Below are 137,207 nucleotides of genomic sequence, written 5' to 3'. Positions count from 1 at the left end.
CCAAGACCGACCTCATGGCCTTCAGCCCCAGCCTTCCTCCGTGTCTGAGTTCTACGGAGGGAACGGGTGAAAGAGAACCAGACTTAGCACATTTGCAAGAGGTGAGTTCGTATTAAAAACTGCCTTACTCTTTTAGCCTAACTCTCAGTTTTATCGTCTAAGGTTCGTCATTCTCAGTTGTAACATTATTCTTTAATTTTGCTCGTCTTTATGGTATTTAATGAGTGTTATTGACATCATGGATTGAATTATTGTTCAGATTGGGGCGCCTGGGTGGCTCAGTCGGTTAAGCTTCGGACTATATTTCGGCTCAGGTCCTGATCTCAAGGTTCAGGAGATTGAGCCTCAGGTGGGGCTAGCTCAGAGTTCTGTGCCTGCTTAAAGATTCTCTCTCTTCACCTCTCCCCCCACCCCACGCGCCTGTTCTGTCTCTCCAAACAAATAATTGTTCAGATTGAAATCGTAAATAAAAAGCCATAACAAATTGCCCATAATGCTAATCATTTGTGCGGGTTTTTTAAAGTATTACTAACAGTTTGTAAGTATTTATTTCCTATGTGCACATTTGCAAGAAACCACACATTATAAATACTTAAGCGTTCAGAAAGGTTTGTTTTAATGAGGCTAATGAGAATTTTAAAACAAATGTCTTTATTTAAAAAATTTATACATATGCCCGTATATGTGTTTTATTTTAAAGAGCACATAACCTTTTACAAAAATGCCTTTTAAAAGTTCATTTTTTTGTTTTTAAAAAATATTTTATTTATTTACTTGAGAGAGGAGAAAGAGAGCACAGAGGGAGACAGAGAAGCAATGCCTCCCCTCTCCCCGGTGAGCAGGGAGCCCGATGGAGGGCTTGATCCCAGGGCCCTGGGATCATGACCTGAGCCAAAGGCAGACACCCAGCCGACTGAGCCACCCAGGTGCCCCAGTTCTTTTTTGTTTCTTAAAAAAAAAAAAAAAAAAAAAAAAAAAAACTTTTTTGGTTTGGTCCCTCCTCATTTTCTTCTGGGCACATCACCATTCCTGTCAGGTATCCAATACAAAGGAGGCTTGTGATTTTCTTTTCACATATTTATTTGCAGTCACTTAATTGCTCCACATGTGCATGCATCTGGTGGATTTTTTTGTTATTGTTTATTTTAGAAAGTTTATTAGGATAGGTAATGCATTTTACACTTCTCAATCACCAATGTCTTTGGAAATCCCCACAAATCTGATACTTTTAATAGCTGTCTAGTACCTCATAATGCAGGATGAATCACTGATATATTCAGTTATTCACTTGTTGAGCACTTTGTTTCAAGTGTTCTTTTGCCCTCATAAACCATGCTGAACTATCATTTACATATTTCTAAAATATTGGTGCTTTTATTCCTGTGAAATTCACTTTCAGACATGGAACAGACACATCAAAGGGTATTAATAATTTTAATTTTAAAATGTGTTCCTAGAGGGGCACCTTGGTAGCTCAGTCGTTAGGCATCTGCCTTCAGCTTGGGTCATGATCCCAGGATCCTGGGATTGAGCCCCCGGAGCCCGGCATTGGACTCCCTGCTTGGTTGGGAACCCTACTTCTCCCTCTCCCACTCCCCCTGCTTGTGTTCCCTCTCTCACTGTGTCTCTCTCTGTCAAATAAATAAATAAAATCTTTTTTAAAAATGTGTTGCTAGGGGCCCCTGGGTGGCTCAGTCGTTAAGCGTCTGCCTTCCGCTCAGGTTGTGATCCTAGGGTCCTGGGGTCGAGCCCCAAGTCGGACTCCCTGCTCTGCGGGAAGACTGCTTCTCCCTCTCCTGCTCCCCCTGCTTGTGTTCCCTCTCTCGCTGTGTCTCTCTCTGTCAAATAAATAAATAAAATCTTTAAAAAAAAGTGTTGCTAGAGTACATTCCAAGAATTTTGTCGTACTTTTAATTTCCACCAAGTAATGAGCACTCTTTCTTATCTCTAAAATCAATAGTGGTTTTATATATCATTGTAACTTTAATTTTAATTCCACATACCACCAGTGAATTTGAGCATATTGTCATTTGTATTTAGTTTTCTTTGATTTGTCAGTTAAATTCCTTGCCCACTTTTATTTGAAAAGTTTTTTTTTTCAGTTTAGGAAAGTCCTTTGTAAAGTATAGATATTAACTTTTATCTTTTAACTACTTCACAAATTTTTTTCCTCCTATACAATTTATGTTGATTTGTTTATAGTATATTTTGCCATGTAAAAGTGTTTTTTATATTTCTATATTAAAATATGTCTATTTTTCTTTTATGGATTTTATAGTCTCCATGTTTAGTTAGGAAGATCTTAATTTTTGTATGGAACATCCATTAATTAATATAATAAACATTTATTTCTAATTTTAAGTTTATTTGAAAAATTGAAATATAATTGACCCATAACATTGTATTCATTTTGGATATACAATGTAATTATTTGATATTTGTATATATTGGGAAATGATCACCACAGTAAGTCTAGTTAATACCCATCACCATATATTGTTACAAAATTTTTTTCTTGTAATGAGAACTCTTCAGATCTACTCTTTTAGCAACCTTCAAATATGCAATTCAGTATTATTAACTATAGTAACTATTCTGTATATTACTTATTTATTTTATAACCAGAAGTTTGTAACTTTTGCTCACCTTCACCCATTTTGCCCACTCTCATCCACTGCAAATGGCAAGCACCAATCTGTTCTCTGTGTCTTTTAATTTTTTTTAGGTTCCACATAAGTGAGATCATTTTTCTTTTTCTTCTTTTTCAAAAAAACATTTTATTTATGTATTTGAGAGAATAAGAGAGGGAGCATGCACAGGCAGGGGAGGAGGGGCAAAGGGAGAGGGAGAAGAAGACTCCCCACCCCACTGGGCAGGTTGCGGGGGGGGGGGGGGGGGGGGCTAGATTCCAGAACCCTGGGGTCATGACCTGAGCCAAAGGCAAACGCTTAACCGACTGAGCCACCCAGGCGCCCCCTTTTCTTTTTCTTTTTTAAGATGTATTTATTTTATTTTTTTCCATTAAATTTTTTATTGTTATGTTAATCACCATACATTACATCATTAGTTTTTGATGTAGTGTTCCATGATTCATTGTTTGTACATAACACCCAGTGCTCCATGCAGAACGTGCCCTCTTTAATACCCATCACCAGGCTAACCCATCCTCCCACCTCCCCTCCCCTCTAGAACCCTTGGTTTGTTTTTAAGAGTCCATCTCTCATGGTTCGTCTCCCCCTCCGATTCCCCCCCCTTCATTCTTCCCCTCCTGCTATCTTCTTCTTTTTTTTTTTTTAACATATAATGTATTATTTGTTTCGGAGGTACAGATCTGTGATTCAACAGTCTTGCACAATTCACAGCGCTCACCATAGCACATACCCTCCCCAATGTCTATCACCCAGCCACCCCATCCCTCCCACCCCCCACCACTCCAGCAACCCTCAGTTTGTTTCCTGAGATTAAGAATTCCTCATATCAGTGAGGTCCTATGATACATGTCTTTCTCTGATTGACTTATTTCACTCAGCATAACACCCTCCAGTTCCATCCACGTCGTTGCAAATGGCAAGATTTCATTCCTTTTGATGGCTGCATAATTTTCCATTGTATATATATACCACATCTTCTTTATCCATTCTTCTGTCGATGGACATCTTGGCTCTTTCCACAGGTTTGGCTATTGTGGACATTGTGGCTATAAACATCGGGGTGCACGTAGTCTTAAGCAGACTCCGCTTTGAGCATGGAGCCCTATGCAGGCTCCATCTCACGACCCTGAAATCACCACCCTGAGATCACGACCTGAGTGGACACCAAGAGTTCGACACTTAACTTACTGCGCCACCCAGGTTCCCCAAAATCATTTTTCTTAAGGTAGTTATTTATTGCTATAAACTTCCCTCTTAGCCCTGCTTTTGCTGCATCCCATAAGTTTTGGTACGTTGTGTTTCCATTTTCATTTGTTTCAAAATATTATTTCCTTTTGATTTCATCTTTGACCCACTGTTTTTCAGGAGTGTGTTATTTAATTTCCACATATTTCTGAATTTTCTAGTTTTCCTCCAGTTATCGACTTCTAGTTTCATATGATTGTGGTCAGAAAAGCTACTCTGTATGATTTCAGTCTTACTTTGTGACCTAACATATGCTCTATCCTGGACGATGTTCCATGTGCACTTGAGAAGAATGTATATTCTACTGAAGTTGGTGGATATGTTCTGTACATGTCTGTTGGATCCATTTGGTCTAAAGTAGAGTTAAAATTCAGTGTTTTCTTATTTGTTATCTGTCTGGATGTTCTATCCATTGATGAAAGTGGGCTATTGAAGTCTTAAAGTGGTTATCACACCACCATATTACAATATTGGGTATTGTTAATCCAACGCTATACTTACTTTTACCAGCATATGTTATGTTTCCATATGTTTTCTTTCTTTTTTTTTTTTTTTGAAGATTTTATTTGGTCACCTGGGTGGCTCGGTCGTTGAGCGTCTGCCTTCAGCTCAGGTCATAGTCCTAGGGTCCTGGGATCGAGTGACACATTCGGCTCCCTGCTCAGCGGGAAGCCTGCTTCTCCCTCTCCCACTCCCCCTGCTTGTGTTCCCTCTCTCGCTGTGTCTCTCTCTGTCAAATAAATAAAATCTTTATTTTTTTTAAGATTTTATTTATTTATTTGACAGAACGGGAAAGCAGGAGAGCACAAGCAGTGGGAGTGGCAGAGGGAGAGGGAGAAGCAGCCCCCCTGCTGAGCAGGGAGCCCGATGTGGGGCTCTATCCCAGGAACCCAGGATCACGACCAGAGCCAAAGGCAGATGCCCAACCAACTGAGCCAACCAGGAGCCCCTTCATATGTTTTCATGTTACTAGTTACCATCCTTTCATTTCAGCTTGAAGAACTCCTTTCAGCATTTCTTGTAAGGCAGGTCTAATGGCAATGAACTCCCCAAGCTTTTGTTTATTTGGGAAAATCTTTATCTCGCCTTCATTTCTGAAGGGTAACTTTGCTGCATAGAGTATTCTTTGTTGGTGGTTTATTTTTATTTCAGCACTTTGAATTATATCACCCCATTCTCTCCTGGCCCGCAGTGTTTCTGGTGATAGCCTAATGGGGGTTCGCTTATAAGAGAGAAGTTTTTCTCTCTTGTTGCTCTTAAAATTCTCTCTTTGCCTTTGATTTTATACAGTTTTATTATAATTAGTCTTAGAGAAGATTATTTTGGATTGACATTTTGGGGTGACCTATTAGCTTCATGAACTTGGATGTCCAAATCTTTCCCTGTGTCTGAGAAGTTCTCTCTCATTATTTCTTTAAATAAGCTTCCTACCCCTTTCTCTCTTCTGAGATTCCAGTGATAGTTTCTTTTAAAGGTGTCCTTGGGGCGCCTGGGTGGCTCAGTCAGTTAAACATCTGTCTTAGGTTCAGGTCATGATCCCAGGGTCCTGGGATGGAGCCCTGCATGAGGCTCCCTGCTCAGTGAGGACCCTGCTTCTCCCTCTCCCATTCCCCCTGCTTGTGCTCTCTTTCTCTCTGTCAAATAAATAAATAAAATCTTAAAAAAATAAAAAAAAGGTGTCCCATAAGTCCTGTACGTCCCATAGGTTTTCTCCATTCCTTTTTACTATTTTTTTCTTTTTGTTCCTTTAAAAAAATTTTTTATTTAAATTCAATTTAGTTAACATATATAGTGCATTATTAGTTACAGGAGTAGAATTTAGTGATTCATCAGTTGCATATAACACCCAGTGCTCATTACATCACATGTCTTCCTTAATGCCCATCATTCAGTTACCCCCATCCTCCCACCCCTCTCCCCTCCAGCAGCCCCCCAGTTTGTTACCTATAGCGCTCATTTTGACTGGATAATTTAAAATGATCTTTGTTGCTCCCTCTAGTGTCTATCTGTAGCATTTCAGTTTTCTGGTCCTATAGCAATAAGTTGTTCTCCCTTGTTCTCAGTGGTCACTAGGCATTCAAAGTGTGCTAGTTTCCTGTCAGCACCCTAAGTCAGGTAAAACAGATACCAGTTTCTTAGGCAGCTTTCCAAAAACCCAAAAGTCTGGACAGACCCTCACTTTTCTCCCTCCTTCCCGAAGGAGCAAGCTGACCCCTTGGTATTTTTTGTTGTTGCTGTTCTCCATAGCCTTCAGGCATTCAAATGATGCCAGTTCGATCAGTTCTCTGATTGAAGCAATATAGAAACTAGTCCTTTAGGCAGCCTTCTGAGAAGCTGATACATTGGACACATGCTATGCTCTCCTCTTTCCTCTTGAAGGTGAAATAGCAAGCCAGGGTGTTCTTTCTTGGTGCTGAGTTGTGCCAGTGTGGGTGAGGGGCTGATGTGAGCAAAGTAAAATTATTCTTTGTACTTGTTTCAGCACAGCTATTTCAGCCTTGTGTTCACCTGGGGGTACTCCAGCTTCATAACTGGATTCTGGAATCCTCATAAAGGAATTTTGGTCCATATATTGTTGTTCATGGTATTTTTTGTGGGGAAATAAGGGCTGGGAATTCCTATTCTGTTTTGGCAACAACCTGAGCAAACTAATGTATAAGATATATTACATTTATTGATTTTCAGATATTAAACCAACTTTGCATTTCTGGGATAACTCTTACTTGGTGATGGTATATAATTTCTTTTATATATTGCTGAATTTGGTTTTCTGGTATTCCATTGAGTATTTTTGTGTTTATATTCATAAAAGATAGTGGTCTGCAGTTTTCTTTTCTGGTGATGTCTTTCATTTTGGTATCAGGGTAATATAACCCTCAGAATGAGCCAGGAAGTATTTGCTCCTCTTCTTTTTTGAAAAATATTTTATTTGTTTATTTATGAGAAAGCAGGGGAGAGGAGAAGGAGAGGGAGAGGGACAAGCAGATTTCACACTGGGCACTGAGCCCTATGTGGAACTTGATCTCAGGACCCTGGGATCGAGTCAGATGCTTAAACAACTGAGCCATTCCATTGTCCCTTACTCCTCTTCTATTCTTTGAAAGAGTTTGTAAAGAACTGCTATTAGTATTTATTAAAATGTTTGATAAAATTCATCCATGATGCCTTTTGGTTCTTTTTTTTTCTGTGTAGTTCTAATGTTACTAATTCAATCTTTTTACGTTTCATATGTCCATTCAGATTTTCTACTTTTTTTTTTTACCCAATTTTTGTATTTGTGTATTCTAAGAGTTTGTTTCATCTAAACTACTCATTAAGGGGTGCCTCGGTGGCTCAGTCGTTAAGCGTCTGCCTTCGGCTCAGGTCATGATCCCAGGGTCCTGGGATCGAGCCCTGCATCAGGCTCGCTGCTCCGCGGGAAGCCTGCTTCTCCCTCTCCCGCTCCCCCTGCTTGTGTTTTCTCTCTCGCTGTCTCTCTGTCAAATAAATAAAAAAATCTTAAAAAAAATAAACTACTCATTTATTGGCATACAATTGTTCATAGTATTCTCTTATCTTTTTTATTCCTTTAATGTTTGTAGTACTGTCTCCTTTCATGTCTGGTTTTAGTAATTTTCATTTTCTTGCTTTTTCTCTTGGTCAGTCTAGGTAAAGGTTTGTCAGTTATGTTGATCTTTTCAAAGAACCAACTTGTGGCTTTGTCATCTTTCTCTACAGTTTTTCCTTTCTTTATTTCATTTATTTTTGCTTTAATCCTAATTATTTCTCTTCTTCTGTTTGCTTTAGATTTGGTTTGCTTTTATTTTTCTGGCATCTTAAAGTAAGGGGTTAGGTTATTGATTTAAGATATTTCTTCCTTTTCAGTGTCAACATTACAGCATTTTCCTCTGAGCACTTCTTTTAGTTGCATTCCATAAGTTTTCATATATTGTGTCTTCATTTTCATTTATCTCAGAGTGTTTCCTAATTTTCCTTGTTCTTCTTTGACCCGTTGTTATTTTAGCATATGTGATTTAATTTCCACATATTTGTGAATTCCGCACATTTCATTTTGTTATGATTTTTTTAAAGATTTTACTTATTTATTTGACAGAGAGAGACACAGTGAGAGAGGGAACACAAGCAGGGGGAGGGGGAGAGGGAGAAGCAGGCTTCCCGCGAAGCAGGGAGCCCGATGTGGGGCCTGATCCCAGGACCCTGGGATCATGACCTGAGCCAAAGGCAGACGCTTAACGACTGAGCCACCAGGCACCCCTTGTTATGATTTCTAATTTCCTTCTGTTATGTTCAGAGAACGCATTTTGTATGGTATCAGTCCTTTTAAACTTTTTGAAGCTTATTTTATGGCATGGTGTTGGGAAGAGCGCTCTCATGTTCAGTCTTTCAACTTTCACTCAGTCACATAAGAATGGGTCTTGGGCTTGGTACACTTCTTTACCAAGAAATGGAGTCTGCACAGCCGGTGCTAGGCTTATCGTCTTGTGTGGGAATATCTTTCCCTGTTTCAGGCTCACTGAAGCTCTTTTGTCTCTGCTGGAACATGTGAATCATGTAGCACCTGGCCAACCCCACTGTTGAATCTATCCTCTGTGAATAGGGGAAAAGATCTTTCTGCTATGTTACAAGAGGGGTGCACATAGGCATATTGCCCTGCAACATCCTCTAGGGGAAACCCACTGGCCATGGGGTACTGATGCCCAATACTGAAGCTGATCTTGCTCTGTCTTTTCTTTACCTACGTACAATGCTGTTGCATCCTGTTGGACTGTATTGTGTTCTTCTTGGCAACTCTGATACCAAGATGCAATGGGCAGAAAGTAATTAGAGTCCTCCCTTGGTGTTGATACCTGGTGCACAGTAATCTGCTTGACACTTAGCATGTGGTCTGTTATGGAGAATGTTCTGTGTGCAGTTGAGAAGAATGTATATTGTGCTGTCAAGCAGGTGAATATTCTGTAGATGTCTTTTAGGTCTAGTTGGTTTACAGTGTTTTTAAAGCCTTCCATTTCCTTACTGACCATCTGCCTAGTTGTTATCCACTGGGGGAAGCAAGGTATTACAATCTCCAGTTTTTAGTATTGAATTGTCTATTTCTTCTTTCATTTCTGTTAGCTTTTGCTTTATGTATTTAGGGGCTCTGTTGTTAACTGTCTATATGCTTATAATTGTTATACTTTCCTAACAAACTCTTGTCATTATGAAATGTCCCTCTTTATTTCTAGTAATATTTTTGTCTGATGTTAGTGTAGCTACTGTAGCTCTCTTGTGGTTGCTGTTTTCATACTATATGTTTTTCCATCCTTTACTCTCAACTTACTTGTGTCTTTGAGTCTAAAGGTGCCTTCTGTAGATGGCATATGGTTGGACCTTGTAATTTTAATATCTAGTCTGATAATTCTGCCCAAGAGTGAATCTAGGGATGTAGTAAGGAATCCCACCAAGTTCTCCGAGTGAACATCCAAGAAAGATCCCTTTGTGAATCTGGCAGTGAGACAGATATACATGTTTATTTTCTAATCTTTCTTTTAGTGTTTATGGAGATCCCATTTTGGCCTGCTTTTGATTACTACTCATTTTCGAAAGGAGTTCCTTCAAGACTAGCTATCTGCAGGTGAAGAATGTAAATGGATGGGCCAGCAGTGCTCTGGACTAACATGAACGTATCCGTATTACTGTTTGGTAAAGTGGTTTGTGTGACCTTAGCTTTTACATATCTCCAACTGCTGAGAATTGGCAGCTGCAGAGCAATTTGTTATCCAGAATTTTCTCTTCACCTTACTACATACAACCTTAGGTTCTCTCTTGAAATAATAGTGCTTCTTCTCTCTGTCACATTTAGTCCTGCTTTCTCTTATATTTTGTGCTGACAAATAGGATTATAGGAGAATCCTGCCAGATTCAGCCTCTGTACCTAGATCTTTTTGTTTCAGTCTTGGGAGGATAAAGTTTTCTCTACCTTCAAGGTTCTTTTGGCTGGTCTAAGAATTAATTTAACTTGAGACAGATTAACAGGAGAAAATAAAATTTAATTACATACATGCAGGGAATCCACATAAACATTAGAGATTCCAAAGACAGACAAAATAAAGTGCCTATATGACTTTCTGAACTAAACAGAAAGGGGTGGGTAGGGTCTAAGGCTTCAAAGGGGAAGAAGGAACTTCATAGGAAGAATGGAAAGAGTAAATGCTTGGTAAACAAATGTGTGCTGGGCTATCCAAAAAAAAATATGACGTTGGGAGGACTTTGATCAAACAGGCCTTGCTAGCTTTTTCCCTGTCTACCATTCTAGTTCATATTATGCTGCAGTTATCTATGGTGATAGCTGCCTTTCTGGAACAGGTCCTGTAAATTCTTTTACGCAGTTAAAAGGGAAACCAAAAAAAAAAAAAAAAAAAAAAAAAACTTCTTGAGTCTTCTGTTTCTTAAAATAACTAGCCTATGATGAGCATGGGTTGTTGTATATAACTTTGAAGCATTGAATTCTATACCTGAAACTAATATTGCACTGTATGTTAACTAACTGGAATTTAAATGAAAACTTGGGAAAAAGTAACCAACCTAAAATAATACACCAGCCAAATAGACACATTTTGGGGTGGCAAATTTTTCATTTCTATAGTTCCAAACAAGGAATCATTTGTTTTGCATTTCAGTGTGAACCACTACTCTGGGAAACCCCAGTCTACCAGCTCTTCCCAAGTCTCCAGTGGCAGGAATTCACTCTTAGCATTTTCTCACATCATGGTCCAATTTTCGTGGCACTTGGTAACTTCTTTTCATATATATTATGATTGAAGTTCAAGTGCTTTATAGAGTTTCATCAAAGATGAAAACTAATCATGTCACTGAACTCTTTTTAGTTCTAATTATTTTTTCTTTAATTTTCTGGGATTTTATGAGTAGAAAATTATATTACCTATAGATTTATGATCTAACAATATATGTTATCTTTCTTTCTAACACACACACACACGCGCGTGCTTTTTTATCTTGTGTTGACCAGAATATCCAAGGTGGTATTGAATAATGACTATGACCTGAAGTGTCTTGTTATGCTCATGATTTTTTGTGGAAATAATTCTGGTGTTTTACTGTTTAAAATGAAGATTTGGGATGCCTGGGTGGCTCAGCCAGTTAAGCGTCTGCCTTTGGCTCAGGTCATGATCCCAGGGTCCTGGGATGGAGCCCTGCATTGGGCTCCTTGCTCAGCAGGGAACCCGCTTCTCCCTCTGCCTGCCGCTCCCCCTGCTTGTGCTCTGTCTCTTCCTCTGACAAGTAAAGAAATAAAATCTTTAAATAATAAATAAAATGAAGATGGTCATTGTTTTGTGACAGCTGTCAAATTTTTATCAAATTCCTTTTAAGCATCTATCATAATGATGATCTAGTAATATTTTGTTTAGCAGTTTTGAAACTATAATGTGAGATTTACATAGAGTCTTTTCTGGAGAATGTTGATAGGGTGTCTTTGTCAGATTTTTATTTCAGGTTAAACACTATCTAATAAACTGATGTCAGGTTGGTTGGTAATGGTTGCAGGCCTTCCTTTTCAGCCACACGTGATGAAAATTTTCATCTGCAACTTAGAGGAGGATGTAGTATGACTGCTTACCAAATATGTAGCAATACAAAATTTGAATGCAGATAAAATATATTATGTGATTGAACTAGATAGGTTAACTTTTAACCCAATGATATTCAGCAAATTGAAGTAAAAAGAAAAAGTACACAAGTCTAGGACTTTTTGATCTGTGGCTTAAGAGCATCTAGAAGAAATAGGTGTGAATTTTAGTTTTCAATCCATCATGAAAAAAGTATGTGATGAGCTAGATGCAATTTTAGACTCTATTCCTTGATTTGTAATACTTAAAATGAAAGTGATGTAGGCTGGCTGGGTCCAAGGATATAGAGGGGGTCCCACAGGACCAGCCAAGAGGGTCCTTGGCTTCACATAGGATGGAGATCAAACATGAGCCCAGAGGAAGTGAGAGCAGAGTTTATTGAAGATTCATGGAGAGAGCAGATACAGACAGTCTGGGAGACTCAGAAAGGAAAGGAGAGAGAATCTCATCTTTGCTTGCCATTTGGGGTTTGGATTGAAGACAGTGGTCTGTCCCCTCAGACATTCAGGAATTGGTCAAAACAAGGATGAGTTCTTAGACATCCTCCATAAGTCACGGAAGCTCTGGAGTCAGTGGTCTTGGAAAACAGTCATGACAACCTCTCTTGGTCACTCCTTAGATGTTATCTGTTGTGCTGGAAGACTCTGAAGAAATCATTAACTCCTTGACTGTTACAAGGAGGACATACATTAAGGCATGTGTAAGAATACATCGAGACAGGGAAACTGAAGGGACCACGTGAAAAAACTGTTTTGCTCCTTTTCCTTCTTCTATTCTTGCTAGGACCTATACCCCCACATTACCACATGCCTTAATATATGTTCTTCTTAAAAAGGAGAAAAGATCTCTTATAAAGGAGAAAAAGATCTCCTCTTTTTATGTCAGATGTGGCCAACCTGGAGTATGACTTTAAGTTCTGAGGGCTACACTTTGAAGATGAAATGAGAAAAAGATTTTTTTTTAATTTTTAATGTTTTTTTAAAGATTTTATTTATTTTTTTGACAGAGACACAGCGAGAGAGGGAACACAAGCAGGGAAAGTGGGGAGAGAGAAAAGCAGGCTTCCCACTGAGCAGGGAGCCCGATGCAGGGCTCCATCCCAGGACCCTGGGATCATGACCTGAGCTGAAGGCAGACACTTAACGACTGAGCCACGCAGGTGCCCCTAGAAAAAGATTTTTAGGAAAAGGTAATTTTTGGAAAATTGATACATAATTGTAAAAAGTAGTGAGCAAACACAACAGAGTCAGAGTGAAGATTCTCGAAGAAAGTTTCAAGATACTTTATATTGTATTATGTCATGGAGAAAAACTAGCTCCTTGGGATTAGAAATTTGAGAAAGAAATTCTGTAGTAATGTGTTACTGGTAAAGGATGCAAGTAAAAAAAAAAAAGTGACATAGGATGTTGTATATTGAGAGTGCTTTAGCCACTTAATTTGTGTGCCCAGAGCCTAGCTAGATACTTAAGAAACAAAATTTGAGTGATATAGATCTCTACCCCCAAAGAACTACTCCTCTATTAGACTTGATTTGGCCGGGGGGTGGGGTGGGGGAAGACTTGCTTTAGACACTTCCTCAGCCATTATAGGATGAAAATGTTCTTAATGTTATGCTGATACCATGTCTTTAAATTTAGTTTAAGTAGATAATATATTCCCAAGGAATAATTTTAAGCACTAAGAAAATCTGGTTTAGAGACACCTGGGTGGCTCAGTCGGTTAAGTATCTGCCGACAGCTCACGTCATGATCCCGGGGTCCTGGGATCGAGTCCCGCATCGGTCTCCTTGCTCAGCAAGGAGCCTGCTTCTCCCTCTGCCTGCCGCTCCCCCTGCTTGTGCGGGATCTCTCTGACAAATCAATCAATCAATCAATCAAATCTTAATTTTAAGTGTAATATCATTTTGTTGTGGGTCGTCAAGTACAGGGGCAAGAAATTCCTGAGATACACTATGGTGCAACTTAGTAATTTATTTAAGTAGTGCGGGGACAGGACCCCTGGGCAGAAGCAGCTGCACTATGGCTGTATGAAGCTGGTGGATACATGCTTAGTGCTCAAGCGGGAGGGGACGTGCAGGGAGTATTAGATCATAAATATTTCTTTGAATTTCTATTCATAAAACTACTTTTGCAAGATTTCTCTGGTACTTTTCAGTTCAGTACTAACTATCAATGAGATATACAGGCAGTCATGAGACCCTTTAAAGATGTATTTGAGCCTTATTAAAACTATGCAGGCCTTCTGGGCTAAATGTGAACATTTTTCTGCTTTCATCCCTCGTCGCTTTTGTGGTATGTATCAGATTTACTATTTTCTCATTTGGCTGCAAGATTTCTAGTAGGAGCTTACGCATTATTGCTAGAAATCTTCTGAATTTATAACTTAAGGCCAAGTTTGGTTGGGAGAGCTTTATATTAATAAGTCTTGGCAAGCAGAAATTAAGACTGTTTCTCTGTTGAGTCCACTTAAAGTTGTACTTGTGCCTAATTAAAGCTTGAAAATGCCTGAAATAGGGGAAACTATGGAAAATGGCATAAAATGGCAAAATGAAATATTAGGTTCTGCCAAAGAGAAGTTTTATTGATTTATGGTTTAATGTTCACCTAGTTATCTTAAACAAAAGGAAAAACTCTTGAGACTTCATCTTTGGGATATCTAAATATCCCAAATATCTCCTAAATATTGCTTTCCCACAAACTCCAGGTATGCCTACAAATAGGGAGGCAGATGGCGGGACAAATCCCACTTAGGTGAGCGCTATTCACTTATTCTTGACAGAAATTAAATCCTTTGAAAATAATCATCAGTGGCAGTTTAGACAGAGAAATGGGAAAGGGAAGGAAGCCAGAAGTCTGAGACGTGTGTGAAGGGGGAAGAGTTTTTGTCAAGATTTTCCATGTTGATTCTCAGTATGAGTTTTTCCTTTTCCCCACTTACTAATCCACCACACATCCTGTCCTCCTAGACAGAGTTTAGAAATCCTAAACCCAGTATAACTGGAAACTTGATTGCAGGTCTTAAAATCAGGGGCCTTCCAAAAGTTGAGTTAGTCTCTCCAGATGTATTTCATCTGCTGCTAATGGAAAAGGGAAAAGTATAACCTTACACCCCAAAGCTATTAGCTTAGCTGGCAGCATTAAATGAAAATGAGGAAATGCAAATCCTAATCTCTGGCACTGAAGTAGATAATTAGTTTTGGTTCTGAAATTTGGTGAATACATTTAATTTTTATAGGTTATCTCACATCCTAATGAGCATTCCCCGTGATAGCTATACTTATGACCCTACCTAACACTTCACAGGGCTGACATGTTTTCTGCTTTGGTTTTATCCAACACTTGGTGTCAGTGATTTTCTTGGTTCCTTAACTCAGAAAGACAAATTAGTCGAGAGCACTTACTACTTAAATTGCCTTGTGTTGCTGCTTGCCATGCTTCCCTGGAAGAGATAAGGGTTTGGGTTTGTATTGTTCCCAAGGAGGTGATTGGTTCTTAGTGGCATAATGAATTTACCAATCCCACTTTCAGTTTTAAAACCAGAATGCTGGAACAGCCTGCCACCCCACCCCTCATTTTAATCAGCAATTTAAGATAGTATTCTAAAGTACTCAAACATACAGTAAAGTTAAGAGAATTGTATAATTAGCTCCCTTGTATCCAGCGTTCAGCTTCAATAATTATCAACACTTCTTAGGCCGTTTTCTGACCAGAAAATACATTGCCCTGGGACGGCTGGGTGGCTCAGTCAGTTAAGCGTCTGCCTTCTGCTCAGGTCATGATCCCAGGGTCCTGGGATTGAGTTCCCACATCGGGCTCCTTGCTCAGCGGGGAGCCTGCTTCTCCCTCTGCCTGCCGCACCTGCTGCTTGTGTCCTCTCTCACTCTGACAAATAAAGGGGTAAAATCTTAAAAGAAAGAAAGAATGAACATTGCCCTGAAAGCTTCAATTCTTGATCAGTATTCAGCTTTTGTCTTTCAAATTTTGGTTCCTGGGGCTTTGGACCCTGCAATTGTATTAAAAGAAGTTTAAGAAATTTAGTGTTTAATAGTCATTTGAAGGCACTCTTTTTTCAGCTCGCCTCCCCTCAGGGAAATCCCCTGGTTGTAGGGTGCAAGACGAAATCTGGAGATATTTTTTGTAGCTCGGAGATGTTTTTCATAGAACTGATCAATATCCCTATTTCCCTTCAGGGGACCCGCCTAAAAACGAAATTGGAGAACGTATGGGCGGCTAGTCAGTTCCTACCCTGCCTCAATGCTATTTTCTAAATATTTACAGAGAGTAAATTTACAGAATAGTTTCCTGGTCACACTCTGGAGAGTATCTCAATTACTTTCTTCCCACTCCACTTCGCACGTCCTGTTGGGGATGAGTGTCAGTCTTTCTGAGTTTCAGGTGCTTGTACGGACTGGTTTCTAACCTCTCATCCAGAGCGTCAAGGGTCGCTTGTGAGGCACTCTGTAGTAGGGCCTCCTGGGTAGAGAGAAAATGCTGACCCACAAAAAGCCAAACGAACTGTAAGCCTTGCGCTCACCCACACCCAGGTGCCTCGAAAAGCCAGAGTCCCGGGGAAGCTTGAGGAGGACCCTATTCCCCAATTTGCCCCTCGCTGGTCGCCTCTATTGAATTCTTGGCTCCTGGTATAAAAGAAGGTGCAGGAGAGACTTTAACCCGCAGCAGAGAGGCTGGGAATCCAGATGCACCTCAGCCCTTAGTTTGGGGGCTTCTGTTTTCTTAAGCTTCGAAGGCGTGGTCATTCAGGGTCCCGATACCGCCTCTAGCCGCCACCGCCTGGCGGTTTTTCTGGGAGTTCCGCTCTCCTCGCGGGCACTGTAGGGGTTCTGGAGGTCCGAGCGCCCGGCACTAGACGTTCCGCGGTCAAACAGTGGCGAGAGAAGCCCAGCCGAGCTCAGCCCTAGCTACGAGCAGTCTTTAGGCGGCCGCTGTGGAGGTTAAGACGGGGCGGGTCTTAGGGCGTTGTCCTTAGAAACGCCGTTCGAGGGAAAATGTGTTAGTTTCCCGAGCATCTTCCTTGCCCCGCCCGGCCGCCGGGACTTCGGAGAGATCCCACCTAGCGGAGAGTGGAGACGGCGCCTCCCTAGCCCGAGCCGTTTACCTCGTCTCTGCACCCCTAGGCGGCGCTGCGCTCCTCCGCACCGGCAGCTCCGCTTCCCCAGACGGCTGCCAAAGCTCCAGTCCGGCGAGCAGTGCTTCCAGCCCGCCAGCCCCCGGCAATTCCAGTATATTCAGGAGGCCGAACGTCGGCGATCTGTGTCCCTCTAGCCCGCTGTGGCGGGCGGCCGGCCCTTGCTCTTTCCTAGGGTTCGTGCTCTCCGGGAGTCCGGAGCATGGTCCTGGGTCACTGCTGGTGGAGCGAGGACGCCGAGAGGGAGGATGGTGGGCTGGAGGGTGGCGGTTTTATGTCTGTGGGTCTCCTGCGGCTCTGCCGCCGGACAGCTGGAATACTCAGTATTGGAGGAGACCGAGCGGGGCGTAGCCGTAGGCAGTGTTTCCGCTGACTTGGGGCTGTCAGCGGCCGCTCTGTCCTTGAGGAACTTTCGCTTCCTTTCCAGCCACCGCGAGCCCTACTTCGGGGTGGATCTGGCCAGCGGTGCCTTGGTGGTCCTAGAGCCGGCAGACCGCGAACGGCTGTGCGAGACCAAAGTTGTCTGCGTCTTGACCTATGAGCTGGTGCTCGAGGACCCGCTGGAGCTACACACGATGCGAGTTCACGTCGTGGACACCAACGACAACTCGCCTTTCTTCCCTGCCGGCGACGTGCAGCTGCACGTCCCCGAGTTCCTGATGCCTGGAGCCCGCTTTACTCTCCCTAACGCCCAAGATGCTGACGAGGGAAGCAACGGGGTCCTAAGCTACAGTCTGAGCCCCAGCCAGCACTTTCGCCTGATCATGGGATCGCGGGTGGACGGCAGTGAATACCCGGAGTTGGTATTAGAGAAAGCGTTGGATCGGGAGCAGCGCGCCACCCACCAGCTGGTGCTCAGCGCTAGGGACGGCGGGCAGCCCGCGCGCTCTGGAGACGCACGAGTTACCATCATAGTGGTGGACACAAACAACAATGCGCCTGTGTTTGAGCGCACGGTGTACCGCGCCAAGGTAGCAGAGACTGCACCGAACGGGACTGTGTTACTACGAGTTCAGGCCTCGGACCCGGATGAAGGCTCCAATGGGGAAATCCGGTACTCCTTAAGCAATAGCACGCGAGCCGCGCTGCGACACCACTTTCACGTGCACCCTAGAACTGGAGAGGTGCGGGTAGCTGCTTCACTGGGTCCACCTGAAACGTTGTTGGAGGCGTACATTGAAGCGAGGGATGAGGGCACCTTCGGTTTAGCTAGTACTGTCAAACTGCTGGTGGAAGTGACGGATGTGAATGATCATGCCCCCGAGGTGAATCTCCTGACTCTGTCCAGTTCAGTTTCTGAGGACGCTGCCCCTGGCACAGTGATTGCTCTCCTCAGTCTCAGGGATGAGGATCTCGGTCCCAACGGTAAGGTCGTTTGTAGCATGTCCAGTGGAGGCCCTTTTAAGCTGAAGGCTTTCTTTGACAACTACTACAGCTTGCTGACTGATGGGCTGCTGGACCGGGAGCAGGTCAGCGAATACCAGGTCCTGATCACTGCCTCAGATGGTGGCTCAACCCCCTTGAGCACCCGCAGGACACTGACTGTGTCTGTTGCTGATGTGAATGACAATTCACCAAGCTTTGCTCAACCGCAGCAGGAACTTTTTGTGGCTGAAAACAATGGTCCTGGGGCCTCTCTAGGCCGTGTGTTTGCCCAGGATCCCGACCTGGGGAAGAATGGCCTTGTCTTCTATGAGCTGTTGGATATTATCTCTGAAAGGCAGACCGCCTCTAGCTTGGTGGCAGTAGAATCAACCAGCGGGGCTATCACTGCCAAAACGTCCTTTGACTTTGAGCAGCTCAGGGGGTTTCACTTCCAAGTGGAAGCCCGGGATGGTGGCATTCCTCCCAGGAGTGCAACAGTGACTGTGAGCTTGTTTGTGGTAGATAGGAATGACAATGCTCCAGTCATCTTGTTTCCCGTGCCCAGAAATGGCTCTGTTCCAGTGGAAATTGTGCCCCGCTCTGCCAGAAGTGGTCACTTGGTCACAAAAGTGGTAGCAGAGGATGCAGACAGTGGCTCTAATGCTTGGCTTTCCTACCATATTTCTCAGGCTTCTGACTCCAGCCTTTTCAGAATTTCAGCCAATATGGGAGAGCTCCGAACTTCCCGAGTAATTCTTCCCAGTGATGCGGTTAAACAGAGGGTGGTGGTCATGGTTCGGGACCAGGGAGAACCAACACTTTCCTCTTCTGTCACATTGGGTGTACTGTTGAGCAACTCTGCCCCTCAGGTCCTTCCAGACTTTGAAGATACCTGGGAAACAGGAGGCCACCTTTCTACCCAGAACCTGTACTTAGTAATTGCTCTGGCCTGTATTTCCTTTTTATATCTGGGGTGTTTACTTTTCTTTTTGTGCATCAAGGTGAACCAGAGCCCAGTTTGTTGTTCTCAAAGGCGCTGTCGCTCCCCAGAGGAACTGAGGTATGGGAGGAAGATGGCTTCGAGTCCCTGTATGGCATCAGCCACAGTAGATGTCACTACAGTTGAGAGACTTTCTCAGACCTATCTCTGTCAAGCCTCTCTAGGACTTGGTTCCGATAATAACAGTTTGCTGTTGCGTGGGGAATACAGTGCTGCTGACCCGAGAAATCTGGCTACGGGGGTAGGATTGAATTTGCCAATATCCTGCATTCATATTCGGAATAGGAAAGGGGATCACATAAATGTCAATGCCACGGTAAGCAAAGTTTTGGAGATTTAATTCCCTTGGCCAGGAGATGACTGCTAGCTGTGTTCTGAAATGCTTCTTAGGTGAGTCTTTGGCAACATTTAATCCACTGAATTGAACACTCCTGCTTAGCACCCACTGTGCTAAGAATTTTGGGCATACATAAGTATTAAAAGACTGTCCAAGGAGTTTATAGTTTGAGAAACAAGGGTAAGAAATTCAAACCCATCAAAGAACAATAAAAGTAATATAGCATAAAGGCCTAAAATTAAGAAATAAGGCACCAGTTTCTGGTACAGGTAATAAATGACCTGGGAAGTTTTTAATTCCCTTTGGGAATTTGTTTAAGGAATTATTTAAAGCATAAATCCCTTCATTCAAAAAACTATTTTGTGCAACAGATATGTGTAAGACATTCTGACACCAAAAGTGGGAATGAAAAATATACACTACTCTTTGCATAAAATAAGCATGATATCATGGAAGATGAGACATTTGCTCAAACCATTACAATACATGATTTAATGATGATAACCTAAAAAATGTAAAAATAAATTGCAATCGATGTTCAAAGAAGGGAGAGAGAGACTGTGAGAGAACATCTAGGAAAGGAGGAAGGAATCAGAGAAGGCATGATGGTAGAGATGGCATTTGAATTAAATCTTGAATGATACACCAATTAATAAAATGCAACATATTTTCTAGGTCATACCTTAAATAAATGCCATTTTTGACGGAGTAATCTTTTTCGAGAATGACACTAAAACATAGCTACTAGCTCGATACAGTGTCTCTAAGTATATGGAAATTATAAGCATGTCTCAGAACACCTATTTGTATTGATAGAAAGAAGATCAAACCATTGGGTATAGGACTTGACAACCTTTAATTTTGTGTTTTTATTGATATATTTCACAAATAATAGATGAGTGGTTGTTTTTTAATTTTAATTCCAGTGTAGTTAATATACAGTGTTATATTCAATTCAGGTGTACAATATAATGATTCAACAATTCCGTATATTACTCAGTGCTTGAAAGGGAATTGTTACATCAGAAACATTAGTGTGTTCAAGGTGCATTTGCCATTCAAAGTCCATTCAACTTGGATTTAATTTTCTTATTATTTTAGAGGGCAGTATACTTTAAAATAAGTAAATACCATATTTGAGAGTAGTGCATCTAGTGAAAGTTAAATCATTCAAATACTTAAATGTATCCCATAGTGGCCCTTTGCACTTCAGAAACTTTTTGAATAGAGTGAGGACAATCTTTAGCAATTTTACAATATGACTTTCTGACTTCTCATAGAGATCATGGAAACAAGGGAAGGAGGTATGCAGAAATTAGGGAAGGGAATGGAAGTTTCCTTGTTTTACTATTCCAGGTAATAGGGGAAAAGTGAGTTATAAGTTATTCTTCTTCAAATAATGATGTTAACTGCAAATAAAATAGATTTACATGCATTATAGTTTTGCATATTTAATATTCTCACATGACATAATAGAATGTAATATATGAGAGTAAATGCTTGCTGAATGAAATAATAAATACATTTGCTAATGTACGAATTGGGTGGTAACATAGAGGGAAGAGTTCAACATCAAGGGCAAAGATTTAACTCACTTTTCCACTTTACAGGTATATATATTTAACAGTTTAAAGATCACTTTCAAATATATTATTTCAGTGGTTATTTTCTTCCTCATGTATAATAGTTAAACAACAAAATAGTGGGGTTTTCTGGTCCTAGAGCTAGCTTGAAAAACCTCAATCCTGTGTTCTGTTGCTAAATATGATTGCAGTTCCTCTTGATAACAAAATGATTAGTAGGGATGCACGTTTTTGTACTGTGAAAGTCACAGTGGATGCAAATTAAAATGCAGTTAATTTTAAGGGAGAAAATTGGTGCATTATAATGTTAATATTTCAGGTATCAAAACAATTAATGTATAAACTCTCTTCCTGTCAAGAAAATTCATAATTTATTTATTTCATTGTTTTCTATAACAAAGAGAGACGAGAGTACCAGTAATGTCTGAAGTCTGGGAGTCGGGTATTGTTTGAAAAACACATTTTAAGCAGACTTGAAAGGAAATGGATCTGGAAGCTGGAAACTTATTTAAAAGGAAAAATGTAGGGGCGCCTGGGTGGCTCAGATGTTTAAGCGCCCAACTCTTGATCTCAGCTCAGGTCTTGATCTCAGGGTTGTGAGTTCAAGTACTACCTTGGGCTCCATGTTGGGCATGGAGCCTACTTAAAAAAATAAATAAAAGGATAAATATAACTAATAACAGAGAAAAATATCCCTTGTCACCAAATTTTTAAACTTAAATGAGTGACAGTAACAAAGATAAACGGTTCATACATTTAGGAATACTGTGGCATCCCATTCATCCACTTGAGCAATCTTTTTCCATCAATGTTGAAATTTCATTTTTTAGGTAGTCCATTGTCTGATAATAATTTTGTGGACTGGATATTTCCTTACATATAAAGAAAGTATGATGTATAAGAGCATGGATAAAATAACTTCTAGATCTCTGGAGTATTTGTAATTCACCCAAGCATTTTATTACTTTCTTCTTCCTATCCAATTGCATATTGATCCAGTCATGATTCTTTTTTTTTTAAAGATTTTATTTATTTATTTACTTGAGAGAGAGGGAGAGAAAGCACGAGTGAGGGAGGGGCAGAGGGAGAAGCAGGCTCCCCGATGAGCCTGATGTGGGGCTCGATCCCAGGGCCCTGGGATCATGACCTGAGCCAAAGGCAGACACTTAACCAGCTGAGCCTCCCAGGCACCCCGTCCATCATATATGTTATGTAAAAATAAAAAAGCAAAGGTTCATGATACTGTATAGAGTATGGTTACATTTTGACATTTATACATTTATATATGTATAAGTAAAAGTCTTCAGGGACATAACAATTGTCTATTAAAGGTGTAGTCTATAGGAGAATGGGATTTGAAAGATTTTCACTTTTTTTTGTTTTTTTTTTAACAAAAAAAATTGGGTGAATTGAATTTTGTACAAGGACACATATTATTGAACCTAAATTGAATAAATAGAAGACCAATAAAAAATAAAAATAAATCAATAGGAAGTATAACCAAAATCTTTGTCTTTTAAAAACCTAAAATATATGGATATGTTGTATTCACTTATTCATAGCAAGAGAGGGAACACAAGCAGGGGGAGTGGGAGAGGGAGAAGCAGGCTTCCCGCTGAGCAGGGAGCCTGATGTGGGGCTCAATCCCAGGACCCTGGGACCATGACCTGAGCTGAAGGCAGACGCTTAACGACTGAGCCCCTCAGGTGCCCCCCAGTCATGATCCTTTAGAAAAGAATGCTTGGCATAGTGTTCACTGAATGCCTTAATAACAAGAAGGAAAAAGCAATGCCTGGGAAATGTATGAATGGGAAAATTTTAACAACGTGACATGAAAATCTGTTGGTGTTTGTTGCCTTCAACATTTATAGTTAGAGGAGAACAATAATATTCCAGAGACTAAATACATTTTGCTGGGTTGGGGTGAAGATGGATTAAGTTGCAAAGAGGCTTTTACATTGGATATAATATGAGTATCAGAAATAATTAACATTTGGAAGAATGTCAAGTGAATGTGGATTATAGGCCAGGGTTCTGACTGAAGTATTATGGGAAGTAAGGAGTTTGTGGGTAAAGATTATTCTTAAAAACAAAAACTAAATCATAAAAGTGGTTACTCACTTTGTTCCCAATTTTAATTGACAAGATGAGAATGGTTCAGGATATAAATAAATTGCATGTCTCTTTTATACTGCATTTATGAAAAAGAAAAGAATTGGGATAACAATTTCCTCCTCAAGCTAAAAACACAGAAGGTCATTATATATTCATCTGGAACTTGTCTTTGAATCTAGGAATGAATATGCAATCACATCTTCTCTCTCCTGTGCTGCAGAGAAAAAGAAAACTTTTCTGTCTCATCCTAAATTCTTGGCTGTTCTAGAACCATCTGGTTGCCATCTACATATATACTGTTTTCTTAGAAGAACTGTAATGACATACCCTCAAAAATGTTCTCTGAATTCCTGCACATTGTGCTTATTCTTTAGAATCTTTAAGCAACGATTACAGCTGTTTTGTTTAGTCTAAAAATGAGGTTCATGCAAAATAAAAACAACTAGTTAAGACATCTTCATAGGGGGTTTTTGCCTTTGTACTTAACACTCAAGATGGGCTTGTCATTTTCCCTTCTTATAAGGGTTTGGTGTCAAGGTTATTAAACAAATTCAAAGGTTTTTTCCCCCTCTCTTTTCTATTTTCTGAACATGTTTATTTAGATTGGTGATATTTCTTTCTTAAATATTTAGTGGAATTCACTAGTGATGTTCTCTGTGCCTTAGTTTTCTTTGTGGGGAAGTTTTAAGTCGTGAAATTATATTTCTTTATCAGTAATAGAATTATTTATATTTTAATTTTTCTTGTCTTGTAAATTGTCTTTCCCAAAAATATATTAATTTCATCTAAGCTTTTTTGGGTATGAGGATGTTAATAATGTCCTCTTGTGATCTTTTTAACATCTGTAGGATCTGTAGTGATATTCCCCTTTTCAAGCCTGATGCTAGTTATCGTCAGTCACCGCATTTTTCCTGCCTAGGCTGGGAAGTAGTTTATGAATTATATTAGCCTTTCCAAAAACTAACTTTTGACTTTTGGGATTCTATTTCTTGTATGTTTGCTTTCTATTTTATTAATTTCTGCTCTTAACTTTATCTCCTTCCTCATATTTTCTTTGTATTCAATTTTCTATTTGTTTTCTTTTCTTTTTTTTTTTTAAGATTTTGTTTATTTATTTGACAGAGAGAGAGAGAGAGCTCAAGTAGGCAGAGTGGCAGGCAGAGGGAGAGGGAGAAGCAGGCTCTCCGCGGAGCAGGGAGCCCAATGTGGGGCTCCATCCCAGGACCCTGAGATCATGACCTGAGCTGAAGGCAGACACTTACCAACTGAGCCACCCAGGTGCCCCTCTCTTTGTTTTCTACCTGCTTATTTAGCTTGCTGACTTTCAGGTTTTGTTTCTAATATATGGATTCAAGATTTTTTTTATTTATTTGACAGAGCACAAGCAGGAGGAGGGGCAGAGGGAGAGGGAAAAAAAGGCTCCCCGCTGAGCAGGGAGCCCGCCTTGGGGCTCGAGTCCAGGACCCCGGGATCATGACCTGAGCCAGAGGCAGACACTTAACCGACTGAGCCGCCCAGGTGCCCCTAATATATGGATTTAAAGCTATAAATTTCTTCTGGGGCGCTTGGGTGGTTCAGTCGGTTGAGCGACTGACTCTTGGTTTCAGCTCAGGTCATGATCTCCGGCTCCTGATCTCAGGGTCATGAGATGGAGATTGGTATTGGGCCCGAACTCAGCTCACAGAACCTGCTAGAGATTCTCTCTCTCTCTCTCCTTCTCTCTCCCCCTCTGCTCCTCTCCTCACTCTCTCCCGCTCTCTCTCTCAAAATAAATAAATAAATAAAATCTTTTTTAAAAAAGCTATAAATTTCGGCGCCTGGGTGGCTTAGTCGTTAAGCATCTGCTTTTGACTGGGGTCGTGATCCCAGAGTCCTGGGATTGAGCTTCACATCAGTCTCCCTGCTCAGCGGAGAGCCTGCTTCTCCCTCTCTCTCTCCCTCTTGCTCTCCCCCTGCTTGTGCTTTCTCACTTTCTCTATCAAATAAATAAAATCTTTTAAAAAATAAAAAGCTATATATTTCCACTAAGCATAGTTTTAGCTGCTTCACACAAATCTCACTTTAAAAATTTTTAATTGAGGGGCGCCTGAGTGGCTCATTCGCTAAGCGTCTGCCTTCGGCTCAGGTCATGATCCCAGGGTCCTGGGATCGAGTCCCACATCGGGCTCCCTGCTCAGCAGGAAGCCTGCTTCTCCCTCCCCCACTCCCCCTGCTTGTGTTTCCTCTCTCACTGTGTTTCTCTCTGTCAAACAAATAAATAAAAAATCTAAAAAAAAATTTTTAATTGAAGTGTAACATACATAAAAGTTCATATATCATAAGTGTACAGCTTCATGAATAATCCAAAGCCAACCCCATCATGTAACCACCACAGAGGGAAGGACTGAGAATTACTAGCAACCCACCCCTACCCCACCCATCTATCGTTACTCTCTTCTGAAACATAACCATTATCATGAGTTCCAACACTATAAAAAGAGAATCATATAGTATGATTATGTTTTTGTGTCTGGCTAATTTCACTCAGTATTGTATATGTCTCCTTTCTCCCACAACAAAAATCCCAGTTTTCATTTATACCAACTTAATTACTCATATTAACCCACACTGCTCAAACAACAGACTTAGAAAACAATACCAGCGCTATACCAACAATATGATTATAGTATCGGTTTAATATTTTTGTCATTATTTTCATGTGTACTAGGCATGTACAAATCATCATGTTTTAAAGTATCTTGGAAGAGTTCATCTCTTTGTAGTTAGGCTGCCAAGTACATAGAGTTAGGTTCATTTATTTTAAGTTGCTTTCAAATTTAGGCCTGAAACTAATATTACACTGTATTTTAACTTACTGGAATTTAAATAAAAACTTTAAAAAATAGGTCTTGCTTTTTAAAATTTAATTTTCTTTTATAGTTATGTAAAATATTACAATGGTCCCAAAGTAAATTTATAAGAAAGTGTATTTAGAAAAGTCTAGTATTTACTATGTCTGTTCCTCTACTTTAGTCCTTATTTCCTCTTATAAGTAATCAAATTTTATGGTTTATCCTTTTACTATTTCTTTTTACGTATACATATATATATAAGCAAATATGTGTGTCTATCCTCTGCTTTTTAGGATAAATTATAACATACAAAACATATTCTTCTCCACTTTGGTTTTTTTACTTAAAAATATAAATTTATGGGGCGCCTGGGTGGCTCAGTCATTAAGCGTCTGCCTTTGGCTCAGGTCATGATCCCAGGGTCCTGGGATCGAGTCCCACATTGGGCTCCCTGCTCAGCGGGGAGCCTGCTTCTCCCTCTCCCATTCCCCTTGCTTGTGTTCCCTCTCTCGCTGTGTCTCTGTCAAATAAATAAAATCTTAAAAAATATACATATAAATTTATGATCACTCCATAGTAGTATATAGAGATATTCTGTGTCTCCTAATGATATCTTTGGATTAACAGGAATTCCTAATTTTAATGAAATCCAATTTTCAATATTTTCTTTTTACTTAGTACCCTTTCTATCCCTTTTTGAAATGTAGCCTACTTCAAGGTCATGAAGATATGCTTCTATATTATCTGCTAGAACATTGCTGTCCAATGAAACTTCTGTATTTTGGAAATTTTCTATATCTGCATATATAGGACATATGGCTACTGAGCACTTGAAATGTGGCTAGTGAAACTGCAGGACTGAATTTTTAATGTTACTAAAGTTAATTCAAGCTTATGTTTAAATAGCCATATCTGATTAGTGGTTGCCATAGTTCCAGCAGCTTTCTTGTTTTAACTTGCACATTAAGAATCTTAATCTATCTGAAATTGTATTTTTGAGTATTGTGTAATGTCAGAGCTGATATTAATTGTCTCCATATGTAAATCCAGTTAGATTTTCTACATATACAGCACCATTTAATAAAAAGACCACCCTTTTCTTACTACTCTGCAGTACTACCTTTGTCGTAAACCAAGTGACTGTATATTTGTGCCTATCTCTAGACTCTCATTCTGTTTCATTGGTCTAGTTCTCTATTCCTGTGCCAATACCATTCTGTATTGATACGTATTGTTATACAGTTGTGTAAGTTCTCCCCCTTTGTTCTTCTGCCTCTAGATTAATTTAGCTCTTTTTGGCCCTTGGCATTTCTATAGAAATTACAGAATCAGCTTGTCGATTTCTACCAAAAAAAACTCTGCTCTTATTTTAATTGGTATTACATTGAATCTGCAGAAAACATGAGGCATATTGACATTTTGACAAAATTTTACTTGGATTTTTATTTACTGTATAAACAATATGGGATTTATTAACATAATGACAATATATCCGTAAACAGCTGGTCTACTAACATGATATATCCTTCTATTTATTTTTTCTCTCTCAGTGTTTATATGTGTTTAATGTGTGTGGGGGATATTTTGTGCAAGTTCATTAGATATTTGGTATTTTGATGCTAATATAAATAGCATTTAAAAATTTCATTTTATAATCATTTTTGTTGCAGGTATATAGATATAAAGCTAATTTTTGTATTAAGTTTGTATCTTTGCTAAATTTTGTTTTGAAATCTCACATTTTTATATTATTTTATATTTTCTACATACACTGTTATGCCATTTCCAATACTCTTCATTTTATTCATTTATTTTTTTAAATTTCTAATCATACAGTTTCTGTTTTATGGCTTTGTGGCATTGCTGAATTGAAGTGATGATAGTCTTGTTTTATTTCTGATTTCAGAGAGAAAGTTTTTTATATTTAATATGAGATACATTTTTTTTCCCCAGAGGTCCTCTGTCAGGTTAAGGAAGCTTCCTTCCTTTTCTGATTACTAAGAGAGCTTTAAAAAATTATGAATGGGTATTAAATTTATTACATATTTCTCTGCTTATTGAAATGATCATATGACTTGATCCTTTTATTTTATTCAAATCTTGAATCACATTGGTTGATTTATTAATAATAAACCAATATTGTATTCTTGGAATAAACCTTGGTTGGTTGTAATGTATTATCCTTTATATGACTGGATTTATTTTCCCAACAGTTTGCTTAGAATTTTAAAAATCTGTCTTTATGATAGAAATTAACTGGTAATTTTCCATTCTTGTAAGGTTTCTGTAAGGGTTTGATATCAAGGCTATCCTGGCCTCATATAGTAAGTTAAGAAGTTTTACTTCTTTTTCAATTCTTTGGAAAGTTTGTGTAAATCAGTGTTTTCTTCTCCCAAAAATACATGGAGAATTCAGAATGAAGCCTTATTGGATTAGAGTTCTTTTCATGAAAATGTTTTTACTTATAAATTCAATATCTGCAATAGGTATAGAGCTATATAAATTTTATGTTTCTAGTTGTGTCACTTTGGCAAATTGTTTTTTTCAACAAATTTGTGCATTTAATCTAAAGTTTATAATGTAATATATAGGCTTAAAGTTATTCATTGATTTCTCATTATTTTAATGTAGTAAGAAACCATAATGGTATTTCTTTCTTTTTTTTTTTCAAGATTTTATTTGTCAGAGAGAGAGAGAGAGCACAAGCAGGGGAAGCAACAAGCAGAGGGAGAAGCAGGCTCCCCGCTGAGCAAGGAGCCCCATTTGGGACTCGATCCCAGGACCCTGGTATCATGACCTAGCCCAAGGCAGACACTTAACCGAAGTGTCCCAATGGTGTTTCTTTTTACAGCCTTCATGTTGTGTTTTTGCTTTCTCTTTTTTAGAATAAGTTATGCCATAGATTTATTGACTTTAATAGTCTTTTTAATGATCCTCTTTTGATAGCCAGAAAAGAAAAGACCTATTACCTTTATTTATGTATTTAGAGAGGGAGAGAGAGAGTGTGTGTGAGTAAGCAGGGGCAGAGAGAGTGGGAGAATCTTTTCTTTTTTTAAAGATTCATTTATTTATTTTTTAGAATGAGAGAGAGTGAGAGCATGCATGGGCACATACGCTCAAGTTGAGGGAGGGGCAGAGGGAGAGAAAATCCCAGGTAGACTCCCCGCTGAGGCAGGGCTCAATTTCACCACCCTGAGATCATGAACCTGAGATGAAATCAAGAGTTGGCTGTCTAATCGACTGCACCACCCAGGTGCCCCAGACCTATTACCTTTAAATGAACAATAGCAAGACTGACAACTGAGCTCTCAAGAAAAAAAAAAAGGAAGTCAGAAAACAATGAAATGACATCTTTAAAGAGCTTAAAGAAGACAACTGCAAACCTAGAATTTTATGCCCAGCAAAAATATCCTTCAAAAAGGAAAGTAAATACAATTATTTTCAAATGAACCAAAACTGAGGAAATATATCCTAAGCAGATCTTCACTGAGGTAAACAGTGATTTCTTTAGGTATATGGAAAATATTTCCAGATAGAAGCATAAGAAGTATAGGAAGTCAGGAAGGAAGGGAAGAAGGAGAATAGGAGGGAGGGGGGAGGAGGAAAAGTAAGAAGGAAGGGGAGAAAGAATGAAGCAGTGGAGGTAAATATTCACTGAATAAAACAACAATAATGCATAGTAGGATTTAAAATATAAAAAGAACTGAAATATATGAGAATAATAACGTTCTCATATATGGAGAAAGGTAAATAGAATTAATTGATTTAATAACAGAATTAAAAAAATTTTTTTAAAGATTTTATTTATTTGACAGAGAGAGACACAGTGAGAGAGGGAACACAAGCAGGGGGAGTGGGAGAGGGAGAGGCAGGCTTCCCGCGGAGCAGGGAGCCTGATGCGGGGCTCGATCCCAGGACCCTGGGATCATGACCTGAGCCGAAGGCAGATGCTTAACGACTGAGCCACCCAGGCGCCCCTAGAATTAAAATTTAATACAATTAAAAGACTCTAAGGCCATTGTGTCATCCTAGAAGTGGTAAGAGTAAAAATTTACATTAGACTTTAGTAAGTCAAGGATGCATGTTATATCTTCCTGGGTAATCCATTTAAAATATTAAAAGAATATGTTCGGCGCCTGGGTGGCTCAGTCAGTTAAGCGTCTGCCTTGGGTTCAGGTCATGATCCCAGTGTCCGGGTTGGAGCCCAAGTCCAGCTCTCTGCTCAGTGGGGAGTCTGCTTCTCCCTCTCCCTCCGACCCTACACCTGCTCATGCTTGTGTATGAGTGCATGCAACACACACTCTTTCTCTCTGTCAATTGAATAAATAAAAAATATTTTTGCAAATGAGTATGAGACCAATAAGTTATTAATGGGGGAGACAATAGGATAAAAATATACTTAATTAATCTATAAGAAGGCAGGAAGGGGGGGAAGACAAATTAGAGCAGATGGGATAAAAAAATAAGTAGTAAGATGACAGATTTAAATTGAAGTGTATCAGTATTTACATTAAATGTAAACAGACTAAACATTCCAATTAATAAAGATGGTGGGACTGGTTAGAAATTAAACAACCGTATGTCATTTATTAGAGACATAGCTTTATTTTTTTTAAATTTTTTTTATTGTTATGTTAATCACCATATATTACATCATTAGTTTTTGATGCAGTGTTCCATGATTCATTGTTTGTTCATAACACCCAGTGCACCATGCAAAACGTGCCCTCCTCAATACCCATCACCAGGCTAACCCATCCCCCCACCCCCCTACCCTCTAGAACCCTCAGTTTGTTTTTCAGAGTCCATCATCTCTCATGGTTCGTAAAGACATAGCTTTATTAAAAGGATAAAGAAAGGTTGAAAATAAAAGGATGGAAAGAGGTGATATCATGCAAACACTTATCAAAAGAGAAACTGTATACAGTATCTGCTATACAAATATCACTTACAGTACACCTTAAGGCAAAAAACTTAATAGTTATAAATAGAGACATTACATAATGAGAGGATCAAGAAGATAAAATAATCGTAAATTGCCATCCTACACATTTTAATAATAATTATTAGATTATCTTGCTTTAGAACACCTGAACAACTTGAGTGTTTACAAGGGGAAAATGCTGGGTTTTTCTCCTAAAATTCCTTTTGTATTTTACAAGTCTGTTGAAGCTCTGTAGTGATCTATGCCTAGTTCCTCATAGTTGTGAAATGAGACATTAGAACTGTCTCTATTTCTTTTAATCGTCTATTTCACTGTATAGTTCCTATCACTCCAGAAACATCTGTTCATGCTCTCAGCTTCTAATATTGGCTTATTCTTTCTGTTGATGGTTGTGATTAAGAATATTGTCTTAACTTCTCTGCTGGATCTGCTTCTGTAAATGTTGTAGGTCATGAATTATTCTCTGAGCCATAATTCTCTTTGGTTCCTATTTCTAGCCATAGTTGGGACTATTTTGGAAAATATTAAAAATAGTCCATCAGGTCCAATAATTAGCTGCAAGTTGCCAACTGAGCCAGATTGTCTCTAGTCCCCAACTCGGTACGTAGAAATAACATAGACACCGAGGAAGTTAATAACAGACCTTGTTATTCATTCCTGCTCTTTTGATTTGGAAAATGTCATGTAATAGAAAAAAAAAGATTTTACATTTGGCTTCTTCTCTTAAAAAGAAGGACATATTCTACATCTCTATCAAAGCTTTTAAAGGATACCTTCCTAAGGTTAACGACAGCCTGAGCAAGGCTGAGCAAGATAGTTAATTATTAAGGTGTTTAAGATGAAATGCATCTCCCGAGCACCTGTTCTCTACCACCAAAGATTAAAGTATTGGGAAGATTACAGCCATGCTGTCTGCATTCTGGTGCGTTGTGAATCAGAGCTGGTGACCTCTGTTGCCTCTCAACTTTTATTCAACTAAAAATCAAATAGGTCTGAGTTATAATTGTGCTCCTTGTAGCTCTGTGGAGAGCAAAGGACCTTTTAATTTTGAGAGCATAAGCATTTGCTTTGCTTTGCTTCTTATACAGTGTGCTTCATAATCTGTGACCCTTGGGCTCACAAATAGTTTGTTCATACTGATTTTTACCACCAAACAAGAAGATTTACTGTCTGTGTAATAAGTGAGGAGTTGAAAGTAGTTCATGTTCATATTTGTAGTTATGATATTCTGTATTCAACCTATTTAAATGAGCAGAGGGATAAACTGAAAATTTAGTCTGTAGTTTAGGCATATTTCAGCTGCCATGTGCCTCATTCACTTTTGCCTCTCCTCTGAAGTACACTGTCCATTTTCATTCTATATATCATTTATAAATTAATCAATATTTTATCTATTGTTCTCATGAAATGTTCTACTGAAGGTTGTACCCTAGAGTGGTTTGACCGAATTTACTTTGAGCTTTTTTCTATTTTTTATCTATACAATGACTGAATAGTCTCCTATTCAAAAGTTTACTTGGGGGCTTTTAGAAATCCAAGAACAAGAGAAACTTAAATCAGTTTTTGTGTTTGAAGATTTTATTTTCTGTTTGTAACATCAGTAGAGTTTGTTTTACATCTAAAATAATACAAATATATTGCACAGAAACTGTAAATCCCCAGAGTCCCCCAAGGTATTAAGTAACCTAAATTTAGATACACAACTCTAGGCAGTTAAAGAAACTGAGTAATTCCTTTTTTTCCCATTGTCTTTTAAGGTTGCTAGTGCCTCAGGGTAGTTTGGTCAGGATAAAAAACAAAAGGCAGTTATCCACACTGGTTTAAGAACCTTAAATTTTTATAGTGACATTCATAATGTATCTGGCTTTATTTTTATCAACTTTAATATTAAAGTATAGTTAGCTAATATAGATTGCATCCATGTAAAATATATGATTCAGTGAGTTTTGATGATTGTATACACTCTTGAAATTATCATGAAGATACGGAATATTTCCATCCCCCCCAGAAGTTTCCTTTTGTCCCTTTGCATTCATTCCCCTCCCTCTGTCCCAGGCCCCAGAGAAAAACTGATCAGCTTTCTCTCACTGTTAGATTAATTGCATTTTCTGGAATAATACATAAATGGAATTGTTCAATATGGACTTTTTGTGTCTGCCTTCTTTACTCAGCCTAATGATTTTGAGATTGATTCATGTTGTATATATTCAGTAGTTCATTCCTTTCTGTTGTTGAGTAGTATTTCCATTGTATAGATATATCACATTTTTGTGATATGTTTTGTTGATTGATCTTTGAGCTGTTTCCAATTTTTGGCTGCTGTGAATAAGATTTCGGTGCACATTTGTGTGCAAACCCTTGTATGAATATATGTTGTTTCCCTTTTATTTCTCTACTACCTGTGAGTACACTGATTGGGTTCTGTAGTGGTTTTATGGTTTAAGAAACTGACAAATTATTTCTCAAAGTATTTGCAACATTGGGGCACCTGGGTTGCTCGATCAGTTGGGCGTCTGCCTTTGGCTCGGGTGCTAATCCCAGGGTCCTGGGATCCAGCGAGGGTCATGTGATGGAGCCTTGCGTCGTCGGGGCTCCCTGTTCAGCAGGGAGTCTTGTTTCTCCCTCTCCCTCTGCCCCTCCTCTCCACTTGTGCTCTCTCACGTGGGCGCTGTCTGTCAAATAAATAAATAAAATCTTTGAAAAAAAAGTATTTGCATCATTTTACATGTTCACTAGCAATGTATAGGAGTTTTGGTTGTTCCATATCCTCACAAACATTTGCTATTGTCAGTCTTTAATATTATCCATTCGAATGGGTGTGAACCATTATCTCATTATAGTTTTAATTTGCATTTCCCTGATGACTAAACATGTTGAGTGTTTTTTTTTAATGTGCTTCTATTCGTATGTCTTAATTTATGAAGTATGCTCGGATTGTTTGCCCTTTTTAATTGGTTTGCATGTCTCATTTTCATTATGTTGTAAAAATCTATGTAGAAGTCCTATATCAGATATATTTATAGCAGATATTTTCTTCTGTTCTGTGGTTTGCCCATTCATTTTTTAATAGTGTCCTTTGAAGACCAAAGTTTTAAATTTTGGTAAGGGTAAATTATTTTTTGTCTTATTATTATGTCTTCTGTGTCCTGTTTAAGAAACTTTTGCTTACCCCAGGTTCACAGTTTTCTCTCATGTTTTCTTCTTGAAGTTTTATAATTTTAGCTTTTAGATTTAGTTATCTGATCCATTCAAGTTAATTTTTGTGAATGGTGTAAGGTAAGTGTCTAGGTTTATTTTTCTCTATTCGAATATCCAATAAACCATTTGTTGAAAAGACCTACCTTTTTCATTGAATTATCTTGGCATCTTTGTAAAAAAAAATCAGTGGACCTCATTCTGGACTCTATTTCATTACTTTGATCTATATGTCTATCCTTTCACCAATAGTAGATTGTCTTTATACTGTAGCTTATGAGTTTGGAAATCAGCTGTGTAAGATTTTTTAGGATTTTCCATGTGAACAGTCATATCTAGAAATAAAGACTCCACTTCTTTTTTCCAAACTTATATTTAATATTTCTTTTTATTGCTTTATTGCAATAGCTAAGATCTACAGTAAAATATTGAATAGAAGTGTTGAGAGCCGGCATCCTTGCTTTATTTCGTTCAGTGGGCAAGTGTTCAATATTTCACCATTAAGTATTATGGTAGCCATAGATTTTTCATAAATGCTTTATCTAATTGAGGAAGTTCCTTTCTATTACTGTTTTGCTCAGAATTTTGTCACAAATAGTTGTTGAATTTTGTCACATGCTTTTTTTTTTTAACCTATTGAAATGAAAATAAGGTTTTCTCCTTTATCCTACTAATATGGTAAATAACATTGATTTTTGAATGTTGAAACTACTCCCATTCCTGGATAAACCCCACTTAAACATGATAATTATCTTTTTATATGTTGTTGGATTCAATTTGTTAATATTTTGTTAAATATTTTTACATCTGTGTTCATGCAAGATATTTGTATATACTTTGTCATCTTTTTTTCTTTTCCTTCTGCTTTTTTTAAAAACTGTCTTTGTTGGATTTTGGTATTATCTGACCCAATAAGGTGACTGAGAGGGTGTTCATTCCTCCTGTTTTCTGAAAGGCTGTGTAATATTGGTGTTATTTCTTCCTTGAATGAAACCTTCTGTAGTTGGAGTTTTCTTTTTCGGAAGCTTTTTTTTTTTTTTTTAAGATTTTATTTATTTGACAGAGAGAAAGACAGGGAGAGAGGGAACACGAGCAGGGTGAGTGGGAGAGGGAGAGCAGGCTTCCCGCCGAGCAGGGAGCCCGATGCGGGGCTCGATCCCAGGATCCTGGGATCATGACCTGAGCCGAAGGCAGATGCTCAACGACTGAGCCATCCAGGCGCCCCCTTTTTAGGAAGCCTTTTGCGAATGAATTCAGTTTCTATAATAGATTTTTTTCAATTAAAAATGGAAACACTGCATTTTTTGTTTTATTTTTTGTTAATCTTGTTAAGTTGTATTTTTCAGAGAATTGAAATCCTTTGAAATATCCGTTTTATTTAATTTGTCACATTAGTTGGCACAAAGTTAATAATACTGTCTCATCTTTCAGTGTGTATAATCTATAGTGATGGTATCTCTTTCATTCCTGATATTGGTGATTTGTGTTGTTTCTTTTTTTCTTGATTAGTCTACCTAGGAACTTATTAATTTTGTTGATCTTTTCAAAGAGCCAGTTTTTGGCTTTGTTGATATATTCTCTATTGTTTTTCTGTTTTCTATTTCTTGATTTCTGTTTTTATCTTTATTATTTGCTTTCTATTATGACTTTGTGTTTGCTTTTCTCTGCAGATTCTTATGTAACTGATTTTAGACATTTTTTTCCTAATATAAAAAAATTAAAGCTATACCTTTCCCTGTAAGAACTGTTTATCTGCATTAAACAAATAATTTTGATGCTGTATTTTTATTTTTGTTCATTTAAAAATGTGTTCTAATTTCTCTTATTATTTATTTTCTCATCCATTGATTATTTAGGAATATGTTCACATTTATAAATATTTTGGTTTTCCCAGATATCTTAGTGCTTTTGATTTCTATTTAATTCTCTTTTGGTCAGTCACAAGGTCAGAGAGTACCTACTCTGCATGATTTCAGTCTTTTAAAATTTATTGAGACTTATTTTATGGCCGAGCATGCAGTCTATCTTGGTGAATGTACCAAGTGCACTTGAAAAGAATGTGTATTCTGCAGTCTTCAGGTGTAGTGATTTATAAATATAATTATTATTCAGATTGTCTTTAATGGTTTTTTCTAGTTCTATCAGCTGTTCAGAGAGCAGTGTTAAAATCTTTATTATTATTTTTTTCCCTTTCATTGTGTCCAATTTTGCTTCATGCTTTTTGAGGCTCTGGTATTAGGCATTTATACACATTTATGATTGTTAAAAACTTCCTTATTTATTGATCTCTTTATCATTATGAAATATCTCTTTACTGCTGTTAATAGGTTTTTTTTTCTTTTTTGAAGTATATTTTATCTGACACTAAAGTGGCCATTCCAGTCTCATGTTTAGTGTTTGCGTGGAATATCCCTTTTGGTCTATTTACTTTCTGTTTCTTTAAATTTAAAGTGTGCCCTTGTGGGGCACCTGGCTGGCTCACTTGGTAGAGCATGTGACTCTTGACATTGGGGTTGTAAATTCTAGCCCCACATGGGTGTAGAGATTACTTAAGAAAAAAATAAAATCTTTGACTAGCTAACAGACCCATGAAGAGATGCTCAACATCACTCATCGTCAGGGAAATATAAATCAAAACTACAATGAGATACTACCTCAACGCCTATCAGAACACAGGAAACAAGTGTTGGTGAGGATGCAGGGAAAGGGGAACCCTCTTACACTGTTGATGGGAATGCAAACTGGTGCAGCCACTCTGGAAAATAGTATGGATGTTCCTCAAAAATTTAAAAATAGAACTGCCCTATGACCCAGCAATTGTACTACTAGGAATTTACCCAAAGGATACAAAAACACTGATTCAAAGGGGCACGCACATGCACCCTGCAGCATTAGCAACAATAGCCAAATTATGGAAAGAGCTCAAATGTCCATTGACTGATGAATGGATAAAGAAGATGTGGTATGTATACACAATGGAATATTACTCAGCCATAAAAAAGAATGAACTCTTGCCATTTGCAAGAACATGAATGGAACTAGAGTATATTATGCTAAGTGAAATGAGTCAGTCAGAGAAAGACAAATGACATATGATTTCACTCATATGTGGAATTTAATAAACAAAACAGATGAACATGGGGGAAAAAAGAGAGAGAGGCAAACCATAAAACAGACTCTTAACTGTAGAGAACAAACTGAGGGTTGCTGGAGGGGCGGTGGGTGGGGGATGGGCTAAATGGGTGATAGGTATTAAGGAGGGCACTTGCTGTGATGAACACCAGGTGTTATATGAAAGTGGTGAATCACTAAATTCTACTCCTGAAACTAATATTACACTACATGTTAACTAACTAGAATTTAAATAAAAACTTGAAACATTTTTTAAAAATTAAATAAACACATACATACATACATAAAGTGTGCCCTTGTAGAAAGAATATTTCTGCATCGTGTTCCTTTATCCATTTTGCTAGTCTCTGTCTTTTAATTGAAGGGTTTAGTCCAATAACATTAGGGTAATTTTTGATATGTTTGAATTTGTGTTCCCTAATATATTTATTATTTGTCTTCTCTTTGTCCCCTCTTATTTTTTTCTTCTGTTTCCCCTTATCTTTTGTCTTTTGAATTACTAGAATATTCTTTTTAATATCTTTTCATTTTTAGATATACCTATTTTTAGCTATATAATGTACTTTCATTTTTTAGTTGTTGCTCTAAGGATTATAGCATACCTCTTAACTTTCCTCACTCTACTCACAGTTACTAGTATACCATTTTCATAAAATATAGAAACTTTGCAGCTATGCAAGACCATTTAGCTCTTCCTATGCTATTGCTTATGTTATAATTTTTGTTAGTATTAAATACCAAAAGATATTAACCCCACAAGACAAAATTATAATTTTTGCCTTAGCAGTCATAATGTATTTTAAAGAAATTAAGAAGAAAAAGGTCATTTTTGTTTATATGGATATTTGCCATTTTCACTGCGATTAATTTATTCCAAAAGAGTTGATTTTCCCCATAGTATCTTTTCACTTCAACCCAAAAAAACTTCATTTAGCACTTCTTGTAATGCATATGTGCTGCAACGATTCCCTTCCTTTCCCTGTATCTGAAAATGTACTTATTTCTCATGTATTTTTGGATGATATAGAACTCTGGGTTGATAGATTTTGTTTTTACAGCATTTCAAAGATTTTATTCCAGTGTCTTCCAGCCTCTATGATTTCTGATTTTTCTATAGCTATTTGAGTCATTGTTCCCTTTTTGTAATATGGTTGTTTTTGTTTCTCCATTTGGGGGGTGAGGGACACTGATTTCAAGGTTTTTTTTAACTTATCATTGGTTCAGAAGTTTGACTGTGATGTGTTCATTTGTGCTTTTCTTCATATTCATCCTGTTTGGGCTTGGCTGAGTTTACTGAATCTGCAAATTTATGTTTTTCACAAAATATGGAAAATTTTGGGTTCTTATTTCTTCAAATTTTTTTTTTGGTTCTCTTCTCTCTCTCCTCTCAGGATTCCAATTACCTACATATGAGATATCTTGATATTGACTGGTTTCATCATAGTAGGGTTAAAGTTTGGTCTTTAATAATATTCATTCTTTGTATTCCTATCTTGTCCCATAGGTGTCTGAGACTTTATTTTATTTCATTTCTTTTGCTCTCTCTTAATTCATATTTGATCATTTCTGTTGCTCTATTTTCAGGTTCACTGCATTTTGCCTTTGTTATTTCCATTCTTCTACTAAGCTCACCCAGTGAATTTTTATTTCAGATATTCTGCTTTTTAGTACTAAATTTCCATTTGGCTCTTTTTTATATTTTCTATTTCTCTGCTAAGATTTACTTTCTTTCCATTCATTACCAGCATATTTTCCTTTACCTAAGCATATATAGTAGCTACTTTTAAGTCATTGTCTGCATTATCTCAGGTTTGATGATGATGAGCTTCTAAATGGTCTTTACCCTTGAGAATGCATCACATTTTCCTGGTTCCTTATATGCTAAGAAATTTTGAATTGTGTCCTGGATATTATACATGTTTTGTTGTGGAGACTGCATTCTGTTATATTCTTCTGAAAGGTGTTAATGTTTTTGTTTTAGTAGCAGAAAAACTTGGTTAGACTAAAAATATAAATTCTCTCTTGCTTGTGATGGGCAATAGCTCAAATTTTAGTTTAGTTCTTTTAGCTTTAACCTTGTTTTCTATATGTGTGTTTCAGGGATCTGTAGATATGTGGAAAGAATTCAAGTACAGACTTTAAAGATCCCTTTTTTGGTTCTCTCTAGTTCAAGTATCCTCCCCCACCCTGCTTGCTTATTGCCACTGGCTGCTTCCTCTTGTTCCTCATGCAAGAGAAACTGAGGGCTATCTATTAGAGCTTTAGCTTCCTCATGGTATGCCACGATCATGACCTGCATGCCAAAGCAATGAAAATTCCATGCTAATCCCTTTCTCCAAATTTTGACTCCTTCCCACTTCCCCTCAAATCTGCCTGCTTTTGCTTATTCTCGAGAGTCTCAAAGAGTTACTTTATGAATTTGTCCAGAGGCTACGTTGTTTTCTCTGAAAGGCCTGTGTGACCTTACTTAGATACACAGGATTCAGCTTCAGATCTTATGTTTTAAGTTTTTGCTTAAATATCACATTTGTCCAATAATTAAATAAATAATTTCTTTATTTTTGGCTAAAGGGGCTGGAGAGTGAGATATCAAGAAATATATGTTCTTAAAGGAATAAACTTTAACCCTGCTGGATATAGGGTAAAGATGATATAAAACACTATGATGAAACTAATCAATTTAAGTAAAATAAATTCAAAGAAGTAAGCAGACTTTTTCAGTGAGCATTTAGGGTTTATGCAAGTTGTATGAAATATAATGTGAGATCTTTTTATTAAGGAGAACAAAATACTGCTGTGAAGGTGATTCTGTGTTTCTTTACTACATCATGAACTAAGAATTTTGGAGACAAATTGAAGTAAATGAATTGGCTTGTTTACTATTGATTGAGAGTATGAACTGGCACAAAAATTTAGGGAAGCATTTTGGCCTGTCTAACTAAAACTTAAATATGCATACTTTTAACTAAGTATCTCTCGGAATAAACACACAGGCATATACATGCACACACCTTCAGAAATGCACCTAAATATGCAATCATGGAGTAAAAATAAATTATGAAATATCCATACATAGGTGGATATCCATTCTTAGCTATTATTAAGAATGAAACAGAATTTTAGGCACTGACGTGGAAGGATGTCCATCATATATGTTTTGTTTGTATATTTTTTAAAGATTTTATTTATTTATTTACTTGAGAGAGAGGGAGAGAAAGCACGAGTGGGGGAGGGGCAGAGGGAGAAGCAGGCTCCCCGATGAGCCTGATGTGGGGCTCTATCCCAGGACCCTGGGATCATGACCTGAGCCAAAGGCAGACACTTAACCAACTGAGCCTCCCAGGCACCCCGTCCATCATATATGTTATGTAAAAATAAAAAAGCAAAGGTTCATGATACTGTATAGAGTATGGTTACATTTTGACATTTATACATTTATATATGTATAAGTAAAAGTCTTCAGGGACATACAATTGTCTATTAAAGGTGTAGTCTATAGGAGAATGGGATTTGAAAGATTTTCACTTTTTTTTTTTTTTTTACAATTCTGGGTGAATTGAATTTTGTACAAGGACACATATTGTTGAACCTAAATTAATTAAATAGAAGACCAATAAAAAATAAAAATAAATCACATAAGAAGTATAACCAAAATTTATGTCTTTTAAAAACCTAAAATATGTGGTTATGTTGTATTCACTTATTCAAAAATCACATATGTGTATAATAGAGGCTCTTTTTTACAGTCAGTATAAGCTATACTTTAGTGGTCCCCAGGGGTTTTTGCCTTTATTAGTAGCTTCTAAGAATATCCAGAACACCAAGTACACTTTGCTTTGGGTAGGTCTTCTGTACAATTTTGTAAGTATTTCAGGAAGGGACCTATATATAAGAAATAAGGACTCCTGCTATAGCAGGAAAGGAGAGTGACACCAGTACGGGAAGCTACTATTAAAGGGTAAAGGATAACCCTGCCCCTTCACCCAGTGTCCGCATTCATTCAGAAAATATTTATTCATTTGTAATTGAATTTATTTTTTAAAGATTTTATTTTATTTATTTGACAGAGAGAGAGACAGCGAGAGAGAGAACACAAGCAGGGGGAGTGGGAGAGGGAGAAGCAGGCTTCCTGCCGAGCAGGGAACCCGGTTTGGGGCTCAATCCCAGGACCCTGGGATCATGACCTGAGCCGAAGGCAGATGCTTAACCGACTGAGCCACCCAGGTGCCCCTATTTTTTTTAAAAAGATTCTATTTATTTATTTGGCAGAGAGAGAGAGAGAGAGAAAGCACGGGCGGGGGTTGGGGCCGAGGTAGAAGCAGGCTCCCCACTGAGCAGGGAGCCCAGTGCGGGACTCTGAGCCAAAGGCAGATGCGTAACCAGCTGAGCCACACAGGTGCCACTGTAATTTTAAATTCTTCAGCCCAGACCCTTCTGCTGAGTTCCAAACTCTCCTATCTAATCACCTAACATCTCTGCTTGGCTTTCTCACAGGCAGTTCACATGTGTCTAAAATTGAACTCTTGACTTCCAGACCGGCTCAGGCCATCTCTTCCCACAATCTTCTTAGAAACTGATTCCACTGTCCACCTTGTTCTTCATGGCGGAAGCTGGGGAGTCATTCTTGACAGCCCCCTCTCTAAAGGGTAGCTTGCCGTTGCTCTTTAATTAATCAGTCCTGTAAATTCCACCTCTGAAACTTAGTTTACAGGTGTCCATCTTCAACTAACAGCCATTACCTTGGTGCACATCACCATCTTACCTCCCCTGGACAGACGCAATAGCCTTGTAACTGCACCCTTACCCCCAATCCTGCTCTCCACAGATCATTCTCCATATAGCAATTATGGTAGTATTTTAAAATATATACAATTAATCATCTCATGCACTGTTTAAAACCTACAATGGCTTACTACCTTGGTATAAATGGAATAAAATCCAAACTCTTTATGGTAATGAGCAAGACTATAAGATCCTGCCCCTGGTTGTTTCTCATCCATCTTAGGTCACTCTCCCATTGCTTCCTCTGCTTAAGCCACACTGACCATCTTTCTAATCTTCAAGTGTGCCTTAACTTTTTCCACTTTAGTACCTTCACACTTGGCTGTTCTCCCAGCAGGGCATGCTCTCCTCACTAGTCTTTGCATGACTGGCCTCTTCTTATCCTTCAGGTCACAATTTTTAAATGTCACCTCCTAAGGAAGGCCTTTGCTGATATCCATTTCTAAGTATATTTCCTTCGGGTGTCCTTTATCGTAATTTCTTGACTGTTTCTTTTATGACATTTTCACTTTTTGCCTACTTATTTGTTCACTTGTTTATCATCCACCTCCCTTATTGCACTATTCCATGATCAATATCATGTCTATTTCTTTTGCCATTTCCTCCAGTAGCCAGCAGATTGTCTGACAATAATAGTTATTCTTTCAATATCTGTAGCATGAATGAGTAAACTCTGTCCCTTAAGCATGTTGAACAGGGAAGATATGTACACACCTAACCCCAGTTTAATATATAAATCAAAACTATACATAAGAGGTACCAGGAAAGTGCTACAGAGGTTAAGTATTTAATTCAGTTCTTGCCACAAGGTTAACGTTCAATAAATGTTGAATGAATGAAAAGTTCCCCAGCATCTGAACGTGGACATGTTTTCTTTTGTGTTGTGTTGTGTGTGTGTGTGTGTGTCTAAACAAGTATTTGATGCATATATTCCAAACACCAGGAGAATAAGCTATTTTTTAGGATGATATTGGTTCTATGTAAGAAAATCAAGAGTATCACCTATGTGTGCTCATAGAATAAAAGCATTCCTATTCTACTTTAACAGTTCATTCCAATTCATTATCATATCAGATATCAAGTAAGTTCTTTTCTTTAAGTAATCTCTACCCTCAATGTGGGGCTCAAACTCACAACCCCGGGATCAAGAGTTGCATGCTCTATGGACTGAGCCAGTTGGACACCCCAAGTAAGTTCTTGGATGGAAGATCTGCATTGGAGAGACAGCTGAGACATGTTTTCTTTTAATAAAAATACAGTGAGATTGTTTTGTTCTGACTTATCTCTGCCATTAAGATTCTTACACCTTAAGGCAGTTTTTTCTTTACAAATTCTGAGATTTAAAAATTTTTAAAAGAATAGACATAAGGTAAGATTAAATGGAAATACAATGCACATATTTCTAAAGGGTCAAGATTCCAAAATAAGTGTGTATGGTGAATATTATATCTAAGTAATATTAAGCTTGAAAATCACATAAAGTTTTCAAGTACAGTGTTCCCAGTTGTATCAGTACCACCTTACAGAGAAATTCTCATGGGTGCCAAAACTTGAGAGCCACTAAACTTACCTAAATTAAGGAAAAAAAGAAATGTCTTTATCTAGACATTCAAACTTTTCTGCCTTTAAGATAAATGATGAATGAGGGTTTGTTGGAGAATTACAGTGTCTGCTTGCCTACAGGGTTTACTCCATACACTTTTAATGTTGACTCAATAATCTTGATGCATATTAAAACATTTCTCTAATGAGATTGGCACATACTAGATTATGAGTGCTTGATAAATTTGAATTTAAATCTTGCTTAATTAGACGAGCATACAAGAGTTTCTGAAATAATTATATGGAGATAAATGTGATTTCCTACTTCCTGTATTTCCAAGTTGGCACTTCCTGTTTAACACCATTGAATCCCTTAATAATTTTTTTCAAAATATATTGGTCCTGGGGGAATTAAGATTTGGGAATAATTAATGATAATTTTCTGTGTCCGTCTGCATCCTACAATTGCCAGGTTCTCAGAATTATAATCAGCGTTTTCATCCAGAGATGTGATATTCATCCTTGTACCCAGGAAATCACAGCCTGACTTTATCGAGATGATTGCTACTTTCTTAACACATCATTATTGACCCTTGGAAAGAATGACTTTTTGTAATTTGAAAATCCTCTTTATTTCTCAACTCTTGGGAGCTTAAATCCACATATCCTAGGAGGCAGAGCTGTCCAATATATCCTATGTATATATTGATTTATGAACCAATAAATGTTTCATATACAGTTGAGTTTTTAAATGAGCTTATAATAATTGGATCAAAGGAATACTAATCTAGCTTAAGAGTACTGTAGACAACTAATCATGGGAGGCTATGATAAAATTTTAATTGTAAAGGATATTGAAAATCCTAGGGTGACAACTCTGTTATAATAGGTGTAACATTGAATTGGAAAGAGAGAAAGTGAGATTTTTACCCATGTCTGCTTGAAATCAACTCCATATTTCTAGTAAATTATTGCACTATTCTATGTCTCAATTTTATATCTTTGTTAAAGTTACCACTCCATTGTCTTTGGTTCACTGGATTTATTAGAGAATTCTCCAATAGTTAGATAAAGAAAAGTCACAGGTTAAAGTGTTGATTGGGGAGTTTTACGTATATTTTTTTTTCCTATTCAGTGCTGAAAGTTAGATGCATCAAGTTAAATGATTTTAAGATATTTTGAGACCATTAGTTCAGAGATGCTGTATAAATAGAACCAGTACTAGATTTTCATTCATTCTACCTTATTCTCTCAGTTAGGTAGAATATGCTTTTTTTGCTTGTAATATACAAAGAGAGAGAGGATGCAGAAGATTGGATTTCCCAATTTTTTTGACTCCCTTCTCCTCAGGTTATTTGGATAATTTCATGAGACTTCTATCTCTATGCTACCCCTTCTTTCTTCTGGCTAATAATCACTGAGGACTTATATACTGAAATTTTTACATGCTTTATCTCAATAAATGTTTGTAGTAAGTACTATGTGTTTCTTATTTTACTAAGCTGAGTTTTAGGGACATTAAACAACTTTTCTAAGGACACAGAATTAGTAAACAATAGAGCTAGATCTTGAATTATAGAATCTGGTTTTACTTGAAGCAGGAGTACTAGAAGAGGGCGTTACCTAGGTGGATGATTTTAGCATACAATGTGATTAAAAACCTTGAAGGAGCTGGGGGTCTATAATTGCTCATGGAATTTAATCCTAGATCTTCCTACCTAAAAGATGCTTTGTGAAAAATTCTGAGGTTACCACAAAGTTGAAGAATCTCAGTGTCTTTCCTGAATAACTTTAATAAAAGGAGCTTTTTTTTAAAAAAAGAGCTTATTTATTTATTTATTTGAGAGAGAGATAGAGATAGGGAAAGAAAGCACGAGGGGGGAGGAGAAGGAGAAGCAGGCTCCTGGCTGAGCAGGGAGCCCAACTTGGTGCTAGATTCCAGGACCCTGGGATCATGACCTGAGCCGAAGAGAGATGCTTAACTGAATGAGCCGCCCAGGTGCCCCAAAAGGACCTTTGATGAAGAAAGTTTTTTAGATAACCTTAATTATCTCATCAAAATGCCTTAAAGGATCTTTTAATATTCATAGAAAACACACTACCTCTTAACTTAGCTAATTTAGAGGATTTATATTTTACCCACCTTATAATGTATTGTGTACATAACAGCTGAGGGAATTATGTTAACAAAATCTATCTCAAGGAAGACATGAGTGGGATTTGTATCAGAAAAGTCCAAATCATTTGTAAAACCCCATTTGTAAATTTAGGCAGAATATCGTAGGTGGGACAATGATACTGAAAGGAGAGGTTGGGGTATGAAATACAAATTTATTTTATATCACAATTTTATCAAGTCTAGTCATTAAAAAAATTTCAGAAGATCCAATCAAAGTTTCTAAAAGAAAAAGAAATTGGGGCACCTGGGTGGCTCAGTCGTTAAGCATCTGCCTTCAGCTCAGGTCATGATCCCGGGGTCCTGGGATCAAGCCCCACATTGGGCTCCCTGCTCCGTGGGAGGCCTGCTTCTCCCTCTCCCACTCCCCCTGCTTGTGTTCCCTCTCTCGCTGTGTCTCTCTCTGTCAAATAAATAAATAAAATCTTTTAAAAAAATAAAAATAAAAGAAAAAGAAATTTGTAGTTATGGAAAGAATTGAATAGAATCCCATTTGAAATACTTGGAAATTAATAGCTCTTGAGACCAAATAATACAATTCTTTTTTTTTTTTTAACAATTTTATTTATTTATTTGACAGAGACAGCACAAGCAGGGGGAACAGCAGGCAGAGGGAGAAGCAGGCACCCCGCTGAGCAGGAACCCTGATGTGGGACTTGATCCCAGGACCCTGGGATCATGACCTGAGCTGAAGTCAGACGTTTAACCAACTGAGCTACCCAGGTGCCCCAAATAATACAATTCTTAATCAGGAGTGCATGTGTAGTGGTCAGATATTATAGTAGAATCTCGAGAAACAGAGGCATGGAAAAAAGTTCCCTGGAGATTCTGATCCAGTATCTTCATCAATACCAACCTCACTGTGCTCTTGTGAGGATTAAATGAGATAATATGTATAGAAATAATAACTGTTAAGTGCATCAGGATGAAAGAGGGACCCCAAAAGCCAACAGTTACCTCATACTTTGAATATATGAACAGATACTTTTGAGATGTATCTGAGAGGTATAGTTTTGTTTGTTTTTTCCAAGCAGCAAGCAAATTATGGCCTTCACTTAGACTGAGCTCAGGTCATATCTTGGAAAACAGTTCAAATTCAAGGAACCTCAACAATATGTATATTTTTTTTTTTTGAGAAAGAAAAAAAAGTATCCAAATCAATGAGTGCTTTAGCTAAAACCCACTTGGGAACAAAGATGTTCTTTAGTGCCAGATTCCCATCTTATTTCATTCTATGGCTAAAATCCCAAGAATTACAAGGAGAAACAAGGCCAGAGAAGGATTTCTATTAAAATAAGAGGCCTCAAGTGATGAATGGAAACTTGGAACAAGTTTTAATGGCAATACTAGAAGCCAGAAGTTAGTTTAAATACAAACTTAGGAATTTCTGGCATGTATTGAATCTCAGATAGAATACCGGTACTAATTTCAGTGAATTAGAAACATGGTTAACCTAGACAGTTGTTCTCATTCCTGAGAGCTCAACTTATTGCTGGATTGGTCTGGACACTTGATGCTTCCTTGTCTTGAATCATTGATAAAATGTTGAATGGAGTAAGACCAGTCAGTGGATCGCTGTATCCACCAACTTAGATTTAACCTTCTGAAGCATTCCATTAATAAACACTTTTTGGCAGTGTTATTCAAACAGTTAAGAAATCACCTAATTACACTGTTTTGCAGCCTTTCTTTTTTCATTTTGTCTGCAAGGTTATATCGGGAGATTTTGTTTAACCGTCTCCATGAACTTCAGAGAGGTTGTGCCTGTAGCATTTCCCTTATGAAAGATTCTAGCAAATGAAAATCTAAAATGCCAATGTGAAATATTTTTTTTAAGTCTATGCAGTTGGTTTGATGTTACAAGGTTTGTTAAGCCAAACTAGTCCCTAGCATGAATACCTTCATTTCTAAGTGCTCATAAACAATCACTTTATTAATATTAGAGTTTTAAAAGAATTTATATCAAGCTCAATGGCACTTTAAAAAAAATAGGAAATTTGGTTCCCTGGTCACATCTGTAAGTTCTTCCACTACCCCGGAAGATCATTTATCTTGTTAAAGACACTTAACTGACTTCTGGCACTGATCTTGAGGTTCAAATTCTGTTTAAACATTTCCTTCAATGACAAATAAAGAATTTGGGTGATACGCTCTCTAAATATCTCTCAACCTTTAACATTCTATGATTTTTGTTAGGCTATCTCCATTGAGGACACTATAGATAAGCATAGCCACAAAATAATTGAACAGTTTTATTTTATCTGTTAATGTTACACTGTCTGCCCTAATCCTTTAACCTATTTATTTATGGAAGGGGAGCCTCATATTTATGGAAGGGGAGCTGTAGCCATTGAAACTTGCTGGCTGTTGTAACCTATTCTCCCCTTTTATTGTTACTCACCCAAAGATAGTTTGAGTCCCTTTGTTTATTCTAAGCAATTTTTAGATGCCTCAGTCAAGAATCAACAGTATATTAGTTTCTCAGAACTAAAAATGTAGAGATCTCTCTACATTTAGCCAGAAGGCTAATGCCTTCTGGAAGGAAGGGAAAGTAAAAAAAAAAATTAGCTGTCATGTTATATGAAAAATCTTTTTTATCCCCCATCCACTGGCTGCTATACCTGTAGAGAACATTGTAACCATATAGGAAAGTATTTTACTTCTGGAGATGCATAAAGATCAGAAGTCCTGTTCCTTTATAACAAAGTGAAAATTTTTAATAACTTTGGACTGCACTAAACATTGGGACTTTCGTGTGTCTGTTTTTAAATTATATATCACACACTCGGTTTGTGGAACAACATAAATATACATCTTACGAATGAAAATTAGATCCTTCCTGATTTGGCAGATAGTCTCATCATGGTCAGCCCAAAGCCTGATCAAAGTAATGGAGTATGTCCCCTTGCCCTACAGCCAAAAGACTCCAGATAGTTTGGTTCTGATCATTTCAGAGTAAAATTATTTGTAATGATGCAATAATAAAGGACAAATTTATGTGAATTAGGAGAGTTCACTGAGTGCCAGTATTTTTCTTATAGGCTTAATTTGGTTGTGTTGTGATTGGTTTTGCTCTTGTGCCCAATGACCTCACGATAGATGCATTTTACAAATACAATTAAGGGATACAAGTGAGGAATACTATTTCAAAATTATTGTCTACCATGGGGATAAGCAAAACCATATCTACCATGGCACAAAACCTTGCCCATCATGGCACTTCTCTTAACCTGTCACTTTTCTTGTTATAAGCAGCAAATACTTGTACTTTATAATTACAATATAAAGTAGAAAGAATGATCACATAATACTTTTGGACAGAGCCTTTTTTAGAGTCCAACAACTTTATTAGTGGGATCCAGTGCCAAGCACTGACTATGTACTGGAGATTACAGCATGTTGGGGAACTCTGCTGTGCTCTGTTGCTAAAGTATTTTCATTTTTCCCAAAAAGGTGAATCTCTGGGGGCACCTGGGTGGCTCAGTGGCTCACCTAGGTTAAGCATCTGACTTTGGCTCAGGTCATGATTTCAGGTCCTGGGATTGAGGCACTGCATCAAGCCCTGTATCAAGCCCCGCATGGGGCTCTACACTCAGGGGGAAGTGTCCTTGTTCCCCCTCCCTCTGCCTCTCATCCTCACTTGTGCACACACTCTCCCTCTCAAATTAATAAATAAAATCTTTTTTTTGAAAAGGGTGAGGGGAGCCTGGGTGGCTCAGTTGGTTAAGAGACTGCCTTCGGCTCAGGTCATGATCCTGGAGTCCCAGGATTGAGTCCCGCATCGGCGAGGAGCCTGCTTCTCCCTCTAACCCTCCCCCATCTCATGTACTCTCTCTCTCATTCTCGCTTTCTCAAATAAATAAATAAATAAATCTTTAAAAAAAGGTTAATCTCTTGTGAGGAAGCAAATCCCTTGAAGGAATTCTCATGACAGAAGTCCCTTTTCCTTAGTGATATAGAAAGGGACTGGTTTTTGTTTTCAAAATATAGGGTAAGCTCTAGAAGCAATTGGGAAAGCTTAACTTTGGTGCACACTCAGCTTCCCATCATCATTGACTTCCTCCATGCTATATAGAGACTGTGAACTAAGGTATTATCTGATGATAAATGGTTGCATTTTAATAATAATAATAATAGTTAAAACATACTTGTCAGTCACCATGCAAATTGCTTTAAATACATCATCTCATATATAATAACTATCTTATGAGTTTTACTTAATATTGTCTGTCTTCCCTGATTAAAATGAGTGAACTGAAGCTTAGGTTTCAGTGCATGTCCAAGGCCACATGGTTTGTCACTGGCGAGTGTACGACTGACTCCAAAGTCTGTGTTCCTAAACACTGTGCTATTCTGCTTTTTAATAGGGGTTCTTGAAAGTCCAAGGGAAGGAGTACATAATAAAGGAAGCAGTGGTCAAGGCATTAACATTCATATTGTCGACAGGGCACTTGCCAGCAATCTAAGCAACCTCATTCCACCAACTAGCAAGGTTGACAAGAGGCTAAGTACAATAGTGTGAGGAACAAAATCATTGTAGTGCCAAACATGGTACAATCTCTTTAGTAGGATGTCTTCGGAAAGATGGCTGATTTGTGTCCGCTTCCTGTTTGCCTTCTCAATCACTGAGGGAGTAAATACTAGTTGACACTTATGATCCTGACACATCAAAATGGACAACCTGGCAGGTGTCCTTGCTGAAAGATGACAAAATTGCTAAAAGACAAGCCTTGTTTTTCTTCTCTAGAGATGTGACACTTGGGGGCTTCCATTAAAAACTTCACCAAGCCTCTGTCCCTTTAATCTCTTTCTTAAGTGCCTATGATCCTTTCAGGGGCACAGATCCATGCATGGTCAATACCCAGTGGCCAGGTTTCTGAGCTGTGGGCAGAGGTGGCAGTGACTGTCAGGGCCTGGGAGGAGATGAGAGAAGAAAAGGTCACTCTTCTTGACAACTTATAACTTGATTCCACTTATAAGCCATTTATTTTCAGAAATAAGTAATGGGTGAAGACACAGGCCAGGCCTACGATTCATGCACTTGAGAGTTTAAGGCTTTCTGAGATCAAATTAACCATAGCAAACAGAGACAGAGTTAGTGTAGGGACATTTGGGGAGGAAGCAGACAGAGAGGGAGAAGACAGAGACCTAAGAAAGGAGACAGGAATAGAATGTGATGGAAATTGCTTCCCACTCTGCACCCTTGAAGGAACAAGGAGGACAAATAAGAAGCAGCAGTGATAGGAGGAGTCTGGGAGCATCTCTGGAATAAAATTGGTTAGGTTGTGGAGTGTTGTCAGCAAGTGAGCTTAGTGGGTGGGAAGGAAGGGATGTGCTAGTTGAGGCCTTTGAAATCTGGGTGTCAGCATCATTGCTTTGGCCCCTTCACCTGTCCCCTCAAGGAGGGAAGAATGCCAAACCTCAGCTCTCATGCTGGCTTTATTCCAGCCCAGAGCTAGAAAATGACCCACAGAGGGAGATCTTAGGAGTGAGAGGGTCCTGGCAGATGAGAAGGGAGAGGACTTTTCGGTGAGTGCTTTTTGCACGCGGGGCAATGGATTTTAAATTCCTGTGGAAGAGAGGAAAAGGCCCGGGAAGGGGATGTCTGGAACAGAGCAGAGGCAGTGACACAGCACAGAGACACTTCCTCGGATCCTTTTGCTTTCTTGTTCACTGAAGAGAAAACTGGTTGTCTTTTTGTTGTCTCTGTAGCAATACAAGGTTGAGTCTTAGAAGAAAGGAGGGCCAGAGGTGTAAAGGAGCCTCATATTTATGGAAGGGGAGCTGTAGCCATTGAAACTTGCTGGCTGTTGTAAGAGAAATCCCAGCCTCCCACAGTTTGCTTAATAACAGCAGATTTTTCACTGCAAAGCAATAATGGGGTCCAAATTCCAGCCCAGCTTGGGAGATCAAGAGTAACCCTCTTGATGTAATGGTTTTGCAGGCTCTTGAAGACATTGTCATCTGTTAAAGAAAAATTTTAAAATCACTCTGGAAAGAACAAAGAAAATGTCTTGGATGATAAATTAAAAAGATTTGGAGTAAAAGAAGGAAAAGCTCGAGGGAAGAATTTCTTTAAAATTTTACCAGACTTCCCCACTCTGATATAAAGGGGTCAAATAAGACCTTAGCCTGCAGTTTCATGGAGCCAATTTTTGAAAGAAAAATTTAAAACTTGAAATATTGGTTATTTGCCAAGGTACACACTGAAAGTAAGTCCCTGGCTACTAGCAGAACTGAGTACTGGGATCCCAGGATGTTAGTTTTAGGCTTGTTCCGCAGAAGAGAACCGCACTTGCCGTCCCCCTCCCTTTGCCCCAGGAGTTGAACACTTCCTGCACTATTTAGGAGTATTGTAGGGAAAAGGTTGGGGTCAGGTGAACAATTCCCATCATCAGCAACCCCAGAGCGCCTTCCTTGCGTTTGTTTCTTTTGAATGTGTAGCCGCCGCCCAGGTGCCCATACTTAGCTAAGGCCCCGAGTTTATTTTCCTGAATTGCGCTTGTAAATCTTTTCCTGGGAAGGTGATAGCCCAAGTCCTAGAGACGTAACTGCTTGTCCTAGAATAATCTCCTTACGAAACCCGTTCAACAGCGGAGGGACGGTGGAGACTGGCTGAACAGGGAGATGGGGGCAGGGAGAAAGGGAGTGGCCGCGATCCCGCGGTCTGCCGGGATCCCGCAGGTCCAGGGTGAAGGAGCCGGGGCTGGAGTGGCTGGAGCGACCGATCACTCCGGGTCGCCGTCTGCCACCTCGGTGCGGAATCGGAGCCGGACTTGCTGAGCACTCCTCCCCCTCCCCTTCTGCTTCCTTTTCCCTCCCCCTGGAGCGGCGGCGGCGGCGGCGGCGGCGGCGGCGGGGAGGCAGCGGAGCCAGGCGGAGCGACTGTGCGGCGAGCGGAGGAGCTGGGATATGGGGAGTCAGCGGGGGCGGCGGGGCCAGGAGCCCTCCGGGGGGCCTACGAGCGGAGCGGCCCCCGGCGTTTGCTAGCGCGTGAGCCGTGGGGGAGCGGGCGCACGGTGGCACGAGCGGAGGCGGAGGCGGGGCCCGGGCGTGGAGCCCGGCTGGGAAAACTGCTGCCTCCGGCCCTGCCCGGCTCCTACCTCCGCCGCGGCCGGTGGCTATGGAGCTGGCGGGCACCAGACCTGGGGCGACAGAGCATCCGCGACTCAGGCCGCCCATGTCCTGGCTGCTGCCGCCGCTGCCTCTCCTGCTGCTGCTGCTGGGCCCAGCGGCCTCCCAGCTGCGATACTCGGTGCCGGAGGAGCAGGCACCCGGTGCGCTTGTGGGCAACGTGGCTAGCGCGCTGGGGCTGGAGCTGCGGCGCCTGGGGCCCGGCTGCCTGCGCATCAACCATCTGGGTGCGCCCAGTCCGCGCTACCTGGAGCTGGACCTGACGAGCGGCGCGCTCTTCGTCAACGAGCGCATTGACCGGGAGGCGCTGTGCGAGCAGCGGCCTCGCTGCCTGCTCAGCTTGGAAGTGCTGGCGCACAGCCCCGTGGCGGTGAGCGCCGTGGAGGTGGAGGTACTGGACATCAACGACAACTCGCCGCGCTTCCCCCGGCCCGACTACCAGCTGCAGGTAAGCGAATCGGTGGCCCCTGGAGCGCGCTTTCACATAGAGAGCGCGCAGGACCCCGACGTGGGCGCCAACTCGGTGCAGACCTACGAGCTCAGCCCCAGCGAGCACTTCGAGCTGGACCTTAAACCCCTGCAGGAGAACAGTAAGGTGCTGGAGCTGGTGCTGCGGAAGGGCCTAGACCGCGAGCAGGCAGTCTTGCACCGCCTGGTTCTCACAGCTGTGGACGGGGGCAGTCCAGCCCGCTCGGGCACGGCACAGATCTCTGTGCGTGTCCTGGACACTAACGACAATTCTCCCACCTTCGACCAGTCCACTTACCGCGTCCAGCTCCGGGAGGACGCCCCCCCAGGCACGCTGGTGGTGAAGCTGAATGCCTCGGATCCGGATGAGGGCTCCAATGGCGAGCTCAGGTACTCCTTGAGCAGCTACACGTCGGACCGGGAGAGGCAGCTCTTCAGCATCGATGCCAGCACTGGGGAAGTGCGGGTAAGTGGAGCACTGGATTATGAGGAGGCCTCTTCCTACCAGATCTATGTGCAGGCGACTGACCAGGGTCCCGTGCCCATGGTGGGTCACTGCAAGGTGTTGGTGGATATCGTGGATGTGAATGATAATGCACCAGAGGTGGTGCTCACGGACCTGTACAGCCCAGTGCCTGAGGATGCTGCATCCAACACCGTTGTGGCCCTCCTCAGTGTCAACGACCAGGACTCGGGCCTCAACCGGAAGGTGAGCCTGGGCCTGGAGGCCTCACTGCCTTTCCGGCTGAATGGCTTTGGAAACTCCTACACGCTGGTGGTGAGCGGTCCTCTGGACAGGGAGCGGCTGGCTGCCTACAACATCACAGTGACAGCCACGGATGGGGGAGTACCACAGCTCACATCCCAGCGGACGCTGCAGGTTGAGATCTCTGACATCAATGACAACCCACCAAGCTTCCTACAGGACTCCTACTCCATCTACATCGAGGAGAACAATTTGCCAGGGGTGTTGCTCTGCACTGTGCAAGCCACAGACCCGGATGAAAAGGAGAATGCCGAGGTGACCTACTCGCTCCTGGAGAGGGAGGTTCAAGGGCTACCGGTCACCTCCTATGTCTCCGTTAACAGTGCCAGTGGCAGCCTTTATGCTGTCAACTCCTTTGACTATGAGAAGTTTCGGGAGTTCTTTGTGACTGTGGAGGCCCAGGACAAGGGGAGTCCACCACTGAGCAGCACTGTGACCGCCAATGTGTACGTGGTGGACATGAATGACCATGCCCCTCACATCCTGTACCCTACCTCAACTAATGCGTCAGCAGCCATCGAGATGGTGCCTCGAACTGCCCCTGCTGGTTATCTGGTCACCAAAGTCATAGCCATGGACTCAGACTCTGGCCAGAATGCTTGGCTCTTTTACCATCTGGCCCAGACTTCTGAGCTGGACCTCTTTAAAGTAGAGCTACACACAGGAGAAATTAGGACTACCAGGAAGATGGGAGATGAGAGTGGGACGACTTTCAACCTGACGGTGGTGGTCCGCGACAATGGCGAGCCGTCACTGTCGTCCTCCGTGGCCATTACAGTGGCTGTGGTGGAGAGAGTCTCCAAAATCCTCCCTGATACTCAGAGACATGTTAAGAGTCCTCGGACATACTCTGAAATTACACTCTATCTAATCATAGCATTAAGCACAGTGTCTTTTATATTCCTTTTGACAATCATTGTTTTGAGCATCATCAAGTGCTACCGCTACACTGCGTATGGGACCGCGTGCTGCGGGGGCTTCTGTGGAATGAGGGAGCGGTGCCCCGCTGAACTAAACAAACAGGCCAATAACAATATTGACGCCAGGATACCACATGGCCTCAAGGTGCAGCCTCACTTCATTGAAGTGCGTGGGAATGGCTCCCTCACCAAGACCTACTGCTACAAGGCCTGTCTGACAGCAGGCTCAGGGAGTGACACTTTCATGTTTTATAACACAGGGGCACAGACAGGACTGGGGCCTGGGGGAGCCCAGGCAGCTGCGAGTGAGAGCAGGCACCTCACAGGCCAAAGTGGGCAGAGTGCCGGGAACCTGATCATTCTCAAAAATGATGCTGTTTCTCAGAACGAGGTGAGAGAGCAGTCAAGGGGTCTTGCATTGTCACACATCCCCTCCCCCGCGCCAGTGTCATTGGCTTTATTGAGTTACTAACAGTGACAGTGGTTATCTGGTAAACTGAATGTATATAGTACCTGTGACTTGACCATAACCTACTTTGTTTCCACTCTAGGAAAGTAACATCAGAGAATTGTTTTACTTTGTTTTCTTTTCAGATATATGAAGCCTTGACCATAACGCTGTTAAGAAGCAAGGATTGGTCTTAAATATTTGATGTTAAAACATAGCTCTGCAGAGGGCTGGAACAGGCTTGAGAATAAGATGATGCCATACTGGGTAATGTTTTGAGATTCAAGGAGAAATGGCTTCTGCTGTCTCATCTGTAGGGAAAGTTCTCTTTGGAAATGCTATAGGAGTATTGTTTTTTAAAAAGCTGAGACCTCTAGGGGTTGTGGTGGTCAACTCTGCATGCTTTCCTTATTTATATATCCAGTTACTATTTCCAGTAATTGCACTGAGCTGATGTGATAGGATCTTCTGGCAATTCATGTCAGAGGTGATAAAGCCATAGACTGTGGCTCTCACCTTGAAGCCAAAGTTTGCTTTGTGGTAATTCTATTGTAGGGGCTGTCTGAAGAGATGGATGGTAAGGCAAAGAGAGCAAGAATGAATTTGTCTGGTTGGAGTAAGGAGATAATAGAACAAGTGGATCAATGATGTGGGGACGTGGTGAGTAACAGGACAAGCTGGGATTGGGGAGAAAGAGAAGGAGAAAAGAACTCTCCCATTAGTCACCTTTCTTGGCATAGAGGAAGTTCATTGTAAGATGATTTCCCTGCAGTATGTTAAATGCAATCTGTAATTTCCTGATTTCCTGTTGACAATTTCGAAGGTTTCAATGAGATGTGAAGTAGCCTCTCAAGCCCTTTATATCTTTAAGTTAAATGACAGTACTTCCAGCATATCCCAAAGTACATGTTCATTTTCTGTTTCTAAAATTTAGTTTGCAATAGCTAGAAAAGCCTTGGAAAGTGGATGGCTTGCTGTATATGAAAGACAAGTGTTAGTAAATACATGGGTTTTACGTTTTGTTTTGTTTTTAAGATTAGAGAGAGAGAGAGAGAAAGAGAGAGCATGGAGGTGGGGGGTAGGGGAGGAGCAGAGGGAGAGAGAGTCCCAAGTAGACTCCATGCTGAGTGCTGAGCCTGACTCAGGGCTCCATTTCACAACCCTGAGATCATGACCTCAGCCAAAACCAAGAGTTGGACACTTAACTGACTTGCCACCCAGGTGCCCCTTAAGTTTTAAGTAGGCAGAGGCCAGCTCACTCATTATTATGAAGAATGTACATAAATTATTGGACAGTGAATGAATGTGTGGATGTTTTTGTGTAGTGTGTGTCCGTTGCGTGCTTGAAAATAGAGGTCTGCTTTGTGATACTTTAAAGTTGTATTTCAGAAGCCAAAATTTTGTCCCATCAATAGTGATGAATTGTTATCTTCCCAAACAACTACTTTGTAGCTAGGACTTTCAGAGGTACTACAAAAGGAATTAATGATATTTGTCCCTCCTATATTTTTGTGATGTATTTTCATTGACATACTGCTGTCTTTTTTTTTTTTAATGTCCATAGTTTCACATTCTAAATTCATGCTAATCTTGAGGAAAGTAATGCATAAAATACAGAAAAAAGCCCAAATGGATAGAGAGTATTTCCCATGTACATTGTACGTAGCTGTATTAGAGAAGCCTGATTTTAGTCAATATTGAGCAACCACAGGAGGCAGATTGCAGATTAAGAAAAACAGGGAGACAAAATCAGGGAGTTTCCAGAATTCTTTAGATCATAGCTTTTGGAAGCCTGTAAAAAGGCTTAATAAGGATGCTGTAGACATTTGCTTAACAAATTCTTGTGAAGCCCCTCTGGGCCTGGGGTGGGCTGCAGGTGGTGAAGATGCTGGGAGAGCAGGCCGGGCAAGCTTTGCCACCAGCTGTGAGCAGGAAGCTCAGCTGTAAGACACTCTTCCCCTCCTTCTCCTGGCTCAAAGCGTGGGGCAGTTTGATACATGAACTATTTCTGTCTTACACTGACCTGTGTGTTAATACGACTTTGGTACACAAACCTTTAATTGAGGAAAAAATTATGTCAGATAAGTCCTTGCTCTTGTGGGATTTTGCCAGGAGGATGAATGCATGATTTTAATAAAGGCGGATTTCTGCCAGCCACGTTCAAAAATCCAGGGAAGAGCCCTACGGTCTCTAGCTCCTGAAATTATTACAGTTAAGAGGAGAGAGTGAGTCAGGTCAGCGTGGCAAAATGGAAACAAAAATCACTCAGCTCTGAAAGTCATGACTGCTAGATCAACCTGTTAAACTTCCACATTAGGCTTTCTCTTTTCCCTACCTAGTTACTGCAGATGGCAGAAGAGTCCTAGGGTGCACTTCATGCCATGTGCCTATGCTAATGAGATGAAGATTATAAAGGATGAGTAAGGGAATCTGCACTCAGTGACCACTATGTTATATAAAAATGTTCTGCTTTGCAATATATGTGTGATTTCATTCCCTGTAAATCATACATGAAAGAAACATTTACCAACATCCAAACATTTACCAACAGCTAACAAATAAGCTCAGAGAGGTTAAGTAACACACACAGTCATTCTGTTAGTCTATTTTAAGTCCTATCTGTCTTATTCCAAAGATTATGCTGTTTGAAATAGTATGAGTAGACAGAAATCCCAATGTTTATACTCCTTTTGTTATGTGATAATCTGGCATTTTGGCTACTACGGGTTCACCTTGTGGTGTAAATTGACTGCTTTTGGAGAAAGAGTAATTCTTTGCATAAAAGTAGGTCACAGGCGGGAGGATCAATGAGTAAAAATGTTACTACCAAGCTGAGATCTTTTTATTTGTTTATCTGTTTCACTTTGGCATAGGCTGTGATGATCTTTCATCTCGGTTCTTTTTCTGATTTCTCTTTTGTTGCTTATTAAACAGCATTTAACATCAGACTCTAATCTTTTGATAGATTTCACGCCCAGTGAGCTTATTTCATGAGCCATTTTTGCAGTGAGTTTTCTGAAGTAACTTTTTGGCAATGGGGCAGAATTTCTCTTCGGAGATTTCTGAAAACCTGATATTGAATGTGGTTGGCACCCCTTTCAGAGCCTCCAAGAAAAGGAAACCAAATCTTAAGGTGGATTCTGTGCATTTGTGGTCCTGTGACTCCTCATGAGTCACTCTGAGTGCTCTGGGCAGATTTGTCCAACTGTGCTTCTGTGGGACCAGGTGGCATAAGATGTGGAAATCACAAAAGACTAGCAGAAATAAGTTTGCTGTCATTTCTTTTCAAGCAATCTGTAGCCATCAGATCTTCAGTATTTCTGCCACTGTGTATATACATTCACCCCTAATTGCAGATACGATGATCTGAAAGAGCTGACCCTTCTTTTAGTGGAGCCTAATTTTTTCCCTTAGGACTAACTTTTCTATCTGGTGACTCTGTCCTGTATCAGAATTTACACTTAGTGCAAAGGGACATGGTGGTGAATTCATAAAAAGTGTGTGAGGGTCAGAATAGGCAAAAAAATTCTGTGAACTTCCATTCCAGTGTTCCACCCTCTCGTGGTCACTTTTGAGTGGTGGGCTCCTTTGTTTTGCCATTTCTGTATTGGTTATAGGACTGTTCCTCTGAGAAAAGGTTTATTTTCTTTGGTCTGGTAATATAATAATTTCTTCAAATTACCTCCTTCCTTGCTTTTTCTGCAGATCTGCTGAGCCACATGGAATTATGGCTGAGCTCTTCTCAGTCTCTTTATCTTGCACATATTCTGACTGATGAAGAAATCTATTTATTGTAGCTTGAATGTCATTGGCTTCCCCTTTCCTCTGACCCAGGAGTGAGCTGTCACATGGGCATCTGGTCTACCTCCAAACACTGCAGGGACACAGCCTGGCATATTATAAATTGCCTATTGGCATGCTGTCCGCTTGACAGAAGAGCAGAGTCAGTTCTGGATACTTGCCTTGGTTTGCCACCAGTTTTTGCTCTCAATGAGAGGTTAGGATGATGTCAGTTCACAAATATTTGAGGAAAACTTGCCATCACAGAGCCCAGAGGTTTAGATGAATTTAATGGAGATTTCCAGGTGTCTTTGAATGTGACTGTTGTTAGGAATTCACCTGGCTCAAATTTCCTGTGCATAATAAGTATGAATATAAATTTAGTTTATCCATATGATCATATTTTGAGTATTATAATCTATAATCATGATTTCAAAAATCAAAGAGCAAGAGGATTCCTTAGCAGTATTTCAGATCTGCTCACCTAAAAATTACAGTTTTTTTCTTTCAGGAATATGAACTTGACAAATGTAAAGAAATATCTGACATTGCAAAGGTGAAGAAAAATGTTAGTTCATTGGCACATAAGCAACATCAGTTCCTTTCTGGCCTTGCAGGGTCAGAACTCTGGACTCCAGGGAAGTGAAACTGTGAGTGAGGGAGTAACTGCTGTGCTAGCAGGCTGTGCGTCCAGAATTAAGCAAACCTAGCATTTTCTGTTGTACTGGAACCCATTAGTATGTTTCAATATTATGTTTATTTTAATTCCCTGCTTCATGGATTAGCAAGTGACTTCAGAGGAAAGTATTTCATTTTGAATTCTCATATTTCTCATCTTTTCAATTGCTTTACTAGAAGACTAATATGTAACATAGCAGTGATTATTTTAAATGTTATACTCCTTCTTGCCTTATTGACCAACAGTTTATATATTCATTTTCTATTGCTTTGTAAGAAATTACCACAAATCTCCATCTCATTCTTTCTCTCAAATAAATAAATAAAATCTTTAAAAAAAAAAAAAAGGGCGCCTGGGTGGCTCAGTTGGTTAGGCGACTGCCTTCGGCTCAGGTCATGATCCTGGAGTCCCGGGATCGAGTCCCACGTGGGGTGCCCTGCTCAGCAGGGAGTCTGCTTCTCCCTCTGACCCTCCCCCCTCTTATGCTCTCTCTATCTCATTCTCTCTCTCAAATAAATAAATCAAATCTTTAAAAAAAAAGAAATTACCACAAATTAGTGGTTAAAAACAACTCTCATTTGTTCTCTCAGAGTCCTGCAGGATGTGAGTGGGTTCTCTGCTTAGGTTTTCACAGGGCTGAAATCAATATCGCACCCTGGCTGAGTTCTCTTCTGGAGGCTTTGGGGAAGAACATGCTTTCAAGTTCATTCAGGCTGTTGGCAGATTTTACTTCTTTGTGGACTACCTACTTACATACTGTTGCCTGGAGGTCACTCTCAGCTCCTAGGGGTTGTGCTCAGGTCCTTGCGTCATGATCCTCTCCATCTTTCGAGCTAACAGTGGAGAATCTTCTCTCATGTGGAATCCCTCCCATGCTTCAAATCTCTCCAATTTCTGTCTCTGATCTCTAGACCCAGATTTAAAGGGCTCATGTGATTAGGTCAGTCCGGCCCAAATGATTTCCCTGTCTTAAAGCCAAGTGTGTCATATAACATAACCTAATCAAAGTAAGAGCCATCATATTTATTCTTGGAGATTATGCAAGGCACATACACCAAGGTGTGAGGATCTTGGGGGGCATTTTAGGTTTCGGCCTCTCATAGTTTATATCAATGATCTCAAAATATCAGTGTGAAAAATCTGCAGTGGATACATCTTCAATAGAGTCCTAATAGGAGGGAAAAGGAGATGCGGCATGTAGTTTCATGTCTCAGAGGGCCATTTACTGATAGCATCAACATGGATTTCCATGACAAGGAGTGTCATTTCCTGAGTGGTCCTATGATTTTTTTTTTTGAAGGAGATAAGGTATTTTAAACCTATTTTATTTAAAATTTGTCTTGAAAGAGTGATTCACCCTTCTGTAGCTCAGATATTCTATGGTGTAAATAATAAATAATATTGTTACAGGATAAGTTAAATCTTTCTTATAATTTTGATAGAAACTTAAACGGCTTCTTGTTCTTCATTAATGCTACATCACCCATATGGACTACCTAATTCAGTTTTTCCACATCTGGAGTTTTGTGGCTGTTAGTCTCCTGAAGGACTAAGCTTTGAAAAAACAGAACATAATGGGGCTTTCCACCAATAGGAATTAAGCATAGTTCTGGAATGTATCATCCAAGTGTTAGAAAACTAATTCAAATCCTTAGTATATATCTTCAATGTGTCTGGCTTATCAGTAGTCAACCTTTAAACTTGAGTTTTTGTGATTTTAATCAAGTTTGAGTGAAACCCACATAAATTTATTACCTTAAATTTTGTATCATTCAAAAATAAATTTGTCTCTGGGAAACTCAGGTTAACAAAGAGAAAAAAGAAAAGTACAGTTGGCCCTTGAGCAAGACAAGGGTTAGGGGTGCCAGACCCATGCACAGTTGAAGATCCAAGTATAAATTTTGATTCCTCAAAAACTTAACTGGGGTGCCTGGGTGGCTCAGTCATTAAGCGTCTGCCCTCTGCTCAGGTCATGATCCCAGGGTCCCGGGATCGAGTCCCACGTCGGGCTCCCTGCCGGGCGGGAAGCCTGCTTCTCCCTCACCCGCTCCCCCTGCTTGTGTTCCCTCTCTCGCTGTGTCTCTCTCTGTCAAATAAATAAATAAAACCTCTAAAAAATAATAACAAATAAATATCAGTTTAAAAAAAAAAAACTTAACTACTAATAGCCTATTGTTGCCCAGAAGGCTTACCGAGAACATAAACAGTTGGTTAACACATATTTTATATATTTTATGTATTATATACTGTATTCTTACAATTAAGTAAGCTAGAGGAAAGAAAATGTTATTAAGAAAATCAGGAAGAGAAAATACATTTGCAGTACTATATATGGTATTTATTGAAAAAAAAATCCACATATAAGTGGACCAATGCTGTTCAAACCTATGTTGTGCAAGGGTCAACAATATATGTCATTCCATGTAAATTAGTTTAAAACACAAACTTTTTGGGGCACCTGGGTGGCTCATTCAGGTTAAGCGGCTGACTGTTGGTTTCGGCTTAGGTCATGATCTCAGGGTCCTGGGAGCAAACCCTACATCGGGCTCTGTGCTCAGTGCAGAGTCTGCGAAAATTTCTCCTTCTCCCTTTGCCCCTACGAACCCCTCCCCCCCACCCCAGCCTGGCTCATGTTCTCTCTCTCAGATAAGTAAATAAATCTTTTTTTAAAAAATGCACAAACTTTTGTGTTAGGGAGACCTAAATGTAACGATCAGCCAAACCCACCAATCAGGCAAATGATTTAATCTTTCTAAAGCTCAGATTTCTTATTTTTATAAATTTAAGTGCATTAATATTACCCTTGCATGATAGTTCATTTGTTCAGAAACATTTTTAAAACCTACCAAATACCCAAACCCTGCGAAGCTCTGAGGACATAGCTATGTATTATGAATATCTAAGGATATTCATGTTTTATGGACAAAACAGATATGGCTTTTATAGAATTTGTGGTCCAAAAAGAAGTGTTAGGATAAATGCAACAATATGTTTAAAGTGCTTATCCTTTTGCCTAATATTGTGTGGAGACTTAAAACATTGTATATTCTTCCTTTCTTTTCCCTGCCCAATCTTACTACCCTAAGACATGTCCTAACTACAGTTCTGATAAATGAATCTGAGAAGCACCTTATTGTTGATGGACTGTTACAGAAAATAGCAGCATGACAAACTGTCATTGAGGAAGTGAGGCTGTGTAGGGAACTGAGTTCCTTGGTCAGTCCTGCGAGAACTGTGCCTTTCAGCAAAATGAGGTTGGTGCTTTCATTCCAAAGATGAAGTCACAGCAGTTTTCATCACAAATGTTACCCAATCACAGAAAAATTGGCAACAATTGCCTAACAGATGTCCAAGTCTTTATTAAAGGAAGGTTCCCACAGTTGACACGAGTGCTGCTGATGGTAAGGGGAGAGATGGTGATGATTGGATTAATAGGAAATAGTTAAGCCATATTTCCAGCTTTACAGAATAATTTACAAATAGTTTCTCTTTTGTTCCCTGCAACAGCACTGGTAGAAAATGAGAACCCTTTCATTTCATCTGTAGAGAGTTTTATGCTACTTTATATGGAACATCCATAGCATGCTGTGAACTTAACCACCAAGGATGAAGCAGCTTGCATGTTCATATCTTGCCAGCAGAGTGGAATGGACCAGAGAGGGCAGTTAGTGTATGGGGACATTTGAGGTCAAGTATCCTAGACTTGTAGCTTTTTCTGGGCCTTGACTTCGGCTAACTCTCTGAATACCATCCAACCACCCCAAAGTCTGTCTGGAAGTTGAGATGCTGATCACTTCTTTCCTAGGTGTTGTGAAAAAGTGTGGTTATGAAATACTCTGCATCCTTTGAATAAACAATAAAAAGGATAAGAACAATGGGCGCCTGGGTGGCTCAGTTGGTTGGGCGACTGCCTTCGGCTCAGGTCATGATCCTGGAGTCCCGGGATCGAGTCCCACATTGGGCTCCCTGCTCGGCAGGGAGTCTGCTTCTCTCTCTGACCCTCTTCCCTCTCGTGCTCTCTATCTCTCATTCTCTCTCTCTCTCAAATAAATAAATAAAATCTTTTTTAAAAAAAGGATAAGAACAAGAATTACTGACATTTTGAAGTAGTTTATTGGTATTACTATGGCCTTGTGTCTACCAAATATGGTCATTATAATCCAGAGGAATTTATAGAATACAACCTCCGTCTCTTCATCTTTCCACTCAAATAGACCTCAGTATTTAGTGACGGAACCACTTTAATCTCTGCCCATGAAAACACGTTGAGAGGAACATCTATCACAGGTTTTTTTTGTTTTGGTAAAGATTTTATATGTTTATTTTTGAGAGAGAAAAAGAGCACACAAGCACCAACAGGGGGAGGGGCAGAGGGAGAAGCAGACTCCCCACTGAGCAGGGAGCCTGATGCGGGACTTGATCCCAGGACGCTGGGATCATGACCTGAGCCGAAGACAGATGCTTAACCCAGGCGCCCCTCACAGGATTCTTTTATAACAAAATTTTTGGTAATAAATACAAGATAGTGATGGTGGTTCATTTTGTCCCCAGTGATTCCTGAGCTTCTAAGCAGCCCATAACTCTTCCAACAGTCTTTAGGGGCCTATATTTTCCTTTTCTGTCCCCTCCACTTGGAATTGCCAGTCTGTGGACAGAGGGTAACAGATCTTTCCAGTACGCAAGTGGTGCAGACTGAGCCAGGTTCTTCTTGGGTTTCAGCAACTCCCTGTCAAGCAATCAGAGCTGAGCGAACAGTAATTGAGGGAAGAGGCAAAACACTCAGAAAAGCAGGGAGGGAGTGGAATTTTATGAGAAGGATTATGTAGCAAAACAAGGTCAAACTCCTGTCATGGTTTGTTTTCGTCTCCCTGGGATTCCCCTTCAAGCAGCAGAAGAGGCAATTATTAGTCGCTGGTGTGCGGACGGGGCCCATCCATCCTGGGTCGAAGATGCTGCGCTCTGCAAAGCCAGCAGCAGATTGCAGTCCTCTGCAGTCCGGCCAGACCAGCAGAACTTGTGTAGTTCGTACCCTGTTACAGCTAGAATACCAAATGGGAGGCGTTCCTTTAGTGTGAAGCATTGGAAGGCAAAAACAATGAACGCTTTCCCTGTCTCAAAATAGACTGCCCTCCCCCTAGTGCTGCTTTAGGAACATAGACCTGTTTTGAGCAAGGCGAAGCCACAGCTGGTCCTTACAGCATCATTAAATCTGGTTTTTCCATGATATTGAGTCTGTGCAAGGACCGCGATGAGCTAATTTTCTCCTGAAGTGCTATATATATGGATATCATCTTAGAGTTGCACATAAAATGCCTCCTTCAAAACTTTTTTCAGATACATGGAAATATTTTAGAAACAGCTAATCAATCATGGGGAGATCACCGCTTTGCCTTATTAACAAAACCTCCCTTTGTGATTTTGCAGCCGCGACAGCCCAACCCTGACTGGCGTTACTCTGCCTCCCTCCGAGCAGGAATGCACAGGTATGTAGTTCCTTCCTCTTTTCAGTCAGAAGAGCTTTAACTTTGTATGGCTCAGACACATGCTCTGTCTAGAGGCCAGAAACTGCTGTCAAACTGAGAAGCTTCAGATACTTTGCCAGGGGAATGTAGTTCCTTTTGACTCCATGTCTGTTCCTTGGAACACTGGAAATAGTGCCAAATGCTTATCAAGGGCTGGCAAATGAGAGTTTCCTGTAAAATTACAGACAGGCTGCTGTGTACTTTCTCTCATCGAAAGTGCTATAAGGAAATAATTACAACTTCCCTTATCCCTTCCCCACCTATACTTTCTGTCCCTGCCTTAGAAATTATAATTAATGCCGATGCTTTTAGATCTGAATATAGGTACGTGTTGTCTACCTTGGATTTCTGTCACACATCAACTCTTTTAGCCTATTAACCACAATAATTGGCTGTTGTTCATGTTCATCCATGGTAGAATCTCCTTTTCCATCTTGTTACTCTCTCGTTGCTGTCAATGGCATGGGCTCTTCAGAGGATGAGCCATGTGAAAGGCCTTTATTGAATATCTGGAGACCAAATCTATCTTATTTTAAATGAACCTAGAGTAATAGCATTACTCTGAGACTCAGATTAAATATAATTTTGCTTTCTCTACTTTGTCTCTTTGACAGTAATTGATTAACTACCATTATTCCCAGAGCTGATTTAGTGCCATAGGGCCAAATAAAAGATTCTTTATTTTTGAGTGTCTTTGGAAACCAAGAAACTAATGATCACTACCAGCAAAAGGATTTAGTTTTAAGGAAGAAATAAACTCTAAACTTAAGCCCCTCAAAATATCTGGGCAACACTTCAGTAGATCTTTACCAAACCTACATCAATTTCTAAAGAGAGAGCTTACAAAGTGTGTGTTATGTTAATGAAAAGTTAGTTTTGAGTCCATTTAGAAATGCATTAAAGTAAAATAAATTAACATGTTCTCAAGCATTACAAGTCGAGCAGAAGAAATAATGGGCGCTGTTTCTGAACAAGAAGCAATCAGTGAAGGCCTGAAGATCCGTAGTTGGCATAGTGAGATGTCACATTGGAAACTTGGTCATAATTTTAGCCCAGAAACCCTGGTGAAGTTGCTGGAATATTAGGTGTCAGGAGGGTTCTTTCTCTTTGTTAGTGACCAGCTTTTGCCTTTGCCTGCATCTGAGCTATTGTTGCAAACCATACATTAGGAAAAAGCATGGTTTATAATACCAGCTTTTTCTATCCTAGTTGAACTAGTGTTTTACTTGAGAAGTATCAAAGCCATGAGATGTGCCTTTAAAACTACATTTGAAACAAAATGCTAAAACGTATCACTTCCTTATTCCATTTTCAAATGAAAAAAAAAAAAAGCCAAGTGTGCTCCTATTCAGGTTTCAACTAAGATGCCATGAGATACAAGTAGGATAAGGAATGAAATAAAAACTGAAGCTAAATGTAACTTATTCCTCACAGTATAGTACACTGAACATATATTAGAGTTGTAAACGTACAGAATACTCTTCTCTTTTTACACATGTGCTTGGCTTCTTGGCCGTTCAGCCTCAGACATTATGCAACTATTTCTTTGAAAATTCTGCTTTGAGTTGAGCTGGTTCCAGGGTAGTTACATCTCCAGAATGAATCTGTTTGAACCCATAGAATTTGCTGATAGAATCCAGGAACACATGAAGGATATTAATATTTGAAAAAAAAAAGAAGATCCTAGTACGTAGACGAAGGGAAGAATCGCAGTAGGGCAGAGCTTAATGAATGAATTTTGATTAGATATGTTATTCAGAGTCAAAAGTGAAAGAATATTCAATTGATAGATGGTCTTCCCCCACAATAGTTCAAGATTGTCTGCTCTGCTGCTTCATATAACCCTTCAGATAGTAGTATAAAATTAAGTTTTAGTAACTTAATTTGCAAGATGAACCAATGTCTTTTTGAAAAGAATCCTCTAATCCTGATGAGGATTTTCTTGGATGATGTTTACTCTTAGAGTCCCATTTGTTCCTTCCTTCATTCATCCATCCCACAAATAGATGAGGGTCTCCTATATGCGAGCATTAGACATACATAGATGAATATGATGTTTGCTCCATCCCTGAACGGTTTATGTTCTATCTCTGCTTGCTTCTAAGGATGTCCCAGTTCGTGTCTCACTCCCTGCAATATTTCATGCTGAATTAATCTCTTCTGAATTGGGATCTGTGAGTGGTGGTGATAGGCTTCTTCAAGTTCCAGGAAATGGAGGGTGGGTTGTCTATAAGTAAAAGATACAGAAAGAGTAAAACAGAAAATAAGGTTAAGAAGTAATTGGGTAACTACATTGGAATAATGCCACAGTTGTCAGCAAATAATTTTCATGTGTTTTCGTCTTTGCTGTAGAGGACCCAGAAACAAGAGAATCAGCAAGAGAGGCCTGGGGCTTCTGAGAACAAGCTCACCTCATCTGCTTCAGCATTAAGATGTTAAAATGGCGTTAGCCCTCTGATGGGCTTCCTGTTAGATTTACTGAACACCACGTGGCGTTAATGACAACCAAAACTGCCATAAAGATAAAACATGTTTATTGCCTGGATAGTATATATAGCAAGCAGTAAGTCAGCAATGCTTTTGCAGTTTGTGTAAGGTAACTGCTCAGCAGTAATTGCTTCGGTTCAAGTAGGAGTAGAGTGTGTTAGCTGTAGCCCTGCCTTCAGAGATGCATGCACTTTCTCAGGGTGGAAGGAGATCTGGAAAGTCGTTTGTGGTCTAACCATTATTTGGGTCTGTGTGTTTACTCAGCTCTGTGCACCTAGAGGAGGCTGGCATTCTACGGGCTGGTCCAGGAGGGCCTGATCAGCAGTGGCCAACAGTATCCAGTGCGACACCAGGTAAAGACCCAACGTTTCTCTCTTCTTGCTGGGTTCTAGAAGGCAATCGGATGACCTGTTTTTTTTTTTAAGACCAGGAATGTTAATGGTTCTCTTTTTAGTCTTTCTTCTTTTCCTTACATACGTACATAATTATTTTGATTTTCAACTTAATTTCCTTAAAGAATTGAAAATAGAGTAGAGAGAGAGAAAGAAAGTGTGTGTGTGTGTGTGTGTGTGTGTGTGTGTGTGTGTGTGTAAAGTTCTTTTGTAAAGTAACCAGGCATCTTTCACATGCTTAGGCTATCTGAGCCACACAGAGAAGATCTGGTGGCCTCGTGCACAGAGATGACACTGTTAGCAAAGATCTTTTGGTTGAAGACAATGGAAACCCATTCAAAGTGGTAAGCAAAAGGGAGATACCTAGATAGGTACATAGACAGACGCAATGGAGTTTCTCATAGAAGTGGAAAGTTATGAAAACTTTTTATGAAAACTTTATGAGAGGCACCACTCTCTTTGACTTCAGGCCAGAGTCAGACCTGCTTCTTTCTGCATATCTACATCAGTCTGCAGACTGACTTTTACTGCCTTGACATGTATATTTACACACGTGACTGTCTCACAGTTTCTTAGTTTAGAGGACCAATGGGGACTGATTCCTAATCCATACCTTCAGGAAATAGAATCTGCCGAATTGGATCAAGAACCCGGTGGCTGGGAGAGCATAGAAAAATTCCTTAAACTTATATTTCCTTAGTTTCCTTATTCTTGCCTAATCACTAAAGCAATGTCATATAATAAAAATATGGCTTTGTAGGCCCATCCCTGTGGCAGTTTCCAGAAAGGAAGATTTCAGAGACTGCAAATGGTGTCTCTCATAATCCTCTATTAATAGAACATCATGATGATAATAATAGTTCCTGATTATTGAGCCATCATCTACCCGGACATTGTGCTGAGCACATTAAATGTGTGATCTCATTTATCCCCCATGACAACCTCTAAGGGACTTATGATGTCTATTCTACATATGAGAAAGTGGAGAGCCAGAGAGGGTAAGAAACATAACCACATTCGTGTAGTCTGTAAGTGGCAGAGGTAGGATTCAAACCCAAGTGTGTCTAGCTCCAAATCCAAGTGTATGTAGCACTTATTTCCTAGCATGGCTAGCTTGCAAGAACCCATCCAAAATCAAATACATATATGACAGATGACACAAGTGTGCATGTGAAACATTCTTTCCAAAAATAATCAGGTGTCTTTCAAATGATTAGGCTATCCGAATAACATGTGCAGCTAAGGGCCCATTTTTGCTGGCAACACTAAGGGCTTTCGTTGATTCTGATCAGCCAGCATTTGCTATTTATGAATGTTGCATGATTCAACTAAAAGTCACATTTGTCAAGAAAAAAATGCACAAGATAAGGCAATTCATTAGCGGGTAATATTGCCAGATGGCAAGGAGAGGGACATAAAATAGTTCATTGACGAATCTGCAGCCCCAGTGCCAGTGATGGAGCGAAGAAGTGATGGAGGAGGAAGGGGTGTTGGGCTGCCAAGTACTGCAGGCTGGGAAGCATCTGGAATGGTAAGAGCTACCCTGTGAAAGCAGCTTACACCCATGCCTTGCTCACCTGCCTTCGTTTCAGGGCTTTTCTATTTTCACAGAGCCAGGAACTAAGTCTGAATACATTCTCCCTTTCACTGATGATGCTGGTGGGTGTACATTCCTAGGCAAATGTGCAATAGCAACTGTCCGCTGATTATTTGATCTGCATCTGGCCCAGGTCTCTTTCCTTCAGATTTGAGAGAATGTTAGGAACCCATCTTCTTGACGGAAGATAAGGAAGGAGTCTCCACTGCCCCCCTTCTCTATTGTCCCAACCCCTCTTGTCTAATCCCTTCTGTCCAGGACTGTGCCTGGCTCCTGCTGCATGAGTCACAGTCCTCATGGACTGAGCTCGACAGAGCTTGCATCTTCCAAGTAGCCCGTGGGTGATCTAACCGTATTTTTCAGCACACCTCCTTACCGGTGACATAGAGTTCAAAGGATGCCCCTCTGCCTTCTGCTCTGTCCTTTTGACACTTTCCGGTTTTAGGACTCAAAATATGTTCTGCACTGTCATTAGGGAATATGGCATAAGGATTAAGATTATGATTTGGAGTCAGCTGAATAAGCAAATTGCTTAAATTCATGTTTTTCTAATTACCCCATCTGTAAACTGAGTATAATGATAACACCTATCTTAGTGAGTTGCCATGATTACTAAAGAAGAAAGAAAGTTGAATATAGTGCTTGACATATAATATTAATAAATGCCCAATTTTCTCACTCTTTTTTTTTTTTCTGGAATAGTTTTGTGCAATCTATGATGTGGCCTTGGCTGATGACCTGGTGGCCAGAATTCAGTAATGCTCATTTCTGGACCCAGAGAAAGACCCTCTAAGGTTGTCTGGATCATCATGACATCTGTACAGTCCAGGCACTCTCCCTACCCCCCAACCCCAGCTGCCCTTCTGGGGATGGAATGAGGAGGCTTCATTAGTTCTGCCCAAAGAAAAGGAAAATGCTTCAAGAAACCTGGTTGTTTCCAGTCCCAAGAAGAGCCTGCCTTTCATTGATTCTGTTGCTCCCTCACGATGAAGGCGCAGTTGCTTCCAGAAGGCTTCCTCCTGTTGCCTGGGTCTCCTTACACTTGTGTCTGAGACGCCCCCCCACGAACCACTGCCTTCTCACCCTAAAAGAGCTGTAGCTGGCGGGCACGAAGAGAGAGGGCCCAGCTATGCACCAGTCCCTCATTCACATGTCTTCCTTGAGGTTGTTTGTCCTCCATTGATGCGTTCTTTTGCTTTGTCACTAAACTGTTCATTTCTCTTCACAGTCCACAAAAACCTAGGATAAGATGTCACCCTCTGAAAGGATCAATGGGGACATCACCAGGTGATGTTTCTGGCAGGATAAACAAGTCAGGCATCAAATCGGTTAATCCTGATTACCGGTCCCCTTCTCCAGCCTCGCCTCTGTGTGAGCAGACCTGGACGAAGGACTTCTTTAGCAGCTTCCCGTGAGACCGAGCAGAGAAAGTAAATGGGCTGAGGAGAGAGAACGCGGCATCCAGTTACAGCTGCTGCTTCAGCAGGAGGGAGGGGCGGGGCGGGGGGCGGGCTTTAAAGGGCCAGTCGTTCACATTTGCAACTCTCACTTTCTCAATGTGAATGTTCTGAAGAGGTTTTAGTGAGTGCCCTCTTGTGATCAGTTCCTAGAGGGAAGCCTGAGAGGTTATAAGAAGACTGTCCCTGCCCTTGAGAGAGCCAGGCAGGCTTCAGCGCGCCAGGCTGCTTTGCTTTCCCCTACTGGTTCTTCCAGGGGTCCCCTTTTCTCTTTTTCATTACCTAAGGCAACAGATTATTTTTGGAGTGGGAGATACTATTTTCAGAAGAGCTCAGGGAATTCCAAAACACACCGTGCTGCCAAAGATAATGCTATATATAACTTGTCAGGGAAGACCCCAGGGGATGGGGGACTAGGAAGTGGAAGATTAATCAGGCAGGCCAGATGACTAAGGCAGGGAGGCGTAGGGGACCTTAGTTCAGAGTGACTAGACAGTGGTTCTCAAAGTATAGTACTTGGAGCAGCTGCCCTAATTCCTACTGAGTCAGAAATTCTCAGAGTTGGGCCCAGAAATCTGTGTTTTAACAGGCTCTCTGCGTTATACCAATTTACCCCAAATTTAAGAACTGGTGTAGAATGAAGAGTAAATATTCCTGAGGTTGTGCGATGTCTTTGGAGGCTCAGAAGTCGTGCGAGGAAGGCATCTACTCATGATTCTTGCAGGAAGCAGGAACCCTTTCCTGTATCAGAGAGAAAATCACTAAGAGTTCAGGCTCCGGGTCAGAGTAACCCTCCTTTGAATTCTATCTCTGTCACTGTGCAGTTCAAAGTCCCTTATTTAACTTTTCTGATTCCTCGTTTTTCTGTAAGATAGTAGTAGGAGATAGTAGTAGTGTCCACCTAATAAGGCTGTAACATGAATTAAATGAGATAATACATGCATGTTACAGAACCTAGAGAATAACATTTGGTAGATGGTAGCTATTTCTGAGGATTTTTCAAGGTATGCGTCTATCTTTCACATTGAGAATTTAGGTCTGAGTTGTTCTGAGTAGTCTCTGTGGGAAGGCTCTGTTCTGGGGATTTTTCTTAACGCGCCTATTTTTTTATGTCCCCGAGGGATTGTTTTTGCCCTGGTTTGCCATATGTCTTTATTCCGTGGATGATGGACACAGTTTATGTGCCCTAGTTTTATGGGGGCGGGGAATTCATGCTTTTATTTGTTTTAGGGATTCCTACCTCTCTGACAAAATCAACTTTCCATGAAGGGGCTTCATGTAGACTCCATCTCTGATTCTTCTCCAGAAAGAAGCCACGATCCTTGAGTTTTTTTGGAATCCATATAGGAGCACTGCCAACACGAATTTTTCCACTTCATGAGTGAGTGCAGCCTCAGGCCTTGTTTGAGAATTTAGAAAGCCTGCTGTTCCACTAACCTGCTCACCCTCAACTTCTGCTGTTGTCATGGCAATCACAGACCTGGGAGGTGTGTACAGATCCCTATTAGGAAAAAAAATGAGATCGGTGATCTGTGTGTGTGAGGCAGCTCCCTCATTGGCATCCTCCACTCCCACCTGCATCTCAGGGCCAGAGTGCCGGCCTGGTTGAGAGGTCTCTAGCTGAGGAATGTGAGTCCTTGTGAGGTGCACTTTTACTTTTTGTGGGTTTGGGTCTCATCATGTCTGCTGGAGTTCTCTGTGTAGCTTGTGTTTTGTGTTCTGACCTGGCCTGGAGGGAGGGAGCAATACAGTGTGGGAAAAGGGAATTAGAATCCTCTACCTAGGAGAAGCAATGAAACTTAAGTCTTTGCTGGCTTCATTCATTCACATGTGCCTCCTCCTTTAGAAGAACACCCTGCACTGTCTATTTTTAATGGTCATGTAAATAAAAAATTAGAATGAAAACTTTCTGGTTTTCGCCAAATTAAACATTTCCATTTATTATTTTTTTTAATTTTATTTATTTGAGAGAGAGAGAACGAAAGAGAGAGCACAAGCACAGAGCGAGAGGGAGAAGCAGACTCCCGGCTGAGCAGAGAGCCCAATGCAGGGCTCCATCCCAGGACCCTGAGATCATGACCCCAGCTGAAGGCAGACACTTAACCAAATAAGCCACCCAGGCGTCCCTCAACATTTTTGTTTAATAAATTGATTCTGAGATAATTCTTTCCCTCCACCCTGTGTTTCCTCCACCTCTCTCATTTTTTTCTACACCATTTTCTCCAGGATTGGTTAGCTCTGGGCAGAATATAGTCAGAGTTGGAAACATAATACAAAATAAATAATTTTTTTTCTTTAAAAGTGGCCCAAAACAGAGTTCATATGCTTCCTGAAAATCAAGTCCCATCTGCACTCTAGTGTATGCTCCTGGGCATACATTTTAGAGGGTATAATAAGGAGAGAAGAGTAGCAAGAACTGTTCCCTTAGCCTCCAGTTCCCTTCAAATCCCACAGATGCAGAGAAGCAGCTAATGCAGGGTCAGGAAATGGATACTCACAGTTCCTTAGGTTATCATTGATCCAGTTAATGTGTCACTGGAGTATACAGTCTGGACCCTGAAAACTTCATCATGAGAAACAACTTTTGAATAATGTCTTAGGAAAATAGTACACTTTTATCCTTCTTTTGTTTAGGAGTGTTGCATGGGACAATAGATTTTCCAAATTACCTTCTCTCCTAGTTTTATCTGCACACCATAGTTTGTAGCTAAATTTTTAAGCCCCTTATCAAAAGGGAAATTCAGGTTTCTACCGGGAAGATTCTAGTGTCTCCAAGGATCAAGGAAGGGCAGTGGTTACCAAGTCTGCCACCTGACTTGGCTCAAAGATGACAGGCTACCTGCGTAGCCTGAGAGCCCTGTGGCAAAGTAGAAGTGAGAGTCTGTACTTCATTCTGGAGGAAAGATGGCTTGGATTGTTTGGAACTGGTGGGCTCAGAGCTCCTCCCTGAGAGGTGCTTAGACAAAAAGTACCTACTTATAACCTGGGTTGAGGGCAGAAGAGAGGTAATGGCTTGTAATTAAGCTTGCAGCTCTAGCAAGCATTTCCTGAAGCCTCACTAATTCTAGTAAAATAGAAATGAAAGCCTGTCCCTAGCCATAGCAAGGGTCTTTAATTACAAATATTTTCAGAGAAACTCAGCCCAGGTTCCAAAAGAACTTGAAATGTTCATTTTCACAGAGGCAGTCAACTTTGAGTTGAAAAGGTCATTGCCTAATTTGGAAAAACATATTTAGGTCAAGCACTGGCTAGAGCCTAAGGGCCCCTAGGAAAGGGCCATAAGAGAGTTCATTGCCTGGAGACCTGGACTGGAGAGGAGCGTCTTCTGCCTCTACACTTAGAGCTTGTTACCCACGGTCAAAAAAGGAGAGGGAGGGTGCCTGGGTGGCTCATTCCTTTAAGCGTCTGCTTTTGGCTCAGGTCATGATCCCAAGGTCCTGGGGATTGAGCCCCACATTGGGCTCCCTGCTCAGCAGTGTGTCTGCTTCTCCCTCCCCCTCTGCCCCTGCTCATGTCTCTCTTACTCACTCACTCTCAAATAAATAAATAAATAAAATCTTTAAAAAAAAAAAAAAGAAAGAAAGAAAGAAAGAGGAAGCAGAGATCAATGCCATTCCACTCTTATCTCAATGAGACTAAGAGTTTCCTCAGCAGTAGCCCTGCCTGGAATGGTCTTTCTCCAGGGGAGTGGGCTAGGTGAAGGATGGGAGAAGGCAGTCCCGAGGACGGCAATACCAAAAGAAAGAAAGGGGAAAGGGAATACACCTGAAACTAGTATAACACCATGTGTTAACTATACTGGAATTAAAATAAAAACTTAGTAAATTTTTTAAAAGGAGGTTTGTATCAGTATGGAAACAGGAAATTGAGAGCTTTATAGAAGTCAGACTCACAGATGTAACTCTAGAAGGTTAGGGTATACAAAGACAATTTTTAGGAACTACATTTGTATCCGCAAGAAAACAGGGATGATGAGAAGCTTATTGTTACTAGAGTTGTGGCTCTTGACTGCTGAATCCCAAACAGTGTACCTGGGCCTCTAGATTAGAGCTGCCAGTGAATGTAAAACAACCCAAACAAACTTAAAAAATGAAGAAAGTCTGAACAAACAAGTTTGTTGTTGACAGTCCAAGAAAGTCTGCCAGTTTGTGCTTACTTCCAACATTGGACCAATCCCGTGTCAGCATCATGTGCCAGGCTGAGTAGTGAGGTGACACTTCCCAAGTCTTCTCTTTTATGTTTTTTGATTCTGCCCTATAGGTACTGTCTTACCCAAAACACATGTGTCACATCTCTGTTCCCATAATCATCTAGGATTACCCAAAAGTCTGTAGCAAGGCTAAAAGCCTCAGCCTGTGTGAATGGATGAGTTACCTTACATCATGCATACCAAATTGCATGTCAGAGAGTTTTGGGGGCAAAAGAGTATCACCAGGTATGTGGACAGCCCTGAGGTGGACACCTTTGAGCCTATGACATTGGCTTTGTGTTTGATGATGAGCCATGGGATACAGATACCTATTAGCAAGGAAGTATGCATGTTGATGAGAGGGTCTTTGTTGTTGAAGTTTCAGAGTCTTTAAATCCTGTGCTGTTGCCCCCTGTTGTTGTAAAATAGTCTTTTAGAACAAGAGAAAGGAGGACTTAATGAATTATTATGTTTTAAAACTATGATAACACTTTATATGCATTGCGTACTTAAACAGGAGAGAAACGCATTGTTATTCCCATGTTTTAGATAAGGAAATTGAGACTCATAGGAATTAAGTGGCTTCCATACATTTACACATTTAGTGTTTTTTGCTCACTGTTGTATTCCTAGTGTCGAGCAAGGTGTCTAGCACACAGTGATGCTTAGTATTTGATGACTCATTAATGAATTCAATGGCAAAGGCAATATTTGGACCTATGTCTGCCTGCTGGTGAACCCTGTGCACTTAACTAACACACTACTGATACTTTGTCCTACATGCCAGATGAAGGGAATATTTTGGTAACTTGGAGAGGACTATTCATTGTCTGAGTTCCAGGCTGATTGTGGGGTCTGTATTAGTTTCTCATTACTATTTATAACAAGTTACCACAAACTTCATGGCTTAAAGCAATGCAAATTTACTATTGTACAGTTCTGGAGGTCAGAAGTTTTTTTGGTTTTGTTTTTTTTAAAAGATTTTATTTATTTATTTGACAGAGAGATAGAGAGCACAAGTAGGCAGAGTGGCAGGCAGAGGGAGAGGGAGAAGCAGGCTCTCCACTGAGCAGGGAGCCGGATGTGGGGCTGGATCCCAGGACCCCAGGATCATGACCTGAGCAGAAGTCAGCCGCTTAACTGACTGAGCCACCCAGGCGCCCCTGGATGTCAGAAGTTTTATTGGGCTAAAATCAAGGTGGATTCCTGTTACTATATAACAAGTATCCACTTTCCAATAACCTGTTTCTCATTTGCATTAGAGCTGTCATTGACAGCCTCTTTAATGTCCTATTTCTACTAACAGTCTGTTCATGATCATTTAGGTATTCCTTAAGATGATGGTATGTTTTCTCTAACATTTCTCACGTCTTTCTGAGTCCTCTCTAGCAGAGTCTTAGTAGCTACTTTTCTACTAAGCGTCTGGTCAAAGTAAGGCAGTGGATCTCATGCTTCTCAGAATTCTTTCAATCTCTGACCATTGCCCAATTCCAAAGCCACATCAACATTTTTAGTTATTTCTAATAGCAGGACCCCACCTCCAGGTACCAAAATCTGTATTAGTTTCCCGGGGCTGCTGTACCAAGTTATTGTAAACTAGGTGGCTTAAACCAATACAACTTTATTATCTCATAGTTCTGGAAATCAGAAGTCCAAAACGGGTTTCCCTGCGCTAAAATCAAGATGTCAGCAGGGCTCTATTCCTTCTGGAGGTTCTAGGGGAGGGTCTCTTTCCTTGCCTTTTCCAGCTTTTAGAGGCTGCCTGCATTTCTGGGCTCCTGGATCCTTCATCTTCCAAGCCAACAGGATAGCATCTTTAAATCTCTCTCTGACTGTGATTTTCCTGCCTCCCTCTTCCCCTTATAAGGACCCTGGTGATTACATTGGGCCTACTTGGATAATCCAGGATTATCTGTCTTAACATCCTCAGTTAAGTCACATCTGCAAAGTCCCTTTTGTCATGTAACATAACATTCACAGGTTTCAGAAATTAGGATATTGGCATCTTTGGGGGACCATTATCTGCCTACCACAGGGTCTCTCATGTTCAGGCAGACGTGGCTGTGTGCATCTGTGTGTTGTAAACTTCAGTAGAGGTGAAAGTAAAATAAAGTGCGTATTAGGACCATGAAGAGGTGTAAAGAGAGTCCAGTGTGGACCAGACTTTATACAGCTTTGAAGGCTATTATTAATTGTCAGAACTTTGCCGGAGACTAATTAATCACCTCCCTTTCCCTCTAAGTCTCAACTAATTAAGAATAGATACAAGGAGCCAACTAAGGAAATCAAAGTTCAGAATCAGATTTATTATTGGTAAAGATGGTCTGGAGAATATGGCAGGGCCTCTACCTCTCAAATACAAGGGAGGAAAATCCAGAATGGCTGACCACTCCCTTGGTGAGGAGGGGAAACTATCCTGGTTTGATTACCAAACAGAGCTAGAGCAGAGAGTGAAAAAGAGTCAGAGGAGAGGTATATTATGAAAAAACGGTGACTGTTAGTGCTAACTTTCTCCAATCAAAAAAGCATGATCCATTTGAAATATGATTTACGGTAATCTCCCCAACTGGACAGATAACTTTTTCTTCCTGGGAAGAGTAAGTATGGAAATGGAGCTAAAGGTGAGAGCCCCCTTCCTAGCCCATTCCCTAAGGATGAAAGTATTGGTTGCTGGGTGTCACTTTTCTATGGACAGAGGTGAAAATGGGGAGACAGGAGGAAGATGGTACATTGTGGGGTTTTTTTGTTTGTTTGTTTGTTTGTTTGTTAAGATGGTACATTGTTATATTAAAGGCTAAGAGATATTGTTCTGCCCCAGGCCTGAGAGTATTTTCCCAAGAGTTAGATACCAGACAAGAGAGGACAGGAACTCTTTGGATCACCCACAGCCTGATCTAGAAGGAGTCGGTTAAAGGGCATGGTAGCCAGTGGAAAAGTCACTGTCCCTGGGGTGATGCCAGGAGAATAGGGACAGTGCATATTGCCCCCCCCCCCGTGTATGCATCTAGCATCTGTGTCTAGGTGAAAACAGATTGAAACATGTATTCAGGACTTCCCCGAAGAAGAAAGTGCAGAGCCTGATTGGTGTGCATGTGTGTGTTGGGGGTTGTGGGCAGTTCGGAGGAGGAGATACTTCAGCCAGTATTCACATGCTTTTCCTGAGTGTGACATCCTGTGTCAGGGACAGGGGTTAGGTCTGTGGATACACAGGACACAGGATTTGTTTGTGTGTTTTTTAGGAGCATTTTGCATAAAAGACCTATTCTCATACTAGCTACCTCCTTGAGATCCAAACAAACTAGATACCTCCAAAGCCTAGAGCCTCTTAGCACCCTCAGCAGCTCTGACTGGAGACCAGATCACTCCCCATGCCTCTGACAGTGATTAAGCATGAGACCCATGAAAGAACCTCCTTGGAGGCCAGCATCCCCTCTACAGGGGATTGCATCACCAAGATGTTAATCCAACTGTTGTCCCTGCAGTCTGCAGTGAGTGGGGTTGTGTTTCAGTCATCAATACCATGTCAGTTTCCCACTGTTGGACCAAGTATAAATTGATTCTAAATATTTGCTTTGGGAAAATTTCTTTAGTAAGAATGAGCTTTCTCTAAATCTAAGGATTTAGAGATCTAAATTACTTCTTTGTCTTCTCTCACTCAGGGTTGCAACCCTGCATTTAGGATACTAACCCTTTAAATGGTTGTAATTTGAGGAGCACTAGAAAGATCCTCCTCACAAAACCCACCTCACAGGCAGGTTCCTAGAACTCCACCATTCACCACCACCAGTATTCTCTTTTTAAATTCCCTATTCATTCATTCATTCATTCATTCATTCTGTCTCTCTCTCTATCACACACACACACACACACACACACACACACACACACACACGCGTGTGAAGTATTAGAGTATCTTATCCAACAGTACTTTCCTTGGCTTGGCTTTAATACAGAATTTGGTTAGAACCCTCTGTATAGTCATTAAACAAACATTAAGCACCTATTTAAAGTCAGCCTCTATTGTAGTAACACAGTCCTGTCCTCATACTATAGTGGGGGAAGATAGAAATGTAAGGAAATAAGGTAGAAATATTACAGTATCATGTGATAAGGACCATGATAGTGCCATGCACAGGCAAGGCCAATGAGGAGGAAGGAAGCTGGGACAAACCACCAGGGCCTGTCAGTCCAGAATGGGACCCAGAGTCTACCTATTTTGTAATCAGTACAAACTACATATAAATGTGATAAGCTGGTCCACCTTTCCTGAGAGGGCCCCCAGAATTGTTTTCATGGGTCCTAAACCCTCTTTCAGCAACCATGAACACTGGATGTTGTGGGAACCCAGAAGATGGAATTGGGGATTTAGGGGACCATCTCAGAGACTGTGACATTTAATACTGGGTAGTGAAGGATGGTATGTAGGATATGGAATGGAAGAGAGTTCTGGACAAAGTGAACAATACCTGTAAAAAAACACCAAAAATCAGGGTGGCTCAGTCAGTTTAGCATCTGACTCTTTATTTCAGCTCAGGTCATGATCTCAGGGTCATGAGATCAAGCCCTGTGTCAGGGTCTGCACGCATGCGCTCTTTCTCTCTCTAGAGAACAAACAAACAAACAAACAAAAAAAACCAACACAACAATAACAAAACAACAAAAATCAGAAATGCATAATCTAGGTGAACAGAATGAGTACACTTGGTGGGTGGAAGGGATAAAGCACTGTTGGGAAATGAGGTCAGAGATATAGACAAGAATTAGATTTTGTAGGGCCTTCAAAATCCTGCTAAACATCTTGAAGTTTCATCTGTTGACAGTGGAGAGCCACCAGAAGGTTGGTTGGTTGGTTGGTTGGTTTTTTAAGAAAAGAAGCTCTACTGAGCCCCTTTACCTCTGCTGAATCTTCAGAAATCATCCTATAGTATGTCCGGACAAGCTCATGAACTATCAACTTAGTGTTTTTCCCCACCTAAACCAAGGACTGGAAACTTTAAATTTCAGTATAGTTAACATACAGTGTTATATTAGTTTCAGGTGTGTAATATAGTGATTCGCAATTCTACACATTATTCAGCATCATGATAATTATACTTTTTTTTTAAAGATTTTATTTATTTATTTATTTATTTTTTTTTTTTTTAAAGATTTTATTTATTTATTTGAGAGAGAGAGAATGAGAGATAGCACGAGAGAGAAGAGGGTCAGAGGGAGAAGCAGACTCCCCGCCGAGCAGGGAGCCCGACGCGGGACTCGATCCCGGGACTCCAGGATCATGACCTGAGCCGAAGGCAGTCGCTTAACCAACTGAGCCACCCAGGCGCCCTTTTTTTTTTTTTTTTTTTGATAATTATACTCTTAAACCCCATCACCTAGTTCTCCCATCCCCCAACCCACCTTCCCTCTGATAACCATCAGTTTGTTCTCTATAATTGAGTCTGTTACTTTGTCTCTTTTTCTTCCTTTTTTCTGTTTCTTAAATTCCACATATGAGTGAAAGCATATGGCATGTGTCTTTCTCTGACTTATTTCACTTAGCATTATCACCCTCTAGATCCATCCATGTTGCAAATGGCAAGATGACATTCTTTTTTATAGCAGAGTAATATTCCATCGTACATATATACCATTTCTTTTTTTTTTTTAAGATTTTATTTTTTTTATTTGAGCAAGAGAGAGAGAGCACAAGCCAGGAGGTGGAGAGGCAGAGGGAGAAGCAGACTCCCTGCTGAGTAGGGAGCCCAACTCGGGGCTCGATCCCATCATGACCTGAGCCAAAGGCAGACCCTCAACCAACTGAGCCACCCAGGTGCCCCATATACCACATCTTAAAAAAAAAAATTTTTATGTCTTCTTTATCCATTCATCTGGTGATGGGCACTTGGCTGCTTCCATAATTTGGCTACTGTAAATAATGCTGCAATAAACATAGGGGTATCTATATCTTTTTGAATTAGTGCTTTTGTATTTGGGTAAATACCTAGGAGTAGAATTACTGGATCAAATGGTAATTCTATTTTTAATTTTTTGAGGAATCTCCATACTGTTTTCCCCAGTGGCCACACCAGTTTGCATTCCCACCAACAGTGCATGAGGCTTCCTTTCTCTCCACATCCTCGCCAACACTTGTTATTTCTTGTGTTTTTGATATTAGCCGTTCTGACAGGTGTGAGGTGATATCTCATTGTCGTTTTGACTTGCATTTCCCTGATGATGAGTGATGTTGAGCATCTTTTCATGTGTCTGTTAGCCATCTGAATGTCTTCTTTGTAGAAATGTCTGTCCACGTCTTCTGCCCATTTTTTAATTGGATTATTTGGGTTTTGGGTGTTGAGTTGTATAAATTCTTTATATATTTTGGATACTAACCCTTTATCGGCTATGTCATTTGCAGATATCTTCTCCCATACAGTAGGTGGCCTTTTAGTTTTGCTGGTTGTTTCCTTTGCTGTGCAGAAGCTTTTTATTTTGATGTAGTCCCAATAGTTTATTTTTGCTTTTGTTTCCCTTGCCTCAGGAGACATATGTAGAAAAATGTTGCTATGGCTGATGTCAGAGAAATTACTGCCCATGTTCTCTTCTAGGATTTTTATGGTTTCAGTTCTTACCTTTAAGTCCTTAATCCATTTTGAATTTATTTTTGTGTATGGTGTAAGCAAGTGATCCATTTTCATTCTTTTGCATATAGCTGTCCAGTTTTCCCAATACCATTTGTTGAAGAGATGGTCTTTTTTCCATTGCACAGTCTCACCTCTTTTGTCAAAGATTAATTGACCATATATAATCATGGGTTTATTTCTGGGCTCTCTGTTTCGTTCCATTGATCTATGTGTTCCATTGGTCTGTGTGTCAATACCATACTGTTTTTTTGTTTTTTTTTTATAGTTTTTTTTTTAAGATTTTATTTATTTATTCATGAAAGACAGAGAGAGAGAGAGAGAGAGGCAGAGGGAGAAGCAGGCTCCCAAGGAGCAGGGAGCCCGACGTGGGACTCGATCCCAGGACCCTGGGATCATGACCTGAGCTGAAGGCAGACGCTTAACCATCTGAGCCACCCAGGCGCCCAATACCATACTGTTTTGATTACTACATCTTTGTGCAGTGTATCTTGACATCTGTGATTATGGTGCCTCCAGTTTTGTTCTTTTTTTCAAGATTGCTTTGGCTATTCAGGGTCCTTTGTGGTTCCATACAAATTTTAGGATTATTCTAGTTCTGTGAAGAATGCTGCTGGTAGGGGCTCATGGGTGACTGTCAGTTAAGCGTCTCCCTTTGGCTCAGGTCATGATCTCAGGGTCCTGCTCAGTGGGGAGCCTGCTTCTCCTTCTGCCTCCCGCTCCCCCTGCTTGTGCTCTCTCTTTCTATCAAATAAATACGTAAAACCTTAAAAAAAGAAACAATACTGCTGGTATTTTGATAGGGATTGCATTAAATCTCTAGATGGCTGTGGGTAGTATGGACATTTTAAAAATATTTGTTCTCCCAATCCATGAGCATGGAATATCTTTCCATTTGTGTCATCTTCACTTTCGTTCATCAGTGTCTTAAAGTTGTCAGAGTACAGGTCTTTTGACTCATTGGTTAAGTTTATTCCTAGGGGTTTGCAGGTTTTTTTGTTTTGTTTTGGTGCAGTTGTAAAAGGGATGGGACTGTTTTCTTAATTTCTCTTTCTGCCACTTCATTATTAGTGTACAGAAATGCAACAGATTTCTGTATATTGATTTTGTATCCTAAATTTCTTTTTCATTTCTAGTAGGATTGGAAACTGTCTAGAAATATGGAACCAAAAGGGTGGTGATGACAGCATTTTTGTAAAAAGGACTGGCCTTGGAAATGTTCTGAGCTAATGCTGGTGGACTTGATCTGATCTTGTCTGAGAAAGTGTGGAGAGGGAGGCTGAGTTTGTTTAAATTTTGCCTTGGTTTGCTTCTTAAGGGAGGCAGCACAACATTGCAGAGTGCCTCAGGTCCCTGTTGTACGGCTCAGTCATTGTGCCTCAGATTTATTAGTGTGTAAAAGAGGAAAGACCGTTTGCTGCTGTAAGGATTAAATGAAACAGTGCATGCAGAATGCTTAGTACCGTGCTTAGCTCACAGTAAACATTCAAAAAATGTTATCATTTACTCAATTTAATATTCCTGGCACTTAGCACAATGCCCAGCACGCAGTAAACAGGATTCAAAATGGTTTTGCTAAATTAAATGAACTGGGATAGGAAGTGCAAGGTCAGGGGGGTAGTGATGGTGGAGAGGGTTTTCCCCAGATGGTACTCCTTCTTTGCCCTCCTTCTCCTGTAGCATTCTGAGGGCACCTCCATTTTGTACCCTCCATGCAGGGAGATCACTGCTTGGCTAGAAATGGTTGCTCAAGGCTGAGAAGTGACACAGCAACACGGCCTGGGATTGCTGCCAAATTTTAAGAAGCGCAGATTGCAACCAAGTGAGGGGGAAGGGTAGAGATGAAAAGTTTGAAAACCCAACCAGACCCACCTAGAAGCAGTTTTATTGTTGAGTGAAAGGACTGTGCCTCCCAGTTTCAGTTGGGGCAGGCAGCGTGAAAGCTTCGGAAGAGTCCCTGGCGTAGGAGGGACCCAGCAGGGGGCTCTTGGGGCAAGCGGGGCTGCTTCATGGGGCCTTGGGCCTAGAAAGACCTCTTGGGTTTAATATTATGTTGTTGCCATCTTTGAGTACTTAGGAATTTTTTATGGGCCCTGCAAGTTACATAGAGGGTGCTGGGTCCAGACTGTCTAGGGCATCGATGTTTTGTTTCAGCTAGTTTTTGAGCCAGTTTTTGAATTTGCAGCTGATTAAGTAGGGGCTGGGCTAGTCATCTTTTTAATCTCTCTCTCTGATTTAATTATAAGAGGCCAAAAATTGTGACAAACTAAATCTGTACAAAACTACAATAAGATGGCTAGTACCTACCTCCCATCTCTAGTCATGCTCCCAGGAAGTAACCACTACCGCTAGTTTAGTGCATATCCCCCAGCTTTTTTTTTTTTTAAGATTTTATCTATTTATTTGAGAGACAGAGAGAGAGAGAGAGAAGCAGAGAGAGAAGCAGGCTCCCCGCTGAGCAGGGAGCCGGGTGCGGGGCTCGATCCCAGGACTTGGGGACCATGACCTGAGCCGAAGGCAGATGCTCAACGACTGAGCCACCCAGGCGCCCCTCCCCCAGCTTTTTTATAAATATAAAGTTCAAAGTACTGTATAATAAAACAACATGTAATTATATTGTTGATATGAATATTAAACAATACAGCATCATTTGCATGAAAAGATTCATTTCCCTCAATCCCACTTCCCTTCCGTGAGGCAGCCACTGGTAACAGTTTTGTGTGTGTCCTCAAAATATTTTTTTAAGTTAACAGACTCAATTTTTTAGAGAAGTTTTAGGTTCAACAGAAAAATTGAGTGGAAAGTACAGAGAGTTCCCATCTGGCCCCGTCCCCACACCCGCGCAGCATTCCCCACCATTGGTATCCAGCACCGCAGTGTCCATTTGTTACATTCGATGAACCTACGAGGACATGCACCATCACCCAGAGTCCACCGTTTACACTAGGATTCGCTCTTCCAAATATTTTTCAAAATAATTTTTCTAAAGGTTTTATTTACTTATTTGAGAGAGAGAATAAGAGAGAGAGAGCAAGCATGAGAGGGGGGAGGATCAGAGGGAGAAGCAGACGCCCTGACCAGCTGGGAGCCTGTTGCAGAACTTGATCCCGGGACTCCAGGATCATGACCTGAGCCGAAGCCAGTTGCCTAACCAACTGAGCCACCCAGGCGCCCTCAAAATAATTTTTTTTAAAGATTTTATTTATTTATTCGACAGAGAGAGACAGCGAGAGAGGGGACACAAGCAGGGGGAGAGGGAGAGGAAAAAGCACGCTTTCTTCAGAGCAGGCAGCCTGATGTGGGGCTCGATCCCAGGACCCTGGGACCATGACCTGAGCCAAAGGCAGTTAACGACTGAGCCACCCAGGCGCCCCACCCTCAAAATAATTTTTAATCACATAATTCAACTGAGCCAGCCAGGCACCCCTGAATGTTTTTTGCTTATTAAAAAAAAGTAGGTTTTCAAAAAGCAAAATGAGATGTTACACATATTAGTATACAGCTTTGTTTTTTAACAAGCACCTTTTCAAGTCAGTCCATATAGACCCATCTCATTTTTTTTAATAAGGACATACTCTGTTGTATGCCTATATTATGATTTATTTATCCAGTTTCTTATTGGTATCCATGTTTTTTAAACAAAGCAATGTACATTCTTATACATATATTTTATGCACTACAGAAGTGTGGTTACTGGGTTAGTTGGCATGCTCCTATCTAGGATTGGACTGCATTTGTTATACACTCCCCTCTGACCCTCACCCAAGTTAATGATCGCACCATCAAGGGACTTAGCCCTCACGCTTGAGAATACTGGAGCAGAAATATGAGAGTATTTACTTGTGAATAAAAATGGTAATAGCTTACCCATATTGAGCACTTTAGCTGTTTTGTTTACTTAAGCCAGGCACTGTTCTAAGTACTTTACATGTAATATACCCTTTACTCTGTATAACCACCCCCAGAGATAAGTCTATTATTATACCCATTTTAATGGCTAGGAAATTGAGGTACCTAGGGTTCAGTAAGGTCCGGTATCTGTCTAGTTAAGTGGTGGGGACAAGATCTGAAACAGGGCTCTTTCACTTCTGAGCTAGTGCTCTTAACTGTCTCTAGAAAGTTTAATGCCATCTCTTTGCCAAAGTTTCTCTACCTTGTTTATTCCTTATTTTGGTTTTTGAAAACCTACTTTTTTTTTAATAAGCAAAAAACATGCAGAGGTGCCTGGCTGGCCCAGTTGAAAGAGCATGCAACTCTTATCTCGGGGTTATGAGTTCAAGCCCCATGTTGGGTGTAGAGATTACTTAAAAATAAAATCTAAAAAAAAAAATTCGTATATCACCTGGGGCCCAAGGGTACAGGAGCACCTGGCCCTGGGGGTCCCAAACAGACCAGGTTTGTCACTCCCTGCTGACAAAATCCAAAGGCAGAGAGACGAGGGGTGGGGAAACCAGAAAGGAATTTATTTCAGGGAGGCCAACACCCGGAGGACAATGGACTAGTGTCTCAAAGACAGTCTCCAAACTGCTGCTGTCTCCAGTGGGGCAAAGGTCGGTGGGTACATGTGCTGGGCAAGAAAGGTCAGGTGGCTCACTTTGTTGGGGTCAATCACGCAGGGTCTAACTGGAGTCAGGGCCTTAGTTAATGCTTGAGGGGGCAGTTACAGTTCCATCACAGCTGCTTTGACCACTGGGAAAGATAGGCTGGAACGAAGAACTTAGAAAGTACAGACTGAGGTCACAGTAGAGGCAGTGGAAGTCCCCTTTCACTTAAAACAATATTGTATTTATTCATTTGCCTTTTTCTGCACTTTAACTGTTTGAGAGCAGGGCTCAGTGTCCTAATATTATTCATATTCCTGTCCTTAGTTCCTAGCACAATGTCTTATTTATTGTCCATAATAAATATGTTTAGTTGCATAACAGTGCCTCTCGGAGGTGGCTACTGTATCCATGTTACAGGTAAAGAAATCACAAGTTGGTGTAGTAGAAAAGAGTGGAAAGCAGAATGGTAGAGCTGCAATTTGAACCCAAGGCTTTTGATGCCTCATCCATTGGGTGGTCCACTGAGTCCAAGCTGCCTCCTTCCCGCCAGCCCCCGAGGGCTCTGGAGAATGGCTCCCTACCCAGCAACCAGTTCTAAGTTGGAAAACTTCACAGCTAGACTTCTTTAATGATCCCTGGGAGGGGCAGAGCCAGATGGGAAGAGGGCCTCTGGAAAAGAGAGTTCCTGGAAGTACTGCATCCAAGAATAAATTGTTGGTGCAGAGGTCCGTGGCGAGTCAGGTTCCTCAGAGGAATGCTACATTGTAGTAATACCTATCCTCTATTTCGTTTTCTGCATGCCAGGCATTGTTCTATGTGATTTACGAGCATTGTGTCTTCTTAATGCTCACAGTCCCATAGATGGATATTGTTATCTCTATTTTACATATGAAAGAATGCGGGCTGAGAGGCCAAGTGACTTGCTTAAGGTTGCACAACAAATTGGAGATTCCAACTCCAATCTGTGTGTGTGTCCCCCAAACCTTCATTTTAAGCCTTCTGTTACCTCTAGGTTTTAACAGCCTGCTGAGGCTGGGGGCAATTCAAGAAGGCTATAAGGGGAAATTGCCCTCTGGACTGTGGGGGACTCTAGCAACCAGGAATAAGGTACAGAAAACGTTGTAGTTTGAGCCCTGCTGGGTTAGGGGGTCATGGAAAGAATTTTTTTTTTTTTTTTTTTTTTTTGTAGCTGACTATGGAGAGCTTGGAAGATTTGAAACCAGCCATTCCAGTTTTTGAATCTGGGTTCACAGCACATGATGTCTTTATACTCTTAACCTAGAAATGGTAGAGTTATTTTGGGCACAAAGCAAGAGCTGTGGCTTTAAAAATATGCCACTGTATTTATCTCTTCCGCTCCAAGATTACTGAAAATTAGCCCAGCTGTGGCCCGAGGCAACAAATAGCCACAAAATCTCCTTCCAGATCACGCAGACCCTCCCACCCCCACCCCCAAAGGAGGCGGAACACCCGGGAGTGGCAGCCTCCGGGGAGTGGATTCAGATCAGCCTGTCTCCCATCACACTCACACCACCCCCTCCCAGCTACTCTAGGGGTCAGAATGCTAGGTCTGTGAATGAGCTCAAATCTCTCTCCTACTTCATCGTCAAGGCTTCAGAGAAGTAAAATAATAATAACACATTGATTACTGAGCTGGGGAGTCCGTGCAAGAAGAATTTTTCAGCTTTATTACCAAACCCTGTGTGATTTAGGGCAAATCACCTTGCTGTAAATTATGCTTTCAATTTCCTTACCTATAACATGGAAACCCTTTTCTATATATATAAAGGGTTATATACATATGTGTGTGTGTGTATGTGTGTCTATAAGGGTTATATATATATATGAGTTTCCATATATAAATATACAGAGATATAAATATATAAAGAGATATATATTATCTCCTTTTCACATGAAAACTGAGATATTAAATGATTTGCTAAACATCACATAATTTATATGGTATAGCCATATTTAAACCTACTATTCTGATTGTAGAGCCTAATGTTTTAGAGAACAGGCAGTATATTTGTACATTGTCTTATTTCCATGGAAAAATCTCTCCACTGTCATTTGAAGATCTAAAAAGCATGAGGAAATGGAAATGCTAGCCCAGGTGGCTTGAACTTTCTCCCCCTCTCTCTGATCCTGGACAGGATTTGGGTTGCAGACTGTGGTTCTCCTGTGATTTGTGGGCTGTAATTACTCAGATTAACATTGCCCAATTCATAAAGGCTGAGTGAGCAAGAGGAGGCGGAGCTTGTTCAAGCAGCCCACAAGCCCCACAGATGGCAGGATGGGGATGGGGAAGGAGCCAGGGATGCTGTACAGCCTGGTCTTTCCGCAGGTTTGATGGTGGATGGTTTTTGCGTTTTGCTCAGGCTGAGCGTGTATGATTCTACAATCTGCCAAGTTCTACACACGCACACACGCACACACGCACGCGCACACAACTGAGAGACACATGAAATGGTTGCTCAAAGCCAGGAGGGTACAAGCCAATTCGGAGCTGCTTGAGCTGCAGTGGCTGGCTCGGGTGTGGAGAGGAGTCAAGGAAGGGGGAGAAGCGGGGTGTCCCTACACAGAAAGCCTGGATGTTCACTTGCAAACCCAGAATCCGCAGAACCATCCGTGCTCTGGCTTTCCCCTGGGCAGCTAGAGGCAGCAGCAGCAGCCTGAGCGGGAGCCCGAGCAATCCAGGGGAGCTGTCTGGCTGGGCCGGAAATGGCTGGAATCATTTAATAGCCTTTGCTGGCTGCACTGACCTGGCAGAGTGGGCGGGAGGCAGGCTCCAGAGTGCTGTCTGGCAAGATAGCCCGGGCTTTAATCAAAATGATGGGGTTTCTGGAAGCTCTTTATTAACCTTAGGACCAAAATCCCAAAGATGGCAACAAAGGGATGAATGGGGAGGGAAGGGGAGGGCTGAAACCTGCAGAATGGGCTGCGATTTTCCTGAGCTCGTCACTCCTGCATCCGTGCCCCTCCCCCAGCCTCCACTCCTTTCTGCTGATTCTAGCTTAGAGGTTCCTGCCTGCATCTCTGTCTCCCAAATGGTGGCAAAACAAATAGAATCAAAGTAATTGCTACATTTGTATAATGCTTCAGGGTTTTCCAAGGGTCTTCATATACAGCTCAGGATGAGGTAGAATGAGGCTGCCCAGATTCCATCCGGTCCTAGGTTCTGCCAGTTAGTAACTGTTTCTTCATTTATAAAAAAAGATCTATCTATAAAACAGACACGGATATTGGCAATATTTACTTCCTATGGTTCTTGTGAAGAGCAAAAATTTTATTGCATGCAGATCTGCTTAGCCCAGTGCCACGCACATAGGAAGATCCCAGTAAATGTAAAATACAACCATAATCCTGTGGTGTGACAGGAAGGTGATCATCTCCATTTTATGGATGAGGAAACTGTAGTTCAGAACTATTCATGTAAACTGCTCAGGATTGCATACTATTAAGTGAGAGAGTCAGGGCAAGCTCTTAAGTTCAGAAGAGTAAAGCAAGATGAACAGAGGAAAAGAGAATTCAGTTACTCTCCCGCATCCTCCGGCCTGTGCCCCCTCCAAGAGCTTTTCTGAAAACACTATCCTCGGTCAAAATAACTTGGTGTTGTTCTTTCAGGGAGGATCAGTGTAAATCAGAAAAACGCTGTGCTGGTCTCAGTTGATTGTCCAGAGCAGTTCAGAATAGGGGTTGGGGGTGAGTTTACAAGTCTGGCGTTTGCTTCACCATTTTCAGGACCTTCCCCAGCATCTACATTGGCTAAGACTCCAGCCCATTGATTCCCAGTCCCTGAGACCAAACTCTGGCCAGAGTTCCTTTAGCAGAAAAGAGGAAAGTGGCGGAATGTTGCCAGAAAGACCCTGGGCAGTGCCTAAGGGGGTAGGTGTCTGAAGTGGCTTATAGGATTAAGTGTAGTGGCCAATTACCTCCAGAGGGCAGTTTTTTAAATTGCAGATCTATACACATTTTTTTAAAATATGTATGTTGTTCTGGTTTTTAAATGTATTCCTTCCTATGGTGGAGAAATCAGCCAATACCAAAAAAAAAAAAAGCAAAGCCATTTACTGTAATTATGATTATATGCTCTTAACGCTTTTAAATCCCACTGGGTTGTAATCCGAATGTCAGGGAAGGGCTCTGCCTAGGAATCCAGCCCCCTGCCTGCTTGATGTGTACCTGAAGCCCTCTTCCTGGGCTCTGACGGAGGCTTGAATGCCTGTCAGTCTTGTCCTTGCCAGTGAGCTAAATCCCCTGGGACCAGAGAAGAGGGACTTGTGGGAAGTCACAGGAGGGGGAAGGGAAGCAGCACCAAATGAGGACACATTCCCTTAATGGACTATTTGCTGGTACTAGTCCTGGTGTCTTTTCCTTTCTCATCTTCTTGAAAAGGGAGTCTCTCCTTGCTTCAGCCCCCAAAGTCCAAGCATTTTATAGGCAAAGCCGGCCAAAGGTCTCTAGTACTGGAGATTAGGAGGTCAGTAAATGTTGTTTGTCGGATCCTGAAGCTATTATTTCACCTGAATGAGCCCCCGGAGGTGTTTGCTTACACATCAGCCAGAACAGGTGAGTCACAGTGGTCTGTGAGAGACTAGAGAAATCAGATTTCATTCTGCTGTACAGAAACTGGATAAGAGGGAGATGCACCGGAACGGATCTCTCTGATTGCTTCTTGGAGTTTAAGGCTGAGTCAGACCAACCAAGACTCCCAGCAAAGGCCGAGAAGCTCAATGACATGTAAAAGCAGCTCATTAACTCTTAGCAGTCCTGCTGTGAGGGGCTCAGTCGGCCAACAGGCAGGGCCATTAATGTCCTTTAATTCTGCAAGATAAAGATATCTCTGAGCTCTGCCTCTCCAGATGACAGTCCTGAGGCCTCATGCAGAGTCCTGGCGGTGGTTGGAAAGAATTTCCATCCTGGGCTATGTGAGAGCAACTCAAGGACTGTGGAGTGGTACTGAAACCCAGTTCGCCTAGATGCCAAATCCCAGGCTTTTGCATACCAGTCTTGCTTTTGTTTCCGTTCTCTTGGGGACAGGGCCTGCATTTTAAAGGTAAACAGGTGGGTTCTGGCTGAGCTCAAGTGCAGATTTATCTTAGATGGCTCAAAGAAATTAGTCTTAGTCCCGGAGAAAAAGCATCTCTGGCCCTATGTCCAAAGAGCTATAGATGAAGCTCCACCAGGGGAAGCACGGTGTAGAGAAGGGGATTTGGGGGAAAGAGAAAAGGTTCTTGCTTTGTTTCCCTACTGCTTTCTGGTGCTTGGACTAAATTTGCAATATTCTTAACCTGCCTTCCTGGTCCCAAGAGCTGTGCCATATATAGTTGCCCATATGTGATTCAGCTTCTTGGGCTCTCACATCGAGCGGGCGATCAGGCTTAGCACTTTCCACACGTGACTTCGCTGTCTTTAGGGACAGCGGAAGTGCAGTAAGCAGAGAACTGCTGCATCTGCCAGGGTGGCTACCACTTCTCAGACCAGTCTTTTCATTCATCCACCTAGCAAGTATTTATGAAACACCTGTTAGGGGCCAGGAATTGTTCTAGACGTTGGCTGTGTCGTGGTGAATAAAACAGATATGTTTTCTGCCTCTGTGGATGTTACAGTGTCAGAAGGAGGTGAAGGGGTCACTGCTTGGCTAGGAGGGTCAGAAAAGGCCTCTGCCACGGAGCTACATTTAAGCACAGACTTGAAGAATGAGGAGTCACGCTAAGAATGGAGGGGAGATCATTCTAGACAAAAGGAAACTGTGTACAGAACTTGAGGCAAAAACAATCCCAAGGGGTGTTTGAGGAACTGAAAGAAGGCCTGTGTGGTAAGAGGGAGACTTGTAGATGAGATTGGAGAATAAAAAATATCAGATTATTGCAGGCCTTTATACCCCATGTTAAGGAGTTTGCCTTTTTTTGTTGTTGTTAAGGCAGTAGAAAGCTTCTGAATAATTTTAAGCAAGGGAGTGATGTAATCTGGTTTCTATTTTTGAAGGATTTTACTGTATGTATGTTATACTTCAGTTTTTTAAAAAGGAGGAAAGACTTAAGGAATGAAGAGAACTCTGGCTCCTGGCTGGAGGGCTAGAGGGAGGGCTGAATGAGGAAGATGCTCTTGCTGTAATTCACATTCGGGATAATGGTGTTCTCGGGGGAAAAAGTGACAGTTCAAATGGGGAGAAGATGACAAGGTCAAGGTGTATTTAGGAGGCAGGAACGACAGGTATTGATGGATGACATATGGAGAATGGCTCTGAAGTTGCTGGCTGGAGCATTCAGGTGAGTGGAGTACCAGTTATTGAAACTGTAGAAATGTAGAAAGGACTAGCTGAGAGGAATCAGGAATCCCTTCAGCTTGAGATGGTCCATGAGGCTTTCCAGAGGAGATATGGGATAGGCATTTGGAGACATGAGACTGGAGCACAGAGGGATAGGAGGGGCTCTAGATAGAAATCTGTGTCTCATCAGCATATTTGGACAGTGTGGATGCCCATGGACATGGCTGAGATCCCGACAGGAGTGAAGAGAAAGAAGAGAAGAAGGTCTCGGGCCAACAGAGAAAGGTCAGGACAGGGAACTTGTAAAACCCAGTGTCTCCAGAAGGGGCTGACAAATGCCGCTGAGGGGTTCACGACAGCACAGACTAAATTGTGACCACTGGCTTTGACAATAACGTGATTAGTGGGCTCAACACGAGCACTGTTATAAAAGTAGTGCTTACAGATGCCAGATTAGAAGAGGCAGGGAAGTGCTAGGGCGGGAGATGGAAAGAGCAGATGTAGAGAATCCCAAACTGCAGTCAAACACTAACGGTTTCTCTGGCAGAACTTTTCATGATTCCACCGAAGGAGCAGTGTCAGATACAAGAACGCTACCGTGATGTCAAAGGGTTTCAATGTCATGGCCACTGGGATTACTTTGCCCAGACAGATCATTACTCTTCCTCTCTAGCTCTGACCTCTACTCTTCTGGAAGTCATTGTGTCTTCCAGCTGGACTCTTGGGAAAGTCTTGCATCGAAAACCCCTGTGGGTGCATAATAATTTCCCCCAGTCTCCAAATTTCATCTCTCCTCTGGAATCTCCTTTGACTTTCTCAAGTATAATTAATAATCTTCTCCTCTGGAATCCCAAAAACATTTCACATGTACATGGGTCATTGCATTTACCCAATTGCCTTATAATCACTCGAATGTCTGTCCCAACTAGACTCTGAGCACACTGAGGGAGGAGACTGGGTTTGGAAAGTAAGGTTGACTCCCAGTGCTTTGCCCAAATAGACCCATGTTTACAACAGGATCCTCTCCTCCTGTGCTGGGCAGTAGCCCCCCCCCCCCCCATCTTTCCATCGCTTCTCTGCTTCATCCAACCACCCCTCAGAGTTACGGTGCTACAGTTAGGATCAAATAATTGATTCAACTAATTTATCTTTTGTTTTGGACAGAGTAGGTGTCAAATACATGTGTAGCCAAAATGTCCTCTAATTCACATGCTAAGAATTAGCATATTCTTCTTCTTCTCCTTTTCACATCTGAAACTGCATCATGTACCTCTTGTGCAGGTTTTTCCCCATCACCTGAAGACAATTAAAGCACTTTGAGTATAATTGCAGACAAGGGTTCTGCAATCCCTTGGCAGTTCTTAGTTTAGGGGGCATCGTCTACTTACTCAGCTGCCTCTTCTGTTATCAGCATTATCGAAACCTCCATTTTAAAAATTATGACAGCAAACTTGAGACCCCAGAGGCCCTGAGAAGTGGCTGGAGAAACGGTAGTATAGTACCTGACATCAAATGAGATTCAGGTATTTCAGTGGTGTTTACAAGAACAAATGCCCAGGGCATCTTTCAGTGTAGAAAGGCTAAAAAAAGTTAACAACACTAATTGCTCCAGGGAATGCCCTGTTTACAACAGCTCTTAGAACCTCAGGTCTTGTGGGATTTTTTTGTTTCTTTTTTTGAAAGAGATTCTCTTTAATAATATATTTTTTTTCTTTTTACTGAAGTATAGACATACAAGTTTCAGGTATACAGTATAATGATTTGATATTTGTCTACATTGTAAAATGATCACATAAAGTCGAGTTGACATGTCACTGTACAGTTACAAAAGAATTTTTTGTGTGTGATGAGAACTTGAAGATCTACTCTCTTAGTCGCTTTCAAATATGCAATACAGTATTATTAACTGTCATCACCACACTTTATGTTATATTCCCGTGACTTACTAATTTATAACTGGAACTCTGTACTTTTTGATCTCCTTTACCCATTTCGCCCACCTGTCGCCTTCCTGCCTCTGGCCTCCGCCAGTCTGTCCTCTGTATCTATGAGCTTGGCTTTTTGGTTTTGGTTTTGTTACTGTGGTTGTTTTTTAGATTCCACATATAAGTGAGATCATGCAGTATTTGTCTTTTTCTTTCTGACTTATTTTGCTTAGAATAATGCCCTGAGAGTTCATCCATGTTGTTGCAAATGGCAAGATTCCATTCTTTTTATGGCCAAATAATATTCCATTATATAGATTGTCAAACCTAAAAATAAAAGAGCCAGTTATTTTACCAGCAAAATGAGTTTATTAGGGAATAGCTGAGGAATTGCAATTTGGGACAAGCAAGTTATGACAAACCGCAGGCAAGTCCAAAGAGACAAAGGAAAGGTCACCTCTTATTAGGTTTTAGGAGGAAACTGGGGAGGGTTGTTTCTTTTTTTTTTTTTTTTAAGATTTTATTTATTTATTTGACAGAGGGAGACACAGCGAGAGAGGGAACACAAGCAGGGGGAGTGGGAGAGGGAGAAGCAGGCCCTCCACTGAGCAGGGAGCCCGATGCGGCTTGACCCCAGGACCCTGGGATCATGACCTGAGCCGAAGGCAGACGCTTAACGACTGAGCCACCCAGGCGCCCCGGGGAGGGTTGTTTCGAACAAAAGTTCTTTGGGGGGGCACCTGGGTGCCTCAGTCGGTTAAGTGTATGACTCTTGATTTCCGGTCAGGTCATGATCTCAGGGTCATGGGATTGAGCCCAGCCTCCAGTTCCATGCTCTGTGGGCAGTCTGCTTGAGATTCTCTCATTTCCTTTCCCTCTGCCCCTCCCCCTCTAAAAAAAGTTCTTTGGAAAAGAACAAGAGTCTGAGATTGTGGTGGTTTCTCTTTGGCTTCAGGTGGTGGTTAGTGTGTTGTTGCTAGGACAGGGAGAGGTTGTCCTTTTTTTTTTTTTTTTTAAAGCAGGAGATAAAATTCCTATGTGAAAAGAATCTCTCTTTGTCAAGTTAAGAATTACCTTCCTTCTTCCTGCTGGTAGTGCAGGCTGTTGGAGTGGTATATGTGAGAGTGTTCCCCGCTTAGGGCTTCCTGACTCCTTTTTTTTAAGGTAAGCTCTACCTGCAACCTGGGGCTTGAACTCACCACCTGGAGATGGGGAGAGTCTCATGCTCCAGGGACTGAGCCAGCCAGATGCCCCTCCTGACCCCATTTTAAATGAGATTTTCTTTACTCATTTTTACAGTATTTACATTTTCTTTATCCATTCATCCGTCTCTGGACACCTTGGTTGTTTCCATATCTTGGCTATGTAAATAACACTGCAGTGAACATAGGGATGCACCTATCTTTTCTTTTTGTTTTATTTAAGATTTTATTTATTTATTTAACAGAGAGAGAGACAGCAAGAGAGGGAACACAAGCAGGGGGAGTGAGAGAGAGAGAAACAGGCTTCCCGCGGAGCAGGGAGCCTGATGGGGGCTCGATCCCAGGACCCTGGGATCATGACCTGAGCTGAAGGCAGACGCTTAACGACTGAGCCCCCCGGGTGCCCAGGATGCACCTATCTTTTCAAGCTAGTGTTTTAATTTTATTTTTTTATGATTTATTTATTTGAGAGAGAGAGAGCGATCTGGGGGAGGAGCAGAGGGAGAGAGAGTCTTAAGCACAATCCGTGCTGATTGCAGAGCCCAACACGGGGCTCAGTCTCAACCACCCTGAGATCATGACCTAAGCTGAAACCAAGAGTCGGAGGCTCAACCGGCTGCATACACCCAGGTACCCCAAGGTAGCATTTTCTTTGGATCAATACCCAGAAGTACAGTTACTGGATTTATGGTATTTCTATTTTTAATTTTTTAAGGAACCCCATACTGTTTTCCAGAGCGGCTATACCAGTTTGTGTTCCCACCAGCAGTGCACAAGGGTTCCCTTTCTCCATGTCCTCACCAACACGTGTTATTTCTTGTCTTTTTGATGACTGTCATACTGACAAGTGGAAAACGACCATTCCGTGTACCTGTTGGCCAAGTGTATGTCTTCTCTGGAAAAAAGTCTATTCAAATCTTCTGCCTCTTTTTTAATCAGATTGTAGGCATTTTTGCTGTTGAGTTGTGAGAGTCCTCCATATATTTTGGATATTAACTACTTAACAGATATATAATTTATAAATATTTTCTCCCATGCAGTAGGTTGCCTTTTCATTTTGTTGATGGTTTAGTTTGTTGGACAGCAGATTTTTAGATGTAGTATAGCTTCTTTTTGCTTTTTTCACTTTTGCTTTTAGTGTCAGATTAAAAAAGACTGATGTCATGGAGCTTATTGCCTATGTTTTCTTTTAGGAATTTTATGCTTTCAGGTCTTACGTTCGAGTCTTTAATCCGTTTTGAGTTTATTTGTGTGTGTGGTATAAGACAGGGGTCCAGTTTCATTCTTTTGCATGTAGCTGTCCGGTTTTCCCAACACCACTTACTGAAGAAAATGCCCTCTCCCGAGTGTATACTCTTGCCTCCTTTGTTGTAAATTAATTGATCATATATGTGTTGGTTTACTTCTGGGTTCTCTATTCTGTTGATTTCTATCAAAAGAGATTTCTAATCTCTATTCCATTGATTTAAGTGTCTTTTTATGACTATAGCTTTGTAATATAGCTTGAAATCAGGAAGCATGCCTCCAGGCTTGTTCTTTTTTCTCATGATTGCTTTGGCTAGTTAGGGTCCTTTGTGGTTCTATACAAATTTTAAAATGTTTGTTCTATTTCTGTGAAAAATGCCATTGGAATTTTGATAAGGATTACATTGACTCTATAACCATATTAATTCTTCCAGTCCATGAGCACAGAATATCTTCCCATTTATTTGTGTCATTTCTTCAATTTCTTCCATAAATATCTTCGAGTTCATAGTACAGGTCTTTCACCTCCTTGGTTAAATTGATTCCTACTTCTTTTATTGCCTATTCTGCTTTGATCTAGTACATTTCCCGTCTTATTCTCAGGCAAAATCATCACAACCATATTCTTTAGGAAATTCTTCACAAGGAACCAAAAGTATGTCACTAGAAAATTAGATTTCCAGACCCTCTGGTGAGAAAATCTGCCCTCCTGATTGTTTCCAAACTCTGACCTTGCCCTCAGGCTTGAAGAAAGAACCGCTGATTTCTCAGGGGGCCAGGCTCGTCTGTGCAGCTTCCCCTGTCTCCCACCCACTCGCGTGGCCTGGAAGGCGTGCGTTGACTCTTGCTGACTTGTGACGTTCTGTCTTTCAGAACCGGAGGCCGGAGAGGTGTCCCCTCCAGTCGGTGCTGGTGTCAACAGCAACAGTTGGACCTTTAAATACGGACCAGGCAACCCCAAACAATCTGGTCCCGGTGAGTTGCCAGACAAATTCATTATCCCAGGATCTCCTGCAATCATCTCCATCCGGCAGGAGCCTACTAACAGCCAAATTGACAAAAGTGACTTCATAACCTTCGGCAAAAAGGAGGAGACCAAGAAAAAGAAGAAAAAGAAGAAGGGTAACAAGACCCAGGAAAAAAAAGAGAAAGGGAACAGCACGACTGACAACAGTGACCAGTGAGGTCACCTCATGGAAACAAGCCACTTAGCCAGTTTTTGTAATAATGGCAAATCTCTCCCATGTAGCAACTCCCCACTCCCTTCTCCTATCTCCATGAGCCCTCTCCTATAGACCTCAGAAATCTGCAGAAAGTGCCCTGTGTCTGTGTAGATCACATTGAACAGGTTTTGTCTTAAAAGCTTTACTAAGTCTGGTGTTAACTCTTTCTCTCCATTCTGGCTTGTTTTCAGAACCTAAAAAGCAGACCCAAGTTTCCTTTCTCCTCCGCCGAAAAGGAGAGGCTTCCCAGTCCCGCCAGTGAGAGGTTGGACTCTCTGCCCTGTGTTCCGGGGATGCTGTCTTGATGACACTTGCAGGGCAGGCTCACAGGCTTTGAGATTGAGCAGCTTGGGTGTCGGTGGCCACTGGCTTTGTGTGGTCACGGGCGGTGCACGAGTGCCGGACATCGGCTGGGAGGGGCCAGATGAGACTAGTTGGCACGAGGAGGGCTGCTGGGAAGAAAGGCAAAGGAACAGCGGGGTTGCCAATCCAGGGGGGGAATGCGAAACGAAAAGGGACCAGGCTGTCTAAATCTTACAACTCAAGAGGCAGTGGCCACCCTCCCGCAGACAAAACTACCCCCACTCACGAGGCTCTAGGAGGCCTCGAATCTGTCGGCTGTGGTGTCATGATCCCTAAAACCCGCAGTACACCGACAGGCCAACAGCTCAGTGATGAACGGGGCCGACCAGGGCAACAGAAGCAGATCTGAGGAGTTTGCTGTGGATGTCCTTGTGCTCACTTTATTACAAATTCTTTTGCACACAATGTTTATGAAAAGGCCAGACCCTTTTCCAACACATATGCAAAAGCAAACGCAAAAGAAAACCCCAACACCTCACTTTATGCTGTTTGTTGTTTGATAGATTTATTTACAAAAGAGAAAAATCTATAACTATAAATCTTTAAAGAGAAATATGACTACAGTTCCCCTCAACTCTCCTCAAAAGAGAATCCAGTATACGGCCATTGAAATGACCATTGCTGCTACAGAAGTGCTTTAAGAGAATTGCCTGAAACATCTGTATTATACTGGCCACCTGCCAATCACAGCTTTACTCTTTCAGGTCACTCTGGGGCTGCCTCTTGCATGTATTAATTACTAAATAAAAGGATCTCTCTCTCTCTCTCTCTCTCTCTTTTCTAAGAAACAATTCTGTGCACTTTGAATACACAACCTTCTCTAGCCAACTATATCAAGACCCCAAAATTGAAGAAAAATCATTGTTTTCTCATATATACAGTGAGCCGACTTTTTAACCCTCGAATTCTGTGGTTTGTCTTGGTGTGCTAGCCCACACCTTTTCTTTGGCTTAGTTTGCCTTTTTTAGAACACTCTGAATTGCTAATCTTGCTAACACCTATGATGTTACCTGAAATCAATCTCCCATATGTATGCTGTATGCTATTATAAGACTCCTGAAATATACTTACTCTGTGCTTGTGTATGTGAATGTTAATGCAACTATTACCTAGAGTGAACTTTAAGCTTTATTGTTGAATGTAATTCCATTATATTTCCTTTTGTACACCTGTGAAAAAGTGGAGTAGTGTTTTTTTAACCATTGTTTAATCAGCTTTTGTGTATGAAAGACACAGTAAAATTTCTTTCTTAAATCAAGACACTGGTGATTCAAGGAATTTTATTTATGGTCAGCCAAGAGCTGTCTCTTGCCAAGACTCCTGCTGGCAAGGGAATGGATAAAGCTGTTTTTTTCTAGTAACAATTCTGGAATGAATACCGTAGTTATTCCCTAAGGGTACGCAAGCACAAAATTTATCAATCTGACCTCGCTGAAGTCGCAGAATGCTTTGAAATTCTAATGACATCTGGAATATCAGCTCATATCGAAGAATAAAATTTACTGTCACCTTAGATAAGAAATTTTAATTTTGTTAAAATGTACAATTTAGAAGTTTTAATTATCTTTTCAAAGTTATCATAAAAGAGGTAGGAGTCTGTTATTAAAACAAAAACATTAAATCTCCAAAAAAAGCCTGTTTTGTCTACTTTTAGCTTCATTCTCCCATACTTTGAAGGGTGTGTAACTTCAGCTCTGCAGGATTGCATGGGGTAAAACTTGTTGCCAACACATGTGAACCATTGCTACATTGTAGGTTGTGATCATTTTGCCCCATTGAACCCATGTATCTGACCTTACGTGCCTTTTGAATACTAGGAGAATCGGGCTAATTTATTAATAATGATAATTATAATGTATGTGTACAGCACTTTTTACATTTGCAAAGTGCTTTCCAGTCCATGTTAGTTACTAGTTATTACAGCTGTAAGGATAAAACACGTCATGTGGATTCATTTTTAATTGGTGCTATTGGTATTTATTCTGTTATTGCTAATAAATGGAAAATGGTGGTATGAAAGAAATGGTGGTCATTTCTAAGTATAAGAGTAGGAGAAAAATAGAACGCTGATTATCATTAGCTGTTGTCATTGAAGGAAGTCTGCAGTATGAAACTTACACGGTATCACTCTCTGGCTACCTCCCGGGCTTTTGTGTTCAGCACTAAGACCAAACACCCAATGGAATCAAGACTCAGACTCCACCATGTGACCAGAATGGGCAACCAGGAGGCTTCTGGGTCACTTCCCAGCATACGGTTTCAGCCTTCTCTATTAAAAATTGCAACAAACCAATTTTTATCACTAGAGCCCTCCATCTTAATTCATTACTTGCTCAGCCTTCTCTCCTCTCTACAATTGGGCAGTCAAATAATGCCCCCAGGAAATAAACGTTTATTGAGTACAGGCCGTTATGCTAGCCACTGTATGCGGTAGGTTCAGTTCACAGCCTATGTTCCGTAACAAATAGATGATATTTTCCTTCTGTGGTTACGTTTTATGAGCAGTTGTTCTCAACTGGGAGCAGTTTTGCTCCTCAGGGGACATTTGGCAACATCTGGGGACATTTTTTGGGTGGATGGGATGCTACTGGCATCTAATGGGCAGAGGCCAAGGATGCTGCTAAACACCCTATAATACACAAGACAGCCGCCCACAACAAAGAGTTTTCCAGCCCCAAATGTCAGTAGTACCAGGATGGAAAAACCTTGAGATAGAGTGACCATATAATTTGTTGTTGAATCCATTTTTGAGATGGAAATAATAATCAGGATACAAGATGTAAGCTGGGACTATCCTGGGCAAACAGAGATGTGTGGTGACTCTGCTTATAGAAAGAAAAACTAATATTACACTATATATTAACTAACTGGAATTTAAAAACTTGACAAAAAAAAACCTGGAAAAGGAAGGAAGGAAGGAAAGAAAGAAAAGGAAGGAAGGAAGGAAGGAAGGAAGGAAAGAGAAAGAAACCAGTATTGCTCTGTCATTCACTAGCTGGGAACCCTTGGGCAAACCATTGTGTCTCTCAGTAGTTCAGCCTCAGTTTAATCATCTGTCAAATGGGAATATAGTATAGACCTTACAGATTTGTGGGGCAGATAGAGCAAAAGAATCTCAAAAAGTCTTAGCACAATGTCTGGCACACCACAGTGCTCAATAAAGAGTTGTTATTCTTAATAATCGATTTCTTCCACCTGTTCGCCCTTCTTTTTTTTAAGATTCATTTATTTATTTTAGAGAGAGAGAGCATGTGTGCACGTGAGAGGTGGGGTGTGGGGTGAAGTAGGGTGGCTGGGAGGGGCAGAGAGAATGAGAGAGAATCTTAAGCAGGTTCTACGCCCAGAGTGAGCCCAGCGTGAGACTTGATCTCACAACCCTGAGATCATGACCTGAGCCTAAATCAAGAGTCAGACGCTCAACCGACTGAGACACCTAGGTGCCCCATCTCATCTTTTTTCAGAAATTTAGCTATTACACTCAAGACACTTTTCCTACCGATTAAAAATGTGAATGATGGATTACAAGTCAACTTAAACTTTGCAATAAAAATATTTTTACTCCTTCACATTTTTGCTCACTTCTGAAGGAAAAGTAGTCAAGTCAGTTTCATAACACTTTACCTACTTCTATCATGAATAATAATCAGGTTTCTAAGTGGTCAAGTGACCAGTCTGTTTACAGCTGTTCCACATCAATGATCAGTGATCTGAAAGCCAGAGACCAAAGGGCTTAGAAGTCACTTGGCAAGTTCCAATGAATAAATTCCACATAAGCCTAAGTGCAACAGCTTGAGAGAGAAATTGGAGTCACCTCCAACAATTTCTTTTGGCAGATGGGCAAAACACCAAAGATCCACAAACTTGCCTATAGTGTTCTACAGCTAATCAGGAACAAACCAAGTTTATCTCCCTTAAGCACAAGGCTGCTTGAGGTGGGTCTTAAAGAGAGTACAGGATTCACTCTTTTGAAGAATTACAATTCACCTGATTTGAAAGGATGAGGTTCTTCAATGAGTATCAGAGCCTTTACTGTTGGCTTTTAGGCTAACGTATGATTCTAAGTCACAAAATGTCCTATTAGTGTATTTTATGTTTTATAAATTCAAAACCCAATCCTAAAGCACAAATGTAGTTGACCAAACACTAAAGCAATTCTAATGTTAAATCTAAATTTTAAGACCTCCAAAACAACAAGAGGCATGCTAAAACAAACACACAAAAAACTACAGATAAGCTTCCATAGGATTTGAAAGCCCCAAGAGCTTCCTTAAGAAATGGCAAGCTAGCCACTCTTTGACCCTGTTTCATCACTTTTGTATGTGTTTCCTCTCCTTGCAGAAGCAGCAGATCACATAATTTCTCCCAGAATTAGCTTGGCTGTTCTCTAGCAGGACATATAATTGCAACCTGGGATGCCCCTTCTGATTTTATGCAGACATACGTACACACACAGACCCTTCTGTTATAATGAAGCAGGGGGCTTTAGGAAATGAGCAGTGTGCTCTTCTCCTTTTGAAATCGTGCCTAAAAGAGGTATATCACAACCTCATTGTCAGAACCAGTTGGGTAAAATGTTCGTTTGGTTCCCATTTTCTCATGGGGTTGATCCATGGGGAAACGCCTGCTGCAACCTGAAATCAAGTCTTTTTGTGGACGCCTTGGTGGCTCAGTTGTTAAGCATCTGCCTTCGGCTCAGGTCATGATCCCAAGGGTCCTGGGATCGAGCCCCACATCGGGCTCCCTGCTCCGCGGGAAAGCCTGCTTCTCCCTCTCCCACTCCCTCTGCTTGTGTTCCCTCTCTCGCTATCTCTCTCTGTCAAATAAATAAATAAAATATTTTTTTTTAAAAAAGTGTTTCGCTTCAAAAAAAGTCTATGAGTTTATCTCTGAGCTTAAGTTAAGACATAGACTGCTAGATTTACTTCCATAACATGGAGTCTAGTCTGCACAAAGAAATAAGGGCGATTAGGCAGTGAAAAACATAAAGCCCAGCAATTTGTTAGGTTATGCAATTATCCTGTGACTGGGGAATCATCAATCCACAAAGAACATGAACAATTCAACCACTCAGCCAGCAGCTGGTCTTCAAGCAGAGCTAAAGAAATTCACAACTGAGGCATAAACATACAGGAGACTTAATTAAACAGCTCCCATTTTTTTTAAATTCTTTTTTTTTAAATATTTTATTTATTTATTCATGAGAGAGGGGGGGGGGGAGAGAGAGAGAGAGAGAGAGAGAGAGAGAGAAGCAGAGGGAGAAGCAGGCTCCCAAGGAGCAGGAAGCCCGATGCAGGCCTCGATTCCAGGACCCTGGGATCATGACCTGAGCCGAAGGCAGACGCTTAACCATCTGAGCCACCCAGGCGCCCAAACAGCTCACATTTTTAAGCTTGGCTTTCACTAGCCTAACTTGATTTAAGTTTATGTGACACTAAATTTTTATTATAACAGTACACGTTCTTCTTTATAAATTAAAGAATCTTGGGGCGCCTGGGTGGCTCAGTCGTTAAGCGTCTGCCTTCGGCTCAGGTCATGATCCCAGGGTCCTGGGATCGAGCCCCGCATCGGGCTCCCTGCTCTGCAGGAAGCCTGCTTCTTCCTCTCCCACTCCCCCTGCTTGTGTTCCCTCTCTCACTGTGTCTCTCTCTGTCAAATAAATAAATAAAATCTTAAAAAAAAAAAAGAATCTTACAGTTCTCTCTCACACAGGTATTCAATGTCAATATTTTCAGGTGTGTTTTTCCACGTTTTCCTCTATGCGCGCACACACACACACATGTGCACACACACTCACAATTAGGAAGGAGACCCATCAATGATCATGGTGCTCTTCTCCCTTTGAAGTTATGCCTAAGAGGGGTCTATAACAACCTTACTGTCATAACCAGTTAGGTAGAAGGTAGAAAATTAAACTTATGTGATACATGTGTATCACATATGCATAAGTGTAACTGTTTTTTTTCAAATTAAAAAAAAGACAATACCACACTCATTACCCTAAAGCTTTTTTTTTTCACTTACAGTAACATGGAGACTTCTTCAGTTTAACTCTAAATCACTCCTTTTAATTCCTATACATATTTCATATAATGGACAGATCATAAGGTCGTAATGCATTCTCCTGTTCCTTTATTAATGGACATTTAGGCTAATCCAGATTTTTGCTACTAGAAACAAAAAATGGCACCTGTGTGCAATGATAAATTCAGTACCTGAGCTTTATAAAACCTGGTCTAGGTGTATCCCAAAGAGGAATTTTATAAGGCCTCTATGAACTTAATATAATTCCCTCCATAATAACCACAGTCCTCCATCTGAACCCATACTCAATATTGGTACTCAGCAATAAATTATGGCTTTATTTATATAGATGAATGACGAAAGCAGAAGAGACATTCACAAGAGAGAAAGACAGAAGTGAGAAAAATTTGTCTTCATTTACTTACCCAAAATAATTTCTTGAGAGCTCCATTTCATCCAAAGACTTTTCTTCATCCAATCATAGACTGAGATGCACATATGAAAGAAGACAATTCAAATACTTGCTTGGGTCTACGATATATTAATACCGTCTGGTTGAATACTGCATAGAAAACAGTTCAGTTGTCTTCAAGGTTGTTACATCTTAGCTGAGAAGTAGACATACAAACCTAGTACCTGTGGACCGGATTTCATTTTAAGAAAAATAAATTGTTTATCAATGACTCTGAGACAGCCAAGGATCAAGGTAGCCATTCATGTGTTAATCTGTTATCATCTGGCTCATAGCTTTGAAAGACTTGCCTCACTAAATTATTGATACAAATCAGCCTTTCAAGAAAGAATTAACACTCCCAAGTCCTTAGGTTTATTCCAGCTTCTATGGCTAACCGGCATTCATTATCCAGATGAAATACACATTTCCTCTCAACTGCAGTAACTTTCCAGATCACTTTCCTCTTTGTCTTCCTCGGGCCTACAGCCAATTCTCCAAGAGCAAGGGAGTCTAGAAGACTCGGACTTCCTATCATACCTTTCACAAGGGCATAGCTACCTCAGAGCCCAGTCAGGTATCTGGTAAACCAGTTCGGGAACATAGGTGTGTGGTGCACAGGTTTGGGAGCAGTACCTGGAATAGGCAGTGCTAGATCTAGCCTGGGGGTGCTTGGAGGGCAGGGAGGTGGGTTTCTACAGGCAGAGCTTCCATCAGAAATATAGGAGCATTCAGTTACTGTCTTTGCATAGATGTGGAATGAGAGGGCAGAGGGGCTGTGGGACAGGTCTATTCTGTTGGCAGAGATGTACACCGTAGAACAGATTTGTGGATGCAGGTTAAAGAAAACCCCCCAAATCCATCTAGATTAAGCTAAAAAGGACAATTGACTATAAAGACAGAGAGGTTGTCTCACTGAAACCAAGAATGGGAAGGCAGCCGGGCCTCCAGAAGAGACCTAGAGGCCAGAAAGCCAGAACTGTTTGTTTTTTTTTTTAATTTCATCTTCTCTAATTATCTTTCTTAATCTGCTTCATTCTTCCCTATCTCTACAGACCATTGTTTCTCTCTTCTTTTCCACAGCTTCCAAATGTATTTATCCTTAGTTCTAGTGGTCCACAAAAACCTACCTTCTCTTTCTAAATACCCATTCTAAAATTCTTCATGGAGAGAAAAACTGATTGGATTGCCTGAAGTCTGGTGGTCAACTGTGGTTCCATCAGCTATGGGCCAGTGGGATGGAGATGGAAAAGAGAATTCCCAGAAAAGGGGAGATCAGACATTTAGAGACAACTCTAAAAGCTTGCTGACCACTGATATTCCTCAAGTGTAAACTAAACATCAGTGTATAGAATCTTAGAAAGTTAGGGCCTATAGGAAACTTATTTAACAAGAAAACTGAGGAAGGGAAATGTCTCATTCAAGGTCACAGCTAGTAAGTAACAAAGCAGAGTCATTCTTCTATTACCAGGGACTGCAAGACCAGAGGCCACCAGGAGTGAATGACAATACCCATTTCATGATACCCTTCACAGCCATAAGTAGTATAATTTTAGGTGGCCATATTTATTTTATTTTATTTTTTAAGATTTTATGTATTTGAGAGAATGAGAGAGAGAGAGCATGTGTGCACACAAGCAGGGGGGAGGGGCAGAGAGAGAGGGAGAAGCAGGCTCCCCACTGAGCAGGGTGCCTGACATGGGGCTCAATCCCACGATCCTGAGATCATGACCTAAGTTGAAGGCAGATGCTTAACCGACTGAGCCACCAGGCACCCCTATATTTATTTTATAGAGAGAGTAGTACATCATTGTTATTTCTCTTTTTATTAAAAAAGGAAATATCAATATTGATTAATTTTAAAGAGAAAGTAAAAATAATACAAAATTATATATATGTGTGTCTTTCTATATATAGACATATATATCTTAAAAATAAAATATACAGAAGTCTAGAATTTGGAAAGCATCAAGTTCAGTATCTACAGAAAGGTACCACTGAGAGTTTGGAAGCTACACTTCCATGAACTTTTTTTTTTTAAGATTTTTATTTATTTATTTGAGAGAGCGAGAATGAGAGATAGAGAGAGCACATGAGAGGGGGGAGGGTTGGAGGGAGAAGCAGACTTCCCGCTGAGCAGGGAGCCTGATGCGGGACTCGATCCCGGGACTCCAGGATCATGACCTGAGCCGAAGGCAGTCGCTTAACCAACTGAGCCACCCAGGCGCCCTTCCATGAACTTTTCAATGCATATATAACTGGATGCTGGAAGGACCCAATAAATAGCAGTCTTCTTCCTTGTCCAGAGTAATGAATACATTGATAAACAAGACAAATGAATGGCATAAGAAGGCAGAAGTGCTACTTTCATTAATGATAGAGATGAGTTAGAGGACAGAGATCAGTGTGAATGTCAAATTTAGGGACTAACTGAACCCCACGTTAGTCAGGGTTTCCATCCCGGTATCAGGCAGGAAAGACAGCGTGGAGGAGCAGAAGGGAACCAGTAATCCCAGCAGGCAGCCTAATTCCAAGAGGCAAAGAGGCAAGGTCAAGCATTAATAGTTTATTCTTTCCCACATTGCCAATCAAAATAAGTCACTCCAATCCCATGAGGCAGAGTGAACACGGGGCACAGAAAAGCTAAGAGTGTGACTCTGAGTCCCCTTTGCATGAGGGGAGCATCAGGAATGAGAAGATGCATTTTTCTGTATATATGTATATGTATATGTATTATATATATAGATAGATAGATAGTACTAGTCTTACTTCTGTAACTTGCTTTTTCCCACATACATATACATCGTTTAAATTACTTGCATATATTTCCTGACATGGTTAAACTATAATTTACTTAACCAGTCCCTGTTAATTGATATTAAAGGTTTTGCATATTTTTACCACTGTAAACAGTGCTACAATGAACACTAATTAACACACATTAATCCAATATTCCTGCAGGATAGGTTCCAAAAAGTGGAACTACTAAGAAGTAAAAAAATATACACATTAAATCTTTTATGCATATTACAAACTAGGCCCCTGCAAATGCAGCATACTCCTACCAGCCCTTTATGAGAATTTTTTGCCTAATGGATATTATATTCCTTCTCATCTTTGAAAAGAAGATAAGCAAAGCATTGTGGTTTAATTTGTATGTCTGATTACCATAGAGTTCAACATTTTTTTCTATCAGAAATTACGATTTAACTGATCTGACTTAGGGTTGAAGCGTAAGCTGAGTGATAACGGGCTTTTCTTTCTGTTATGCAATTGCCTGAATTAAGTTTTTTTTTTTTTAAAGATTTTATTTATTTATTTGACAGAGAGAGACACAGCGAGAGAGGGAACACAAGCAGGGGGAGTGGGAGAGGGAGAAGCAGGCTTCCCACGGAGCAGGGAGCCTCATGCGGGCTCGATCCCAGGAGCCTGGGATCATGACCTGAGCCTGAGCCGAAGGCAGACGCCTAACGACTGAGCCACCCAGGCGCCCCCTGAATTAAGTTTTGATTGCTGAGGCATTCACTTTAAGAAAGGCACCCCCTGCAAAGATGGTTATGTCAAGTAACTGCAGGCCTTGAGACAGCCTCCGCCCTCCACTCCTATCTTGGTGGATTTCCATACCTGACCTTTCAGGTAGCTAGTTGTTTTTTTTTCTCCCTGCACTTTAAATTCCCATTCTTATGTTTTAAATTCACCAATAAAGAGTGAGGCCACGAGACTCTCGCCTCCAATAAAAGCAGAACCCAGGTTCTCTCTCCCCTTCTCCCTTCCCCCCTGCCCCCCCCCCCCCCCACCCAGCCATTGGCCCCCGCTATGCCACATACAAAATTTCCAGTATCTGTAAGTAGTAAAGTTTTGTTTTAGTCTTTATTTCCCCCACAGAGTTTCCTTATGGTTCTTGCTGGGGGAGTCTTACAATCGTAAGAACCACAAGGGCCTCTCCAGCCACACCCGTGGTTATTGATAGGCTGAGATCAATCAGCACAGAACAGGTGTCAAATATTTACCAGGATACAAGATGCCTTTAAGAATCCAAGCAGCAAATTTGGCTTCAAAACAGTGTGAAAAATTGATGGTGTTATTTGGCCCAGTAGATATGTGAGATAGATTACAGTGTGTGATCTCAGAATCAATATTCAGTCCATATATTTGTGCAATAGATAATTACCCTAATAAACGCAGACTTGACATTTCAGTAGAAGGATGCATTAGGCCTGTGTCCCAGGGGGCTTACTGGATCAGGAGCTTAGAAACTATGGAGTACAATGGGCCACCTACCTTTCTTCTAGACTTCTACCCTTCAGTCTTCATAGTGACTCTGAGACCAAACCAGAACATGCAAGAGTTTGTCTTCCATTTTCCTCATGTCATTGTTCCTGATTCTCTGAGCGCACTGATAGAATTTTGACTAATTCCCCAAGTAGCAGACCTGGAGCCTGTTAGGTGTGGGTCAAATTCAAAATAAAACTCCTTTGAGATAAACTTTTTCATCCATTGGTTAAAATGGTTATGCAGTTTAACGCCACAGTGTGTTAGTAAGGTGCTTCTTCTGCCATATTTCAGATACTTCTTGTGTCTTCTCGGTTTTTTTTTTTAAGATTTTATTTATTTATTTGACAGAGACACAGCAAGAGAGGGAACACAAGCAGGGGGAGTGGGAAAGGGAGAAGCAGACTTCCCGTGGAGCAGGGAGCCCGATGCAGGACTCGATCCCAGGACCCTGGGATCATGACCTGAGCCAAAGGCAGACGCCCAACAACTGAGACACCCAGGCGCCCCTTGTGTCTTCTCTCATATCCTCTAAACCTCACCTCTGATTCTGTCGGTTGCGGCAGTAAACAAAATCTTCTGTGGGCTTAGACTCATTTCTGGCTGATAGAGTCCTGCCTTAAGCATACATTTAAGTCTTTTGCTTTCTTTCCTTGGGCTTTTCTGATGTCTTATGGGACACTGGTTCTTGAAGGTACAGGTTTACCTAGAAGTGTGGGACTTACCACCTCTGGGTCAAACTTCAACCAATGAGTGATGAGAAACAAATGTTTCTCCCAGTTGATCCTTGGGTGAACAATTACAAGAGACATCCTACATCCCACTCTGAAGTTCTGGCTGGCTGGAGCCTCAGTTGTTCACAGTGGCGATCTCGATAATGCATCCTAGATTGGCTTTTTTCACTTTTCCTGGTCCTTTGGATCATCTCCCAAACAATTACCTGTGCACAAACTCTTATCTCAGGCTTTGCTTTTGAGAGTAAATTGAGCTCAGACATATTGCTAATGGGATATAAATGGGTAAGAGTAATTTGATAGTTTCGGGGCACCTGGATAGCTTAGTTAGTTAAGCCTCCAACTCTTGATATCACTTGGGGTCTTGATCTCTAGGGCAGGCCCCACATTGGGCTCCATACTGGGCATGGAGCCTACTTAAAAAACAAAAAAACAGGGGCACCTGGGTGGCTCAGTCCATTAAACATCTGACTTCAGCTCAGGTCATGATCTCAGGGTTCTGGGATTGAGCCCCACGTTGGGCTCTGCGCTCAGCGGGGAGGCTGCTTGTCCTTCTGCCCCTCCCCAGACCTCGTGCTCACTTGCTCTCTCTCACATAAATAAAAAAAATTTTTAAACAAAAAGTAATTTGACAGTTTTCACTATAAGTTTTAAAAATATTGACCTAAAAATTCCACTTTAGAAGTTTAAAGATAGATACTAATATTTTGGCATGTGTGAAGTGATGGTTATAAAAGAATATGCATTGCAATATTGTAAAATAGCCAGGAATTTTTTTAAAAACCCTACTGAAAAAAAACCCCACTGAATCCCCAAATAGGAGGTTGCTTAAATAAATGCCAATATAGCCATACGGTGAAATAGCAGGTGGAAGATAATGAGGTAGCTTTATATGGAAAGGTCTTTAAAATCTGAGAGCAGTAAATAGAATAAATGATCATTTTGTAATATATATGTGCATGTGTATATATACTGGTGTATGTTTAAAATATCCCTGAAGAGAGACACAAAGATGTGACATTAGTGGATTGTCTCTAAGGAGATTGTGGCTGCAGACAAGTGTGAAAGAGACTTGTTTGTATTTTTCTTGGCTAATGATATGTCATAATTTAGTATTACTTTGCTATTTGGAATACTGAACCCTGTCCACATGTCTGTCTGAAATGTTGATTACGTCTATTTGCTGTTTCTTTTGTTTTTTGTTTGTTTGTTTTTTAAACTCTACCAAAAGCTTCAATTATATAGGGTCGCCTGGCTGGTTCAGTCAGTGGAGCATGTGACTCTTGATCTCGGGGTCATGAGTTTGAGCCCCACACTGGAGGTAGAGATTACATTTAAAACTTTTTTTAAAAAGTTTCAATTACATGAATTAGGATAAATTATACACAAACCCTCATGTTTGCATCATCCAGCTTAGAACAATTACCATCATCTTGCCAATTCTGTTTTATTTTTCTCCCCACTTTCCCCCCTGGAATGTTAAAGCAATTGCCAAATATTTATCATTTCACCTGTAAATATGTGTTACTTTCAAAGCTTCAGTGCTTCACTAATTGGATCTGACATGGTATATTTTAAAATTCTAGTAAATCCACAAAGGAATACAAAACAATAGCAAAAAGGAAGCAAAGACTCAAAAGGGTTAAATTGGATGAATCAAATGAAGCCTAATATAAGTATATAAAATAGAATTTGAAAATAATATTTAATAGTTCTTTAGAAACAAACAGGCTAAAAATGAAACCTTGAACTGCCTAGAAATGGGAAAAACATACTTTTAAAAAGATGCAAACTTATTCAGAAAACATTAAATAAACCCAGTCTAATATGTGTGGTCTACATAACTAGAGCCAATCCTGGATAAAACTAGAGTTACAGGTAGAATTGCCAGATTTAGCAAATAAAAATGTAGGATAGCCAGTTAAATTTCAGGTAAATAATAATTTCTTAGAATATGTATCATGCAGGGGTGCCTGGGTGGCTCAGTCGTTAAGCATCTGCCTTAAGCTCAGGTCATGATCCCAGGGTCCTGGGATCGAGCCCCGCTTCAGGCTCCCTGCTCAGTGGGGAGCCTGCTTCTCCTTCTCCCACTCCCCCTGCTTGTGTTCATCTCTCGCTGTGTCTCTCTCTCTCAAATAAATAAATAAAAATCTTAAAAAGAATATATATCATACAATATGTCCCATGCAATATTTGGCACATATTTATATTAAGATATTATTGTTTGTTTTTATCTGTATTACTTGCTTATCTGATAATGCCTGGGTTCTACCATAGGCAGAATGAATCAGAATTTCTGGGGTTTTGGTCTGGGCATTACTTTTTTAAAAATTTCCTAGGTCAGAATTACCTACTTCATATCCAAGGTTAAGAACCACTGCTCTAGAAAATGCTAATTTTAGCCAAATCAATTAGGTCAATTGACATCAGGAGAATTGGCTTTAGGTGAATTGGTATCAGGTGAACTAAATCCTCATCACCATCTTAGCATGGTGCTTTGAAAAGGTGTCTAACTCTCTTGGTGCGCTATGTCCTTCTAAGAACCTGATTCATTTTGTAGACATGACTTACAGGGTCCCACCTTGGATTTGGCATCTGCCTCTGGCTATCCTCCTGGCCTGAGTGAGGTCTCTTCTGGGAGGAGCAGTTTTCATTTCTTGCCTATTAGCTAAGGTCTGGAACTGAAGATATGAACATTCTTTCCACTCTGGAGGTTGAAACACCCTGCTCTCAAGTCAGCCATGTCTCAGAAATCCCCTTGGACACTTTTGGGCAGTTTTATTTTTGACTTGGGTACATGGAGAAGCTGTAAGAGTAAGTTGGTGACTTTTAAGTGTCAGGGACAGAACCAGAGGCAAACTAAGGTACCCTAACTTCTACTTAAGTTGATTTAAGACAGGGTAACATGAAGAAATTTTCCAGTATTGTTTAGGGTTGCTCAGAAAAGCAGACTTATATGTTTCTAGACTTTTCCCCAAACAAAATATCACCTGAAAGCGCTTCTTTCTTCTTTTCTATAGCTAAGGTGCTAATCTGTCTCCCCATCAGCTCCCAGTGACCACGATGGCAGAGAAGAATGGGCTGTTATTTGATGCCAAATTGAATCTGCAGAGATTCAGTGAACTAAGACTAGAAAATTATTACAGTGACTCAGAATGTGTGTGTCTCTTCGTGATTTTTAGCATTGATAGCAAGCAAGGCTTACTTTTAATTTCCTTTTAAATATTAGGATGTTTCAAAATGTCCACAGTTACTGATTAGGCCAATGTGTTTCTGATCTTGGTGATAGAAAGTAGCCAACTTTTAAAGTAAAAAAAAAAAAAAAAAAATTCCTCTGGGAGGCTCTAAGTGAACTCCCGTGTTTCAAGAGTACCCTTTCTAGCCATAGCAAAAACATGAGCATTCTTCCGCTCAGTGCTACTTTGAAGGTATTCTTGTTGCCCTGGGGCGCCTGGGTGGCTCAGTCAGTTAAGCCTCTCCCTTTGGCTCAGGTCATGACCTCAAGGTCCTGGGATCGAGCCCCACGTCTGGCTCCCTGCTCAGCGGGGAGCCTGATTCTCCTTCTCCCTCTCCCTGCTGCTCTCCCTGCTTGTACTCTCTCTCTCTCTCTGTCAAATAAATAAATAAATAAATCTTAAAAAAAAAAAAAAAAGAAAAAAGATATTCTTGTTGCTCTTTGGTTGTCACAGGCCGTTGCTCCACATGAGAAGAACGAGCAGCATGGGTGGCACAACTACACCCGCAATGTTCCAGTCTTTGGAGAAGCATGGGCTTCAGGAATGGATTTGTCCTCAAAATGGGTAGAAAGCCAGCACCTTTTGATTCCTCTTGCTGTGGATACTATCCAACGCAGTGGAAGGAAACTCTCATGTTAGATGGCCATTGCCCCATGTCTCCGGCCTCCAAAACTGCATTGGCAGGGGCTGGAGGGGGGTCTCCATGTGGCCCTGTGCTGAAGGGAAGACACCAGTTTTAGCTACACAAGAGCCCAAGAATCCTGAATGTTTCTGACAAGACCCCCTGCAGCTTATCCCTGAGTCACAGCCTTAGCAACATTATCTGCTGTCGTGACCATCAGAATTAACTTTCCAGTTTATGTCAGTTTCCAAAAGTTCAGAACGCCCGCATCAACTCTTTGCCCCCCGAGAATAACTCCCATGTTGTTCTGTGGATTTCTTTTCTTTTTTCCTAATACGATTTCTACCTTCTTCCATTCTTTTTTTTTTTTTTTTTTTAAGAGAGAAAGAGAAAATGAGTGAGCCAGGGGTGGAGTGGGGGGCAGGGGCAGAGGGAGAGGGAGAGAGAGAATCTTAAGAAGCCTCCATGTTCAGCCCGACTCGGGGCTCAGTCTCCCGACCCTGAGATCTTGACCTGAGCTGAAATCAAGAGTGGGACGCGCGTAACTGACTGAGCCACCCAGGCGCCCCACACCTTCTTCCACTCTTGAAACCCTTCCACTGTGCCCTCTGGTCAGTCTGCAAAATCACCTGTACCCTCGGTCTCTTTTCTGAAAATTCACCTTCTAACTAAAACCTGGCTGTCCCTGAAGACATTACTTCTATGTTTTTTTTTTTCTCATAATGTAGCTGTGGTTTCTCTTTAGCTCTAATACTACTGGGCCTAGAAAGAAGAAATTCTCTTCCTGCTGCTCACTGCCACTTCTGTATCACTCTACCCCCTTTTGCCTAACAACATTCAGCTTGGAACCTCATGTCACAGAGTTTTTCCACCTTCTCCCTCTCCTTCTGGTGGTCACCTGCTGACCCTATGCCACTCATCCTCATTTCTTGAAGCTTTTAACTGTTGACTCTTCATAATCCTCTCCAGTGTTGTTCCAGTCATAATTCTTGGTGACATTGATCTCCACGTAGGTGTGTCTTCCAATAGCCTCTTCATCCTTTGACCTTCTCTCCTGCAGTCAGTGCTCTACTTACCTCAGCCACTTACTCCCAGCCAAAGTCAGATACAGACTTCATGTCATCAATACTTGCAACTTCTCTGTTAGCCATTTTAAGCATCCAGTGTCTGGCTACCCCTTCAATTTTTCCAGCTCATTCCCTGCAGGATCCTAACTTCAAAAATAACTTCAACCCCTCCAATACATAAAATCCATTAGTCCTGCCATCTTTTCATCATCCCTACACGCCCCATGTTCTTACTTCTCCTTATTGAGCTAAAAGCCTGTGGCCAGTCGTTATAAGCATTCCTTTTTAAACGCCCTTAACTGCCTGACCTTCTTGCATTTTAATATACATGCTTCTAAAAATGCTACTCTTCATAAATCCAAAATTTTGTCTATACCAGGCCTGTATTCACATTGATTAAAGTGATAGGAGAGAGGTGCCTGGCTGGCTCAGTTGGTGGAGCATGTGACTCTTGATCTTGGGGTTGTGTGTGAGTTCAGGCGTGAAGATGGGTGTAGAAATTACTTAAAAATAAAATCTTTTTTCTTTCTTCTTTTCTTTTTTTTAGAGAGAGAGTTTGCACGTGGTTGTGAGTGGGTGGGGGGGAGCAGTTGGGCAGAGAGAGAGGGAGGGAGAGAAACTTAAAACAGGCTCCATGCTCAGTGGAGCCCGACGCAGGTCTCAATCTCACGAACCTGAGATCATGACCTGAGCTGAAATCAAGAGTTGGATGGTTAACCAACTGAGCCACCCAGGCGCCCCCAAAATAAAATCTTAAAAAAAAAATCAGTGATAGGAGAAAATACCACAATATTTCTGACTGTTCTCACATTCAATTTGTAATTACAAATTTCAAATGGCCTTTAATGCTGCCTGGTGATCATATTGTGTTTTCCTAATCCATAAGCCCTCCTACCCACACCTACTTGCTGTGACTACTTCCTACTCTCCGCTCTTCTCAACCTTCAGCATGCCCCCACTTCTGTTATCAGTAGAGCAACTTCTTTACTCATTAATAAATGAAGCAATCAGAAGACTGTGTCCACAAACTCACACCACATTGACCTTCTGACCTGTCTTTGTTTCCTTTTCCCCTACCTGATGTTCTGTGGCTATTAGATAAACTGTCCATGCTCCTTGCTAAAGCTACCCTTCCACAAGTACTCAGATTCCCTCCCATGTCATATATTCAAAGACATTGCTTTCTACCACCCCTTTATTATCAATTTTGTCCTTTCTACAGGATCTTTCCCATCAGCATACAGGCATAAGGTTATTCCTCTCATCTTAAAATAACCATTTATTGACCTCATTTTTCCTTCTAGTTACAGCTCATTTCTCTCTTCTTTACAAAAAAAAAAAAATTTCCTTGCAAGAGTTCCCTCTACTTACCACCTCTAATTCCTCTCCTAATCTTCCCCCCCCAAAGTTATAAAAGTTACATTTAAAGAATTAGTACTCATTGGTGTGCCTGGGTGGCTCAGTCGGTTAAGCATCTGCCTTTGGTTCAGGTCATGATCCCAGGGTCCTGGGATCCAGTCCCACATTTTACTCCCTGTTCAGCAGGGGAGACTGCTTCTCCCTAGGGCTCTCCTGCTCATGCTCGCTTGCTCTCTCTCTCTCTCTCTCTCTCTCAAATAAATAAATAAAATCTTAAAAAGAAAAAGAATTAGTCATAGCTACTTGGAGATAAATTCAAATTGCTTCATTTGAAACCATTGTTACTCATATTACAAATAAATCTGTGGCCTGAAGAGAAAGTCACAATGGCTCAGATTTATTTTATTTTAATTTTTATTCTATTTTTAAAAATCAAACCTCTTGAAAAGTTGACAAATTATTAAAGTTAAGAAATAAAATTTGGCATTTATCCATAATAGTGAATAATCAATTTCAAGATAGTTTGAAAGTCACTAAGAAGTATTGAGACGGGTCATCCTAAAGGAGAGGAAAATAATGATACAGTTTATTCCCTTGCTCGCAGAGTTCTTCAAATGCACTATCCTTCTGTTTTTCCTTGACTCTAAACCTACGTAGGTACTTTTCCCTATTACTAGTCACTGTTTTCCTTCCTGGATAACTCTTCATCTTTCTTAACATTCCACCTCCCACCTGCAGTTTTGAGTTCTTCTATTATCCTATAGTCTTCTTCTGATAGTGTGCAGTGTATTTATTTTAACAGTTTAATTGCCTGTCTTACCTGTTAGGATCCAAGTTTTGTGAAGCTGGAATGGTACCCATTTCATTCGATACCATATTTTCTGATCCTAGAAGAGGCCAAACACATAGAAGATGCTTAATAATATTTAGTAACTGAATGACTATAGTGCTGTTAGGTAAAATGAAACAATCTTTAGAAGACAAGTTTCTCAAAGTAACACTTCTGTGGAAAAGAGCTGGCAGAGATTATTGAGAGATCGCATTCTAAAACTTCTTGACTGGGCCCATGCAAAGGACTTGGGAGCTCTGTAAAGTGGACACCCTTTGAGATTAGGAGGCCTAAGGATCATGACGGTGATTATTGGAAACAGCCTTATCACGGTATAAACACAAGTAATGCAAAGAACTAGTTTGCAAACATCAGTGTATCCTATGGAGGGCTTGGAAAATGCTTTGAAATGCTTGGAAAATGCATTGGTTTAGTTAAAATAGAAGTTTAACAAAAAGCTCTCCACAGGAAAGTTGATTTTTCTATTTCGAGGTACAGAGTAGGCATCTTCAGGAGGGGAAGAATTTAAAACTGTGACTTCTATTATCGCAAATTATGGGCAGAGAATAAAGTAGTATCTTCGGAGCTATGAAGAAGTCTCAGTCTCTCCGCCACAGCCACCGCTCTAGTGAATCACTCTGTATACTTTGATCTAATATCAAGAAATTGTGAATTTAGAAGTTTTGCTAATTTATTCCATGTATATAGACCATCCATCTTGGCAGTTCATATAATCTCTACTTCAAGTACTGTTATTTAAAAGGAATCCAAACTGAATAATATTTTCATAATGGGTTATCACATTAGATCAGGATTTTCGTTTTTTTTTTTTAATTTTATCACTTCATTGAATCTGCCCTGCCAAGGTCACAGGGGACCTCCATCTTCCCATCTCGTGTTTCATCTTACTAAACTCTCAACAGTGTTTCCTTCCTCCTTCTCTAAACACTTTATCCACATGACTTTGAGGACACGTTCTCTCCTGGATTTCCTCCTACCACCCTGGCTATTCCCCCTGAGTCTTGTTTGCTGGCTTCTCCTCATGTTCTCGACCTCTGAATGTTGAAGTGCCCTAGGACTGGCCAATCTTCACTATCCTCACTAATTTCCTAGGTGATCTTATCCAGTTTCATTGCTTTAATTATAGTTTTCCTGATCTTTACTCTAAAATTCCTATTTCTAGATGTGATATCTCCCCTAACTCCTCAGACTCAAATATTCAGTTGCTCAGTCAATATAATTTATAACTTTAACAAGCCTTTCAAATTTAATATGGAAAATCAGGAATTCTGTACATTCCCAAATTAACCCCCACTTTCCCCATATCAGTAAATGGTACCACCAACCACCAAGATGTCCCAAACAAGCTGAGGGCCATTCTTTAGTATTTAACATTCCACATCCAAATCCACCATCAAACCATGGGAATTTTATCTTGAAAATATGTCTTGGGGCACCTGGGTGGCTCAGTCGTTAAGCGTCTGCCTACGGCTCAGGTCATGATCCCGGGGTCCTGGGATCGAGCCCCGCATCGGGCTCCCTGCTCCGCGGGAAGCCTGCTTCTCTCTCTCCCACTCCCCCTGCTTGTTTTCCCTCTCTCACTGTCAAATAAATAAATAAATAAATAAACATCTTTTAAAAAAGGTAAAAGAAATCATAAAAAAAAATATGTCTCAGGTCAAACCAATTTTTCTTGACTCCAGTACTATCATCGTAGTTCGAACTACCATTATCTTCTGTCTATTTTACTGTAGTGATGTTCTAACGGGTCTCCCTTCTTCCACCCAGACTTCTCTCTCTTTAAAATATTTTATTTATTTGTCAGAGAGAGAGTGCACAAGCAGGGGGAGCGGCAAGCAGAGGGAGAAGCAGACTCCCCACTGAGCAAGGAGTCTGATGCGCGACTTGATTCCAGGATCCTGGGATCATGACCTGAGCCAAAGGCAGATGCTTAACCGACTGAGACACCCACATGTCCCAAGACTTCTCTTTTTTTTAACATAAATCAAATATCCATTCAAAACCTTTCTTCTTTATAACACTTGCTATACCTCACATAATATTATATATCAATTTGTAGGCACCCTAAACATAGGGACTTTGTATTATTCATACTGTGTACTCAGAGCCTAGAAGCCTATTAACATGACACTTAACAGATGATCAATAAATATTTCTTGAATAAATAAATTAATCACCAAGTATTAAAAAAAAACCCTTTGGTATCTGATAGTATAACCTGGTAAAACAGATAAACAATGACTATCTGATGATACCTCTTTTCCTAGCTGTATCCTAGGATCAGACTTAGAACCCCATGCACCATATTTTCCTCACATTATAACAAAGAGTTACAACTTTTCATCCTTGATGATCTTTTCTTCAGCAGCATGACCCCTGTGATATGCTATTTTCCAGGGGAAGGTAACTTACAAACTATCCTTATAAGTACAATAAAGAGATGAAGCTATGTATGGGACATATATGGGCCTCTATCCGTGGGCATCATTTTTTTACAGCAAGTTAGTATGATGGAGAGTTTGAAAAACCTGTGCTGTAATTCCTCCAGAAATCCCCCTCCTGCCAAGATACAATATATATTTTTATATGAGAAGGAAATATAAAAACCAGAGCTGTTAAGTGTCAAAACATAAACTTAAAATCGTAATCATTTCTTTATTCTTTCCACTAATCCTTTTTGAACTCCTATGTTGCTCCAGGCATTAGGTTAAGCCCTGGGGAAACAGCAGCTAACAAGAGAGATAGATGGGGTCCGTGCTGGCATAGAATTTACATTAGAGGGGTAACTGGGTGGCTCAGATGGTTAAGCATCTGCCTTCAGCTCAGGTCATGATCCCAGGGTCCTGGGATCGAGTCCCACATCGGGCTCCCTGCTCCTTGGGAGCCTGCTTCTCCCTCTGCCTCTCTCTCTCTCTCTCTGTCTCTCATGAATAAATAAATAAAATCTTTAAAAAAAAAGAACTTACGTTAGAGTGGACAAGTGTACAAGGAAACAGATAAAACAATTAAAAATTGTGATGAGTGCTTTTAAGGAAATAAACGTGATGCTGTGCTAGAAAAAAAGAGGGGAGGGACTGAGGTAGGCAGAATATTGCCCCTCCAATAGATATCCCCAGAATTTTAAATATGTTATATCACAGAACAAGTGGGAATTAGTGTTACTAATCAGCTGATCTTGATGTCAGGAGATCATCCGGGAGCATCTGGGTGGACCCAGCATTATCACAAGAGTGGAGAAGAGAGGCAGGAGAGAGAGTGTCAAAGTCAGATTTTAAGCTGTTGAACAGCTGACTTTGAGGATGGATGTAAGAAGGGGCCACAAGCCCAGACAAGGAGGCATCCTCTAAAAGCTGGCAAAGGCAAGGGGATGGGTTCTCCTCTCCTGCCTCCAGAAGGAACGCACTCCTGCTGATACCTTGATTTTAGCCCAGTGAGACCCATTTTGGACTTCTGACCCTCAGAAGTCTAAGATAATAGATTTGTGTTGTTTAAAGCCACTAAGTTTGTGGTAATTTGTTACAGCAGCACATAGAAAAATACCACAGGGACTTTTGATAGGAGATTCAAAGAAAGCTTCTCTAAAAAGATGTTATTAATCTGAGAGTGGAAGGGTTCAAAGGAGCATGTTATGAAAAGGGCTGACAATAATGCATTCCAGACAGAAAACAGCAAGTCCAAAGGCCCCAAGATTGAGAAGAGATTGGTATGTTCTAGACACTGATGAAAGGTCAGAGTAATTCAAGTGTGATAGTGGAAGGAGAAAGTGGTTAATAAGAGATTAAAAATTAGGTAAGATTAGTTTATTAGTTTATTCATAGGCAAATTAAGGAATTTACATCATGCTCTCAGTGTAATGGAAAGACACAATGATTTTAAATGTAAAAGCATGAAATGATCTGTCTTGTGGTTTTTTTGTTACTGCAGTGTAACATAATGAGCACATACAAATCATAGTGTATAGCTCAGTAGATTTTTACAGAGTGAACACACCTGTAACCATCATCCAGATCAAGAACTAGATTATTGGGCGCCTGGGTGGCTCAGTTGGTTGGGCGGCTGCCTTCGGCTCGGGTCATGATCCTGGGGTCCCGGGATTGAGTCCCGCATCGGGCTCCCTGCTCAGCGGGGAGTCTGCTTCTCCCTCTGACCCTCTTCCCTCTCGTGCTCTCTATCTCTCATTCTCTCTCTCTAATAAATAAAATCTTTAAAAAAAGAAGAACTAGAATATTACCAATACCCCTGAAGCCTCCCTTGAGCTCCTTGCTAGTCTTTATTTCCGCCAAATGGAACCTCTATTCTGACTTTAATCATCTTAGAGTAATTTTTTCAGTTATTGAGCTTTATATAAATAGACTCATATAAAATGTTTTCTTTGGTTTCTGATTTTTTTCTGCTGAACATTGTGAGATTTATACATATTGTTGCTGTAGTAGTAGTCTTAAAAAATGTCAGTGCTGTATATATTTCTGTATTTGGTGATAGCAATATCTTTTCCATTCTACTATTGATGTACATTTGGAGTCCTTCCAAATTTGAGCTATGATGAACATTCTTGTACGTCTTTTTTTATGCACATATAAGCGTTTCTATTGAGTATATACCTAAGAGTGCAATTACTGAGTTGTAGGGAATATGTATATGATACTTGACTAAATGCTGCCAGTTTTCCAGAGTGATTGTACCAATTTACACTCTACCAGAGTGTGTGATAGTGGAAGTTGTCCAAACCTTTCCAACACTTGAAAATGTCAGGTTTTGGGGCCCCTGGGTGGTTCAGTCGTTAAGCGTCTGCCTTCAGCTCAGGTAATGGTCCCAGGGTCCTGGGATCAAGTCTCTCATTGGTCTCCCTGCTGAGTGGGGAGCCTGCTTCTCCCTCTCCCACTATCCCTGTTTGTGTTCCCTCTCTCGCTGTGTGGCTCTCTCTCTCAAATAAATAAATAAAATCTTTAAAAATAGAAAATGTCAGGTTTTATTATTAATTAATTAATTAAGCTATTCTCTTGGGTGGATAAAGGCATTTTATCGTGGTTTAAAATTTTTCTTTGATAATTAATGATGTTGAAAAGCTTTTCATATGCTTATTGGCTATTAGGGTGTTCTCTTTTTTTAAGTGCTTGTTTGCTGACTTACTACTTAGGTTTTTTTTAAAGATAATTTAGCTTCCATGGGAAGATTATAATTATATTATCATTATATAGCCAATTTTAAGCACTCATTTGGATCTTGGTGCAACACGAATGAAATTTGGTATTTGCATAGAAAATTTATATTACCAGTGCTCGTGTAGAGAAGGAATGCTACAAAGACACAGGCATTCAACACACCACCAAAGTATATCTCTAAGATTAATCATGAAACTGTGAGTCAAATCATGCTTTCTGAAAAGTGTTGCTCTATCTTGTTAAGACATCTTCCTCTTGCCCCCTGCCATAGTCAACTTTTACTCTCCCAAGTGTTGAATATATTAATGAAATGGTGTCCTTTAAAAGTAAGTTTTACAGAAATTTAACGATTAAAGGAGAGAAAATGTAATACCACATAAAACTTAGTTTAATGGCCTCCAGAAAAAATTAATTTTACTAGTATGAAACTGAGTTAGATGAATTCTGAGACATAAATATATGTAGGAGAAGGACATGTTCAATTAATGGGATTTCTGGCTGCCTGCCCAAGGAGATTCTGCAAAATCCTACAATACGAGGTAAAACGCCCCTGTGGAGCAGTAGTATGTTTGTCCAGAATGTGGAGGGCTCTTCCCAACAATAAATTAACTTGGTGCAGCGAGCTTTATTGCTCTGACCTGCGTTCTGGCAGGTTTCTCTCATTGTCTCTCTCCCTGAGTGGCTTGCTCACTTGTTTTGTATTAAAGATGGCTCAGCCAGACTCTTGGTCTTTCCTCTCTTCCTCTCCTTTCCCTACCCCTCAACCGCCCATCTTTGTTCCTAGAGTAGCAAAGCCAGAGCAGAGCCTTTTTTTGGTTGATATTCCAGCATAGTGAGCTATTGATCCTGAAAGGTAAACTGCTTCTTTTCTCTTTGGAACCTTCATAAGTTACACTCCTCCTCTAACTAGGCTACCCCTGGCCCTCTTAATTCTCTGAAGCTAGTGATCCCATGTATCCAGTTCCTGGGATGGGGCTGCTTTTCATCCCTGCCCCCTCCTGGAACAACCATTGCAATCCTCTCTGCAGCCCCAAGCGAGGAGACACAAGGGCAGCCACAGATCCAAGGTTGGCAGGATGGGCACTCTGCCAAGTTCCGTGGGCTACTGTCTTTTCACCACACCTTCCTCAGCTGGTGTATATTTGACGAGCCTAGTAAATTAATTTCTCCGGGGCAAGGGGAGAGGGGTGGGGGTAGAAGGACGGGAGGAGGGAGTGTCTTAGAGGCGAAAAATGCAGCCATTTCGCCCTCTGCTGGTTAAAGATCTGAATTATCGCCGCCAAAACGAAGTGGGGAAAGAGAAAGAAATCGGCTTAACATGGATAAATTAGCTAAAACTAAGCCTAATTTAGCCTGTTTGTCCATCTTAAAAAGCCACCTGTTCCTATTTAGCCCTACCTGCTGCCCCAGGACTGAGACTTAATCAGACTCTGATTCTAATTCCTACTCCCAGTTAATGTTATGCGGTCCTGAGCCCATTTTCATTTGCCCTTGAGTTTTTGCCATTCTGAGACACGAATTAAAACGTGCAAACATGCTCTTTTTGTCTAATTTGTTGCTAAGCAACTGGAAACATAACACCTAAACCGTCACTTTTTGAGCACACTTGTGCTTCAGTCAGCCTCTTTGCCTGAAACAGTCATTTCATGTGAACAAAGACGGCTGCTGTTTGTGCTTTCGAGAGTAATTATGGAAAACAATGCGGAAAAAGCAGTCCATCTCCACGCTAGTTTCATAGGAAAACTGACAAGCAGCTTTGTGCAAAATGAGGCATTGGCCGCCATAACCCATACTCACACAGACTTGTACCGCCTTTGCTGTCTTACGCATTTTGTTGGAATAAACCAACACACCAAGGTTGGATGATCTAATGTTTGTCCCACACACGAAGACAGCATTTACAGCATGCACTTAGAATCCGGGAGTAGTGAGAGAGAAAAAAGTTGGCATTTTGCAATAGGGGATATTATTTAATATCAGCTGGTTTCCTTGCCAGCCTAAATATCCAAAATCAAGAGGTTCTTACCCCCCTCCATATCTGGCATTGTAACTTAGTCAGTCACGCGGCCCTTAGAACCAGTTAGGATTGGCCAGCTCCTTTGTCAGGTGAAAACCTCTGCAGCAAGTCATGGGACTAAACTGGGCGGTGTCGCTGTCCGCGTCTAGGGTGCTGAACTCTAGGCGTGGCCAAAGAGGTTTCCTTTACATGACAACTTCCGGTAGGGCGGGGTTGGGCTCCTGCTCCAGAAAAATGGCTCCATCTGCCACCTGGTGGTAGAATAGGAAAATGCTTTTGATAAAGTTTGAAGGGGACTTTGGATTGAGACCCTAAACTCTTTTTTTTTGAGACCCTAAACTCTGAAAGTACAAATTGTAAAGGTTTGGGATCTTAGACGTCCGGAGGTGGTTTTTGGGAGATCTGCCTATTCTTAAAATCCGTAAATATGTATAGGGGAATTGAGAATTTCCAGAGTGATCTCTCACTTCTATCCAAGAAAATAATGTACAAATAGACAGAAAATTTCCCGGGCATTTCTACCAACACATCTTGTTATCAGATGGGTATCTGAGAAATATTTGTATATATAGGAATTTAGAAATATTTACTAAAATATCCACAGAGTACATTTTACTAAAAAAAAACTCTATCTTGTTAGCCAAATACATTTAAGAAAGCATAGCTGAGAGTACTGCTCTGATTTCAGCCTAGGAGGAAAAAAAGTGTAATTATATTTGGATGTGGTAAGAAGTAATAGGAATTCTAGGAGTGAAACGGCTTTTCCCCCATTTTCATCCTGTCTTAGTATGTAAGCTGTCGGAGAGCTAAAAATAATAGGATTTTTTGGTATGCTTATTGTTTTTACTCTGTGTATTTTACAGTTTTTACCTTGTATTTTCTATACAGTGATGATTAAATCACAATGAATTAATTACATTCAACCTCAGATGGGGAGGCTCTTCGGTTGATAAGTGAATAGAGATTATTTGATAGATAGCAAGAAAAAAAAACAGGAGAAAGAGCTAATGAAATGCCTCATTCAATGTTGTTATTTTGATAAAAATACTGTAAAAAAGTAGATACATATTTTTAGAAGCTTAATCATAGGAAACAAAATGAGCATTGCTGGAGGGGAGAGTGGAGATGGAGTAACTGGGTGATGGGCATTAAGGAGGGCACGTGATATAAGGAGCACTGGGTATTATATAAGACTGATGAATCACTGAACCCTACCTCTGAAACTAGTAATACCTTATATGTTAATTAATTGAATTTAAATAAACAAAATAAAATGCTAATAAATAAATAAAGCTATAAAGTCAAAATTGCAGCTAATCATCAAATTTCTATTTCTATATTGGTAACCTCTCCTTCCTAATTAGTTTAATATCGTTCTTTCCATCTTTTGAAACAAGTGACTGCTGTATAGCCAGAACTTTACTATATGTTCAGATGTAGGGATTACAGTGTAAAGTTAATTCTAGCAAGTTGAGAGTAAAACAAAATTCTTTCTCAAGTGAATGAATTTATCAATCCCAGAAAGGAAAGACCTATTCGGGAAGTACCTTTGGCTTTGTCAGCCAACCCAGTTAATATTCAGTATTCTTACAATTTTCTCACTTGCTGTTCTGTGGATTTTTAAAAAAGATTTTATTTATTTTCAAGAGAGAGAGAGAGAACGAGCAGGGGGAGGGGCAGAAGGAGAAGCAGACTCCCTGCTGAGCAGGGAGCCCGATGCAGAACTCGAACACAGGACCCTGGAAACATGACCTGAGACGAAGGACTGAGCCACCCTGGCGCCCACAGTTCTGTGTATCTTAATACAGAAAATATAGTTACCATTTCTGTTTTAAGGTATAAAACAATTTCAAGATATTAATTTCAGGAAAAAATTGAGTTACTGATTTAGGGTTGTTATGTGAATTGACTTCAATTATAAAATGAAGAAATTGGTCAGAGTTTAATGAAGAGAAAAATTATCACTCTAGCCTAGGTTCCATTTGATTAAATTGGGAAGTTTCCCAAACACATCAAATTTCATGGAAAGACACCTGTAACCTATGCGATCAGAGTTAGCATGGAAAACAAACAAGCATGCATAAGGGCATGAAAGCCATCTGTTTAAAATAAGAATGTAATATAAATCTGGACTATAAATGATATTGGTTTGTATTATGTCTTCTTATGTTACTGTGAAAGACTGAAACATTATATGCACATGCACATGGTGAACAATAAGAGGTATTGTCATTCAAAGCAACAGATGGTAGATCAAGAGCAGCTGCAGTACACTGAGCTGCCTAAGAAAGACTTCTGGACCCCTGAAGCCTCCTGTTCCTGCCAAAATGAATAAGAAACCTAAAAGGCCTGAAAAGACACATGGAAGAAAAGAATTCTAAAATAGTAGTAAAGTCTATAACAGCAGATGTGACCTCAGTGTCTCAAAATACATTTTAGGAGCCTAGGCTCCTAAAAATGGGTTTTTTTTTTTTCCAGATTAAGGAGTATATATGAAAGAAAATTAGAGGGGATCCCAGGTATTAATATAATATGACTATAACAATAAGTATTATAAATATTACAATTCTAAGACAACTTGAAGTTTGGATACAATAATAGAAACAACAAATGGAAAGATTCTCCAATATTCTAGTTAGGTAGGGTATTTTTTCTGAAAGAAGTTGAAAATAGGGACAAAATTCTCAGAACAATTTCAGAAACATTTAAATGTATGGTGTAAAGGTAAATGAGTAAACATAAGTGACACATTTTACATAAATTTTAGAACACATTTTTATCTAAACTAGTTTTATAATCCGGAAATAGAGAGTTGTACAGGACAGAACATGGAATAAAAAGAATTTGTTATCCAGTATGAGTCTACTTACATTTCTCTGGCTTGTCTGACTAGATTTTCAAACAAATGAACAAACAAACAAAAATGGCACTCATGTAATAATGTAATTCCAAATTCCAAAACTCTTTGGTGTATATATTTTTTAAAAGACATTTTTTTAGAACAGTTTTTGGTTCACAAGAAAACTGAGCCCAAAATACAGAGTTTGCATATATTCCTTGTCCTCACACATGTAGAGCTTCCCTCACTATAAGCATCTTGAAGCAGAGTAGTGCATTTGTTACAATAGATGAACCAGCAGTGATGCATCATTATCTCCCAAAGTCCATAGTTTACATTAGGTTCACTCATGGTGTTGCACATTCTATGAATTTTGACAAATGTATGATGACCTATATTTACCATTAGTATCTTACAGAATAGTTTTACTACCCTAAAAATTCTCTGTGGCTTTTCACTAAGGTGGAGAACAGGGCAAAGATGTTCCCTCTCACCACTGCTTTTATTATTATTTTTTAAGATTTTATTTATTTAAGAGAGAGGGTACATACAAGCAGGGGGAAAGGGAGAGGGAGAAGGAGGAGCAGACTCCCTGCTGAGCACAGACACCCCCCCCCCCACAACATGGGGCTTGATCCCAGGACTGTGGGGCTCAATCCCAGGACCCTGAGATCATGACCTGAGCTGAAGGCAGGCACTTAACCGACTGAGCCACACAGGTGCCTCTCACCACTGCTTTTAAACATTGCCTGGAAAAGGAAACAAAAAGTATACTGCTTGGGAAGAAAGAAAAACTGTTTGCGGATTACGTGAACAGGTATGTAGAAAATCTAAAAGGCTCAACAAAAAACTCCTGGAACTAATAAGTGATTATAGCAATGTTGCAGAATATGAGAATCATAAAAAAGACAATCATTTTCCTATATACTAGTAACGAGCAAGTGGAATTTAAAATTAAAAACACAGCTCTTTGGGGTCTGCCGTGGAAACAAGATGACAAAGGGGACGTCATCGTTTGGAAAACGTCGCAATAAGACGCACACGTTGTGCCGCCGCTGTGGCTCGAAGGCCTACCACCTTCAGAAGTCCACCTGTGACAAATGCGGCTATCCTGCCAAGCTCAAGAGAAAGTATAACTGAAGTGCCAGGGCTAAAAGATGAAACACCACTGGGACGGGTCGAATGAGGCACCTAAAAATTGTATACCGCAGATTCAGGCATGGATTCCGTGAAGGAACAACACCTAAGCCCAAGAGGGCAGCTGTTGCAGCATCCAGTTCATCTTAAGGATTTCAACAATTAGTCACACAATAAACGTTCTGGTTTTAAAAATAAAATTAAATTAAATTAAAAACACAATACCACCTACATTAGCACCCCCCAAAAATGGAACACTTAGGTATAAGTCTAACAAAATATGTACAAGATCTATATGAGAAAAACTATAAAATTCTGACAAAAGAAATCAAACTAAATAAATGGAGATGGGCATGTTAATGGATGTTGATGGATAAGAAGACTCAATATTGTCAAGATGTCAGTCCTTCCCAACTTGATGTATAGTTAATATAATCCCAATAAAAATCGCAGCAGGATATTCTGTGGATATTGACAAACTGATTCTAAATTTATATGGAGAGGTTAAAGACCCAGAAGAGTCAATACAATATTGAAAAAGAACAAAGTCAGAGGACTGACATTGGCTAAGTTCAAGACTTATTATAAAGCTACGGTAATCAAGACACAGTGGTATTGGCAAAAAAAAAAATGACAAATAAAGAGCCCAGAAATACACCCACATAAAAATAGTCATCTGGGGAGCGCCTGGGTGGCTTAGCTGGTTAAGCCTCCCAATTCTTGATTTTGACTCAGGTCATGATCTCAGAATTGTGGGATGGAGCCCTGCCTGGGGCTCCATGCTCAGGGCAGAGGCGGCTTGAGATTCTCCACCTCTCCCTCGGCCCATCCCCTTGCTCATGCTCTAAATAAATAAATAAATAAATAATAAAATCTTTTTTAAAAAAGTCAACTGGAGGCGCCTGGGTGGCTCAGTTGGTTAGGCGTCTGCCTTCAGCTCAGGTCATGATCCCAGGGTACTGGGATTGAGCCCCACATTGGGCTCCTTGCTCCATGGGGAACATGCTTCTCCCTCTCCCTTTGCCTGCCCCTCCTCCTGCGTGTGTCCCCACTCCTGTCAAATAAATAAATAAAATCTTTTTTAAAAAGTCAACTGGGGTGCCTGGGTGGGTCAGTTGGTTGGGTGTCTGACTCTTGGTTTCAGTTCCGGTCATGGCCTTGGTGTCAGGGTATCAGCCTTCGTCAGGTTCTGTGCTCAGCACAGAGTCTGCTTGTCCCTCTCCCTCTGCTCCCCCCCCACCGACTTGCATGTAACTCTCTCTCTCTAAGATAGATAAATAAGTGAAATCTTTTTTAAAAAATCATCAACTGATCTTTGACAAAGGAGCAAAGGCAATGCAATGGAAAAAACAATCTTTTCAACAAATGGTTCTGCAACACATGCTGAAAAATAAAAAGAATCTAGACATAGACCTTATACCCTTCACAAAAATTATCTCAGAAAAGGAAAAAGGGGGGCACCTGGGTGGCTCAGTTGGTTGAGCTTCTGACTCTTAATTTCAGCTCAGATCATGATCTTGGGGTCGTGAGATCAAGCCCCACATCAGGCTCTGTGCTGAGTGTGGAGCCTGCTTAGGATTCTCTTTCTCCCTCTCTCTCTGCCCCTCCCTACCCATGCATGCGTGTGCTTTCTCTCTCTCTCTCTCAAAAAAAAAAAAAAGGAAAAAAGACCTAAATATAAACACAAAATTATAATACTTGTAGAAGATAACATAGGAGGAAATCTAGATGATCTTGGGTGTGGAGATAAATTTTTAGATATAATACCAAATGTATGGCCCATGAAAGAAATAACTGATTAGCTTGACTTCATTAAAATAAAAAATTTCAGGGTTCCTTGGTGGCTCAGTCAGTTGGACATCCTATTCTTGGTTTTGGCTCGGGTGGTGATCTCAGGATCTTGGGATCAAGTGCTGCGTCAGGCTCCTTGCTCAGTAGGGAGCCTGCTTCAGGATTCTCTCTCTCTCTCTCCTGCCTCTCTCTTTGTCTCTCTCACTCTCTCTCTCCCCTTCTGCCCTCTCTCTCTCTCCCTCTCAAATGAATAGATAAATATTTAAAAAATTAAATTAAATTAAAAATTTCTCATCCGCGAAAGACACTTTCAAGAGAACAAAAACACAAGGCACAAATTGGGAGAAAATATTTGCAAGAGACATATCTGATAAATGACCATGGTTCATATATATTCAAAATATATAAAAAATTTGTAAAACTCAGCAATAAGAAAACAAACAACCCAGCTAAAGAATGAGTCAAAAATCTTAATGGACACTTCACCTATATAACATAAAGATGTTTATTTGCCAATAAACATACGAAAAGATGCTCCACATCGTATGTCATCAAGAAAATACAAATTAAAACAACAATGAGATACTACTACGTACCTATTATAATGACCAAAATCCACAACACTGAAAACACCAAATGCTGATGAACACATGGAACAACAGGGACTCTTATTCATTGTTTGTGGGAATGCAAAATAGTGCAACCACTTTGGAAGGTAGTTTGGCAGTTTCTTACAAAACTATACATTCTCTTTACCATATGATCCAACAATCATGCTCCTTGGTATATACCCAAAGGAGCTGAAAACATGTCAACACAAAAGCCTGAACATAATTCATTACTGAGCAAACTTGGAAGCAACCAAAGACATAACTAAAGGACATCTTGGTTTCTTCCAAGTTTTAGCAATTATGAATAGAGCTCTTCTAAACATCTGTGTGCAGAGCTTTGCATGGACGTAAGTTTTCATCTCCTTTGGGTAAATAACAGGGAGAGTGATCGTTGGATCTTATGATAAAAGTACCATATAATTTAAGATTTAGGTAATAAATAAATATATTGCTAGTGTTGGGAAGCAAAGATTCTCACTTTGGTACAAGGCTAGTATAAATATGAGTTGGGGGTGGAAAGGAAGAAACCTGTGTTAATGAATTGAAAATATAAGTACTATGATTACATATATGTAAGTATTTGTGTTTACACACACTTATAAGATATAAGTACAGGTATGTACTAATTCAGGCAACTATCACCCAAGGATGTTGGGAAACAGTAATTGTTTTGGAAACAGCATATTCACATAGTTTTGAATCATCTCTCCACAGATAACTAATTAATTATGAAAAGAATTAAAAAGGTACCTTTCCAATTGAGAAATTTGATGTAAGCTGTTTTATAACCAAATGATCAAACTTAATATCACCCGTAGTGGGATAAATGACATTATATACCTCCTGATGTAATGCATTGAAAAGGATACAAGATCACCTGTGTGGTATTTGTGTAAAAATATTTCATCTGAATCTAATCATGAAGACACAATAAAAATTCCAAATGAGGAATATGCTGTAAAATGATTTTTTTAAGATTTATTTATTTATTTATTTGACACAGAGAGAAAGAGAGCTCAAGCAGGGGGAGCACCAGGCAGAGGGAGAGGAGAAGCAGATTCCCCACTGAGTAGAGAGCCTGACATGGGACTCAATCCCAGGACCCTGGGATCAGGACCTGAGCCAAAGGCAGACACTTAACTGACTGAGCCACCCAGGTGCCCCTCTTTTTTTTTTTTTAAGATTTTATTTATTTATTTGACAGAGAAAGCACAAGCAGTGGAAGTGGCAGGCCAAGGGAGGGAGAGAAGCAGACTCCCTGCTTCTCTCCCACCTGCTTCTCTCTCTCACTCTCCCTCTGTGCTCTCTCTTTCTCTCTCTCAAATAAATTTTTAAAAAAAATGCTTTCTCTAAACTGTTGCAGTTTAAAGGAAAACTGAGAAAACATGACAATTAAATGCAGTGTGCAATCCTAGATTGTGTTCTGGGTTTTTAAAGACAACCACAAAAGGCAATATTGGAACAATGAGGAAGTTAGAATATGGAATATATATTACGTATTAGTATTGTAGTCATGTTAAATTTCCTGAGTATGATAATTGTATTTTTTAAAGATTTTATTTATTTGTTTATTTGAGAGAGCGAGAATGAGAGAGAGAGAGAGAGAGAGCACATGAGAGGGGGGAGGGTCAGAGGGAGAAGCAGACTCCCTGCCGAGCAGGGAGCCCAATGCGGGACTCAATCCTGGTTCTTCAGGATCATGACCTGAGCCGAAGGCAGTCGCCCAACCAACTGAGCCACCCAGGCGCCCTGATAATTGTATTTTGAAGTTATGTGGGAGAATGCCCCTGTTCCTAAGAGGTACATGTTGAGATATTTAGGGATGATATGTCATAATGCCTGCAATTAACTCATAACAAAATTAAATGTTTACGTATTGTATCCGTCAGCTATTGTCACATGAAACAGTGTAACAAAACACCTCAAAACTTAGTAGCTCACAACATTAATTACCACTCATGCATATGGGGGTCAGCAGATTTAGGCTGAGATCAGCTGTGCTTGACTTCAGTAGGCAGGCTGCATACTCATCCTTGGGTCAGTGAGCTATACAGACAGTGTTCTTATCAAGGTGGCAGAAAAGCAAGAGGGCAAGCCCAATTATTATAGCACATTTCAAGCCACAACTTAGTTTATTCTGTGTATTAGTTTCTAGGACTGCCGTAACAAATTGCCACAAACTGAGAGTCCTAAAAAATATAAATTATTTTTTTGTATTTAAAATTTATGGCTTTGGGATGAATTATTTGAAAATTGATTGTATTAAGACTTTCTCAGTGGTGCCTGTAGTTAACAACATTGTATTGTATATTTGAAAATTGCTAAGAGAACAGATCTTAAAAGTTCTTATCAGGGCAGGTGGGTAGAGAGATGAGTGAAATCGGCGATGGGGACTAAGGAGTGCACGTGTTGTGATGCGTATACCCGAAACTGCTATACCGCTGTTAACCATACTGGAATTAAAATAGATTTTAAAATGTTCTCATCACAAGAAAAAATATTGCAACTCCATGTGGTCATAGATGCTAACTAGACTTACTCTGGTGATCATTTCATAATATATACAAATACCGAATCATTATGTTGTACACCTGAAACTAATACAATGTTATAGGTCAATTGTACCTCAATTTTTAAAGAGTCCCTAAGATGCCATAAACTTCTGCATAATGGGTGAATCACTGGGAGAAATACCTCATTTTTAATCAAAAACTCTGTAGACAGGGGGCCTGGGTGGCTCAGTCGTTAAGTGGCTGCCTTCGGCTCAGGTCATGATCCCAGAGTCCTGGGATTGAGTCCCACATCGGGCTCCCTGCTCAGTGGGAAGCCTGCTTCTCCCTCTCCCACTTCCCCTGCTTGTGTTCCCGCTCTCGCTGTCTCTGTCTCTGTCAAGTAAATAAATAAAATCTTAAAAAAAAACTCTGTTGACATATATTGACTTAAGATAAACATGTCTCATTCTCTCACTTATGATATTCAGGACTCCTATTCAGAATATATGAAGAGCTACAAATCAGTAGAAAAAAGGTAAATGATCCAATGGAAAAAAATGGGCAAGAGACCTGAACAACCCTCCCCCCACCCAAAGGATAACCAGGTGACTAAAGATAAATTAAACAGTGTCCTAGCTCATCAATAATTAATCATCAGAGAAATGCACCCTGAGATAGTAAGAATGGTTAAACTTTAAAAAGATGAGTAATGCTAGGTGTTGGTAAGAATTTGAACAACTGGAGGTTACACTGCTGATCAGAGTATAAATTGGTACAACCTCTTAGCAGTTTGGCAATAGGAAGGAAAGTGGAGAAGAACATACCGCATGACACCAGTGCCTCCACTGAGTATCTGCCCCCTCATCCAAAATATGTGTACATGTGACATATACAAGGGCATACTGCTATGAACAGTAGCAGTTCCCAATAGAATGGATAAATGAGTTTTGCTATATTCATACTGAAAAAGACAAAAGCAGTATCTGACAGCTAGCAGCTGACCTGATACTCCAAGCTGGGCCAGCTTGAACAAAAACAATTTCATAGAACACCAACATTAGACAAGGCCAGTCTGTGACTGTGATGGATCAAAGAGCACACCATAATCACGTCTAAACATGGACAAAAAAGAACACTGTCCAATCCACAAACAGTGATCCAATATCTCTCTATCCTGGCTGATATGTCAGTCACAGCTTGTTTGCCAGTCACAGCTTTACCTCCTCCTTTCTCTTACCTTCTACTTAAGAATTATTAGTACACCCAACCATAGTATCAACTCCATTTCTGACAGCATCCCATCCAGAGCAAAGTTCTGCTTCACACCCCCCCCCCAAATCACCTTGCACAAAATTAAATACCCTAAGTCCTTTCTAACCTCCTACTGAGATGTCTTATGATTCTCTGGGGTGTGCAGTCTCCCTTGCTCCGATAAGTCAGAAAATACAACTCTGTTTAACTACAGGTGTGTTCCTGATGCTCTGTGGCCCAAGGGTATTGACAATACTCTGGAATTCTACACAGGAATGGAACGGATGAATGAGAACTAACCACAACATTGAGCTAAATAATGAAGGAAAGAAACTAGATTCAAAAGATTACCCACTATAAATGTTATGTGTTTTTTTACCATAGTAAAAAATATTACCTTCCATACACTTTATTGTATATACTTTGATATACAGTTTTTTAAAGAGACAGAATTAAGCTGTTTAGGGATGCACGCTTAAGCCAAATGTTAAGATTTGTAATGGAGATTGAGAGATCCATCTTTTTTGAGGTGGCTTATCATTCTTAAACCTTCTGTGATCCTATGATTGTAAAAGAAACTCTGAACAAATATCTCCCAAATTTCTATCAGGTTATTTTGAATATATGTAAGTAGTCTCTTATTTCCTTTCAAATCCAAAGCCAAACATCTTCATTTCATTTATCCACCATGTTATCTGGGAAACAGAATAATATACTGATTAACAGCATAGACTCTGGAGTCAGACAAAATTAAATTGAATTCCTTCTCTAATACTTATTCACTAGGTCTTGGGAGAGTGACGGTAACATATCCAGTCTCAGTTTCTTTGTCTGTAAAAAAAGAAATACTAATGTGTGTTTCATAGAGTTGTTGCAAGGATTAAATAATACGGGTAAACAACAGTGTACCAGCACTATATAGAAATCATACCCAGTAAATATTACTGCCATCATAATCTTAAGTGCCAAGCCAACTGCTTCCTGGGCGTTTTGAGAGTTCTGGGAAAGAAATGGATTCGTGCAAATCGAGAGCCTAGTTGGCCAGTTACCCTATCAATGTACCCACTGGACACCAGGTTCCTGAAGGAAACATCTGTCTGCCCCTTTCTTTTTCCTGCTGATCACTTTCTCCAATTCCCCGCCCCTCGCCGCCATCCATTTGGCTCCAGGATCTTTCTGCCTTTCCCCTGATCTCAGGGCAGACTGTGTGCAGTACGCAAAGTAGCTTGTTTACTCCTCGCTGTTCGCGGGTTGCTGCAGCGGCCCCAGCCGGCTCACAGATTGAGTAAGCTTCAGCTTGAGTGAGTATCCTCATTGGCTTCTTAATTCCCAAGGACTTTTTTTTCTGAAAGGGACTTAAAGGGCGAGTCAGCCGTTGCTTTGGTAACAACTTTCATCCTCTACCTAATCTCCGGAATGAGAACATACCTATTAATACACTGGATAGACTGGGGAGTTGAGTTGCTCAATGCAAATTTTCGTTCAAGTGCAAAACAGCTTACCGGGCGCGGCAAGCCCTTGGGGGCGCTGCGGTTAGAGACGAGCCAAGCTGAGCGCAGCAGTTGCAGGAACCTGTGGGCGGAAAAGTGAAGTTTATCCGCAACAGGTGGTGGTTGCTGCAGACAGTGCGCGTGCGAGAACGGATGGCGGCGGCGCACAGAAAACCGCTGCAGAGCAGGCAAGTAGGGTCTCTTCTCTTTTTGTTGTGCATATCTATGGGGAGTGCGGCCACCATCCGCTATTCAGTGGCGGAAGAGATGGAGAGCGGTTCGTTTGTGGCTAATGTGGCTAAGGACCTGGGGCTGGAGGTAGGGAAGCTGGCTGCGCGCGGGGCGCGGCTGGTTTCTGAAAGCAACAAACTGCATTTCCGGCTCCACCGCAAGACAGGGGATCTGTTCGTGAAGGAGAAACTGGATAGGGAGTCACTGTGCGGCAAAGCGGACCCATGTGTTCTGCACTTTGAAATAGTCCTGGTGGAGCCGCTGCAGTCCTTTCGTGTCGAGGTCAGGGTATTTGATATCAATGACAATGCCCCGATTTTCCTGAACAAGGAGCCGCTTTTAAAGATTCCGGAGAGCACACCCCTGGGTTCACGTTTTCCTCTGCAGAGCGCCCAGGATCTGGACGTGGGCCTCAATGGTCTTCAAAACTACACCTTGAGCCCCAACGCGTATTTCCACCTGCATACCCGCTTTCGCAGCCATGGGCCCAAATATGCCGAGTTGGTCCTGGATAAGCCCCTGGACAGAGAGGAGCAACCTGAAGTCAACTTGACAATTACGGCGGTGGACGGCGGGTCCCCACCCAAGTCTGGCATCGCCCACATCCGCGTGGAGGTTCTGGACGTCAATGACCACGTGCCTCAGTTCTCTAGGCTGGTGTACCGCGCTCAGG

General features: G+C 40.7%; 2 protein-coding genes and 1 pseudogene across 5 annotated transcripts in view; all 3 read left to right on the top strand.

Annotated features, from left to right (window-relative positions):
• Positions 1-16,064: 16,064 nt before the first annotated feature.
• Positions 16,065-100,534, top strand: LOC112808989 (protocadherin alpha-C2). Of its 4 annotated transcripts, XM_025852288.2 has the most exons (5): positions 52,236-55,348; positions 65,289-65,347; positions 68,138-68,226; positions 98,189-98,290; positions 98,730-100,534. In XM_025852288.2, the coding sequence occupies exons 1-5, from the start codon at positions 52,793-52,795 to the stop codon at positions 98,798-98,800; spliced, it is 2,877 nt and encodes a 958-aa protein (XP_025708073.1). In that variant the 5' UTR covers positions 52,236-52,792; the 3' UTR covers positions 98,801-100,534. The 4 variants fall into 4 exon arrangements, 3 of the variants coding, with proteins under 3 accessions (XP_073743931.1, XP_025708073.1, XP_025708072.1); XM_073887830.1 differs by lacking the exon at positions 52,236-55,348 and adding an exon at positions 16,065-19,347 and having other exon boundaries at positions 98,189-100,534; XM_025852287.2 differs by having other exon boundaries at positions 52,238-55,348; positions 98,189-100,534.
• A 27,982-nt stretch (positions 100,535-128,516) lies between these two features.
• On the top strand, positions 128,517-128,846 carry LOC112808981 (large ribosomal subunit protein eL37 pseudogene; annotated as a pseudogene).
• A 7,610-nt stretch (positions 128,847-136,456) lies between these two features.
• Positions 136,457-137,207, top strand: part of LOC112808895 (protocadherin beta-1) — a 2,457-nt gene continuing 1,706 nt past the window's right edge. Inside the window, exon 1 of the mRNA XM_025852145.1 lies at positions 136,457-137,207. This exon is cut by the window's right edge and continues 1,706 nt beyond it. Coding sequence (XP_025707930.1) covers positions 136,457-137,207 — 751 coding nt within the window.

Source organism: Callorhinus ursinus, unplaced genomic scaffold (genome assembly GCF_003265705.2).
Source record: "Callorhinus ursinus isolate GAN/ISIS: 27379988/994484 unplaced genomic scaffold, GSC_fseal_2.0 scaffold83, whole genome shotgun sequence".
NCBI classification, from domain to species: Eukaryota; Metazoa; Chordata; class Mammalia; order Carnivora; family Otariidae; genus Callorhinus; species Callorhinus ursinus.
The sequence above is the reverse complement of the archived record's forward strand: the minus strand, read 5'-3'. Positions and strand labels throughout refer to the sequence as shown.

What these genes read in the sequence shown, in the direction of transcription:
- LOC112808989 (XM_025852287.2), top strand. Translation starts at nt 52,793, where the DNA reads ATGGAGCTGGCGGGCACCAGACCTGGGGCGACAGAGCATCCGCGACTC. An exon ending in ATGCTGTTTCTCAGAACGAG is followed by an intron (nt 55,349 to 65,288) that starts GTGAGAGAGCAG and finishes GTGATTTTGCAG; the next exon opens with CCGCGACAGCCCAACCCTGA. An exon ending in CTCCGAGCAGGAATGCACAG is followed by an intron (nt 65,348 to 68,137) that starts GTATGTAGTTCC and finishes GTGTTTACTCAG; the next exon opens with CTCTGTGCACCTAGAGGAGG.